Source organism: Dryobates pubescens, chromosome 3 (assembly GCF_014839835.1).
Source record: "Dryobates pubescens isolate bDryPub1 chromosome 3, bDryPub1.pri, whole genome shotgun sequence".
Lineage (NCBI taxonomy): Eukaryota > Metazoa > Chordata > Aves > Piciformes > Picidae > Dryobates > Dryobates pubescens.
The window spans coordinates 32114082-32258260 of record NC_071614.1 but is presented as its reverse complement, the minus strand read 5'-3'; the positions used below and the strand labels follow the sequence as shown (position 1 = coordinate 32258260).

At 40.4% G+C, this 144179-nt stretch overlaps 2 protein-coding genes across 3 annotated transcripts; both read right to left on the bottom strand.

The window, feature by feature from the left end:
- Nucleotides 1-23688: 23688 nt before the first annotated feature.
- Nucleotides 23689-24755, bottom strand: LOC104304577 (taste receptor type 2 member 8). Its single transcript, XM_009905334.2, has one exon. It carries the CDS (start codon nucleotides 24677-24679, stop codon nucleotides 23777-23779), a length of 903 nt encoding a protein of 300 aa, XP_009903636.2. The 5' UTR covers nucleotides 24680-24755; the 3' UTR covers nucleotides 23689-23776.
- Nucleotides 24756-32994: 8239 nt separating this feature from the next.
- Nucleotides 32995-116907, bottom strand: PTCHD4 (patched domain containing 4). Of its 2 annotated transcripts, none has more exons than XM_009905311.2 (3): nucleotides 116164-116907; nucleotides 91414-91894; nucleotides 32995-34855 (listed from the first exon to the last, which is right to left on the bottom strand). In XM_009905311.2, exons 1-3 carry the CDS (start codon nucleotides 116761-116763, stop codon nucleotides 33222-33224), a joined length of 2715 nt encoding a protein of 904 aa, XP_009903613.2. In that variant the 5' UTR covers nucleotides 116764-116907; the 3' UTR covers nucleotides 32995-33221. The 2 variants fall into 2 exon arrangements, with proteins under 2 accessions (XP_009903613.2, XP_054034499.1); XM_054178524.1 differs by having other exon boundaries at nucleotides 116338-116907.
- Nucleotides 116908-144179: the final 27272 nt, after the last annotated feature.

Here is a 144179-nt window from a genome sequence, read left to right as displayed (position 1 = left end):
GTGATTCTGTATACAGGAGGAAAATGAATATCTTGATTAGAAATTCATACTTATATATTATGTATAAAAGGAAAACACAGGTTTTAGGATTGTTTGGAGATCCCAGAGAGTTGAGTCATCACAGAAAAGTTGTGCTGAACAATCTTATTTAGACAGTTTTTAATTTTCAACCCTTATTAATTTAGACCATATGATCTGGTTTACCGAGCCAAAATGCTTTCTATCCATTTTTGTCTGTGTTTACCAAAACAATACTAATAAATGCAGAACACTGTATGAACAGGGTGCCCCATACTTGAAGAACATGCATTTCAATAAATGCAGCAGACAGTGGCTGTGCCTTTCCACTTGGTCCTTTGGCCTATGTTCCTCCCAGATAATTAAGGATGAGGCAGCATTGTAACCACTGCAAAATCCTTCCTCACTTAACATGATGTAAAGTAGCTGACTGAAAAAGAAAAAAGCAAATTATTAAAATCTGACCTTGTTTGCACACTTTTCATAGTATCACTTATGGCTTTTAGTTAACAGAGGCTGAGTTTCTGATGTGGGTGGTTAATGCCAGAGCGTTAGATATGCTTGTAATTGGAGACACGGTAAGAGCATGCATTATGGGTTGGGACGCAATGATCTTGAAGGTCTCTTCCAACCTGGTTTATTCTATGTATTCTATGTATAGCAATGAATGATTTAGAGGCAGCTAAAGAGAAATCTGCAGCACAAAGAGAATGAGATTGTAAATGAAATCAAGGATTATTTGTCAGATGTTGTATGGTTGTTAGAATTGGTTCTCTCAGCAGTAATATGTGGACCATAGTGACCTTCAAAGTGGGACTGAGTACTTGCAAGGATAATAGAAATAGCAAGAGAAATGCTAATAAATAAGAACAAATAAAGCCTTTGTTAGGCGTTTTGCATCTTGTCTTCCAGATATTTAATTTCTTTTTAAATAACAGGAGATCAGAAGATGTTCTAGTGTTGACACAGTTTACTGGTAGTTTTCATTTTTGTTGCTGTGCTGGTTTGGGTTTTTTTTAATGTCCCCTGCTTCTTAGCAGGATGCACTAAGCCAAAGTGAGAAGTTTTTTGGCATGGATGGGCAGCTCTCAAGCCCACCTTAACACATTTAGCCCAAGTCTAGTGCTAAAGTGCTCCAGAGTGATCTTTTGTCTGCAGATGAGTTGCAGAGGGTGTTCAGATCTTCAGTGGGAATCAGATGTATTTTTTTCATCCTTTTTGGCCCCCACATACAGATTTCTAAAATGCTTCCTATTTCTAAAAGAATAATTGCATTTGAGATCTAATCTTAAATTCTGTATTCCAGGGTAACAGTCAGCCTATTGCTCTTGTTAGGACATAACAGCAGATGCTGCAGTATTATGTTGTAGATTATTAGCATCATAAATTGCAATGGTGAATCCAAAGCTATTATTGTCCTTTGCATCAAACATAGCTAGGGCACTTCATATGTTTGTGGTGAGATTTCACATTTTAAATTGGATATAATATTGGGCAAGCATAGCAGCGATGTGATGCTAGTGCAGAAATTGAAGACAATACTTTTGATAAAGAAACTCTGGGGACAGACTTTGGACTTAAAAGATTTCAGATGAATTTACAGTGTTTTATTTTGGCTGTGTAGTCGTAAGGTAAACTTGTGATATGTAGTGCACCATTTATGAAATAGTTAATCCATAAACCTGTTGTGCTAAATACTTATCCAGAACAAAGCCTGGTCAACCTGCTTATGATCTGAACATGGGGACAAGGGGTAAATACAAGGAGGCTGGTAGGAGATGGATGAGGATAAGTAGGCACTAGAAAAGTGGTACACAATCATGCAACATGAGAGGCCTGTGTTTTCACACAGCAGCTCTTCAGCTAATGCAAAATCTTTTTCATGGGCACCATACCAGGAATGGCTTCTAAATTAGAGACAATGTAGTAGCATTTAGATTTCTAGGATGTTCTGCAGAGTCATTTCAAAGGATGTCAAGAGCCCAGAAGAAAACTGCTGATTGATAGCATCAAGTCAAGACTGTCTTTCAAAGCAGAAGTGGAGGATGTTGCAATTTGGAATACTAGGATGGTTTGATTAAAAGTGCAAGTTTGTAACCTGGGCATTGTTTTAGGACTGCATTAAATGATATGATCATGGCTTAACTCAATCAGGCACTGACATACATGGGTATGGTTTTGGTTGAGTGGACAAGGAAATAGTATTGCATCATGGAGATATATGCAAACTGGTCTAGACAAGATGGAGCCTAAAGAAACATCTATCGGATATAATGTAAAAGTGGCATCTGAATTTGTTTTCATGAGTAAGGAGATCAAGAAGGTGGAGACTATTTTCCCTCTAGAAATATTACACTTGTAAAAACTGTGAGTGGATGCACAGGAAAAACTTAACATATGTGGATTCACTTTCTTATATTCTTCCCATACATTTCTGCCCTGGCCACCTTTCTTGAATAAGGTATATTGTTAGATGCAAGTTTGTTGTAGGCCAGTGCTGTGACTTCATGTTCTACTGCTGTTAGCAATAACATACACAAACACAATGAACAAGCTTTTGCCTTAGACAAGATTTGTTTGTATTGTAGGCTGAATTTTTTTGTTTCCATGGCATTTGAGAGAAGAGGATGTGTTGATTTAGGCCTGGCTTGATAGAATTCACATTAAAGAGTCAACTTTACTTAGTACATGGACACACAGCTATTACCTGGTTTATGAGTGAAGAAGAACCTAGAGCAGAGCCAAGAACAGAATTCTTTAGGATTTGTCTGGTTGATCATCCTAGCAAAGTACTGCACAATGAATGACCTTCCTTCTATTCAGAGAATGTGGATAGTATTTTCTTATAGATTTTGATCGGTGTAATGGAAAAAGTTGAATGTTTCTTACCTTACAAATGCAATGTCTTTGAAGAGGAATGACAGAATAGTTAAAAAAGCATTATTCATGTTCAAATGGATGGAAATTTTGAGCCCAGAATTTTTGAGAGTTGGGGGGGAAAAAGAGATCTTGAGAGTTAAAAATATCATTATCCTTCTGTGTATGTTCCTTGTCTCAGCAAGTTCAAACTCTTCTGCTTAACTCCATTTAACTTATCACATGCAGCTAATATTCCTTTCTGTTGTGGCTGAGAAGATGTGGAAAGAAAACCATGGAAGGATAATTCTGTATTTCTAACCAATTATGTTTGCTGAAATCAAAGCCCAGAGAAGCTTCCCTTTGCCTGTTAACAGAACAAAATTAATATTCATATTTCCTTTCCTCGTTTTTGTGGCAATCTACCCTTGCACGGTATCTTTTCCCTTTTCCTGCAGGTCTGACAAAGAATTTCTGCTCATTAGTACTGACAGTCTCAAGACTCCAAAGTCCTAAGGCTACAATTATTCACAAATCCCTTCACTACAACCTCTAATAGGATCTTAGATATTTAAATCAAAGAGGAGCTGATTATACCAGAGACTTTTTTCCCCTCTTGTAACTGGTAGGCATTCACTATCTTGCTGGCATTGTAAAGTCCCTCCCATACGAACTAAGCATATGTGGCATGCTTATGTTTTGTGTAATACTGGAGAATTTCCTCCTCAATCATGGAAATTCAGAGCATGGAGTCATTTCCACTTGTGCAGAGCAAAAACTTAAGAACTTAAATTTGAAATCTTGTTTCTCTGAGTAGTCAGCGGAGAGAAATAAACACACAAAGTGTCCTACATCGATGTGACAAAGACAGAATCTCCCAGCACGACTCTCCTGCTTTCAGAACCTCAGGCATGTGAATCAAAAGATGGGTAAGGTAAACCTGAAATTAATGCAGGGTTAAGCCTTCAGAGAGATGACCCTGCTCTGTGCTTTGCATACATGCATCCACAACTGTGCTGAGACCATGGAAGTTTGAATGAATCTAGGCAAAGCAATGAAATGCATTGACACAGGACTTGGCAAATGCAGCTCAACCATTTTATTTCCCATGACTGTCCCCCAAAGAGAGAAAATACATGCACGCTTACTTTATTTGACAAATCTTTTATTAGAAAATCAGTCTTTATTATAAAATTTCACAGGCTGATAAATCTTGGTAGGTTATAGAGAGAATATTTTTTTCCCATGAGCCTAATATAAAAGTTAAAATAAATAACAGCATTCATCAGATTGTCTTTCTCTCCCCCCCCCCCCATTCCCCCACCCCCTCATATGGTACCTGTTACAAAAAAAGCCTATAGTCATCAATTTTTATTCAAAATTCATAGATGTATATTGCAGCCATTTATGACTTGAAGGGATTATATTAATATTTGATGATTTATTAATCATTTTCTGTGACTAGTTGGCAGGAGTGGAAATGCAGAAGGCTTGGATCTAAACCCATACATGGAATTTTAATGTTCTGAACTCTGCAAAATAAGTATCTGCAGAGGTGCACATCATCAGATTTAATGATTTTTAACACTGTCTTTTCAAACAGAGAAAATCCAAGCATTAATTAGCATTAAAACATTAAAATTGATTACATAATAAAGATTGCAATTTTACATACAGTTCTTGCACCAGGGTGCTGCTAACATTGTGCTGGTGCGTTGTGCTGTTCATGAGGTGTAGGCATGCCTATGGGCCAGGGCTCTCCAGCTGAACACTGTAGGGCTGCCTGCCATTCATAGGAGACTGGCATGAAGAGACTTTGACTAAAGGTGCAAGACTGTAACCTGGACATTGCTATAAAACTGGATTAAGTGACATGATCAATACTCAACTCAACCATGCACTGACATGCGAGGGTACTTGAAAAAAGCCTGAAGGTTTTTTTTACAGTATGTATATGAAGCAGCTGCTTCCCTGGAAAGAACTGTCCATGAAATGAAATGAAATCTCAGATGAAAAATGAATATACAGTATCTACATTAACTTGTGTTCCTCATTAACATGAACAGTTTATCATTCCTATTTACTTAGCAGAAGAGAGTCTAAAGTCTGGGATTTTGTATCTACTTTGCATAGTCCATTTAATACAAGGTATTTTCTTCTTGCATGATTAGAGTCTAAGAGAAACAGTTAAATAAATACACAGTCATTTACATAATGTCACAGTTTATTTAAAGCATTTTGAAGCTGAAATGATGAAAAGAGGACTGGGTAAATTACTTGGCAAACTGCACATAATTTATTACTACACTGAGTTACTATATTGCACTGTCTAAAGTAGTCACTGTTAAATTACCAACTTTTAGATAAAATTACCCACTGTCTAGATAATTTTCTGTGACTTTGCCCTCCCTCTCCCCAAGCTACAAAGAAATGTACAGTTCTAAGTCTCGCTTTTTGCGGAAGCCCTACTGAAAATAATTAATTGTTGTCACCCCAAGGTCAAGATCAGCAATGAATGTGGCAATAATGCAGCTCTTCTTGTCAGACACTTCATTGCTGATTCCTTTGTACATATCAATACCTTTTCTGAGGTGCATTTGTCAACACATTCTCAGATCTGTCTCTCAGCAGGCTTGTTCCAAAGCCCACTAGTGCTCATAAAAATATTTTTCTTGTTGCTAGACTTTAGGCAGATCTCATCTGTGCCTTATCTTGATCTTTGCAGTTTTCCTGCTCCTCCCTGGCAATAAATTTTGCTATGATGTTTGGCTGTACCCCTTGTTCCGTCTGTTGGCTGCCATCCTCAGAAGAGATGTACTTCAAAGAATCATAGAGGACTCATTCACCTCACCTCTTAAACTTTAACACCTATGAGTGAACTAGACCTCTCAATCTTGCATCCTCATCAACACAAAGAAGTAGGTACTTTTAGAAAAGAATTCATTTGTCCTGGTTTATTCCTCCCCCCTTTGTTATGGCACAATATATAACTGTGCCCAGGAAATGGATGCTTCTGTCTCTTGGCCAAATATGGACTCTACAAATATCCTTATTTTTGTCAGATGAATTCCAAGCTTTCATGATGGAGTCTTGGTTCATATTTCTATTCTTGGGTTGGAAATTTTAAAAGCAGTTATTATTTACTTGTCAACTCTGATCAAGGTCAGACAAAGTTCAGCTGCAGAAGCCAGCGAGGTTGTTAAGCTCAAACATACCAAATGCTTTGATTTTTAACACTTTTCAGGAAACTGCCACCTCGAAATTGAGCATAGGTTCCTAACCATGTGATTTGCTGGAGTGTGAATTTTTCTTAGCTACAAAAGTACAGCTGGTTAAGAGATTCTATCAAGCAAATAAAATGAAATTGGGATCTGTTTGCCAACTAATCATCATCAAAAGAATCAACACTGTGATGTGCAGGTGGTTTGGCAAAATATATGGATGCATTTCAAGATCTTCTGCATGTTTCAAAATGCTAAATGTTCCATAACTAGAAGTACTTTATACTTAAAAATATAAGACAAGTCTTACATATTGGAACTTTTGATGTTAATGAGACTGAAGTTTGAGTTTTATTGTGCTGGTGTTCAATTTCAAACATGAAACTGAAGAGTATTGTGTTCAGCATATTACTTTGTGTAATAAATACAACATAGTCCCCCTTCTTAATTTATGTCTTGAAATTCAAGAAGAATAAGGAAAGGTCAAAATAAAATAGATCAGAAAACATGGCATTATCTCCTCTCTGTCCTGAAAATATCGTTAATATCTGAATGGCTATTGGGAAAGATTTGGACTCAAAGTAGAGGGTTGATGGAAGTGATATTAACCTGGGGATTATGCTAGCATTCATTGTCGTATTGCTCTTAAGTCCATCTACCTCTGTACAAAATGCTGTGATCGCTTATAATTCTGTCTGGTAATGCCAACAATTTTGGGAATAGACCACTCTTGCCTCCCCTGTGGATGATGCAAAAATCTCTTTAAGCTTCAAAGAGATTATTTCTGACTGCTTCAGGAGGCTGTGGAGCCATCCTCAGTGCAAACAAGTGAAATGCAAATTGTGGTGGTAGAAGCCTGTCTCCAAAAGGACTCATGCCTTAAAAGCCGTCACATAACTAATCCTCTCATAAGGACTCAAAACTTTTGATGTTCATATACTCTGGTGATGGTCATGGTATGAAAGCATGCCTCACAAACAGCTGTTAAGCAAACATTAGACACACTACCCTTACAAGAGTATAATCTAAATGATTTTACTAAAACACTGAACATTTTAATGCTCAGTGGTAATTAATATCAGGAAATGCTGGAGCATGAGAATGAGGAGTTCCTGCTTTCTGGTGTGCATTCCATTCAGTTTGAATGATGCATGAGACATCACACTCTGCAATGCATATGCTGAAACAGCAGAATCATTTGCTGATTCATGCTGTAAATTTTCATCCTTGTGGAGCATGAGCTAACTGTGGGTCATGAGCTAGTAAAACTTCTCGTTTAATTACAGACAGCTGTTTAAATATATATATGCACATATAAAATAAATGGATCATTTATTTATACTGGGCAATAAAACATGAGGTCGCTCATCCATTATTTATCCCTGCAGTGGAAAATGATAATAGGGAAGGAAAATTTCACTGAAACTTTTCTTGCTTGTGTTGTACAACACTATGTTCTGAAATAAAATCCCTGGTGTCCCTCCTCTCTTAAATTTTGATCCAGAGCAATCAACAAAACTTCTGCACAGATGGGAAAACACATGGCACTCCTTGCCCAGGCTTTCAAGCAGAGAAGAAATGGCATCTTGCTTCTTTATTTTTGCTATATTATTTTTCTTCTCCCCATCCCCCCTTTTTTTTTTTTTTTTTTTTTTTTTACTGGACATAGTCTAATTCTACTTGTCACAAAAGTAAGAGGGAGATGCGAGTGCTGAATCTCAGCTCATTTATATGGCCACAATGCATTCATTGTAGATCTCTTAAATTCTACCAATACTGGCATGATGCTGCATAGGCAATATAGTGTGGGAGATTTCATGGGCACCTGTTATCAGCACTGTCTCCTTATTTCTTCTACCTCATTTTGTGTGTCTTTATCCATCTGCTCTGCCCAGAATTGTAGTTGCCTTGATGCATCCAAGATGCCTTGGTTTTTTGTTTCAAGACAGGTTAGGCAGCAGAGAGGCCTATGAGCCCTGCTGCACAACTAATGGTTCAGCACAAACTAGTTTCTAGTCCTTGGAAAATGCTGCTTTATCACACTTGTTTTTCTTACAAACTGGGATGAAAGGTTGTTTTTTTCATATTACTATTGCTATTTGCTATGTAGTTATTATTATCATTATTGTTAAATACTGAAAGAGGTGGATTTATAAATGTTTCCCTTTTGTGTGTCTGAAATGGGATGGCGCATTTTAAAAATTCTCCCTCGCAACATTTTGTTTCAGTTCACTGAATTCACTCAGATTCTTTCAGTTCTTGTTTTAGGGACATTGAAACAATTTCCTGTCAGGGCACAGCTACCAAAGCAAACCTGTGCTCAGCAAATCCTTGTATCAGAGTTAGGTGGAGTGTTCTTAGAGCCATGCAAAAGAGCTCATGCAAATTAACAACACCATGTGCAAAAGCAGAGAGATATGCATGCTGAGGAGCACAGGAATATTTTTCAGAGGCATAATCCCTCACAGGACAAAATAATTCGTGTACTTATTCAGCACAACTCACAACTCCTTTAAGAAGCTGCTCATGCAGATCAACAGTCTAACAATGTCCTCTTATTCTGTTGCTGTATCTACTCTCCTACTGTGTTGCTATCTACTGTATCTTCCTTCACAGTCTCAGTACACTCTTCACTGCATTATCTGGCATTTCCTGCTTGTCTCTGCTTTGGCTGCATCAGGTTATAATGTCTCTAGGACTGTCAGTCCATCAGTTTTCACAGCTACTTAGATTATATTAAAAGAAAGAGATTTTTGATATGCTCTTATGCAGTCTCAGATTTGTCTCTTCACAAACTCTAGAGATTTTTTTTTTTTTCCCCCCCCCCCCCCCCCCTACCCCTTACTGGTCTTAGTGAAATTAATGCTGTCTGGACATAGTAAACCTAGGGCAATATACCATGTCCTCAGTCTTCTCCCTGCAACCCTGCAGATGTATTTATTGTGTCATCAAGTTTCTCAGATCCCTGTGGTCTGCACAGTCCCCTCATTTTTCAAAAGTTCTTGTGATGGTAATTATGTCAGAGATTTCTGTAAAAATACATTCTTGATAGTGGCTGTTGGTGTAGAGCTAGTTTCTCTCTCCTGTCTGCTTTATCTAATTAAAAAATAAACTCCTATTTTGCTTGCTCTGCTTAAACTTTATTGAGTTTCAGGTCACAGTGAAAAATTTACTCTCTTTCTTGGCTTGCTCAGCTGAAAGGTACTCAGTGACTTGACATTCCTTGTTCTGCTCTTATTTGTGTGGCTTTTATTTGTGCTATCGAGCATTCTGACCTAGTTGCTGCCAAACTTCAAGACAGAAGTCAAAATCACAGATCGTGTGAGGGCACGTTTTTACATGTGGGAAACCAGATTCCCGGGTCCAGATTGACTCTTGGGAATAACCTAAATGGCAATATGGATGCAATTTTTTTTTTTTTTCTCTCAGACAAGCAATTCTGCAATTTTAGGGTGCAATCCAAAGATTATGGAGGCATGCTGAGCACTCTTAAGTCATCGGTGAAATCTCTGAACCAATTTCTGATGACCTGATGTGTCAGGACAGTGCAGGCCACCTGCAGAACAGAAGGAAGGAGGACAACATGTTTCCTGACTAGTAAAAAAACCCTCATTTGTAAAGGAATTTAATTACTTCTCAACCATATATACACCTTGCCTTCACTTACATGCAATTTTCACAGATGCATCCTGTCCGTTTTCCAAAACATTTTCCTTTTGAATACTTAAAATGTGTTGTAATAATAACTACTTTTTTTCCCCTGGATTTATCTTCCAGAGTACAGACTTACTGGTTTTGAGTAGCTGATCATGCAAGTGGGTCAGCTTGGGTAGAGCTCTGTGCAATGTGATTGATCTCAGCGAGTCTATGTCTGGGTGTAGGGAACAGGATTGAGCTTTTCCTGCCCATTAAGTGTAGGTAGAGGGTTGAGACATCAAAGGAGTTGTGGCAAGATTTTATTAAAAAGTTTCTTTAAGCTGACTTTATCTGCATCAGTAGTGGAACCTATGCCTTACATTATTAAAAATGAATTACTTTTTAAAGGATTAATACTTTTTTTTTTTTTTTTTTTTTAACCAGCCTTACTTCTCATTTCCTTCTGCAACACACTCTTCAAAAGCAATGAAACGTATTTGGTCTGCTTCAGTTTTATGACTAGGCGGTTTCACATTTTTTTTGGCTCCTCCATTAACACTAGGATGGCCAGGATCTTTGAGCACATCTAAGGATTTTTTAAGGCCTTGATTAGATATCCCTTACTGTGTACAGAAGTGATGAAAATACGAGCTCTGAGAAATGGGCCTCTTGAAGCCCTCAGTCTAGGCAGCTCCACTAACGAGGTAATCTCAAAGGTGCTGTACAGCTACGCCTTTCAAAGACTTTAGAATGATAAAAGCATATTTCTGATAGCATTTTATAAGCTCCTAAGCAGTGAGCCTCAATGGCACCATCTTTAGATATCTCTTAAAAAAATCCTCATTTCCTGACTTTTGTAGACTTTGGCCACCTTGGGTCATTGTTGCTTATACTTTTGGCAGTGTTTCAAGGGGATTTCTGATATACTAGAAGTTCTGTTTTGGTTCAGCCACATCTAGTTTTAGCAAATGAACACATGAATCACGTTTTCAAGAACCAGCTGTTGAGAGACTGCTTGTTAGACTTCATGAGTAGGAGATCCCTTATACTTCTGCAGTCTTAAGAGAGTTGTTCCTCTGTTAATTCTTCAGAAGTATTAAAAATAGAAACTTGGCTAACTGTGAACATGCATTTAAAATTATGCAAAGGAGATGAGCTATTTATAACAGGATGGCCAAGATGACGTGGAAAAATTGTGCTGTTTAGAGGCCATTGCTGTAAAATGTTCCAATGAAGACTTAATGAAGGTCCACCAATATTTGAATGCCAAGGAGTGAATGGTATGCTTGAAAAATGAGAGAATAATAGCATACAGATGTACACCAAAAAGTCATATGCTACTAAGCTGTCAGTTGTTACCAATTACAATCTCTTTAAAGGGACACATTTCCATTATAAGGATGTCAGAAACAATGATGATGAGGTCACCCTATTTTGTATTCCAACCATGTACAAATTGATTTTGAGAAGCGTTTTAGTGTTACAGTGCATTCTAGATCAAAATGAGTACCTTTTCACATAGAAAGATATCTGCCATCTCTGTGGCTGAATATGGATGGGATATATGTGCCAGTGTAACTGCATTTTTATGATCACAATTATAACTCTAATTTACAGGAATAGCCAAACCATTGCTGATAGCAGGAAAAAGGATTTCAATGAAAGACTAATCATTTTGCCTGCTGCACATAACACACTACCTCCCAGATGCAACTCCGATCTGTAAATATCAAACCTTGAATTTAGCTTTGAGTTCTCAGAGGTCAAGCCCTGCTCTCTGCTGACCTAAAAGCCAAGGACAATGCTGTCAATAAACAGAACCATTACTAATCACATCACGTACTGTAAGAGATGCTGTTGGTACTACTTTTCTTACCCTCATCCATATTTCATAACCAATCACACAGAATATGCCTTGAGGGAAAGGGAAAAAGGAAGCTCAGACAATAAAATGAAGTATGCAGTTCACCTGCTGAGCCAAGGAGTTGTAGCAACCCATACATCTCCATCCATCACAAGCCTGTGACATTACCCAGAGGGCATATGGGACCTATGTGGGAAGGGGTGACCTGACTGGTTGGGGTGTTTGAACCTCTGTGTAGGAAGGAAAGCCAGCTAGGACACCAGGAAAGCAGAGATATAAAAATAACAAAGATTTCAGCCAGACTGGGAGTGTGGCTCTAGAAAATGCTTATGAGAAATTTCATGGTTTGAAACAGGAGAAAAGAGGGAATTCCTGTGAACCTGGGGCTTTATGCACGGCTCAGAGATGAGAGAGGAGGGCACTGAAGAAATAGCTGAATTCTTTATTGATTTTTGCCTGCCAACAGAAATGACTGCAACCTCTAAAACATGGATAATTGCCAGGAAGGGAAAGAAAAAATAAATAATTAAAGCTCTAAAAATAGATCTACTCCTCTCAATTCCTATTAATCTTTTTCTTGGCTGGTGTTAGAAATTAGGAAGGGAGTGAGTTTTCCCTTGCCTTCTGCAGTTGTAGATTGACTAATATGCCAAGGGTTGTGGGCTCCTTTGGAGACACTCTCTTTTGGATATACTCTGAGAAAATGGTTAGGACTGCAAATTTCTATCCTTTTGTTGAGAGGTATTTTCAAGCATCTTTGAAAGAAAATGCAGTATAACTCTGGAACTCTCTCTTCTGATAATGCTTGAGCCTGGAGAGGTGTTCTGGAACAACAGTTCTGTTTTGCCACGGGTGCACATTTTATTGAGTAGTCTTAAGAAAGCAGATGCTTAGCAATTTTTTTAAGGGATTTGTTCAAATCTCTTTCTTCTGACCTCTGCTGACACTGTTTACCTTCAAACATAACTCTTTGCTCCTGAAGTGACTTAAATGACTGTGAGCTGACAGAAGAAAGCATTTTTTTCCCAAAATCTCATGGCCCTTTGGCACAGAAGGAACTAAAACAAGTCAAGTAAAATTTGAGCTGGCCCACACGCACTCAAGGAATTACATTTTGTCAACTTCTTAGAACAGACTGTGATCTGTACAGTACAACAGAACTGAGACAGAGTCATATTTACTTAAAAACTGAAGAAATACAAGCCTTATGCATATAATCAGTCATATGACATTAGTTTCAAAATTAGTCATAGTTACTCAGACCTTATCTTTGACACTATTGCTTCCACGACAAAACAAAACAATACAAATTTTCAAGTCTATCTGAAAATCTAGTAAAACAGGCTCCAGCATCACATAAAATGAAAAGGAGGCACTTCAACAAATTCTGATTTGCTCTGAGTTATTTCCTTAACTTTGTCATCTGCACCCAGAAGCAGTTTGTCTTCTACCAAGAAGTTATGAAGAAACAGTAGCATAGTTATGATATGGCTGTTTCTTTGCATTGCTGAACTTCAATTTTAGCTTTTTTTCTCCTCATCCAAGAACAAAGCAAATCCCCTTTTCAATTGGTCTTTATTGCTGCCTTAGAAGGAATTAAATATCCAGCTGCTTACAGTTCAATAAACTCCTCACATCCCATGTGAGCAAAATGAACAAAGCTCATAAGCAGATTCTTCCCCACAGACACCCGTGAGATGTAATCCTGCGCATGAAAGATATGAGCAAAAGGGAGAAGATTTATGCTTTCAAAGATATGCTGGGTTAGAGATATCAGTGATAGTTACAGAGGACCTATGTAAAGGTACTAGTTTGGATTTGAAAATATCGCGGTGGTGTGATGCTACTCACATGATACCCTTGTTTCTGAGCAGGAGTCTAGTGCAGTGCCATGATGACACAGCTTTGCATCTATGCTTGCAAAGCTGCCTTGCCTTCACATTGCAACAACACTTTGGAAAGACACTCCAAAGCTATCAGTTTGCATAGAATTTGAATTCAGGAAATGTATTACCTTGCATACTGAAGGATGAGTCTAACTAAACAATGCTTCTATTAGTCAGCAATGTTCCTTCTATTTTATGCCCTAAGTTAGTTGTGTCCAGTTTTGTAAATTTGGATCAAAGGCCAAGTTATTGCAGCTAAAGCAGCAAAACTATTGGCCATGAAGGAAATGTGATGTTTTGGCATCCAGTTTTGAGTACTATTAAGAGTTACACCAGGGAAGCAACATTGCTAGAAGGCCTTGAGAGCAGCTGCTATCACAGAGTGCAGGGGAAAACCTACTGTAAACTGTGATACAGCACTGGTTGCAAGAAGCAACAAGTGTGTTGTGAGACTGAGCTCCTCTACTTGCTCTTTCTGCTCAAGGAAACTGAAGAATTCCACACAGTATCACTGACTAAATCCTCAAAATGCCAAGGATTTGGAAATGGAGGAACAATGATGCAAGGAGTATTTTGCCTTGGCTCCTTCCTTTCAGCATCTCAGTACTCTGGTATCCCATTCCCCCACATTACAAAAAGCAAAAGTATCTATAGGTTGAAACTATCTATAGATAGCTTGTGACCTGGATTTGAACTCAATATTTTTGTGTTCCTCTTTCAGGAATCATCTGGGTTTCCAATCTCTTCAACTGAAGAGCAGAAGAGATTGCACTGATTCAGAATGAAGTGTAGTAGATGCCAAATACCAGCACAAACTTACAAAGTGGATGACATCCAGAATAGAAATGACCTCCTTGTCTATCATAGATCAAGAAGCATTATGAGATTCCAATTTAATGTGATAAAATGTCATCACAGACATGAAATTCTAAAGCCATCACTCAGTGATTATAATTAGCCCATGGCAAACTGCTCTGAATACTAAAGCAACTATAAAAGGAGAAACATTCTCTTAATTAGCAAAGATGCAGAAAATGTGTGAGACTGACTCATAGCTGGGAAGGCTCCAATTAACCTGGCCCAGATTGAGCCAATGAGGAGGGCAGGTCCAATTGTGTAAATGCTTTTAAACTGCTGTTGTGGTACTAGGTCTGTATTTTTCCATCCCTGGGTGTGTTTTTTAGTGCTACCTTCAGGCACATCATCTGTTAACATAAAATTGTTTCCTGAACTGGCTGCTGAAAACCAAACCTCAGTTCAGCCTGCTCTGACAATATTCTGTAGCCCTTTTTGGATATTAATTCTGTCAGTGAGTATGATCTGTACAGCAGTTTTTCTGCCCGGATGTTGCACAGTCCTGTTCAAGCTCAGGTTCAATACTATTCTAGGAAAGTCTAGACCAAAAGAATTGGTAAAATTACCAGCTTAATAAAAAAAAAAAGGAAGAAAACATTTCTCTCCATGTACTGACATCTTGTGGACACAGCACCTCACACTGGATCTCTGATCATTGCTTTGTAGTTGAAAAGCTGCTTAGCCTGAACTAACGTTACCCCCCACAGGTCTCTGCTTCTCATTGACTTCAGCATGGGAAGATCATGCCATATCCTTCAGATTCAGACCACAGGAGTACTGACCTGTCCTGCCAATCCCTGTACAAAAACAGAGTGCTGCAGTGTATGTGGGAACCACTATTTAACTTAGTTTTCACAGCAAAAGTGCAGTTGCTACTGAATAATCAAGGGCAACAGGGACTCAGATAGCTACTCATCTTCTCAGAAATGTTCTGTTTGCACCTTATACTCTAAAACTCAGATAAGTTTGTATATGATGCAGTTGTATCTCTGTATCTTAGGGAGGAACGCTACTAATTGTATTCCTTTAGAGGAGAAATGGAGAAGTAGCCATCAGCATGACTGCAGTATTCCCAACCACAAGGTAAATTACAGACAGAAATTCAAAAAGTGATCATGAATGGGATGGGCAGAGTAAAATATGCTAAATTATTCTCCAGTGCCTAATGCTTCTACATGTACCCTCAATCAGCCAGGATGTGGGGCGGTTCATTGCAGGTGATGGGTTCTTATAGCAGCCCCACCAATGATTCTGAAACATTTCATTTGCTGCAAGAAATTATGCCAGACCGGTGAGTTGCATTGCATGTTGCTCAGAGACACTTCAAATGCTAACAACTGCATCATCCCTCTGTATGCTGCCATGAAGACATCACCTGTCTTTCAAACTACACACTGATTTCTGAGGTGCATGGAAGAGAACCAACAACTCCAACAACTCAGAAGAGATATAAGGTCCACCAATCAACGCACCACCAAAATCCATATGGATCCAGTGTTCAGAGTACAAGGGAGTTGTTTTCAGGAATAACAGCAATGAAAATCGACATCTTTTTGGCAGAACTAAAACTAAAAAGTCAATCTGCATTAAAAAAAAAAAGAAGAAATGATTGAAAATGTCATTAATTGTGAACAGTTTAATAGGTTCAAAATTATATATATTCTTTTAATATTCAAATCCATGTTACTTTTTGATTCTCACAATAAATTGATTGACATGTACTTTCAGTTTTTCAGAAATTACAGATAAAAATAACTAGAACTATAGTATCATTTGTAGATAAGAAGTGGCTAAAATTCTGGATTAAGAACTGCAATTTTCAGTACAAATTGAGCAAAGACTAGAAACAAGCTGCTACAGCAGACTAGAATACATATTTGAACAACTTTCTTTATCACTGGAGGGCAGTATAAGTACCAATATAAGTTAAAATAGCAGAAGCCCAGTATCCTCAACTAAGTGACTTTATCCACCAGCACAGTAATTGCTGCTTCTTTATAGTGGCCAGCTGCAAACAAGAGATCCAGCAGACAGCAGGTCAGACCTGCCACTGACAGATAGAAAGACAATTTTCTTGGCATTTATATTTCTTTGTCATTAAAATTTCCCAGGCCACACCAGGGTTAGAAGGGAGAGACACTTTCCACAGCAGATTGCTTCTGGAAGTGAAATTTGTTTGCAAAATTCAAATTGAGCTTCTCCCTAATTTTAGTAGCAAATATAAATACAAAAGCCCTGATGCTATGGCTACTACCAAACTTGAACACAGTCCCAAACCTTTGTGGTAAATCTCTTAACCAGGCACATAGTACCCTTGTTTCTTGGAGCTCAGCAGATTTCTAAGGCTTGCAGGGTGATTAATTATTTTGTTTGCAACATGCACAGAAAACTTTGACAAACTTTTTGATGTCCTTGGCAATGAAGAGGAGAATTCCATGGCACACACAGTCCTGCCTACTTTTTCTTAATTGCATCAACATATTCAATTTCTGGACTAGGTACTCTGAAGAAAACACTGCAAACAGCACTTTAATTTTTGTAGGGTGCTCTGATATATTGGGCCAAATCTGCTTCCACTGCCATGAAAATGAAACTAACACAGACCCAGGACAAGTAGGAAAGGCAGCACATTGTGCAGGTCAGGAGAAGTAGTGCTGAACCCTGGTTTCCTGCACATCCAGAGTCTCTGACATAACAGTAGCTCTAAGCTTCGATTATCCTGGCTGGTGTGAACATCTGGTAATGAGTAAGTAGCTATGATATAATCAATGAAAATTATTTTATGTTTCCCCTTTAAATAAATCTGTCAGAAGAAGGAGAACGCAGAAACTGTGTGCTTTGCATCAAATCAGTTAAGTCAGATAAGAACATAACATGGAAAATTAAAGAAAGAAAGAAACTCATGACAATGTTAGTAAATTGGTTAGCTAATCATTTCTGATGCACCAGCCTTAAGTCAGACACAGAAACTTGACAACAAAGACTTCAAAAGGTAAGGAGGTGTGCTTCTTTTGCAGCCATACAATTCAGGCTGACGTGGTAGCTGAAATTCTTGGCTTTATGTGCAGGAACCTTTCTGATAAACTAACTATCTTGATTTCCAGGAGAGTCTGTGCAAGAAGGCATTTGACATAAGACAAGCTGTGTTGCTACAGCTAAGTGTCTATTGTATAGGTTGCAGTACCTGCTAGTTCTGAAATTTTAGGCAGAAACTTTGTAAATTGTTGTAATATGACTCATGATTTGCCACATGAGCTGTGCAATTTGGATGACAAGTAGTATTTCAACTGAAGCAATTTCATGGCTTCTTGCAGTTCAGCTGAACACCCACAGTACTATTCTGCTGGCATGTGGCTCTTTTGCACTCAATTATTACTCATGTTTGGCAGTGGAGAAGTTTTGCAGCTCAAAGACACAACAGAGTTACCACTTCATATGAGATGACCACTGGCCACTTTCTTCAGCAACAATTAGCAGAGGTAGTTTTCTAGCAGTGTCTTTTTTCTTTCTTTCTTTTTCTTCCTCCCCCTGCCCGCCCAGTGCCTTTTTGGGCTACTACCTGGAAGACTTACTTGGGGAAGTGGTGATTGATATAGAAATGGCAAATAAATTTATTTGTGGAAAATAACCTGACAAAGATGGACAGGATTACATCCTGGATCAGGTGCCCTCTCCAATATGACCAATGAGGTCATGTCCTCTGACCCTGCACTATTCTCCTCCTTTTTGTTTGAAAGGAAACCAGGCTCATGGGTAAAGAAAAAAATCTTAGTCCAGTGTGTTCCCTCCAGACAATGTACAGATCACCAGGGCCTCGGGATACTGCTGGTGTATTCAAGATAAAACCCAAAGGTTGCCATTTGTACTTGATGGGGTATATGTGAGTGACTGAAATGTACAATTTAATATGTTCTTCTAAGCTCAGTGTTTACTCAAGGGCCTGAGAGATGGCCATGCTGGTATGTCCTTTATCAAATGTAAGACAACTGATAGCACAAAGGCAGGGGCAGATGTAGTAGCTATGGGGCAACAGTGAACACAATGTAGGCAGTTTCCTATGGACTTCCCAGAGATGGTAAGAGAAAATCTGAGAAAACTGTGCCCTGTGCATTTGCACTGGAAGAGCTTGAACTTCCAACTCTACTGCCATTGTGGGAAGATGAGCTGAGAGAGCAAGAGAGAACTTGGTGAGGAAGGAGCTGTTGGTTTGAGCAGCTGGTGAAGGAAGGTACTGTATTATGTCCTACAGAGACTACTCTCTAGTCATCTTTGTCTGGGAAATTTAAACATTTGGTTGCACTTAGCATAGCTTCAGGGCAGCTGTAGATTGTCTATCTGGTGATAGCCTGTGAGGGACCATATGCCAGCTCAGAGTTGCCAGATCCCTGACCCTGACCCACTCTTTCCAAGCCCTGAGATGCCCTGCATGTCCTGGTTCTGCCCAATATCTTAGCTCCAAACTTGCTCTTCAAAAAAAAAAACCAACCACCCTTTAATTTCTTCATTTCCTCTAAAACTAAATTCAGGGAACAGACACCTGAACAAATGATCTTGTAATATGCTTGTGGCAGTTTAGGCTGGGTGCCTCCTGTTGCTGCCACACAAGATACACCTCCAGCGTCTAGAGTGCCCAGCCCAGTAGGTGGACACAGGAAATAGTGTATTTCATACCCATAATATCCTGCACCCTATAAATCTATTGGCAAAGTCTTTCTCTTCCTCTTTCTTCCCTCTCTGCTCCCATGGGAGATGCTCCCTATCGGGTAATGGTGGGGGAGTATCTCAATGCCTCTAAGGCCTGGCTATGTCTAATGCCAGGAGGAGAAGGGGGAGGCGCAGTCTCAGACCTGGCCAGCTGAGACCAGCCTAACAGTGGGGGGGGGAAGAAAGAGCCCTGGGTGTCTTGGGTATACCCTCAGGTGAGGAGAAAGGAAGTGTTGGGAGGCTTTTGGGTGTGCTGTAAGGGACTCTGTTTGCTTTGGGTTTCTTTTGTCACTATGCTTGTAGTTTCTGTAAAACACTTACTGCTTTCCATTTAAACTTTCCATCACTTCTGCAATCCATTAGTGAGTGTCATTCTTTTGCCCCCCTCAGGGGCAAGAGAGGATCTGTCTGGCCTGAAACCAGGACATCCTTTATACTGAATGCCTTTCTATTGAAGAAAGGGAAAATTCTAATATCTAAAAGTAATATATTTTATTGTAGATATCAGTCTTTCAAAGACACAAGCATTTGGTAAAGAATTTCAAGCTCAGTAAAAGGCTGCATACAAATATGGTCATGGTATAATCTTGAAAAAATATTAACAGGTGGCCAAGAAGGCCAATGGCATCCTGGCCTGTATCAGGAACAGTATGGCCAGCAGGAGCAAGGAGGTCATTCTGCTCCTGTACTCAGCACTGGTTAGGTCATACCTTGAGTCCTGTGCCCAGTTCTGGGCCCCTCAGTTTAGGAAAGATGTTGACTTGCTGGAACGTGTCCAGAGAAGGGCAACAAAGCTGGTGAGGGGTTGGGTTTGGAGCACAAGTCATATAAGGAGAGGCTGAGGGAGCTGGGGTTGCTTAGCCTGGAGAAGAGGAGGCTCAGAGGGGACCTTATTGCCGTCTACAACTGCCTGAAGGGAGGTTGTAGCCAGGTGGAGGTTGGTCTCTTCTCCCAGGCAACCTGTGACAGAACAAGAGGACACAGCCTCAAGCTGCACCAGGGGAGGTTTAGGGTGGATGTTAAGAAGAAATTCTTCACAGAAAGAGTGATTGGCCATTGGAATGTGCTGCCCAGGGAGGTGGTGGAGTCACCATCACTGGAAGTGTTTGAGACTGGATGAGGCGCTTGGTGCCCTGGTTTAGTTGATTAGATGGTGTTGGATGATAGGTTGGACTCAATGTTCTCGAAGGTCTTTTCCAACCTGGTTAATTCTGTATTCTTGTAAACAGTTTTAAGCAACAAGGGAGCTTTATGAGGGAGTAGGATCAATATTGATTTCTGGTGTTCATAGCATAGTAAAAGTGCCTACACCTGAAAGATTCTAATAATTACACAAATGAAGCAAATTCTGCTACTTGACGGGAGATAGATAAGCTGATCATTGTGGGCTATCAAAAAGAAGAAGCATTACATTGAAATAGGATGCAAAATGGACAGAAATAATAGCTGAGGAGGGTGGAAAGACCTTAATCTTCCCTACAGTAATTGCTTATTTCTACTTCTGTCCTTTATATACAGACTTTTGGCTGCTCACAGCTGCCTTGTTTGCATTGCTCCAGTCACTCAGCTGCTCTCCAAAAACCAAAGTGAAGAGTCAAACTGATTATTGCCCATCACCCAAGAATTATTTATCAACATTTATATTGCAGTTACAATGAACAGAGGTGTCTCAGAGGGATTAATCTGATCTCACTTTAGACAGATGTTTTCAGCATATGTACTAGCTGTCCTAAGCCGTTCACCAGCTCTGGTAGCTGATGTCCTGTGCATGCAAGCACCTTTGTCCTAAAGTAGATATCTGAGCTAGAAGAATTGCAGTACCTGTTTCTCACTTTTGGCTTCACCTAGGAAGGGAGGTTTTTGATATCTGATTTTTACATCTCCTTTTCCACCTGGTCATGTTCTTCCATGAAATATCAGCTAGAGACATCACAGGGGAAGACTTAGTTAATGAAAAGATACTGTTTGCCTCATGGCAATGCTTAGAGTGTCTGTGTTTCTATGGAGCTCATGTTTTACGGCAAAGTTTTTGAAAAAAAACCCACTTTCTTGTAAGAAACAGAGATCTGTTACATGGGAGATTTTCAAGGATGTTGAGGAAATGCCTGATTTAAGACTTTGCCTCATTTTCAGATTAGAATATCTACTTATCCCTGTCCTCAAACTGGCAAAGGCTTAAGGGTGTATCTTTATGCACATCCTGATGCCTCCACTGAAGCCAATGGGATTCTTCACAATGTTTATGACTTGTCAGTTGCATCTGGTTTTGCAGGAGTGGTGACTTAATTCCTTTTCCCAGTATACATATGTGTTCCTCACCAGATGCAGTGCAAGGACATGTGTAGTGTGATTCTCCACTTCTGTCCCATTCATGTTACAATTCACACTTAATGTAATTAAGAAGGAACAGGGAAGAGATGATGCCATGGTGATTTTTACACTAGGCACAATGCCAGCTTTTGATTTTTTTCTTTTTTCTTTTTTTTTTTTTTAATGGGCAAAGCTGAAGTTAGCTTCATGAAGCATAATAGAGGCATATCTAGCACTTCTCCAGTGTATCACTTGAAAGAAATGATGAATTACATTAAATGAAAAGTTTCATTTTTTTTCCTTTAGAAATGAGCTTTAAGATAGTAAAATACTATATGCATTTTTCTGAGTCAAATATCTTGTTATTTTTCCCAGGCTTTGCTCTTGTCTGAGTGTCATATGACTGTAACAAATCACTACAATGTCCCTGAGATGTTGCACATCAGTGAAATTAAAACTCTGAAAAATGTATGTGCTTGGCACAGTCTTTCTGCATATTGTGAAATTGCTGCAATAATTGTAGGGTGTAGTATGTTGTGGGTAAAAGGCCTTTTCTTTTAAGGCCTCTTTTTCTGCAAAGCTCACATTTAACTTGAAACACAGAGATAAGTGCATCCTTATTTAGCTCAGTACTTTAAATACATACTTAAATGTAAAGATGTCCCAAGTCCATGAGAATCTGATTAAACTAAGTCATCTACTTGAGTGCTTTTCTAGATGAAGATCTTCATGCTTTTTGGTCTTTACAGAGGATCTCAGTACAAGACCTAACATACAGCTAGAAAAATGAGAAGCAGCCTTACAGCAGGGGGCTGCCACACTGCCTTGCCTTGGGAAATACCCTTTCTCCAGTAAAAAGAGCACTAATCTGTTCATGATTTTAGTAGATAAAATGAGTAAACTTTGATGTGATATGTGCTCAGGAGAACTATACAGCTGATATTGATGAAATAGTGGTGTTGCAAGTAAAGGGGAGACCATTATGAACCTGTGTTAAAAGTACTGTCCAGAGTATCCACCAGGCTGATGCAACAGGGTTGAAATTAAGTAGGATGTTGTTGAAAATTCAGCATTTTTTCTCTAGGTAAGGCCATATCAGCATTTCCAGTACAATACTTGTTTCCAGAGGTTTGTATAATTCAACCTGGAAAATGTATTCTGAAAGGAAACTTGGCACAAAATTCTCCAAGCAGGAGCAATGTTTTCTTTCTTGAGGGCATGAAGAAATGTCCATTAATTTTTGTTGCTGAGATAGAAAACCAGCAAAACCCTAGGCATTTCTATGATAAAAGTCTGCCAAATGAAAGAAACAGAAAGAGTAGAAGTTTGTGAGATAAAAAGCACAGAAAAAAAAAAAGAAAATTTAGGGTTAATTATTTTCCAAGTTTTCTTACAGACACTATTCTCTCTGAAGAAAGTTTTCAGCTATTTGGGTTCTGTAGCAGAGTCTACACTTTGATGCATCTGAGCATCTTCCATTTATTTCAACATGGCTATGTTCTCAGAGCTCTCTAAAATAAATAGGAAAATTTTGAAGAGGCTGAGAGCACACACAGAAGATTAAAGCACAAAATAAGTTGAGCTGCAAAAGAAAGATAGCCTCAGGGAGCAGGAAAGAGAAACTTAATTTTCTTTAATGAGAAAGCAGGAAGAAAATGAGAATAGTGGTGTGAGCACATTGGTCTGTGAGAAAGAAAACAAAGGAAGCAAGGAAAGATGATGTTCAGAACTGCTCCACATTTTCCAGTCTGGGCAAGAAGGCTGGATCCCTGTGTTTAGCCTGAAAACACACAACTCACTTCAGCCTCTTGGTTAATCAATGATGTTTCACAACGCTATAGATAGGTGGGGGATGTCATGTTTTTGCATGAAGTGGAGAGAATGGGGGCTCATAAAGCTCCTGTGGTATGTGGGCTAACACCACCACCTGTTCTCCTCAAGGTCATTTATCTTTTTGTCCTTCCAAGTCAGTCACCAGCTCTTGTGAATAATAGCAATGTAGACATTGGCACGTGACTTATATAGCTAGGCAAGACAGTGACATAGCTCATAGATTTAGAAAGGACACAGCCAGAACAGAAAACCAGTGGAAATCAGGCAAGATAGGATAACGTTGTACAGTGAAGTAGTTTCAGGTGGCAAACATCTAAGCAGTTCTAGAAGGTTTGCAGTATTGGTATTGCCCTTTTGCAGTCAGCCCATGTACCAGGTCTGAATGACTTTTTTTATTTGCTTTAACTGAACTCCAAGAATGATCTAAATGAAATAATCTCAGCAGAAATGTTTTCATAGTGATTTACTTCAAGAAATTTTAAGGAAGAGTTCCTGAGCTACTGGAAACTCTACAGCTGCATTAGAGGTTAAGCTGATCTTTTTTCTATAAAAATATCATGCATTTTGATGGGTTCCAGCTCTTTGTATAGCTCTTACCCCTTCTGAAACTTCCACTTCACACAGGGCAGAGTCCTTAGAAATGTCTTTTCCAGTTTGGGATTGCTAAAAATCAGGATAAGAGAATGAGTGACTGGAAGAGCATATTGAAATATTAAAATGAAAAACATCAGAAGAGTTTCCATCTTATTGGCATGAATCAGTGACAAGATGGATCCTGTGAAGCTGATGCTGTAAAGAAAGATGAATGACAGGATAGATTTAATGGCTTTGATATGGACATCCATGCTGAGGTTCCTCATTGAGTTTGCCTGCATCCTACATTTGTGTCTCCAGAGAGAAAAGAGGAGGAGGAGGGCAAAACAAATGACCACCGTGAACATGGTGGTTAACGTGAAGCCAATGATTAAAAACATTGTATGGATATGTTCATCTATTTTGACACTTGCTGCCCAGAAATTTTTCAGGGTGGTGGAATTGAGATTTTTAACAATTGCTGTGTAAGTGATGTCATAGTCAAGGATTCCCATGACCAGTGCAAAAAGCACTGAAACCAAGAAAAGCCAAGGTACCATCCTGTCAATTTTTATCTTCAGGTAGATGAAGAAGGTGAGCCTGAAATTAGCAATTTTTATACAATAAAACCCACAACGACAGGCAGAAACCCACAGGTTGCAAAAGTATAGAAAGGTTCTAATACTTGAAAACATTTGGGGCATGGGGTGAACATAAAAGCACTGAGGATATATAATTGAAAGAAATGAAAATACCCATGTGATGCACAAATCCCCAAACCTGCAGCATCCCAGAAAGAGCAAGATCTTATTATTAGAGTTAAAGATTTTCTTTTTCACCCAAGCAACACACAGCACAGAAACAATGAAACCATTTATCCACAAGCCAGCAAATGTCTGAAGTGTGATGATGACAAAAGCCATGGCATTGTATGGAGTGACATTAAAGTTCTCTTGAGAGTAACATGCTGTGGGGTCTGTATGGGGTACAATCCTTCAGGTCCAGTCTAGTTGTTCTCAGGTGATGCTTTCTACAGTCCAACAGTGGTAGAACATCCTGAAACTAGCCATATTATGCACCTAGCAATCACTAAAAGTCAATAATTCATATTTGAGTATTATTTTAATCTCCATTCTTTCTCAAGAACACTGGTTTCACAGTCTGCCCCTATTCCACCCCATTTCCTCCTTTTCCCCCCTCAAATCCCAGAGCACCTGGGCTCTGTTGGAGTCTCCTCCCAGCCCAGGTGTGATCACTTTGTGCTCCCCACCCACTCCTCTTTTTAAGCCCTCCCAGGAAAGGCAGAAGCCCCAAGCTGAGCCCATCTGGGCTGAGGGATCCTCCTCTCATCACTGGTGAGTGCCCATGGTGCACACTGGGTGATGGTGGTGGTGACAACAAAGGCCGGGGGGCCTGGTGGCCCCCCGGTTAGGTAGGAAGAGCATTGATGACCACTCCAATATCATCTATGGGTGCTGGCTGGGTCTCCTCACTGGGGCTGAGCTCCTCTGTGTGGTATCTTGGCTGGTGAGGGTCTTGCCCCCAGCTCTGAGGTGGGTGCAAAAATGGTGGTGGTGGGGCAAGAGCTGTTTAGGCAGGGTGGTGGGTGGTGTAGAGGGAGTGGGAGCTGCTTTGGGAAGATGAAGTGGGGAGAGGGTGGGGGAGGCAGGGGGTGGTTAAACTAGATGATGCTTAAAGGCCACTTCCAACTCTGGTGACTCTATGATTCTATGACTCTATGATCTAGTTCCAACTGCCTTGCCACAGGCAGTTCCCTAGACCAATTCAGCATCTTTAAGGGCATAGTCAGTCTATGACATTTTGTCTATGCCACTGCTTTCTCCATATGTGCTTCTCCTGCTCCAATGTGGTATTGTTCTGATGGGAGACAGTCCTTTCAGGACAGGTCTGATGCAGTGTGGGGTCTGCATGGGATACAGTCCTTCAGGTCTAGTCTAGTTGTTCTGATGTGATGTTTCACAGAGTCTAAGGTGGGTACTTCCTCCACCATTCTCTCTCAATGGGCTGCAGGTGAATTTCTACTCTGGCATCTGAAGCACCACCTCCTCCCTTTCCTTCTATGACACTGTTTGTTGCAGGACTCTTGGTGATTGGTGATTCTGTGATTCTTTCTCACAGTTTTCCTTCCTGCCAGTCAAGGCTTCTTCCTTTCTAAATCACAGTTTTCCTAAGGAGACACCACAAAAAGTGATGGGCTGAGCTGTGTCCTGTGGTGGGTATAATGGTGGCAGTTGGAACTGACTCTTCCTGACTCAGAGCAGCATTGAGTTCGCTCCATAAAGATCCCCCTTGACCTATCAGTATCACTGAAGTTTGCACACACAGCCCATACAGCTGCCCATGGGTCCCTGTGAGGTGAAAGCATGGGATTATTCCACACCACACTTTGCAGAAACACCACCTCCCTGGTGTTTTATGGAGACTAAGTCCACTGGTAAAAGCACTTTTTTTTTTTTTTTTTTAAAAAAAAAAGACACTCCCCCCCCCCCCCCCCCCAAAAAAAAAAAAAAATCAGAGCAGGGGATATCGTGTTTTGTGTGGCGTGGGGAAGAGTGAGGCCTCAAATTTTATGTAGGAGGTTGGATCTCAACACCACCTGTCCATCCAAAGGCCATTTCTCCATTTGTCTTTACAAGTCAGTCACCAGCTCTGGTGAATGATAGCAATCAACACATGGCCACGTGAGTTATAAAGCAAGGCAGTGACAGAACTCCCAACCTTATGAAGGACACAGCCACAGCAGAAAAACAATGGAAACCAGGCCAGTTAAAAACATGTTATTCATGCGAAGTATTTTTGGTTAGCAAATGCCAAAGCATTTCTAGAAGCTCTGCAGTGGTGTTATTGCCCTTTTGCAGCGAACCCATGAAGTGATTAAGTTCAAGGAATTTAAATAAAGATTTCACCCCTGTATCAGCTACACTGGTGACTGGAGTCATGAATTACAAAGCAAATTACTTGCCTTTTTCTTATAATAAATATCAACAGCTTCAGTGGGCTTCAGCTTTTATTATAGCTCCTATCTCTTGTGAAAATCCTGAGAAATGTCTGTTCTAGTTTTGGATTGCTGAAAACCAGAATAAGGGAGTGAACAACTGGAAGAGTGTACTGAAATATTGAAGTGAGAAACGTCGGAAGAATTTCTTTCTTTGCGGCATAAATCATTGTCAAGATGAATCCAGTAACATTAATGCTGTAAATGAAGATGAAAGACAAAAGAAATTGTTATGGCTTTGATGTGGGCATCCATACTGAGGCTTCTCATTGAGTTTGTCTGCATCCTGCATTTTTCTCCAGAGAGGAAAGAGGAGGAGCAGGGTGGAGAAGATGGCCACTGTGAATGCGGTGGTCAATAAGAAGCTAAAAATAATGAACATAGCAACAGAGTGCTCATCAATTATACCATCAGTATTCCACAGTTTTCCTGGGGTGGTATAATTGAGGCCTTTAAAAACTCTGTCAGTCAGGTCATAGTCAAGCATTCCCATGACCAGTGCTAAGAGCACAGCTACACAGAACACTGTACCTTACCATGTCAGTCAGCACCAAATGACCTTCTGAAAGAAGATGGAGTGTTTTTAAAGCATAGAAGATGTGGATCAGCTGCTTAAAACACAGGTGCCTGTGGCCAGTTCAAATCCATTCTCTTCAGCAGAAGGGAGGTAATTTCCCAATCTTTGTATCTACCAGACTCTGTGGGTATTTTGGATATACTTGTGCTCCTCAAATGGCACTAGACACCTGTGTTTAGGTAGCTGGATGGATACAGAACTGTAATGGAGTCTGTGACACATTTAATTGCTTCAATCTGAGCCTTGTCCAGGCTGAATCTGTCCCCTCTCCAGAATCCTTCTCTCTGTCCTCTGATTGCATAGGAATCCCAGGTAAGTAGCCTAAGTTAGTTGGGTAATTAGACTATTAGATGCTTCATTTCTGGAGAAATCCATTCCACCTCTACATCAACTTTAACATTCAGAAGTCCACAGTTATTTCAGGATACATGCCTGGGAAAAATAATAAAATCTACTCTGGGCAGGTGTTATGAATTTGTTATGGAAATCTTAATTCAAACCCAAGTCCTCCTTAGGTGCAGATGGAAGACTAGCATATTATAGTGTGACAGTAGTTATTTGATTTTTTTCTGGGTAGCTGCTATTGAAAGAGAGAGAGGCAGTGTATTTTAAGTGTAAGACATCATGATGGAGAAACAGCTGGGGAAAAGGCCTCCCTGAGGATTAAAAGGAAAAGCTTCCAGAAAACTTTGTTCTGCCTCACTGACATGGCAGAAGAAGCAGTTGCACCTCTCTAGTGTTCAGCAGATGAGGTGGTGTGTGAGACTCTGTGGTAGGAAATGGAGATCTCTCCAGAAAAAAACCCCACAACCCTAAGTCTTCTTGGTCAGAGATGTATGCCTGTGAGCTGCTGCAATCACAAATTCCACATTACTCTTGGGGAAATTATGCATGTTGGCACTCAACAACAGGTAGGCTCCTCTGCATGTTTCCAGGAGACTGTGGTCTTGCTGCTACTAAGAAGGCTGAAAGCAAACAACAGGGTGTGTAACGCCCATGCTTGCAGCCATGATACACACCTTTCCGCTCTCATTCACAACTTCATCACATAAAGAGGCAGCTCTGAATCTCCTCACCAAGGGTGTGTGAAAACCTTGTTGTGCATGAAAACAGCTCCTGGGGAGGCCCATGCTGAGCTGGGAGAATCTGTGCTCACTTGGATGGTGAGATTGATTTATGCAAGACTATAGTGAAAAGGATTTTAGGTGATACATGAGATTCTTTCTGTGTTGTTTCCTTCCCTGCTCAAATGCCTTCTTGCCTGTGTAAGATGATATGGAAGAAGAATCAAAGTTTTGACCACATATAATTTGATCACAATACCCTTCAAACAACATTTCACCTGGTTTCCTCTTCACCTTAATATTTCAAAGTAGTCTTAGCATAATCTCTGGTTTTAATCTTGTTGGAGGATACACTGCCTCTTTGTGAAGTGTTGCTTTCCCCCCCAGTGGTGCACCATGTCTCTTGCTCACTAGCTGCCTAACTGTGTCCTTTTGGTGTTTCCTAGGACATCAAATGAAAGCTTGAGGTACTCAAAAATCTAGTGATGCAATGAAAAAGAACTTATTAAAGTTTGTAATTACAGAAAAATTAATCAAAGAGACTTAGTGTGGTACTTGCATAAAGACAATAAGCCAAAATCTTGTCATAGTGAAATATGGAATAACTCCACTGAAATAAATCTTAATTATGCTAGAGTCACTACTCAGTGTGACTTAATTAAGAGTAGAACAGTGAAATCCTCTGGGGGGAAAAAAAAGCACTGATTACAAAACTACTTCATATTTCCACCTTCTTTTCCTTCCTACTAGGGAAAGTCTCAAAACTGGAGTTGTTCAAGTGAAGTTGAATAGATATTAGCACATGACAGATTACATCTTATATAGGAAGTTTTTTGACCTAAAAAGTTGAGAATGGAACCTCTGACGATAATATCTTAAAATTATACATGCAAGATGCATCCTTACCTATCTTTGCCACAAAAAGCATGCTGACTTGTTAGACTTAACTCTAATCAGAAAGACAGAGGAATAGATTAATTAGGGTGAAAATAGCCTGCATAGGAAAGTGTAAAGAAAAAACTACAGAAAGAAAATATACCTTCATTGCAGCCTCCTGAGCACAGCTTGCAACAATGGCTACACACTACAGACAGATAAACAAGCACATCAACAATGTAAGAGGTCCGCTTGTCATGAATTCACTTCTTACCAGACAGCAAGCATGCAAAGACAGGCATAGCATGGTAATAAATCTGTGGATTTCAACAATTAATCCAAACCTATATACTTTGAGGGAATGAAACTAATCTGAGTAGGAAATGCACACAGGGCTCTTGGTAGCTTGTGTAGACCATATATAAACCCAAATATAAATGAAATAGGAGCACTATCCCAGAGAGCTTATGACAACAAAAAAGGTGTACAATGAAGATCACATATGCAGCATGTGTGGCTGTCAAATTGTTTTGCATGGACTATGTCCTTTCTTCACAAACGCTTATGTAACTCTAGCTGAGCTGAACAGGTGCTACAGAAAAGGGTAGAATATATTGACAATGACTAAAATCAAAGTAAGCAAAAAAACCCCAAACAGGTGAAGGAATTAAAAAATGTGGACTTCCCATATCCCCAGACAATTCCAGTTGTTTGGATTTTTAATTTTTTTTTTTTTTAGGATTGAGATGGAAGCTTTCTTTGCTCTGCAGAGACTGAAATATCTACAGAAGTCACTCTTTTCTTGGTGGATCTGGAAAATTGTTGATGATAAAATAATAAAATGACACCCATACAAGATCTGATTTGTGTTCTGCTTCACTCCTGCACTAATATATAGAAATAAGAAACTTCTAGTCCCAGAGTGTAATCTGTGTATCTTGAGTTTGGTATATACGAGTGCTAATGCAGATGCATAATATTGAGAGAGAAGCTGGTTTGACATCTCATCAAGCTCCAGTCTGTTTGTGCATGCATTGCTTAGGAGGAACACTTCTAAGTTGTTTGCTGGTTTGTTTTCCTTTTGGTGATTTTAAGTGGGCTTATTCTCACCAAATCTGGACAGGACTGCTTTGCTGATGTCTGTGTCTGAAGTAATTGTTGCCGAGTTTCCTTTACCACCAATGGACAGAAATATGATTGTTGGGTTTTTTTTATGATCCCGTTCATTTGCCCCTGATCCGCAACTGTAAAACAGTTCAGAACTGTCCGTCCCTCTCCTGTTGCCATAAAGGAAACTCCTATAAATTTCTACATTGTCAGCATTCAAAGTTAGATGAGATGAATCCTGGTTTTTATAGTTTTGGAAAACTTCACTTCCTTCAACACAATGCACAACAAAGATCCTTGGGATACATCTGAGCAGTACATGAGAAGACAAGCAACTTCACCCATAGCACATCCAAAGGTCACAGTTATGATGCAGCAGTCCAGGTTTTTCATGGGCAGTGGAGGGAATGTAACAGGTATGGAAAGCCTGACATTCATGACTGACTGTTCTAAGAGGGATGGATATTGCACAATGTCTTCAGGATGCAAATCAAGGTAAGTAAATACTTCCCAAGTAGAGATGCATCTGAACCATAACCTAGCATTAAACCATGCCCTGATCCTAGTCTTTACTAAACTGTTAAGGTCTCAGTTTTGCAGCTGGCCCTTGAATATCTTGGGTCAAACCAGTAGCCTTGATCTGGCTACACCTGAAGTTTAGATCTGGATTCAAATTTTGGAAACTTTACTTATGTAGAGAGTTTGTCTTTCTATAAACCCATTGCAGGTGAAAGGTTTCTTTAACAATCAAGAACTTTAACCTAAGCCCACAAAACTCCCAAAACATAGAGGTCATTTTTTTGGCAAATGGTAATTGCAAACTACAGAAAGTATAGAGGAGAAGTGAAGCTGCATTCTTTGGGAGCAGAAGCAGCTAATGAACATTACAACTGGCATTCAAATGCCTTTTTGTGCTGCAAGTGTATTTTCTTTGGCTCACCTTAGCCATGAAGCAGTAGGAAGAGGAGAGAGATGTCACATAACAAAGGATCTATTTCTTGCAGAGAGCTTTTTAGTGAAATATATGTACACACCCTTGTCAGCAGGCTCTGCAGGTTTGAGGCTGAGTTAATCAGCCACAAATAGATATGTATAAACATTTTGGAAGATAAACAGATTCCAGATATCTTTTAAAGATACCCACAAGTACTACAAAGTAGATATAAACAGTCCATATAGTGATAACTTTACATAGCGTCCTCATGGATACTATATATTCAGGAAGACATTACTCATGTAGGTGATACTATGCCATATTCGAGAGAGTAGAAAGCAAGCCCTTTTAAACTACTAAAAGGGGAAATGGACATGGCAAGCTTCAGTGCAGAATTGGACCAAGAGCAAACTGAAATGGCTAGGTCTGCTTTTATCCCTTCTTTTGGGCTACTAAGCTGTATAGTTTGCAAAGCAGAGAAAGTAACTCACAGTTCTTTACAGTACAATTTCTAGTATCACATAGTAACTGCAGATGTAGTGCCCTCCCCTGTAAAATTTCAGCTGCCATAACAAAGCTTTACCTTGCAGATGATCAACACTCAAATATTTCAGAATAAAAATAATAATTATAATGTATTTCACCCTCCCTTCCCACAGGGGACTGGTTTGTCTTTTTACATCTAGCTGTTGATTCAGCCCCATGAAGATGTTAACAATCTTTTGTGTGTGGGGGGGTATTTGGCTGCTGTTTTTCTTAAAGAAGAGGAAAATCCCATCTCCTGCAGCATATATTGCAGGGACCAGGAAACACAACCCTTCATCCATTGGACCAAATGTATAAAGATAATACTGTGCAGGTGCTCCAGAAGTGACTCAGCTGTTACACAATCACCTCATGTCTGTGATATGCGGTCCATCATTACATCTAAAGTGCCTGCTTGACTCAGTACTTCTTGTCAGCACTAAGAAATTATAATTCAGAAGTGTTACACTGCAGGAACTGTAAATACTGCTGCAGTGGTGATGGCCTGGGTTAGTTCCATGCAACTGGTTGGTTTGAAGGGAATGTTAAGATTCTGAAACACCAAAATGTGTACATGCTATTAGCTACCAGCTATGACCTCTTGGGAGAAAGATCATGTGTCACATTGACAGAAACTAAATGTCAAGCTTCCAATTAGGTATGATTATTTCTTCCTCTACACAGACAATACCTTTATCCCTTAGCAGTATAGCTTTGCCATTCACATTCATAATAACACTCTAATTATAGTGTTAAAGTTATACATGATACTAGAATTGGGAAGTGCTTTGTATTAGATGGTTTTAAACATCTACTTCCCAAGTGCATAGGTTGCATCCTAACTAACTTGCTCAAGAAAATAAGACAAAAATACCATGACATTGTTTCATATCTCTTAGTCTTGTTCATTTTTTTTTTCCCCCCTTATTTGAGATGTGGTGGGTTTGGGTTTGTTTTTGTCCCCCCACAACAGTTTTATCAAATAAATCTGCCTTTCCCTCTACCACTTAGTTAATGGTAGCTTTTTTTTTCCACCTTTGCTTCAGTCCTACATATGACAGAACAAGAAATTCCTGTTAGAGCTACAGTTTGAGATTCAGAAACATCTAATGGCCAACAGACTCCTTCCTGGTGGAGAACTGAGGATTCAATAGAAACATCTGAGAATATTTTTACTTTCATAATTTTTGTTTAAAAAAAAAAAGATAAATTGCACCTTGATGTGTCATGAATACCCCTTCTTGATCTTCTTTTGCCTTGTCAGACCTGGCCAGCACAAGCAGCTGAGATCTTTGCTCTATTTTCCCTGCATCTCTGTGCAACGCTTTTTTAAAAAGAGAATATACTACTATTTTTTCTAAGCCTTTCAGACTGCTGTAACATGATCAGGATTCTCCTGTATCTCTATGCATTCAATCTCTTCTCGTTCCTTCCTTTTGGCCCGTTTCTTTTTCTTGTGGTGCTTTTTGGAAGGTGGAAAAAAGGTTAGAAAGACGGGCAAAATAACAAAACAGTGCAGAAGTGTGCAACTGCCGGCAAGCAGCAAGCATTTGAACAGTGTGAAGGTCAAATTTGAAGGCACAAAGAGAAGGGGAACCAACCCAATAAGAAAAGAAGAAACATTCTGCAAAATGGCTGTCCCATGCTCTTGAAGGGAGTTCTTTATACACTGAGTTCGGGTGTGCTCAGTAGCTAGTACAAATGTATAAAGCAGGGGTGCACAGTGATCTATGGCAAAATTCAAAGTGTAGATAAGGCACAGTATAGAAATGCAATCCATGTCTACATTCCATAAGGTCATCAAGCCAAGGACACCCAGCTCTATTGAGGTGACACTGAGTATTAACCAGAAATTTCCCAGAGGATGGATAACCAGGAAAAAGGTCAGTATTAACACCAGCAGGATGCCAAAACCAGAAATCAGGACAGGCATAGTGACTGACAAACCATAGTGGTCCATGAAAACAAAAGTAGGATTGAACACAATGAACTTGATGCTCTGTATAAGAGAGAGTGGTCTCAGCTTCTCCAACAATTCTATTGCCTCCCTCTGTGTGTTTTCACTAGTCCTGGCCACCAGGTACAAACGAGAAGCAATTATATTGTTCTCATCCCCAGCTTTGGAGAAAATTATGTCATTTTTGAAGTGCTGAAATTCTGGCTTTTTTAAAAATGAGCTCTGGAGGATGCTGATAAAGTCACTTTTGTTGGTTGCACTGATGTTGCCCCCTCGAAGGTACTGGTAGTACTGTTCAATCCAGGACACTGTATTGAACCCTTGGCTTAATGTCTTTAGGTCTTCTTGCACAGTGCCATTCCAGTACTCCAGAGGTTCATAAATATAGAAACCTATCACTGGGCTGTAGTTGCTGAAATACTTTTGTTGTATGAGGGCATAGGCAACGCTTGGAGATTCACTGGCAAGAAGGTTGATAATGTTGGCTCCATCATTAATCTGTAAGCACCCCATAAAGGAGAAAGAGGCATAGATGAGATACAGTATCACCACAAATGGCTTAACATAGATGTTGGTAATCCACTCATTGTAATGTTCTCGGAGGAAGTGCTGGATAAAGTGATGCTGGTATGGGTTGGTCTCATGATGGGAAGTGTGTTGATGGCCATCATTCATCATGGTCTGGAACCACACAGGTTTCCGGTCCAGGTATTCTGCTGAAGGGATTTTACAGCAGAAGATGCTGTGATAACGATTCTGCTCCAACTGGCCAGCAAAGACCAGGCAGGAGCCAAAGAATGAGAAGATATAGAAGTAGTTCAACAGGATAGAGACACACATGTTCTGACAAAACACTTTTACAGCTTCAATGTTGGTGAAAGGACTTGCACCCATGCCAAAGGCTATGAAGTACAAAGAGCTTGTCATTGTGTAGGAGACCATGACATCTGAGTAGGCATCGGCTACTCTGTCTTTGAATGGCAGATTCTCTCTGGTTCGACGCCATCCTGAAAGAAGTTCAAACACTCCTTTGGTTCCATGACCTGAAATGAGAAAACAAAGTATATACATGTGCATGTATAAAGGGGGTCATGGCATTCCCCAGATTTTTCTTCCTCCAGCAGTGAAAACATTTTGTCAGAGAAGTTTTGCTACAGTTTTTTTTTACCAGTTAAACAAATAGAAAATACTATCTAAAGCTAGAAACCAGAATTCATATGTAGCTGATAAAATAAACAGCATGACATTCTGTGATTCTCCATGATCAGAAATACTCTTTAGAAGACACACATTGATTTTGGAATCAATTGAGAATGGAGAACTGAGAATTAATGGAATTAATTCTCAAATGGACTGCATATATAGGACAAAGGAGAATGCAAGGTTTAGATCAAGTCTGGGTTTCATCCTGGAAATTCATTGTGGCATCCTGTTACATCTTTCAAGATTTAAAGGATTCAGTTTGAAACACAAATGCAAATAACATTTTCTTCCAGAGAGTGTATATTAGAGTCATTGCTTGAGAAATGACTAGGTGTGATCAAGTGACATCTCGATTCTTCACGCTGGACAAAAGAAAAAATATACTGACATTAGGTACAAATCACCAAAGTAAAATTTGTACAATAGTCTCTACCAGCTAAGTGAAATTGGAACTTCTCAGTGTTATTACACAATTTTCTACACTATAAGAATGTTGCTGGTGGCAATGATGGAGAGGGAGTACAGTATTGACTTAATCAGTGGTCCACGTTAATTGTCCAGAAAATGTATGGTAGGTTTTTTCACTATTATATCTCCCTCTGTGTCTCTCTCTCTTTCTGTCTCAGCTACCCAGGGCTCCTTCTGGTGAAAAAGAATCCCCTTAGCTCATGTGCAAGGATATTCAGGAAAAAGTCAGACATCATCAGTGTTCCATGACAGGTTCTTTCTTTATTCCATTCAGAGAGAGATTTTAGAGGTATTATTTCGCAATAAATTAAAGCTGAATACAGACTTCCATTTCACTCATTACACTCATAGTCCAGGAAGTCTATAGCTATTAAACTTTGGCACAAAATGTTAATGTTGAAGCTATTTCTAGTGGAAAAGTTTTAACTAGCATTATATATAGTTATTAATATAATTTATACTTTATGTGTACATATATACACACACACATTCATGTTTCTTTATTTTCTGTTAGAGAATTGGGGGAAAACATAAAAAAAGTTACATTAAAAAACACAGCCAAAAGAGCCTGTATTTCAATTAAAATTTTGGTCAAAAAATGGGTTTGGATGAAAAAATGGAAAATTCTCTTCATTTTAGATCAGGCCTTAGACATAACTCTGGACAATGCAAGAAAATAGACTGCTGGGCAGAAAAAGAAGTAGAGGCAGATTGCAAATGCTCCTGCCTCAGTTGTGTGCCTTCGCTCTCTGCAGAATAATTAAATGCAGCAAAGGATGTACAAAGATTATTTTCTTGAAACAAAACTAGAAATATGACAACAGATCTGCAAATAATCAGCTGTGCAATGGTGAACAAAAAGTCTGCTGAGTTTGTTGCTGGATTTGTTGCTGGATTTCAATTGTTTGGACTCATACAGATGCTTATATTGCCCAGAGCAGACCCCTGAGAACTGTTCTAAACAGGGGAAATCACAGCATAAATTGTCAAGTTCTGTGTATGTTACCTGTTTTACTGCAAGTCGGTGTCCCTCGTGAAAGATAAACAGAAAGCATTACGGAAGTCTTTCAATTAGCAAAAATCTTGTGTGGAAATGCTGTTATCTTATGAATGAGCATCTTGGCTCAGGAGGATCTTGTAGGTTTAGGGCAATTCTGTTCAAATTCTCAAGACACACTGTCACTTTTGAACCATCAAGCACAAAGAATTGGCTCCTTGGGCTGAGTAAAGCTGCAGAAGTCAGTGCCTTTGATGCAATTTTTTATTATGCTTGAAGTGAGCAAGTACCATGCAGAGCATAGACAGCCTGGCTTGTCAACACTTCCAGTGCCCTTGTCCTAGCTTGGCTTAATTTAATGGTATAGAAACCATTGAATCACTTAGGTTGGAAAGGATCTTTAAGATTGTTGACTCTAACCATTAATCTAGCACTGCCCAGTCCACCACTAAACCATGCCCCTAAGCACCACATCTATGTGTCTTTTAAATACCTCCAGGGATGTTGACTCAACCAGTTCTCTGAGCCGCCAGTTCCAATGCTTTCAGTGAAGACATTGTCCCTAATATCCGATCTAAACCTCCCCTGGTGCTACTTGAGGCCATTTCCTCTTGTCCTATCTCTTGTTTCTTGGGAGAACAGATTGATCACCATCTCACTACAACCTCCTTTCAGGTAGTTGTAGAGAGCTAGAAGGTCTCCCCTCAGCCTCCTTTTCTCCAGACTAAAGCACAATTCCCTCAGCTGCTCCTTAAAAGACTGGTGCTTTGGACCCTTCAACAGCTTATTTACCTTTCTCTGTACATGCTCAGTGATGGTGGTTCATTCTGTTTGGAAAGAGTAGAGCATGGTGATCTCCTCAGATATCTCTGCTCCCTATGTACCAATTGATTTTGGATTATTCTTTTCTGGATATTTCTGAAGAAGGTCTCTTTAATGTATGACTTTACCACTTAAAACTTGTTAATATCCCATATGTCCATCCTTTATGTCCTCTTATTCAGAATCAGCTCCTGACCTTGTTCTTACTGCTTTAGGCATCTCTCTTCTTTAGCTTTTTGCTTTCTTCTCTTATAAGAAGGCTGAAGGGATGAATAAGTAGTACAGGATTTCTGCTCCTATTGCTGGTATCATTCCTTCTATCTCTTTATCCCATCAAGATTCTTCCACTGAGGGCAGAGTGGTCTTACAGAGCTGGAGATGATGTTTTCTACCTCAGTTTCCTCTCTTTACCTCTACTCTCCCAGGTACCTTGCTGTGATTTAAGATAAAGGGAGTCTTTGGTCCACAAAACTCACATTGGGAACGCTCATTTAGGATCTAGCTGGGACTTTGAGACCATCCTTCATCTCTAACTTGTCTCATCTGCCTTTAATATGTGGCATGACAGTTGCCACACTGGGACAAAACTAAGGATTATTCTACAACTACCCCTGAAAAAGCACAGGGACAGAATTTCAAGAAAAGAATGTTGGAAACAAGACACATATAGAGTAATTTTTTTTTTGTTTTAATCTCTGAGATTTCTTGCTTCCACCCAAAAGCCTGCCAAAACCAGAGGCTCTGTTTGGAACTTCGTGTTTGGAGGCTCTGAGGGACCTTTAGTCACCTGTCTAATCCATTTCTAAATGCACTCATACTTTTGGCCACCACAGCCTCCTGTTACCAGGAGCTTTTTAACTTCATTACTTGCTGAATGAAAGAAGGACTTGCTTTTGTTTGTTTCAGATTCTTGCCAATAAAACTTAATGGCTGAAGTAAGCAAAATGTGAAACTGTTTGTCCATGAGTAGCATCTTTAATGAAATTTGTTCTATGCATTTTTCCTTTGCTTCTGGGATCTCCTATGTGAATAGTCCCAGTGTCCCCCATCCTTCTGACACTTCTCCTTGACCCCATGTTCACAGCTAGGTGTGTACTACTGTGCTAGTTGTTCAAGGTGCGTGTGCTAATTTGCCACCCGGATGCTACCAATAACATATAATGTATCTGAGTTTTGCCTCCTGTCTCTTTTAGGAAGTACTAACCCGGATTTTTAATTTTTTTTTTCTTCTCTCTAAACATCAATTTTCACAAAGCATCTAGGATTGCAGTAGTTTCTGAGATCTGTATCTCTCTCCTAGGTATGAATGAATTGGGCCCAGTGTTTGTAGACTGACATTATGCATGCAGATATATGGAGAGAATAACTGTGGGAGCTTCTTGGAATCAGAGCTAAAAGTTCTTGGCAAATTCCCATAAAGATTATGAAACTGTTAAAACAGGTATAGTGGATGATTGAAATGTTTTTAAATTGGAAATTTATCAAAAGAAGTCCTTTTTCAGAAACAGTTTATGATGCATTGTCACTTTCCAAAGGAGCCTTATCCTTCGGAAAGCCTTATCCAAAGCAGCTCTATCAACAATTTACAGTAATACTGACTTTTCTCTGCTCATTCCAAAATCTTACTTACCTACTCACCTGCAAGGTTATGATCACAGCTGCCTCGTTACCATGCTTTTAATTGTTATTAATTCATAAATTTTAGTGCATCACATTCTTAGTGATGAATGTCAGGGTGTGCTTAATCTTAGGGTGTGTATGTAATGACTAATAGAAAAGGGCATTTTTGTGAAACATACAGGTATGCAAACACTACCCAAGAGCATACACTAATCATATGAACACACCTGTGCTAATATGGTAAGTTAAAATACTGTAATTAAACTCTAGACTTCCCCCCCAGTAGAATGGGCAATATATTAGGGAATTAAAGTATCAGTATTTTTAACTTCAAGGATGAAAATTGACACTTGTTTCTGATGGTGATTAGTAGTAGTAGTAGAAAAATGTAAAGTTTTCACTTATACCCTTTTTACAGATAGCTTCAACTCTACCACACAAATACCAAAACTGAGGAACACAGTTCAGCAATTCCCTTGCTGCCACAAGAGAAAAATCATTGCCTGGCTGGTTTTCCCACATCATACCAAGTATTCCAGTCTGCCTCTGTTGCTGTCCCCAGATAAGTAGATCTATTCCCCTTTCCCAGCACAAATACAAATCCATTTTTTGGGGAACATTTTCTGGCATTTCTGAGGATTCAGACACCACAGTCACTCTGTAAAATTCTATTCCCTCAGCTTCATTGCTAATGTCACTGACAGCATTGACTGTGGAGTTAAGTTCACTGAGCAGTTCTAGGAAGATTCATGGGGTCTTTAGCTCTGGGTCAAAACTGCCAAGTTTCCCTGGTACTAACATGACATGAATGAAGTACAACAATTTTTTATTTGACAGACCAGAAATGGCCTATGACTACTTATGAAGAAAGGAGACAACAGGTATTTTTACTCCATTACTTCTGAGGTGAGAAGAGCAAATAACAGAGACTGCAGAGCAGGTAGAAATATAAAATGCCTTTTCAGTCTCAAATTTCAAAACAAAAGGACAATTATCAAGTATCTCTAAAATGAGTTTAAAGAGGATAGGGATAGAAATGAGAAGAATAAATAACAGGTTAAAGACCATTTGATTCAGTTAAATTTATCCAAGATGCAAGAGCCTAGAGAAATGAATCCATTAAAAGCTAAGCCACAGCAATCGCTGAGTTATTAACAATCAGCTTAGAGAATGAATGCAGATAGGATGGACCAAGAAAAATGGAGAGAATAAGCACAGTGTCTATCTTCAAAAAGGGGGAAGAAGATGACCTGCAGAAATTAATGTCCATCAGCTTGGTTCCTATCTCAAAAGACAATAAGATAAGCAGCTGCAAAGCAGTTTACTAACACTGAAAGTAAATCACTGAAAAGGCAAATCATGCAATAATATATACGTGATAGCAAAGTCCCTCTCTTAATTTACCTTCCAAGAGCCCAGGGAACATCAATCTGTAAATTACATTAATGCAAATCCATTGGAAAAGTGACAGTTCTGTCATTCTTTTGGTCTCCTCTCTTTTACATATTCTCTTAATCAATTCCACAGCCTTTGACAATCCCCTCACTCTACCCTTTCCTATCCACCTCAAAATAAAAGTTGTCCCAGACAACATAAAGAGGCCTAGACGTGAGCAAAAAACTACAAGAATTGAGCTAAATCACATGTTGGTCATTTACTTACAAGTCACATCCCTTCAGTACATCTTCAATCTTTCATAACTTTCTGTTTCTCATTTTGCAGGCTCTCCAAGACAAACAGTGTTTGCACAGACACTGTAATGGGGACCTTGATCTTGATTTGAATGAAGAATAATTAATGCTAACATAAATTTGGCATCTCTGATTTTGAATCTTATCCAATTTTTGATCTTTCATACTGACAAGGCTTTTCCAGAGCTTGACCAAAAGCATCCCTGGGTAGAAGCCCAGGGCTGAGCACTGGAGATGAGCCAAAGAACTGCTAGTCCAGACACAAACATGTTTCTAAAGTGAACCATAGTGACAGCACTTTGTATTCAAGGTCTGTTTGTTACAGTTCACTTTAAGTTCAAATTTTACAATTTTTCATGTCATGTCCTCTTCTTGTTAGAAGGAGCTGAAAGTAGCAACCCCTTCCTCCCCCAAGCCCCCATGTACTGAAACAGAGCTAAACATGGAGAACATTTTGATGGCTGTGATTAGTCACCAGGATGCACACCTCATTATGTGAGATTTACGTTTGAGCTCACATATATTGCTTGTAAAGTGTATATAAATTTGGAGTCCTGCTTAGTTTTCTGCTGTTCTTAGCAATGAATTAAAATGCTTTTTGCTGTTTCTCATCTAAGCTGTTTAATGAACATTGTAAATAAAGACTGCATGTATAGAAATTACATAAAATCACAGAATGGAAGGGATCTCCAGAGATAATCTCCTCTGCTAATGCAGGTATGCCCAGATCAGATTGCCCAGGAACACATCCAGGCAGGTTTTGAAAATCTACAGAGAAGGAGACTCCACAATCTTTCTGTGAAGCCTGTTCCAGTGTTCCATAATCCTCAAAGGAAAAAAATTCTTCCTTAGGTATAAGTGAAGCCTCCTGTGTTCTAGTTTGTACCCATTGCCCCTTGTCTTGTCATTGGGCACCACTGAAAAGATCCCAGCCCCATCCTCATGACCTCTATCCTTTAGATATTGATAAACATTGATAAGATCCCTCTCAGTCTTCACTTTTCCAGGCTGAACAGCCCCAGGTCTCTCAGACTTTCTTCATAAAAGAGATGTTCCATTCCCCTCATCATCTTTGTGGCTCTCCTTTGGATTCTTTCCAGTGGTTCCCTGTCTCTCTTGAACTTAGGAGCCCAGAACTGGACACAATACTGCAGGTGTGGCCTCACCAGGGCAGAATAGAGTAGGAGGAGAACCTGCCTTGACCTGCTAGCCTTAATGCACTCTAGGATACCATTGACCTTCTTGGCTACAAGGGCATATTACTGGTTCATGGTGAAATTGCTATTCATTGATTTAAGTGACATATAAAAGACAAGGGAATGGATTTAGATCAAGCTGTTAATGAATTTATGATACATTCATTTATACTAAAAGCATAGGATGGATTTATGATGCTGATCAGAATGTTAGGTTTATCACCTGGATTTGATAATCCAGTATAATATGAAAGAAAATCAGATAAATAAGGTACTATGGAGTCTCAAAAAAGAAAGATGCTTTGACCAAATGCAGATTCTGGCATCCAGACAGAAAAAACTATACTTGAATCATTACAGAAAAAAAAATATTAATTTGGTCTTTTTGGCAAAGAGAGAACAATTGCGAATTCCTTAAACAAAAAGAAAAGAAAGGTTAAATAGTTGGAGAAGTAAATAAAATCTGTGAAAGAATACATGTCCAAAAAATGACCAGTGTATTTGTAGGTTTGAGCAAATTAATAGAGTGCAGCAGTGGTTGAAGAGAATGGGACAAGCTTCTGGAGGGAAGTGTATAACATTTTCACTGGTGGGACCCACTTATGAAAGGTGAAAACTTTGCCTTTCAGTGACAAGACACAATTGTCTGCACAGTCTCAAGTTTGTGAACTTCAGGATGCCAGAATACATCAGGAAATCAGCAGGAAAATGTTCACATTTTACTTTCCCCAGTGAAATCAGTCATCCAACTGGCATCCCCTTGCTTGAACCACTGGAGAGACTTCTGGACAAAGCTTTATGGGGATTTATCTGCCTTTGAAAAGGATATAGTCTCTTTGATCACAGATATTTCTCACACATCCCTAGAAGCCTAACAAGGCACCATCTTTTCACAGTGGCTGAAGGTCTGGTCCTGTGGTTAGCTTGGTTCTCAGGGTTTTTAATATGCTATTGAACAGGAGAACTGCATCTTGGCTGAAGTAGCTCATTTTGAATTGCTACCCCAGGGCCAGGTTCTAACTGAGAAAGGTAGGGCTCACTTCTGTCTTGATAGTTAATGCAGGTAAAATCCATTCCTTCTGCAATAATTTCTGCCTGTAAATTATTCCATCCAGTAACACTGCAGCGCAGAGCACCTGCTCTTCACTCAGCCAGTAAGGTTTGCATCTAAACTACTTATCTTGATGCAAACCCACACCTTTTCTGCAATGAAGAGATTGCTCCAGACCAGAAGAAATAAACCCATCTGCTGACAGGGAGATATTTTTAACACTGCTGGTAGTGCAGGATTTGCTGATGTTTGTTTACTTTGGAAAAAGGCTGGGAAGGCAGAGTGGGAGGAGTTAGCCTTTTGCTTCTGTTTGCTGGGACTGAAGGAACTATGGGGGACTGACTCAGCAATTTGAAAAATACATATTAAATCTCCCTTTTCCTTCCACAAAAGCCCAGGTTGTGCATTGCACAAGAAGGTGGGGGAAGGCCGTTCTGCTGCCCTTGCCAAGCCCCAGATGGAACTCAAGCAGGAGGCACTTGGAGCACTGCAGCACCACAGCTCTGTTTCCAGCTGTCCCACTGGTGGGACTGCTCAGCATCCTCCTGTCCGCCTGAGAGACAGGCAGCTGCCAAATATCTGATGCAGCAATATGGATGCTGCTCTACATTGTGGCACAAAAGTTTTGCTACTCACACAGTACCAGTTTGGGGGAGCAGCAACCCTCTCTCATATTCCCAGTTTATCCCTATAAATTTATCATGGGGGACCACAGGCTGCAGAGCCAGGATGCATAGGTTGCATATGTATAATTCATCAAACAGTAGTGCCATGGAATGTTGCAGATTCAAGAACTGATTCAGCCAAGCTGCCAGATGGTTACAATGGTTCTCAATATGCCTCTGCATGGGCAGAAGCCTATCCTTGCATCTAAGAGTTTAATCTCATTAGATAAAGAGTGAAAACCAAATTTACCAGAAAGAAGAGACGACTGGAATAAACACTGAGTCCCTACATTTCATTATACAACTCTATAGAAAAATTACACCTGCAACATGATGATGCTATGCTGTGATAACAGCAGGCTGAGTGGTGCAGTTGACACTCCCAAGGGATGGGATACCATCCAGAGAGACCTAGGCAAGTTTGCAAAGTGTGGCTGTGTGAAACATATGAGGCTCAACAATGCCAATGGCAAGATCTTGCAGTTGGGTCAGGGCAACCCACTGCATCAGTACAGGCTAGGGTGTGAAGGGATTGAGAACACCCCTGCAGAGAAGAATTTGGGGGCACTGCTAGATGAATACCCCCATTGTGCATTTGCAGCTCAGAAGGCCGCTTGTATCAAAAGAAGTGTGGCCAGGCTGCTCTCCAGCCACTCATCTCCCAGTCTGTAATGCTGCATGGGGTTATTGTGGCCAAAGTGTAGCACCCTTGTTGAATCTCATACCATTGGCCTCAGCACACTGACTCAGCTTGTCCAGGTCCCTCTGCAGCATCCTCTTACTCTCCAGGAGATCCACACTCCCACACTGAGGGGCTGGAGCCTGTCCAGAGAAGGGCAGCGAGGCCCTTTGAACACAGCACTCATTACAGACTGGTTACTTTGCCATGGGTTGACACGGCAGTGCATGCACCAATTCCTACACACGCTACATACTTCAATGAATGTTACGACCTCTGTTGAGATTGCTATGGATATTACACCAATTTTATGGATTGGAAAGTGAGCCAAAAGAAATCTACTTTTAAAATATCTCCACAATCCATTAGTGAGCAATTGGTGTTGACTAGGCCTTGCTGTTCTCACGTAAAACAGGACTTTTATTGCAATTTATATGCTTTAAAGCCTGATGTCATCCAATATATGTATGTGTCATACTTTGAGTGTCAGACCAAAATGCAAAAGAAGTAAACCATACAAACTAACAGACATCTGTTAAAATATGTCGATTTCCCTATTTTCAAGACAGCACTTGATTCCTGCTTATTTCTCCAGCTCTAGACTCCTTTCTGTGTTGCTTTTCAGCCTTTTCAAGAGGCAAGGTTGCCACCAACAAAAGCCTCCTTCCCTGAATAGCTATGATTCACACTGCCCCGCCCTCTGCCCTCCTAAATCAGTGGCCAGAGGACCCTGTGAGGAGCTGGAATTAGATCACCAAGCTCCTCCGCAGTTTCTTAGTGCATGGCTGCATCTGCAAGCTGCTTCTCATAAATCCCAGAGAAATGGTTGTAAATAAAGTAGGAGATGAGCTTCCTTTTCATGGCAAACTCCTACAGACATCTGATATGCCCAGTGTTGGCATTAAAAATACGAGTGGGCTGGCTTGTGCAGGACTTAAAAAAAGCCTTTTCCAGTTAGCATTTAGCAGCTCATTAATGTATCTGAAACCTGACCTTTTGCAGTCTGTCCCAGGGGCGTATAATTAAGCTTTCACTTAATTAATATGCTGACTAAAGTCACTGTAGCCTTAAAAACAATACAAGAGAAACACTTCTGTTTTGCTAAGAATACCGGGAGCACTGAGCCGGCTGACTGCCCACCATTTTACCAGGATTATTTTGAATGTCCTTAATTTCACTTGTGAATAATTTTGAAAATGAAATTAGTTTGAGTATGTACTTTCCTAATACCTCAAGGAGGAAGAGAGTGGGAAGAGGGCTGGAGAGGGAGTGCTTTCTCTGATGAATCTTTTGTTGTACATAGATCATTGGTCATTGGAGATTCGTAATCTACATCCATTCTAATGAACTAAATAGTTTTAGGCTTAATTTTCTGTCATGGAGGCCAATTGGTGCAATCTATGAATTGCTATGTTATTTTATTTCTCTAGCCTCCAAAATAAAATGCCCACATCCAAACCCTAATTTTCATGAGGGAATTATTTGGGAACATGCTGCGGGAAGGGCAATATCCTGCCTGGGAGAGTGCAAACAATTTAATACCATATGGACAGTCAGAGCCCTGTGCTTGTTCTACTTTCTAGAAAGGGCTTTAGCCAAAAGGTCATGCAGTTCTGGCACTATGCATACACAAGAACTACACAGATGCTTAATTTCTTGATTCTAGCAAGGTACCTAACTTTTATGCTTATAGCTATAAACATGACTGGGGAGTCATACCCCCTTTGTGGAAATGACAGGAAACAAAATATGCTAATTCAGTTTATCATTCGTTTATAGAGATGACTACAGTGGTTGAAAGTACTTCTGTGCTGGTGGGAGAGAGAGGGGCTGCCTTACTTCAAACGGTGATAGACTCAATAGTCTCAATAGTGCCAGCTTTAGGACCAAACCTTCAGCTGTTTTAAGCTCATCACTCCCATGTGACTTCACTGTGTCCATTCATTTGTTTCACCAAGTATTAACAAACTGCAGAGTTTTTAATGGTAATAGGAAACTCTGCAGTTTAGGGGACACAGTCTCAAGCTGCGCCAGGGGAGGTTTAGACTCGAAGTGAGGAGAAAGTTCTTCACTGAGCGAGTTGTTCGTCATTGGAATGGGCTGCCCAGGGAGGTGGTGGAGTCACCGTCCCTGGAGGTGTTCAAGAAGAGATTGGACGTGGCACTTGGTGCCATGGTCTAGTCGTGAGGTCTATCGAGACAGGTTGGACTTGATGATCCTTGGGGTCTCTTCCAGCCTTAGTTATAATGTGATACTGTGAAATGGAAAGATGATCTCTGCCTGTCTTTTCATCTGATGCACTGATTTAGCTATCTTTCTTCTCTAAGTCTGATGAATAGGAAATCATTCTTTAGAAGACGCTTGGTGCTCCTTCAAACCCTCTCTTTTTAAGTGCTTTTGATACACTTTAAAATATCAGTCATTGCATAAAACAAAGGTAATCTCAGCCCAGATTCCAGACCACATTTAACTGCTTGGTAGATGTAATTGAGAAACGTGAAAAATCCAGAAAGAAGCATCCTGTTTGTCTGTTACCAAAAGAGGGCTTTTCTTGCTAAACTCAGAGGACAGAAAATTACAATCTATACCAGAAGCAAGGTGCTGGCTGCTCTCAATGAATCACTGATCTCACGGCATGCTTCTTTTTATTACTTTTATGTCAGCAAAGCTTTCTGAGTAACACTTCATAATGTGCTCTCAGTACGTTGAATTTACTCAGAAAGGCAAATAACAATAAATATAAAATGAACAAACTGCATTTATAAATCACTGCAATTTAAATGTGGAACAGAATGCAAAGTTATCTTTTGTTTTAGAAAGAGATTTTAAGATTACCTACCTCCTACAGGAAACTATAAATCACTTTATTTTAGATGATTGCTTCTGAGAATGCTGCCCATTCATCCAAACTATGACATCGCAAATTGCTGTTTCCCTTCAGTTTTAAAGAACTAAAAGTGATTCTAGATATCATCATGACTTTTCATTATAAGACAGCCAGAAATTTGTATGGTTTCAGTCTGTATCCCTCAAGCTGATAAATGACTGTTATACTGGTGCTTTCATTCATAAGGCTCTGACTGCACTGTACGAACCTAAAAGATTGCTAAATACAAACCAAAGCACTAGAGCAGAAGTAAAAAAACCCAACCAACCAACCAACCAACCAAACCCAACCAACCAACCAACAAACAAATGTAACAGCAAGGGGTGTTAAAACTGATTTTCTTCGGACAACATTATCTGGGATCTTTAAGATATACTCTGTATCTTCCAAAGTGGATTTCTCAAGAGAAGCAGTAGGTTACAGACAAAAATGTTCACCCATAAACAAAATTGCTACTTAATTCACATCTTGGAATCTATATTTTTAGGTATAATCCTATTCTCACATATGTAATGCTACTGTTAAACATCTTTTCCTTTTAAATGGGAGCCATGGTCTCCCTGGAGTTGTGCTGCTCCACCACCTGATTACTCCAGCCTCGTGCTGTTTTCCCAGGATTTGTAATGACACATGAGATTCCTCTAACAGGTCCAAATTGTGGTGTTCCAGGACTATGTAAGATTCTTGACCCTTAACTGAGCAAGATTAATTTTTCCATACTGTTTGCAAAGCCCCAAATTTTGACGCCAGAGTACCAAGAGAACACAAAGCAACCATAGATACTTCTTTTTTTTTTTTTTTCCCCCCTCCACTTTGCTACTCTCAGAAATGTAAAACCAATTTAATAGTGACTTCTGCTGCAAAACTTTCACCCTATTAAACTTTTTTTCTGGAGAGTTGAACTGATTTATAAGTGCTTCTCACCTTTCTGCATAAATTCCAGTAAAGCAGAATTATCTTCTTTCTAATTAGCAGCTCTTGACTGTCTTAAAATTTATCTATGGAATGTAAGTGATCTTCTTCTTTTAATGTATCTTTTTTTTCTTCCTTGAATACTGGTTAAGCAGCAAATCACACATCTTCCCCTCAGCTCCTACAATCTCAGCTAGTAATGCTTCACTGAACACATATAAAAAGTTTATTAATTTTATAGGGTACTGTTCTCAGTGATGGGGATTGACCTTACTGAGCAGAGGCTGTAGGTTTCCTCAATGCCTCCTTCCAAAGCAAGGCAGGAACAGAGTTTTTCTCTTATTTTGTCCCATAATGCCTCATGCCTGGCCAGCATGCCCATACCTGCCAGACAGCCACCTTTTAAATTAACCACATCTGCCCCAGGTGACTCCCATATTGCAGGAGGAGAGGGGCAGGCCTATGGAGTAAGGATGGGATTTGGAGCAAGAAGTTTGGGAGATATTCTGTGGATTCAAGGGAGGTGATTCTCCCCTTCTACTCATTCTCATGAGACTCCACTTGGAGTACTGCATTCAGTACTGGAGGCCCCAAATTAAGAAAGACATAAATATGTTTGAGTAGGGCCACAAAAATGGCCAGTGTGCTGGAACACCTCACCTGTGAAGACAGGCTTCAAGTTGGGGTTATTCAGCCTGGAGAAGGCTTCATGGAGACCTGAGCCACTTTCACTAGCTGCAGTGGTGTAGGTCATTCCCCTGACTATGGGGTGTCAGGACTGGCTGCTTTCCCTGGGGTGTTTCCCTGTTGGGTCCTGTTAACTCAGAAGCCCCTGGGTCATCTCTGTAAAGACTTCAAATGTGCTTCAGTGTACCCATCACTTCTCACAGTAATAACCCAAAGACCCTTGCTAGCACCTTATCTCTCTAGCCTGGACATGTCATCCCACGGGCAGTCACAAACAAGCCTGGTATTATTTCCCTTCTCCTTCAAGTCTATGACAACTTAGCTTGCCTGTCTGGAGATCAGAACTATACCTGATGTGATCTATCTGATGATCTACAGATAGGTGTCTTGTCTCCTCCCATTGACCTAGAGGTAGCTTGAGAAGACAAAACCTCAGATATAGTTGACTCAGTTATGTCAGGTGGCCTGAGCCCAGTTCACAAATTAAGACCAAGAGTATGTCTTAGGAACTGGCTTGCTTGGTAAGCATGTGATTTGCACTAATGTCAAGAAGTTGGCTGTCAAACCTGAATTTCCACACCATGAACTGCTCAGTCTGATTGTCATATTTTGGCTGTTAGGTGTTGGTTGTTTTCTGTGGATTATTCTGAGACTTCATAAAAAATTGTGCCAGTGTGAACTGAAAGTTGTTCTGGTTGTGAATTATTACTGTTAGGAGGTCTGCCTTCTCCACACCAACAACAGCTAGAAGAGATGCCCTAGCCTAGCAAAGAGAGCAACCTCTGATTAGCGTGGAACAAAACCATGATGTCAGCACATCATATAAATGTTATGTTGCAAACTGCCAAGAGGCCTGTCATCAATTTATTATAAACCATCCTGCAGAAAACTCTTTGCCTTTGGCACTAGCAGAACGATGACGTCAGATTTTATTACTTCTGGAACAGCAGAATCAGAGGAGGTGTGTCCAAGCAGACTTGACAGCAGTCCAGATGAAGGCAGCTTGTGCTCATGTATCTTCTCTCTGTCTGCCTTCTGGGCTTTCAAATATGAGCTAAGTAGATCAGAAAACAAAATGCTCATTCGCCTATTATTCTTCACAGATTGTTCAGGTAGAAAATCTACTCCAGTGTCTTCTCACTCGTAGAAGGGTGCTTGGTGTGCTGTGGCACTTGATTACTCCCACTGCAGTGATTCTTGCAGCTGTATGGAACCCCAGCCTTGCTGTGAATGATTGCACTTCTGTCAGCTCCTATTTTTGTCTTGAAAATGCAATAAGCTTGATACTGGTCAGTTAATCCTGACAAACTGATGGAATTCACAAGATTTTGTTCAAAGGAAACAACAACTTTAAGTTATTTGGCTACTTTGGTGAAGAATCTAAACTGAAAAATATGGATATAGGAGTTAAGGCAGGGATCCTCTTTCAGCTATTGTTTCAGGTTTGTTACACAGGGAACATGTTCACAAAGTAATTTACTGTACAAACAATCCCTCTTGAAGAAGGATCTTGGAGACATTCTGATTGCACAGGCACAGTTTGACTTGAATATCTACTTGAAGATGCAGCTAATGAGCAAAATCAAAATTGTTGTCGTTATACTTAGTAATTTTTATCACTGCTCTCAATGATCCTTCCTATATGCCTGTTATTTTCTTCTTCTTCAGCACTTCAAGCCTCTTTGGTAAGTATTCAGCAGCCATAGGAGTGTTTCAGGTTTATTTGAAAGTCTATTGGAGCAAGAGGATTTTTTTTTTTTTTTCTGATTCTTACTCTTTCAGAACTGAATTGCTGACATTATATCTCACATTATTTACTGTTTTGCATCATAAATTTTTGGGGTTGACTTACTATACAGTATAAATGTTATCAACTCTTTTTTGTCTTCTGTTAAAAACCCCAGAGTTCTTTCCTACCCTGCTCTTAGGAGTTGGCTTTAAAAGTGCCTTTTAAATACATAAACGAAGTGAGATGAGACAAAGTCAGAGAACAGAGAATGACTGTCTTATTTGAGGATTATGTCACTTATCTGGGACTGAATCCAGGAACATCTTAATTCAATCACTGATTCAACAAATATTGGCCAGGCAGACTAATGGTGCCTAGATAGGCACTGCTACACCCACAGTGCTCCTACTGCATGGTGATGCAGAGACTGTGCTGAACTATTTAACCAAGTGGGCATTCATGCTTTTAGGTAGACCGGAGATTTTAACCCTGGTTCTGTATCTGAGCAAGTGTAAGTCCCTTTTCCACTTGCTCTGCAGACAGGAGGGGGAGTGGGATACTTTTCACCATTTTCCTGGAGGTTTTAAAGGCCAGGCTGGATGTGGCTCTGGGCAACCTGATCTAGTGTGAGGGATCCCTGCCCATGGCAGGGGGGTTGGAACTAGATGATCCTTGAGGTCCCTTCCAACCCTAAAAATTCTATGATTCTATGAATACAGGGGTGGTTTTTACCCTTTGCCTTTTTTTTTTCTTTCCCAATAGGCCTTTAAAAAGTTCTTTGAATCAAGCCAGAGTGAATATTTTATGTCAAAGTAGATTTTTTTCAGCATTTTGGCAAGAAAAGGATAAAGAGTTAGATGCAAGTTTTTTTTCAGACTGAGACTCCCCACCTTGAACCTGCATTGTACAAATCCATCAAGTTATATTACAGAAAATCCTTAGGTGCTTATATATAAGTTAGACTTCAAAGAAACTTTGAAAAGAACTTGAAAAACCATTTAGAGGACTGCAAGGAGAACCTAGATATTTCTGTCAGAGAACAACCCCTGTAATCACTAACTTTCACAAGAATCTTATATGCTTTTAATACATGCAGTCCTACTCTAATGTCTTATACACTTTTTCACTTTCATTTTTCAGTCCAGAATTAACTAAAATAAGAAACCATCAGCCCAATGTTCCCACCCTCATCTGTTTGCTCTGCAAAGTTGTTCATGGTATGCCCAGACACTTCCTGCTTACTCTTCAAAGAGACCAAGCCAAAGACAGGCACCTGACCCTCCTCTTTAGACAAATAAGCTGATTAACTGGTTGGTAAAATAGGTGGGAAGGATTGTCCTTGGGGGATATCTGCCTCATGTCACTGGCAAACAAGGCAAGGAGTCTAGAAATGTAATTTTTAGACTAACTGTGCATGAGAAAAAAGAGAGATTTTAGGCACTCATAACATTAAAAAAAAAGGCAATTAAAAATGTATGCAGACATCTAAACTGGTTGGTAGGCATCTAAGTCATTTCTCCATCTACTTCAAAGGCATTTTTGAAAATCCTGATACGTATATGTGCGTAGACAGACTAACATTTGTCAGTTTCCCCTTAGACACTTTCGAGATTTGATTTGTGCTCAACTTCACAAATGTCACCCTGACAAATTTCCTGAGAACTATTTTAAACTAAAAAAAAAGCCCTGAGAAAGTGCTGTACAAGCTTATTTAGTATTTATATAGCTTTCTACCTGCTCAACTCTTTACTGGAAGCCAACTTATAATTCAGTGCAGGTTTCACATAACAAAATACTATGAACAGGAGCCCATACTGAAAAGTCCACCATGGTAGTACTGGAGAGAATAGAAAGAACGAAAAATGACAATCCTATAGACATTTACTGCATCACACTTTACCAAAAGTCACTAAGAGTGAAGCCTTGGATTTTTAAAAATACTGGTCAACAAAGTTTATCATAAATCCTAAGGACTTTTGATCTTTCTAAGTCACTTTACAGAGAGTTTCTTTTTGCTCCAAAAGGGCTTTTGAACTTAGTGTTGTTTCTGTAAATCAAGAACTTAATCCGTATCTCTTTTACATCAGTGTGGTTTAATGATCATGACATTGTGAGTACCAGTGCAAGAGTTGTGGAAATCAGGCTGATAGCATCAATGAAGAATGTGATTAACTGAGAAATATTGACCATGAAAGACAGAGGTACAGAACTGTGATCAAAGAAAGGGAATCCCTCAAGGACATGAGTAATTTCTCATGGTGGCAATACTTCCATCACAAGTTCTTGTACATATGCCTGATATCATTCTTGCCACGGTATGGCAATTACTGCAGAATGTCAGCTAACAATATGACATTTTCCTAGGAAATGTACCACACATTAAACAGAGGCACTCATCATGTGCAAGACATAAAAAGCACATGGAGAGAGACCGATGATCTGGCATCCATTATGTATGGGAAAATTAAAATAGATACAAGTATCACTGAAATAAATTGCTTTATATGTCTTTACATTAAACTTCATGATTCAACTCCATCAGGGAAGGATATCAGTTTGGTTGGATGTGACCTTTTCCTAACAAATAAGTTAGCTGTTTCTTATCACTTCATTATCCTGCCAGTATTTGTAAAGCCATTGCTCAATAATTTTCTTCTCTATCTTTCTGATTTTCACAGTTAGATTGTCCAGTCTGTAAGTTTCTGGTTTCTTTGTTTTGATTGCTGTTTAAAGATAAGTATTATGCTTCCTCTGGGGCCTGCCCTGGCCTCAACGAGTTCTAAGAAAGTGATTGCTAAAGTTTACAAGATTATTTCAGGCAGCCTCTTGAACCTTTGGGAAAAAATATCCATGAGAGTCTGCTGGCTTGGAGACATCTGTTGTAATTGACAATGTAAGGCTATCTCAAATCAGTAGAGATTACCATTCAAGATATTCAAACATGGCTGAGAGGATTCATACTCTTAGAAAACTGAATGGAGCCCTGAAAGTGGGGTTTACTTGTTGATTAAGATGCCCACAGAAAGAGGAAGATTTCAGATGCGGATTTATGCACATAAATTTCGGTATTTGCAGAGTAGGTATGCATTGTGGATGTTAGTATGAATAATCTCATCATAGTCAGTGGAAGCCCTTTCAATAGTCAGTGAAATCTATGAGAGTATTCAGCACATTCTGATGCACATAAATATATTTGATAACTGAAAATCTCTCTTGACTATGTTTGTTTGCTAGTGATGAAATCCAGTTGTGGAAACACAGGCATTCACTGACATTTCAGATACCTCTGAGCATCTGACACAGACAAATGTAGGGCAGAATGACACAGAGTCTCTTCATGTCCTTTTGATTTGGCAGCTGGAGGCCAGACAAATGTTCTTAAATAGTACAAGATAACTGTGATTAAGAAGCTGAATCTTCTCTTTGATCTCTGTTGATACAGTGAGAACCACGGGAGCCTTATCTTGATTCAAGGGCTCCTGGATAGGCATGTCATGCCTTTAAAGATGTCATAGAGTGGAAAAACCTGATGATTTCTACTTGTGATTCTACAAAAGCATGTGACACCCATAGATATTTAAAGTAATGTTGCTTAGCCTGATTCAAGTAGTTGTAGACCTCATTTGCTTAAGTAACTGAATCATCTTGTGTTACAAAAGATATGCAAACATCTACTATTTCTAGGTAAAATTATTTTCTCCTGTTTTAAATCTTCAAATACCATTTTCACTGTAATACTATTCCTTCCACAGAGAAAGTTTATCTTTTGCAATAATCCTATGGCACCACTTACTTAAAATTACGGTGATGCTAGGTGAAGCCTGGTGGTAACCATACAGATCTTCTCTATTCTTCCCCAAGAGCTGAAGCTGGCACTCTCTTTGAAAGCCTGTATTTTCAGACTGACTTCTATATTTTGTCAGTGTTATGGCTGGTGACATTGTTATTCTACCTGTTTCCACTGAGATCAAGTGTGAGCTGTCAGGATGTGCTCATTGTTAGACTGGACCACTTACTACTCATTTACTGATATGTAATATTGTGGAACTCCAGATTTATCTTTTTCTTGGCTTAAAAGACAAGCTGTAAGTTTAACTCTATGTTGTTGTGATTGTTTCATGTTCCTGTATGAAGTGATCAGAAATAAACCAGGCAGTAATTTTCTGTTCTTTTGATTTGCTTTGACATCTGTTGTTTGCCAGGGATCACTTTAATGCCCATGTCCCATTGACTGTATTTCCTATATCCAGATGTACTTAGGTTACTCAGCAAATATTCCCATTTGTCAGCACCAGCTGTCTTTCATTTTCACTATATTATCACCCTTTTTTATAGCTTTTAAATTTCTTTTTATATTTTATTGAAAATAGATACAAGATAACTTGGAACTGGCTTCAATGTGCACTGAGGTATACTCTCTACTGAAGTGTGCTATAGGCTATCAAAGCTCAAATTCTTAAATCTGTCCGCTAAAGTCATTTTCAGTACATTAAACAACGCCCTGCGCTGTAAATCCATTTGCCATATTTCTGACTGTCAGAATGATCTCTAGCACAGATTTGGTCTAGGTCAGGTAGCTTTCTCAGAAATAGTTCCCAGGCACAGTTTAGGATGTATTATAGGCCAGGAGCCACTCTCTTTTGAAAGTGGGAACTGAAACATATGGTTGTTGTCAGATAATGCCAGTTGGCCTCCAGGATGAAAAATAAACAGTAAACAGTGGCACAGTCTTGGTAACTGATATGGATGCAGTCATTGCTTGCATTGGTTATTAGATGCATAAATATGTAAGAGAATGGGAATCCAAAATACAATTTAAATGCTTTTTTCTTTTTTTCTTCCTTACTATGTATAGATTTACTTAGAATCAAACAGACTCTAGATTCTTCTTTGCTATTTCATGCATTTACAAAACATCTGGAGTGGGGTTTGGCTGAGCATATGTAACTGAGCTAACTGTTTAGACACTCTTATTCCGTGGAAGAAGAGTGTTTTTAGGGGACAATTCATTTCAGTCTAGGTGTGCTTCTAACTACTACTGACCAAACAGTAATGCCATGGATTACAAAGACAACATACGATGACTTACTCAGGGAACCAGCTCAGACAGCCATACTGTGCATAGCTCACTTTGTTTCTCCTGGCTTCTAATTTGGTTTGCTCGGCAGGAGTTAATTTGCATCATAATTCTGAAGCCAAGAGACTTAAACCAGATAAAACAAACTCAAAATCAGTTGATTGTCTTTCTGGCTTTCTGTGATAACAGTTGTTTTATTCTATGTAAAATACTTTCTAGTCTTGATTAAAAAATAAAACAACAAACCCTTTGTCTACTTCCTGTATTTCTTTCCTGTTTGTCATGCTTACACTTTGCATAGGAATAATGATTGATCTACATCTGATCTCTTTTCCTTCAGGATTTTCCCTCTAACTTTTTAATACCTTAATGATTTTTAGTGTTTCAAAGTCTGTGTAACAATTCTAAAACCTTGCAAATTATCCTTTTTTGAAGATGAAGACCCAAGGGCTGTAACATACTAATAAACTTCTCCTTGGAAGAGGAGATTCATTCGTGTATTAATAAACGCACACTCTCAATTTTCTCCTTGTCTTTAAGCTCTTGAATACTTTTCCTCTATTAGCCATCAGAGACTCCTAAACTGTCTCAATTCAATTGCTTGTTCAGACTGTCAGAATAAATACTTAACACAGTTCAGTAGTTCTATGCTTTTTCTTCCCATAACTGATTGGTAGAGGTTTCTAATGAATAAAAAGCCTCCAATCTTTCTTAAATCTTCTAAGGTGTGCAGGAACTTAACCCACACCTTATCAGTGGGATAAGATATCCAAATACTTTTGAGATTCTGAGGCTTTCTCTTATTCAATTATCTTTCCTGGGTTAAGTGACATTTTCTCTCTGGCTTGAAGGCCTACAGCTGTTTCTTTTATTCGTGCTTACATATTGCCAGATGGGCAAACAGTAAACAGCTTTGCAAGCTTAGACAAGGCCTCTTAGCAGAATTTAGACTCTTCTGCAAAGAGGATGCAGTATTCTGCAATGGAAAAAGCTGCCAGTTATTCTTTAAAATAGAGGGGAGACATGCAAATTTCATCCAATATCTATCTTTGCTTCCTCTAGTTCGTTTTCCTCATTTTATCATCTTCTTCTCCTCCCCTGTTGGCCATAATTCTCCTCCAATGTCAGGAAATTCCACGATGGATACCATGATCTGACAATGAAATTCTACATAACTCCTGCACTGGGTGCCAAACAACCTCGCAACCCCTCTCCAGCTCTCCAATATCAGGTACTCCTCTATGGCACAAGCCCTGTATGGAGTTCTTTGCCTGTTGCTTGAAACTTTCCAATTTATACACCATATATTACAACATTTATCAGATTAGAATTAGGAGTCCTGGAATGATTTCAGTCCCAGGCTGGAGAGTTTCAGCAACTGTTGAATTATTTGGATTTTTTGGCCATCAGGAAGAATTCACAGAACTAAAAGCCTTCCTCCCAGCTGGAGTACAAGCTTCCTTATCAGGGCTATCATGACAAACTTGACATTGAGGAGGAATGTATATAATCTCCATGTTTAAATTTAATACTTAGGAACAGGAAAATATGTAAGAGAAAAATGTATGACAATGACTAGATAAAGTGTCAAGAGCAGACGCAGATGTAGATAAAGTAGATAATATCAACAGCATCAGTTCTCAACTAGGAAATACAGGTAAGTGTGGTACTTGCTTTCTGTTTTGCTTTATTTTGTTGCTCTTTTGCTTTTTTCTTTTTTATCTGAACATGTTTGAAAGCCACTCTCAACAGCACTAGCAAGGACTAGATTTCATAAGTGATGTTTCTTTAGCCTCCCCACTCACAGGCAATGTATCCACCACTACTCACTTTTCTTTACCATTGCTGCGCAGGGAAAATCAATCCATTTGGCCCATCGTTTTCCCCAAAAGTTAGGAAAGCATGTCTTCCTCCACTTTCCTCCCCCTGGATTTTGCCCTTCATCTTAAATAATTAATTCTACTTACTGCAGTATGCGCTTAGAAAAAAATGGAATAAGGATAAGCTGCAAGAGTAAGTTCTTGCAGTGTGACAGTCTCCCAAGGTGACTTAAAAACCACCCAAAATCATATAACTTATCATAAAACTATCTTAACTAAGATGTTTGTGAGTCAAGCTTTTCAATCAATGTTCAGTAAACATTTTTTGTGAGGTCAGCAGTGGCAGAGTCTTCCACACATCAGGAGGAATGAAAAATAAAAGTAAATATAAATGGAAAACTTTAGTTCAGGAAACTCAGGTTTTGCATGATTTGTAACTGGAAAACAAGTGATCAAAAAATGGTTTTCTCCTTCCTATCATTCCAAAGATGAGTTGGATATATGAAGGAACATATTTTTTTCACATCTTCTACAAGAATTTATTTTGATCTAAACTTATGTTTCAGGCTGGAGATGAATTTACAGCACATTATACTGGTAGTCTGCTTTAGTGTGATTTCAAATCACAAAAGGTCAAATCACAAACTTAATAGAGAGAGTGCAGTTTGAGAAGAGGAGAGGTGACCAAGGATGTCCTACCACCACCATGGTATAACCTGCTGTACATGCTGTGTTATATGAGGCAGGCAAAGCATTGTAGCTGCTCTTGTGTTTTTCCCTTTTGCCACTCTGTTGGATCAGATTGCCAGTATTTTTTATACCACAGGTGACGAAGAAGCCACAAACCATATCTCTTTCAGATATAATGCCATCAAACATATTGCAAGTTTTAATAAAAATGAGCTTGGAAAACACAGGATTTGGATTTAAACATCTTTTTCTTTCACTGTTCATTTCTTCTGCAAAACAGATCTAGTTGTACCGGATGAGAAGGCATAAATCAGAGATTAAAGCAGGATACCACTCATATAAATGAATTTTCCCTCTTGTTGGGGTTACATTCTTGCACAGTGAAGTGTCTTGAATTCAGAAAGAATTCTCATTACCATGAGATACCATTTTTAACAATGGACCATTAATTTTTAATAGCCACTTGGCATAAATATATGTTACTAAAATATTGTCCAGAGGCATCTGCCAGAATTAGAAATGCATTAGCATAGATTCTTTACAGCTTGGAGACTATAATATGTGTTATTTCAAGAGATGCAAATGCGGGGGAAGGAAGTGTGTTCTATGACATTAATCTAAACAAAAATCTAATTGCAGAAACAGCCAAGAGTATCTAGCTGTAGTGTTGCAGTAGTGTCATCAGTAATGATATCAGTTCAGAAATGTGGAGGTGTAGAGAACACAAAGAGCCTGAAGGGTGAAAAAATACCAGCCCACTTACTTTTCATAGGCAGGATATCTAAACAGATGTAGGTGAACACAGGAGGTATGTTTCCAAAAAAATCATCTGCACACGCACAGAAAATCTCAATCAGAATAAGACTGTACAGTATTTCAAGAAGCTGTGCTTATAAATAACAGTTCAGAATAATAGTGGTTTAAAAAACCAAGTAATTTTCTGTCAGAAAGCTCATATTTTGGTTAAGATTTTAATAGGATGTCTTATTTTTTTTTTCCTGTTTTCAGTTTGAGATAGCTGGAACTTTTAACTAATTTCAGATAACTACAAACCAGCAGATGTCTAATGATCAAACTGTGCTGCATTTTGCCTAAAACCAAGTGTTTGCTGAAAGCAGTCAACGATTTTCTTTTGTTTTTTTGTCAAACAAGCATTATCCCAGGGTGAAAGCATGTGCTTTCACATAGAAATTCTTTGGTTGAAAATGCTTTCAACAAATTATTTTCCGATCAGTTATGCTTGAGACAGAAAAAGTCAGGAAACATAAACGCAAATATCCCAGACTGCTTTGTATAAATGCCATAATGAAGCATGACTTTATAACACTCCTCCTCAGCCAGTGTCTTGTGGCCTCAGAGAATCCAGGAGTATCTGGAAATAGAGATTCCTTTACTGCAGTAATGGATCGGTCCATAAAGAAAATAACATTACGGACAGCAAGGGTGTTTGGGAATAATTTTCCCTATCTTCAGCCAATAGGAAAGAAATCTAGTCTAAAATTATCACTTCTCCCTGTTTGGTCACTGCATGGAGAAAAGAGACCCTCCAGGTCCCTAAAATAGGTACCTCTTTAAACTGAGAAATCATAAGAAGTGATTTGGTGATAGTAATTAATTTATTTAAAAATAATATAGAAAGATTTAATTGTGCTAGATAATACATAGGATATAAAGAGACTTCTAAAGTTCCTCATCCTCTTCCCTGTAATGATTGATCTTAAAGAGATTAAACTCTCAAAGGAGTCTTTATGAAGACTGATGTGTGGGCAAGATCTGAAGTTTCTAAGTATTACAAATCTAGCCATTCAGAGTCTGAGAAAAAATAATTAGGTATAGTGTGTGTTTCAAGAGCTTTGTAACTGCCTGGAAGTGAAACAAATGTAGGTATCTCAATAGTTAACATTTTTTCACTTCTCAAACTACTCCAACGGAGCTTTGAAATTTCACATACATTATTTGCCATATAACATGTGTCGCCTGATTTTCCTCGCCATCTTTTATGGTGCTGTCCAGACCTGCTTCTTAAAGGAAGCAACTGAAGCTCTCTGGAAAGAAAGAAGTCTAAAAGAGGGTCAGTTTAGACTAGGAAGAATTATTTTTTAAATGAGGGTTGAACAGAGAGGTGCTGGAGGTTATGTCCCTGGGAAATGTTCCAGGTCAGGTTGAATGGGTCTCTGAGCAACCTGATTTGGTTGAGGACATCCCTGCTCATTGCAAGGCAGTTGGACTAGGTGATCTTTAAAGGTTCTTTTCAACCCAAATGATTGCATGATTCAAAGGAAACAAAATTATTTGGTTTAGTAGAAAAAGAAGTCAAAATAACCTTAAACACAGAGTCACAAGCCAAGTCTGCATAATAAAGAGTAAGGTTATTTTAAAACATCACTGTCACTTTAGACTTCCCATTCTGAGGCCTGTGAAGTGTGACATTACCTAAATATACTGCACATCATAAAATGTGAACATCACTCTAGAGTCTAGGCTGTGATTCAGGAAAGCATCCCATTCAGGAAAACACTTAAGCATGTACTTAAATGGTTGGATTTAAATGCATGTTGAAATTTGTGCATGAATGGAGATGGAGTTATGTCTGTGCTTAAATACTTGTCTGAATTGCTATCTCCATTATATTGCCTTAAACCTAAATATATCTGCTAAAATTTCTTATATTGCTTTGGATTCACTCCTGTATAAATGAGCTCTGTTGGCTCAGCTTCATTTTATTCACAGTAAATCTCTAATCATCTAAGAATCTGCACCAAGGATGAGGCTATCCTAATGGAAATTAGGGAAGGAGTGGTTTTTTTTTTTCTGTCACAGCCCTTAGGATATAAAAACACACTGTCATTTTTACTAATTCTTTACAGAATTCTTCAGACATGCCTATGGTGGAAACTGGAGGTAAAACACTCATGAGAAACAGCCTAGAGGAGACCAATATTATTCTAGAGCACATTTTAAATGGTTGGAGTTTGTTTTGTTTCAAGTACCTCTGAGAATAAAAATATTCAGCATGTAAGTTGGCTACTGAAAAAAAAAAAAGTCTTCTTTTGTATTTTTAAAACATATTGGATTTAATTTCCTCATGAAATGTTTGTTATGATCCCTGTTCTTCTTTTGAGCCCATAGGGATTTTTCAACCTTGTTAAAATGTGCCATCTGCTAGAGACATCCGTTATAATATTACAACAACCTAAATTTATGTGCCTGCTTTATTCTTAGGAGGCACACCAACACGTTGAAGTTTAAAGAAAGCAGCATGTTTTTGCAGAGGAGCTCTCTTAAATTTTCTTTCCTTAATTAACACAATAAAATAAGAAAAGTTCTCACTAGCACTACATAGAAAATACTTCCTCTTGGGAAGACAACTAAGATTATATGAATACTTCCATCCTATTTCCAGGTCAGAAAGAAATGAAATTTTTACTAGTGTCTAGTCTGGCACAAACAAACAAAGCAATCAGATACATATTTTCTCAACTGCATAACTGATTGCACCTTTAGTAATATTATTATTTGATTACACAGTAGTCAAATCCTTGTGTTATACTGCACTAAGGAAAGCATTTTGTAGAAGCATGGCTCCTGAAGACCACAGATATGTTGAGATGTATTTTATTCCATTGTATTTTTAGATTCTTCCATGAGAGATAAAAGGTACCAGAAGTTGTTAAGAGAACATAAGCCTACAGAGTTAACTGGCAGTACTCCTATCTTGTCAACCAAACAGCTAATCCATAGATCTTTTTTCATTTTGGCAAAAACTAGCAGCAGAGCAATAAATTAAAGTGATAAATGATGGAATATTCCCTAGTGGTGGTGAATGATGTTGGATGCGATTACCACAGAAGTCTTCTGCAAAGCTTAGATGAGATTTTGCTCTCATATTTTAGCCTTCCAGGCTCGAGCTTCATTGCTCACAGTTGTATACATGATTCAGTAATTCAAAAATAGAGGAAATAAATCTTTTGAAAGACTGAAGAATAAGAGATCGCCTTCATCTTACCAGGAGTTGTGGGGGCTCTCTCTCTTTGCAAAGGAAATATTCTCTTTTCAACCTGTTTTCTGTTAGCCTGAGCTGGCTGTCTCTCAAAAATGACATCAGTGAAACTCAGTGGAATTATTTTTATGCACAGAAGAAACCACAATGAAAATTGTGATCACAATAATAATCTAATAATAAAAAGGACTCATGTGAGTAAAGATGAACTAGTGACAGTTAATACTGGAAAAGACAAGATCAAGTAGGTGGCTTTTTTGTATTGTATGGTTTTAATAAAAGAGTCATCCAATTTAGGTCAGCAACAACCTAAGGAATGGGGAAAACATCAGTACAGTTTCTACAAGGAATACTATATTCAGTTTTTGATGCTGCTTCTGAGCTTCATCCCTCCTCATTTCTGGTAATTAAGAGGCACCTACACTGGTAGCTGCACTGCTCTTCCTTATAATCACTGGAAGAGATAGGTTACTGAGATCAGAAATGTCTGCTGGAGAACCCTCTTTCCCTTTGGCTACAGAGTGCCTTGGGCAAGCAGGCATCTCAGATGAGTGAATCAAAAATTGTTTTAGAATTATAGAATCCTAGGATTGTTGGGGTTGGAGGGGACCTCAAGGATCATCTAGTTCCAACCCCCCTGCCATGGGCAGGGACACTTCACACTAGATCAGAGCCACATCCAGCCTGGCCCTAAAAACTCCTACTTTCTTCTACCTCCCTGGGCAAACTGTTCCAGTGTCTCACCACCCTCATGCTGAAGAATTAGTTCCTAACATCCATTCTGAATCTACCCATTTCTATTTTTTTTTCCATTCCCCCTAGTCCTATCATTATCTGACATTCTAAAAGTCCCTCACCTGCCCTATTTTCCCTCTTTTTCCCCTCAAATCCCAGAGCACCTGGGCTCTATTGGAGTCTCCTCCCACCCCAGGTGTGGCCACTTTGCCCTCCCCACCCACTCCCCTTTTTAATCCCCTCCAGGAAGGGCAGAAGCCCTAAGCTGAGCCCTTCTGGGCTGAGGGATCCTCCTCTCATCACTGGTGAGTGCCCAAAGTGCACACCGGGTGATGGTGGTGGTGACAACAAAGGCCGGGGGGCCTGGTGGCCCCCCGGTTAGGTAGGGCAATGATTGATGACTCCTCTGGTATTATCCACGGGTGCTGGCTGGGCTTCCTTACTGGGGCTGAGCTCCTCTCTGTGGTATCTTGGCTGGTGAGGGTCTTGCTCCTGGCTCTGGGATGGGTGCAAAAATGGTGGTGGTGGAGCAGGAGCTGTTTAGTCATAAGGTATTATGCTCATTACACTTTTTTTACCTGGAGGCCCCTTGAGTTTGCTCTCATCATTCAACAAGTCTCTGCTTTTGTGCTTCATTTACAGACCATTTCTTCCCCCTCACTGAAGAATGTGTGCAGCTGTCAATACAGCCTAAAACACACACTTACTGCATGAAAACATCTTACTGTTACCTAAAACTGAAGCCCTTCATCACACTATGTATAGTTGTAAGATTTACATCACATCCATTAAAGTCACTTTTCCAAACTGTAAATGTTTACCTCTAATTGCAGTATCTTCCCCCTCACCTGTGCTTATTTCTGCCCCTCTGATGGAGATTTCCATTAAAAGTGTCCAGCACACAATGTTAAATCAGAGCAACCCACATCGCTGTAACCCATTTGCAAAACAGTAAGAACATGATTTAAGAAGAAATAGAAGGGAAAAAATTAGATAAGGATCCCAATCACTGGCATTTAAAGTTTCTCCAGGCTCAAAACTATCTCTTTTGACTGCAAGCACTTAAGAAGCCTTTCTATTACAAAGGTTAATTTAGCAAACTCACAAAAAAGATTTGACACTGTAGCAGTAGTGTGGAACTGCATTCTTACAGTACAGGGACTGTTTCAGATCCCTCTGCCACATATCAGGAATTTTTGATGACCTTCAACCCTCGTTTACCTGTCTTACCTCGTTTTCCTTAGGCCACTGGCTCACTAGATGCAGCAAGAAGTTTTGGTACCCCAGAGTTTAATGAAAGGGTTCATCTCAGAAGTGAACTGACCCCATGATGCACATTATGGGCCGTTTAGTTTGAGCACCATGTCTGTCACCTTTTGGACTGGACTTACATTGCCCATTGGAATAGGCTGCCTGGGGAGGTGGTGGAGTCACCATCATTGGGGGTGTTTAGGAGGAGACTTCATGGGGTGCTTTGGTGGCCATGGTTTAGTTGATTAGATGGTGTTGGATGCAATGATCTTGAAGGTCTCTTCCAACCTGGTCTGGTCTAGTCTATTCTACATCAAGACCAAGTGTAGCATCGTGACTTTCAGTTATTTGTCTTAAAACTTGATTTTCAATTGAAAACAGCTTGGAGCCTTTCAGTTTTCCATGTGCTCTCCTGGAGTTACTTCAATCTCACCCTTAAAAATATACTCAGGGGCTGATGTCTATGGGAATCCAAATATCAGTTTTCAAGAACTAGTTAAAACAGAGTTGTCAACAGAATATTAATACATCATCACCAACCAGAAAAAGCACTTGGGAAATTTCTCAATCCAACCCACTGAAAAAAATTAATGAAAGAAGTAAGAAAACAAAACTGAAACAGAAAATGTGAGTGACGCAAATTTTGAGGGTCTTAATTTCACCTCACATGACATTCCAGAGTTCAGCTCCTCCTCTGAAGAAGCAAAACATGCTTCATTTTCTCATGTTAGGATTTACCACGGAAAGCAAACTCCAGGCACTGAGTTATTAAACCAGATTCACAGCCAGAAATGCATGACTGGCCTGACCAGACCCCCATTCAAGAGGTGGATTTCCCTCACTGCCTGGCTGCAGCACAAAGACAAAAGCAGTCCCTTGTTTAATGAACTGATAGAGTGACCTCCTGTCTTTGATGAAGACGATAGGGGAGCTCTCATTGCTCAAGCCACCAAAACTTTTACTAAGGGACTCAGCAAGGGAGAAACAGGTTGATGGGTTTATCTGCTTCCTGGTGGATTTTACGTGATTACTGAGGATAGTTGGCTTTACCACTCTAACAAAATGTATGACTAATCTGGAAAGAAGCAACTTAACCTCTCCTCATATGTTGAGTAGGAGCACATGCTTCAAAGCACATGCCTTTAGTGCCTGAATCAGTACCAAAAAAACCCCAAAACCAAACTGCACTCCTACCCTTACAGCAAATTCCCTCAAGTAAATACCATCTCTAAGTTTTGGTCTAAAACGCTTTGTTCATTTGCAGTTCATTGCCAGTAACACATTTCTTTGTTACTCAGAGAAAGGTCTACCACACAAGTTTCTATGTGTTGTAGCCTAATTCTGCATCTACCAGTAGGCATCATGAGCCTGTCTTGGGTTCTGTGTGAACATAGAAGGCTTTCCCTACTCACTGCAGCTAGAACAGGATTTGTTCTTCCCAACATATCCGAACTGTTTCTCTTTCCTTACAGGCTCTTCTGAAGGTAGGAAATAGCTGTTGGTATCCTGCAAGTACCACTGGCCTGAAACTACTCAGTGGTTTCTCAGAAAATTCACTATAGCAAAGAGGTAACAGAGGAAATTTCAACTCAAGCAGCTCAAGTTTGGCAAAACTGTAAATTACTGAAAACCAAGCCACAACATAAGCGGTGTTTGACACTTAAGTGCTAAAACCAAAGACATCATAACCTGCTCTTTCCACACTCCCTATCTGCAACCAGGTATAAGTGTACCATTTCTTTATTAAAAAACCCCACCAAACCCACTAACAAAACAAAACACCTGAAGTGCCTGAAGTTAGGAGAGAGCAGAGGGAGCCTCAAGGTGTGTCAGAAAAAGGTGCCAAACAGATGACATGATTCATTTCCAGAAAACTAACTGTGATCTGAAGAAAGAGAATCTAACTCAGAGGCAGTTCCTGACAACTTTGTCTTCAAAACCCAGTCGAGGAGGATGTTTATATGTCATGCTCTTAGGAAAAACTAAAAAAATGAGGAGGAGGGAATGCAATAGTAAATATCAGAAGGGCATGCACATCAGGAAAGGAATAACATCTGGTCATATCAACTTTGCTCTGGTAAATTAACCTCACAATTATTTTCCCTGTGCTTCAGGGAAGAATTTCTTTGAAGAGGTGCTTTCTGTTTGAGTGAGGACTGTATAATTATTAGAGGAGTGAGGTGTAACTCTGAGCAAGTAGGAATTAATGAGAAATGAAATCACAACAGAAAGAATAATTTCACTTCCCAGCAACTACTAGGATATCATTGACACTCAGCCGTACACTCTACAGCTCAAGGACTGCCAGGGGGATGCTTGTACCAACGGGAAGTGGGAGAATGTGCAAACAGCAATGACAGTGATGGGTTTTTTTCAACATGAGGCTGGTGATTGTCACTCTTTCAGGTGATGCAGTGTTTGAGAAGCCTGGAATGTGTATTCCCATTTTTCATCATCTTCATCTCACTAGAAAAATGTTTTTTGTTTCAGTTTGCATTTTTTTCCCCCTTTGCAAAAGCCAAATTTCCTTGGGGCTGTCATTACTGACAAAGTCATGGAAACTGAACCTACTGCCAAGGGTCTCCTCCTGCTCCTATACATTCCTCACGAGTGCTTTTATTCCCCGTGGTTATATTCCTTCCCGGCTAATCTGTCTAGTGCCTGTTTTTCTTTTGGCTGACCCAATGCAATGGACTTGGGGAAATATAAGATTGTAGCCTAAGTTGTCAGACATTTTCACTAACTTTGTGGTATCATCTTGAAAAAAAAAATCTCCATTTGTGCTTTTCAGAAAGGCTATGAATCTAGACCTCATACCAAAATCAGGGGAGTTAAGGTAAGTAAAAGCACAGAGAGGATGAGAGCCTCTTCTTTTCCTGCTTTATTCTCTTTATTCCAGAAATGCAATAATTTGTCAGTGCTGGAAGGGAGGTTACACCAGAAAATCACAACAGTCTCTGTAGTTATTCTATCCTACAATGAATTTAACTCAAAAACTGCCAGCACTTTTCCTCATGAAGGATCTTTTAGTACAGCCCAATGAAATGTGGCAATAAACCCTTCATAAAAAAACAGCCCTCAGCAAACCTCAAGTAATCCTCTCCCACCTCTTGGGAGTGGAATGTGCACGATTACTGTATCAGGAGACCTTAAACTTTCATCTGCCAGGTCTGTGAAATTCAGTTTCACCAGCCCAGGAATCATGTTCTCAGTGTGATAGACCTCAGATTTATCTGAAAAAAATTTGCAAGATATTTTAATTCTATCCTCAAAAATACAAACATATATTTATATACTTACTTCTATTTCAAGACCATTTTCCCAGCTCATTGGATAGAGTAACTAAACACAGCCTGATTAGGGAATTAAAAATGTTGACATCTAGTGCTCTGTTATGTGCTATGCACTAAGTGCTATGTGTGTGAATACTAAGTGTGCTAAGTTTATGGCAATTAGAGAGGAGTCGCGTTATTTTGCTCTCAAATAGAGCTTATGCTCAGGGGTGCCTTTTGCTGTGATTTTTAAGATGTAAGGAAGAGTTTTGTAAAAAAGGGGAGAGGGAGAAGAGGGGAGACTTAAGTAATGAATTATTCTTTCTTATTCTCATATATCTGTTTTCTGAAAATAAGTTTCTTAAGTCACCAGATGATTTTTTTTATTACGTACTGGAACTGGCAGTTTTTCTACTAACTGTTTTTCCTTTGTAATTTTCCAGCATTGTGGTTAGGAAATGGAGTCCAGCAACACTTGGTAGTGATGGCACCCTGATTCAAACATGGACACAGTGCTGATATATGTGCTTGTATCTGTAAGCCTGTGCTGTCTGAAGCAAAGGGTTCCACTGGTGCATCACCAAGGAATGAAAATAACACTCAGGGAAAAATGCTTGTGTAAAACAGCAGAGCTCAAGTCATTGTAAGCTTCACTGGACCAAGACTGATTTATGTTATCTCTACCATATATCTGAGTGCAATTGGATGTGAAAGTGGAAATTTTAGCCTAATCAAACTGGAATTTTTTATATTGTTCCTCAAGAGCATCAGAATGGGTAGGAGAGTATAGATACAGTTCTGCAGAATATTTTGTCCCAATGTTGTATTATGTTTTCTATATCATGATAATAGTAGTCAGGCTGATACTAAAATCCTCTGGGTTGCATTTTCGTTTTTTGTTGTTATCTGACCTTACTTCATTGACTTTTTGGCAACTAGGAAATTCAAATCAGGATCTCAGGGGTGCCCACAGGCAACTATTGGACTAAGATCAGAGTGGCATTTAGAAAACAGCAAAAATCAGTGATGACTCTCAGAATTGAGTGGACGCTTTTATCATCCTGTTTACTCTTTGTGTTATCAGATGGAATTTGTTCTCTCTTGCACAATTTGAGGGAAACTGAGGCTGCCAGGATATTTTTCAATGAAACCAAGTACTTTTTAAAGCTTGTATTTTGAAGTTTCTTTATCTTTCATGAATTATGTGCCATCAGATTTACATGACATGCCATGAGAGGATTTTCCCACGAGCATGAGAGCTACGCAGATCTCACATTACTCTCAGAGATGCTGCAGATGAACAAAGGCCTGGTACAAACCAGGCTATTTAGCCCACACTCTGTCAGAGTTGAAACTCAGAAAAGACATCCAGGTAAAAATATCGAGGGAGGACATCTTCATCCAAACAGGAAAACATTGTTTGTATGTTTCTGATATGGACATTATCACAAGCACTTAGAGTTGGAGGTGACACTCCTCTGCCCTCACAGACACCCCTGGGTGAGATGTCTAAACTGAGGACAGACTTTAACTTTTCAGCAAAGGAGAAGCAGATGCCCTGTGTCATTTCAAAATCCTATGCAGGATTATTTCCCTTTGTAGCTCCCTGCTTCTTCCTGATGAATGTAAAAGCAAGTCTGGATGAGTAGGAGTTCAGGCACATCCTTGGTACACTGCAACAGCTTTTCATAAGAATGATCATTACACAGATCTCCCATCCTCTGGCATCATCCAGAATGCCTTGATTCATCTCAGTCACTATGTATGTGCTGGACACACTCTTCTTCACTTTTGTCATATTTAACATCAGTATTAAATACTCCCACAAGCAGAGAGGTTACCTTGAATTATGGCTATCTTTACGCAAATTTTAATTGAAGTTAATAGGATTTCTACCAGCTTCCACGGGTATTAAACTGTAATTTTTGTGATTTCTTTCAGGCAGGTATCATTTTTTAATGGCATTTGCATTTAATGCCCAAGGAGCTAGAAATGTCAATATCTCAGCAACTTGTGATTTTGTAACTTCCCTCAACAACAGGCCAAACAAATCACACAAATCTTCCCCTCCCAGCAATAAATGGAGTGCCATAAAATAGTGGGGTAAAAATATATCATTTGCCTACTCCAAAGGCAACGAGTTTTTAAATTTAGGAGCATGTGAAAGATCATCTGCTGCAGAGGTGGGATTTGATCCACTAATTTTAGTCACCTTAAAATTATGCATTTAGTTTAAACTAGCTGTCAGAGTCCATCTACAGTCTGTGGCAGGAGACAGGCACCTTGTCATACCACTAAGTAGGCAAAATATGCAGAATTGGTCACTTCCCAGGCTACTTGCTTGTCACCAGTAATTTTTAAAAAGAGTCTGAAAACATCAATTTTGAATTGCTGATGTACACAAGATGAACCTCTCTCCACTGGATCCAGCTGCAGTCTTTGTGCTCTGGATTATAAAGACCACACATTGCTCTTTGAGCTTGATGTCATGTTAATTGTTAAAGTTAATGTTAGACACAAAGTAAATAATGTGAATAAAGCTCCAAATCTACTAAATAAATGGTGGATTACAATCAAGTACAATTACAAAATCCCATATGGTTTATCTTATTCCTAACAATGGCTTTAAAAACAGAAAACAGACTTCACCAATTTTGTTTCATAGCAGAAACTTTTTCCTCAGCACTCTTGGTGACTCAGCACTCAAATTACCATATAACAATATATGACCCAGGGTAATTAGGATAATAGAATTTTTTTTTACCTGGTTCTCACTTTTATGCTGTAGATTGTTACTTTTATGCTGTCTCCAGATCTAGCAATTAATCTCTGGAGATGAGAATCTGCTCTCTTCTCGGTATTAAATGGCCCATACATTGTAGCTGTTACTTGAAGCATCAGAGATTGGAAGATTATGGACTCTTCTTTGGAAAAATCCTGCCAAATCCCCTAATTTCTGCAATAGCAGATGCTTGCATTTTAAGATCTAGTTTGTTCAATGAGCTTTTGTATTAAATAGCACTTTTTCTGTGCTGGCATAAGGCTTGCAGGAGTTTTTCAGAAGACCCTCAAGATGAAATTAATCTTTCTTAACTTTAACCATGTAGAGTTTTGTGTATCAGCTAAATTTGTTGCCCTTGGCTCCCTCTTCTGTCAACACAAAGAGAGGAGAATATCAACAGGTTTTCAAAACTATTTTCAGCTCACACTTTGAGACAGGAAGAACAACTTCCTGGACAGATAACTGGCTTAGACTGGACACCTTAAATAGTTAATGCAAGGGAAGACTCATTCTTGTACAAATTACCTTAGCACACTGCACAGGGCTTGGGAAGGCCTCAGGGAAAATTGTATAATTATTTTTTTTTCTTGAGGCAACATCTCCTGACAGATACATGTGGTACAGAAACATCAAGCACATACTGACAGGAGGATAGGTAGGTTGAAAGAAGGCATCCCCAGTGCAAGGGAACAAAAGAGTGGCAGACAAAGAGTGGTAGGAAATGCCACGGAGCACAGAAAGAGTGAGGTAAAAAGGAGACAAAAGCAGCAGTAGACCTATCATCTTCTGTCTTAGTATAACTGACCTAGCTCTGGTTTGCAGTTTTCAAGTTTATATCCTGCTTTAGAGCAATGGTGCGGTGGAGTAGGCAAGGAAGAAGGTAAGAGATAGGAAGCTACAAGCTATTTCTCACAGTCTCCACTCAAGACAAATGGAACAATAACTGGGGACCTCAAGCAGATTACCAATTTGCAGCTCCTGTGCAGTAACAACACCTTGGTACTGGAACAGGAGAGGTCTTGCCTTTCCCAGGCCACAAGCTTGTTTGATCTGCACCTTGATTTGCAAATTCTCAGTTCAACAGGAGAAAAACATCTGATAACTTGATCAGCCTGGCCAACTTCATTAACTTATTACAAATGGATTGATGAAAAACCTCTCCCCAGTGCTCATCCTAGCATCTATGTAGATGCAAAATATCATGCAAATTAGGTAATTAACTAGGTTTTGCTTCATTAATAGATAAATCAGAGCAATAAGACTCTTCCTAAATACTAGCTATGCATTTCTCCAAAAATAGGATGTCTAATGCAATTATTTTTATTAGGTGTTTTGTATGTGATCACAGCATAAAAAGGAATTAGATCTCCATGTTTATTGTTATTAAAAAACCCCACCCTAGCATCTTTATTTCCTTTGGCTCAAAGTAGAGAGCAATGCTGATACTGTAATTCATCGATTATCAGACTCAAATTTTAATTTGCAAGTCAAAGATTCCTGCTTTCAGCTTGTTCCTTGCTCAGCTCCTTTAACTGGAGTTAAGGGTGTGTTGGAAGGACAGAAGGCTAAAGTTGAAATTATGTTAAAATACTCAGATGATCTAAGATGCCATATGATGCATAGTGATCTGCATTTTTGAGTATTCTATTTAAAATGAATCAGAATGAATGAACTGCATCTTTTGAGCACAGACTCTTCCATGGAGCTGATATGCCAGCTGAAAGAAGACTCACTAATCTTTTTTAAGCTCTCTGACTTTGGCTCCCTATGACATCTGCCACTGTAGTATCTGATTGCTACGAGACTTACCAGTTAAACATTCATGGTCATACACTTTGCTATGTATAACTGCTTGTAGAGAGTGAAAGCATTTTGTTTATGCTGCAAGTCTGACATTGTTTCTGTATAACTATGTGTAGGCTAAAATGCTTTTGTTACTACTCCTATGCCCAAGCCTGTGCTTATTAAGCAAGAAACAAATAGAGGACAAAAAATATCGATCACTTCATCAGACAGATGAACTGTCAGTTATGTGGAAAATGGGTATGAAAAGTATCTCAATGTTAACTGCAATGCAGCTTATATTGTAGACTCATCATAACTTCAGTGTAATTATAGTAGCTGCTCCATAGAATATACCATTTATGCCTTTTCTCCTGTCAGAGTAGAAATTTATTTTTATGGAAAGATATTAAAACTATCTTAACTAACACAAAGAAAAACTTAAGTCATCAAAACTTCATCAGAATGGATAACAGATTTAGGACCAGTGTTTGGTTGCTATTTTTTTCTGTCCTAAGAAGGAAAAAAAAATCTTGATTCTCTTCACTCATCCAAAGACACATACTCATCTAAATTATTTCTTCCCACACTTCCTCTGTATTAGTTAGATGTTCCATTTTTGTGCAAGATGCTGCTACTGGCAGAATACATAAAGATTGCTTGTTCTGTTCCAGGCTTGGTTCTCAGATCAAAAACCTCATCAGTAGTTTTCCAGGTTTTAACCTTATCTACTCAACAAAACATGTTTAAAGGAGAAAATTTGGCTTCAATCCATGTTTAAGAGGTTACTTTAAAGCTTTTCATCACCTAAATACATTGCAATGCAGAAGGATGAAACTGGATAAAGCCTTATCAACAGTCTGCTGGGACAGGCAGCCACCAAGACAGAAAAAAGAGAGTATCTTCATTAAATAACTATGCAATGCAGGAAAAGCTGTGTAAAACTTCCTGATGGTGTTTTCTGGGAGGGCAATGTCTTCTTTATGTCACAACAACCCCATGCAAAACTACAGGCTTGGGGAAGAGAGGCTGGAAAGCTGCCCAGCAGAAAAACACCTGGGACTGTTGGTTGACAGCTATCTGAACATGAGCCAGCCAAGTGCCCAGGTGGCCAAGAAGGCAAATAGCATTCTGGCTTGTATAAGAATAAATCTTATGAAGAGCAGCTGAGAGAAGTGGACTTGTTTCATCTGGAGAAAATGAGGCTGAGAAGACCTTACGGATCTCTACAAGTCCCTTAAAGGAGGTCATAATGAAGTGGGGGCAGTCTGTTGTCCCAATTAACAAGTAATAGGACAAGAGGAAATGGCCTGAAGCTGCATCAGGGGAGGTTAAGGTTGGACACTGGGTAAAACTTTTTCACCAAAAGGATTGTCAAGCCCTGGAACAGGCTGTCTAGGGAAGTGGTGGGGCCTCCATCCCTGGATGTATTTAAAAGACACATAGATGTGGTGCTTATGGACATGGTTTCTTGGTGATCTAGCAGTATTGGGTTACCAGTAGGATTTGATGAAAGCAAAGATGTGAAAGGATACAATAGCTGAACTGTGCATTAAGGGAGAATGCACCAAATCAACAGTATTTTTATAATAATGATTAATTACATAGTACACCAGCACTTTGTAACCATGAATGTATATGTACCTGAGCCTCATTCTGCTTATGACTCTGGATGTACTTCTGTGACACAAAAGTAAGTTCTCTTACAAAGGCTCAGGTCTTATATCTCACCTTCTGCACTTTTAAAAATTCTTATAAATACTCGTATTTAGCTGTGAAATGCCATATGCAAAATTTCTGGTAAGATTTTCAGATCATTTTCCTACTCACATGTGTCTCTTTAGGACATTGCTGATCTTATAACCCAGCCAAGGTTAATTGTGCTGTGACTTCAGCTAGATACTTGAACAGAAGAATGACAATATCAGTCAGGGATAATTAAAATTATTTGTCATTGCTCATGCTATTTCTCTGGTGAAGGTGGCGCCTGTAGCAATTCTGCTGGCACTGTGTCTGATACACTTGTTCATTTATCTTTTCATTGAGCAAAAGAGTTTTCCTCTTTACTCCTTTATCAGCCAAACATCTAGGATGTTTGAGATATTTTCAGAAAGACTGTGACCTTCTCAATATCATTATGGCTCTCCTAAGAGGATATAGATATTCTTACTTGCTTGTAGCTCTTTGAGTGGTTTGTCTGGTTGCAGACCAGCAGATGAGCAAGCTGCTTCCCTTCTTTATCCTCTTTCACCTTAAATGCTAATCTGCACTTGAAGGGAGGTCCCAGAGTGCATAGCATAGACATATATAGCATTACAGCAGCTGTCTCAGTCCTCTCACAGAGTTTTGTGGTGGCTTATGGCCAAACATAAAGCAAACAGCTATATCCCACTGGCACAATGCACCTCTACCTCTGCAGCAACACCCTCTTTAGTAAAGTAACTTGTGGCTCGATTCCAACAGAGTTCAGTTGCATCTATCAAAAAATAAATGCTTTATAGTGGGATAAAATGTTTCATTCACAAGTATTGAATTAGAAAGTAGTTTGAGTGGCTTATTCTTCTCTCTTCATGTGGTAATGGAAAGTCCTGGATGTCTTCCCAAGCAGACATCTGGTCTCTTCCATGGTTACTCCTACCCATGTTTTATATCTGTTCGGTGGCACGGTGCAAAATCAGACTATGCAAGGAAGACACAAGGGTCACATTAAATTTCTAAAGCTAGATCTTCTCTGTGAATTTGGTCAAATCTTTCTGTTCTACCTTCTCTTAGTCTCCATAGCGAGTTTGTGCTGCAAATTCCTTAGGGCCTAGAATGGATCATACATAACAGGGCCATGCTGTCATAGAATCATAGAATTGTTAGGGTCAGAAGGGACCTCAAGAATCAGCTAGTTCCAACCCCCCCTGCTATGAGCAGAGATATAATAAATGTAGAAGCCAACAGCACATCTGTTGCAAGCTATCCCAGACAAATTAATTTCTGAGGCAATTTTGAGACTTTGATAGACTCATGCTGTGAATTCAGCCATGACAACGAAAAGCCAGGGAGAAAAGCCAACAGTTTCTTCCATATCCACACTGATTTATTGAGAAGAGTTTTGGGAAGAGGGAAGACTGTTAAAGGGTGAACTAGAGAAGCCCCTTCTCTGGCACACTACATACATATTTTGTCTCACTATAAAGCCTATATTTTATTTGTGTGGCTTTCTTTAAACAGAGAGTTACAAACATCTTACTTTGGCAGTATCTGGTACAAGAAGCTCTCCTTTTTCTTGAGTCTCCTGATTTTCTGCTTATACCAGAACCAAAACAACAAGTCCTTCCTGACACAGACATTGTAGGGCTTATCAGAGCTTCCTCTAGTCAATGGAGGTCCTTGCTTGTAGGCACTTGGCTATTTGTGAATGAAAAAGATGAGGATCTGAGAGAGAACTAAAACCTAAGAGCTGAACTCTCCCTGATAAAGCATGAAAAGACCTCACCTAGTCAATTAGCAACACAGCTACTGCAGCCCATGGTGGATTTTAATCCATCAAAATCCAAGAAGTGCAGATGAACAGTGCAGCCTAGGTCATCTTACTAATGTACTTTCTGAAGAGCAATGAGATAATTTCAAAAGATGTGGTAAAAGGTGACAGGAAGCTGAGAGCAAAGTACCACCTAGTCAGGTCCTTGAGTGCTCTTCATCATAGTCCCAATCCCAGCTTCATCCCAACACTCCTGAACTGTGTCAGCCTGATCCAAGTATCTGGTGTGAGCAGACAGTACAAAGCAGTACCTGGGCAAGTAGGTAGCAGACATTGCAGGGTTACTGGGATGAATCTGGAGCAAATTTCCCTTGCAGCCTTACTTGATGCTTGGATCCTCTGCCACTCTCTGCAGATAAACTGAGGCCTTCGTTGTCAGTTGGATGATTATTGTGTTTGACTATCAAAAGAACAGAGTTAGCAAATATGAAAAGGCAACAAGGAGACTATGGATTATGGTTTGACAATGTCACCTCATCTGGGGATTATCAGAGCATGCAGCATGCAGCTAGCACAGAGGGATTTACAGTGATGCTGCCTCTAAGAAGAAAAGGTAGGGGGGGAAATACTGTAATCCTGAATCCTTTAGGAACCAAAGAAGAGATTTGCAATGCAGTTAAAGGAAGTTTGTGGTCATGTGTCATGTTTGATGAAAATAGGAATCAAATACTGTGACTGGAAACAGAGAAACAAGAAAGACCACAGTAAGGTCATATAAGGCTGTGGGGAATCAGGAGAAAGAAAAACGGTTGAACTACACAGGCCACAGAAATCCTGGAGTATATGAGGCAAAAATAGAGTGGAAGAAAAATATATGATTAGATAAATCTGTGGAAGCAAGGAAATAATATGACAATATCTGTAGGAGATGGCCAGCAGCAAGTCAAACTGCTTTAATAGAGGAAGAAAAGACAAAAGCAATATAACTGCTTTATTTCCATTTTCCTTAAAAATTGCTCCCTTCTGCTGGTAATTCTAAACACAGATTGCATGAAGCAGCCTTTCCAATTTCCAGAAAGTGCTAGGTTCCCAAACGGTTTGGATGGTTATACTGGAATGGTTATAAATGACTATACTGGAAATTCAGTATCCAGCAGTGATCTGAGGAATGCAAGCTACAAAAAAGAAAACCATAAAGGGATGGCTGGTGATGACAGAAAACTCTAAGTAGTCCATTTTTGCCTTATTTTACAATGTGAAACACTGCATATGGGCTTTATGCTGTTGTGAAATCCACATTGTGATTATCACAGAACCAGTGGGTGTGCTAAAGAGCAAGGGCTATGACTTGGATAAGAAGAGCTTGAATTGCAACTCTTACTGAGATGTCTTCCTTCAATGCATTTCATAAAGCCAAAATACTCTGCCGCAGTCTCTACCATACCAGTGTAAAGGGAAGGATGGCTGGGACTAGATTCACTTAATTGCTGCCAGTTTGTATTGGAAAGACAAAAAGGGGTGTCAAAGGACTAGAAAAGTGAAAAACTAATCATGATGCTCATCTTAAGAGAGAGAGTATGGCAACTGTTAACCATGGAAACTAGCTTTTGCGTCTAGGCAAAAGGAAAGATAAGTGTTAAAGAGAACTAAGTGAAATTAATCTCTGTGCTGAGAGGCAATGTGCAGTTTAATAGATGAGAGCATTCCAATGGCTTTTTGTTGGGACTCCACAGTAGCCGCAAGGTAGAGACACTGGGTGGGTTTATGGAAGAGTGATGTTGGTAAGACTGATATATAGCTAGAGGTAATATGAAAATGAAACTATCAGAAAAGAAGCAATATGGCTTGGCTAGAGAAAATCCTTGGGGTGCAACATCTCATGCAGTCTTACTGTTATAGGAGTTACTAAAAGCCAGTGAGACATACAAATAATAATAGATTTCCAGTGATTTTACATGCATTGGATTTACATGATTAAAAAGACATACAGGCCTGGAAAGAATTTGCCAGATGAGTAATGGCTGCTCTAGAGAGCCTAAAAGCTAGAAATGTTCTGGAAAAGATGAAGCAAAACAGCAACACCTTTGTATTTATGAAATGGATTGGTGGAGTTCAGGCACCTAATAAAGTGTACTAAGAAGAAAGTTTTTATGTGACTTTGGATTTTTTGATTTATTGGTAGTATTGTGAGAGTCTTACCAAATTACATTAAGTAACAGATTGGTTTTTAATTATCAGTCTTGGAAAAAAAAAGTTACATAACATGGAGCTATGAACATTAAGAATATTTGATTTTTTTGTAAGAATATTTGTACGAGTCTGATGAGTAAAGAAAATTATCTGAAGTTGCCTAAAGATAGACATAAAAAACAAATAGAGGGATAATGTTGAGAAGATGAATATTTAGGGTAATTGAAAGCAAAGCTTATTCCCCCCACAGACAGAAGACAAAGTTTCTGCTCTTCTGTTACAGAAGACTAAGGAACACTACTACGATCGCCTGTCAAAAGGCGATTGCAACCTATCATTTCTGTACCAGACTCCAGTCTGTGAGGTATAGCCTGTACATCACAAAATGCAGTCTTAGCCTGAGAGTTTCTAGTCATGCAGATTCCATCAAACCCAGAAAAATTATCATAGTGGTTAATTGCTTTTGGCGTAAAAGAATTGCACCATTATTCTGGTGTGAAGTAGTTTAACTGCAGCTTCCAGACAATGGATCTTTTATGTCATCTCCATGTGCCCTATAAAACTGCCTGCTGTTGAAAACAACATGAATGTTGTGCTCCTTCCAGTGAAAGACTCCGGTTTTGCAGTCCATTTTGAAGCATAATCCAGAAAGGGCTCAGCAGTGCCATGGTGTGACTGTTTGAGGCTGTGCCTTTAAGAAAGGGACAGTGCTGGGACACTCTGGCTGAATATTTTGTAAACGTGGTACTCTAAACGAATTTCATTGGTAGATTGGTAGAATGCTGCTTTAAGTTGTAGTGAGGTTGGAATCTTGTTCAGTTCCTCTTTGCTCACCCCTTCCAGCCTGTCTGTTTCTGGGCACCCAGCCAGAACGACCTTGGATAAGATAAGCGCTAATCCTGCATGTGCTTGAAGGCCTACTAAGACTTTTTCTTCCTTAATTACTGCCCTTTTCTCTCTCTAACCCTCTTTGGGAAAAAAGGGAGGTAGGGGGGAGAAGGGGGTACAGGGGGGAACCCCCCTCTGTCCGAAGGAGGGGGTCTTGTTCCTGTATCTTTCTTTGCTGTATATTTCTGTATATATATTGCACATATATATATCCTGCATTTTCCCATTGCTTGTAAAATACAACATTCCTTTGCTTTTCCGACTGGGTTAGCCGTGGTTTTTTAATTCCTTTTTTTATTCCTTCTTCATGGGGGAGGGCCTTTCCCTCAACCCACTACACATGGATATACTGCATGTGTGACAGATATCTATATTTTACCAGGTGAATCCAAATCAAAATACCAATTAGTGTTTTCCTAAAGTGATTTACCTAATTGACGTCACCTTCCTGTTCTTTCTCTAGCACACATTTGCAATTTCATCCTGCCATGTTAACAAGAGCAGCACACTAGGGAGTCATATTCACTGCATTATCCACCCCGATCTCATTGTTTTGCTTTCCGGGAACACAATTGCTCGTCTTGCAAATGTGAACACATTCTTTGTTTCTCAGTGCATAATCTAGCACTTAGCTGTGATGAAGCACATGTTGACAAAACGAATGCCTGCCTGATGATCTGCTTGCCCTGCATTTTCCTTATTTTTATCTGCCAAACCTTGCCTTATCTGAGAATTTTACTACTATTGATTCCTTTCCACTCCAGAATGTGGGAAGAGGTGCTGAACAGTGCAGGGAAAAAAAAATTTGGGGCCTGATTATTCATATCATCCTGAAAGGAAAAAAAAGGTGTTTTTAAATTAATATTTCATTAGTACAGTTAATATAAACTACAATGATCTCACTTAGTACAAATAAATGCACTTATCAAAATGCTGTGCAGGAGTAAATAAAGCTACCATTATCTGAATATACCACACCAGCATGGTTTCTTGGTTTCTCTACTCTGGAAAACTGTGAGAAAAAATTTAAAACTAGTTTTATTTAATAAGACCTATTTTCTATGACATAATGGAAGTAATAATGGCACCACTTAAAGAGCAATCTATAGGAAAATATTTGCTGTTTATTTAGAATCATTGAATTTTTAGAGCGGGAAGGGACCTCAAGGATCATCTAGTTCCAACCCCCCTGCCATGGGCAGGGACCCCTCACACTAGATCAGGTTGCCCTGAGCTACATCCAGCTTGGGTCATTTCCAGGTAAATATTTGATTTAGGATGTTAAAATATTTGTTGATATCATTTTTAACATGAAGATTTTAGAATATAAAGTTGTTTGGTTTTTTATTCATTAATATATTTTAAGTACTAAAGTGTGTTGAGTTCTTCACTGAAAGAATAATTGGCCAGTGAATGGGCTGCCCAGGGAGGTGGTGGAGTTACCATCCCTGAAGGTGTTCAAAAAAAGATTGGATGTGGCACTTGTAGCCATGGTTTAGTTGTCATGAGGTGTTAGGTATTAGGTAATAGGTTGGACTTGCTGATCTCTGGGGTCTTTTCCAACCTGGTTGATTCTATGATTCTATATTAATTCCTGCATGTTTAGAATTTAAAAAGCAAAAAGAACTCCTGGATATTTTACTTTCTTTATTTTATCATATCCCATTTTTTTTCTTCTGCTTTTCTCTATTTCCCTTTTTCTGAGAGGAAAAATAAAATAAAGATTTAGAGTGATAAGTAAAGAACTTGAAAATTTTAAAAAGTAGAAATATTTATCCCTTCTTTTCCTTAGGAAATGAAATTTCCCTACATTAGGATCAATGGCATAATTTTTGACAATTTGTTTTCCAATGAATTTATGAGAAAGAAGTCTTTAACTTCTCTGACTTTTGGTGAAACTAGAATTGAAACTTGAAGACACTTGGCTGCATTCAGAGGAGGGCAACAAAGCTGGTGATGAGCCTGGAAAGTGTGTCTTGTGAGGAGCAGCTGAGAATACAGTGATTGTGTAGTTTGGTGAAAAAAGAGGCTGAGTGTGACCTCATTGCTCTCTCAAGATTCCTTACAAAGGGATGTGGAGAGAGAGCTGCTGATCCCTTTTACCTGGGACCCACTTACTCATGGGAAAAGCTTTCTTTTTAAGGAACTCTGAGAGAGAAATGAGTATTTCTCTGTACATTGCTGGATACCAAAAACTTGCACATGAGCTGGATGATATGGCTTTGAGCAGATTTACACTTCCTAGCAGCACAACCTTTTCTTATTTTTTTCTTTTAATGATCTGTATATCTCAAAATGTATTTGGGGTTGTCTCTTCAAAATGTTATAGAGAATTTGGGTTCCATGTGTTATCCAAACATAATCTAACATGGCCAGAGCCATATAAAGTGGCTTCATATGACTGATACTTAAACAGATAGGACCTCATCAGCCTAATGGAGGAGGCAATTACAAAACTATGAATAACATGAGGAAAATCTTTAGGGAAGATACATTCACTTTTCTCTCTTCCTACACAAAAACTAAAGCAATCAGTGAAACTAACTGGTGATATAGTTATGACTGTTTCAGAGAGGTAACTCACTTTACAACATGGAGTTAAGATGAATTTGTGGATACTAGCAGGTCACATGGCAAAAAAGCAAGCACCAAAATCCTAGAAGAGCTGCTAAGTGCAGAGACATTATCCACGCCTCTCTGAACCAGATGGATAGTCTAGGAACTGTGCTCTTGCCCTGTCCTGCTGTTCTTGCCAGCAGGACAAAACACTGCCAGAGATAGGGTACTTTGTTACATAAAGCCTTGGCTTGATCTGGCAGTCATTCTTAGATTCCTTGTTGTAATGATACGAGAAATCACACTAAAGACTAGAAAAAGTGCCCAAATTTTGGAATTTGAATGTTAGCAGAAATGAAACTCATCCTCTATGCTTCAGATTAAAGACATCCTGGCATGAAGACTTTGCAGTCATAAGAAGGTGGATTTGATGACCTAAAGCTTCCTTTTAATTTCACCTATTACTTAATACACCAAACTCAGTAGAGAACTGTTAGGCTAAAATTTTTCATCCTGAAACATCATCTTTGTTTTGTTGTGTAAAGTTAATCCAATCCTCTCCACCAGAAAATAAAAATAATTACTAACAATTTAGTCTTATATCTGTGCAAAAGGGACCTGTGCACTTGATTTTCCTATTGAAGATATCAGAGGGTCAGTGACACAGTTACATACACTGTTAAGGGAAGAAGAGATTCTGTTACTTTACCCTCAGGGAAGATATATTAGAGGTCAAAATCCACGTAAAAAGAGGTCTTTCGAGACTTGCTTCATTAGCTGTGTTGTTGAGCCTGACTTCAAATAACATAAGAAAAAGGTAGGACATCTGTATCTATGATTAGTAAGGCCTCCTTTCCTTCAATATACTGCCACTGTTATTCATTTAAAAGAAGGCTAACTGCATGTTAAAGATATTACTGTTTCTTAGCTCTGATGGGAGAGACATTGAAAGCCCTCATAAGGGATTACAAAATGCCCTGAGCTGCAATTCTGCAGATCACCAAGGACTAGATTAGTCCAGCAGCTTCTACTCCTAAATGTAGTGTCTTTAAGTTGACTGGAAGTGTAATAGGATGGATATTTGAACTTTTTTTTGCCTAACATATTCAGTTCTTGTACAACCCGAACACTGTGCTTTCTGACAGTGTTTTCAGTAGTGTAGTTTGCATATCTCCTGTGGGGTCCTTTTCTCTTTCAACTGCTCCCATGAGAAGATTATACATTAGAAGAGTTTGGTTTTGGTCTTTACAGTTTCTTTTTGCTTTGGTATCTGTTCTAAACACAAACAGACTTTCTGTTCCCAGGGTTCTCAGTCTACTTTCAGAAAGTTTAAATTGCCTTAACTGAAAACTTTGTGTTACATTGTTTTAAGTTACCATAGGACAAAAGGTTTCATTACCCTGTGCTTGGTATGCAGAATACCTCTTTGCCTTCAGCTTTGGCAACCCTCTGTGCTCTCTGGAGGGTATTAATTTCTCAGTAAAAGTGAAAATATTAACTAGAAACTTAAAGAAACACAGAAAATTTCACCTGGTAGGATCTCACCAGGTGTAAGGCAATCTGCCATTTGGTCCTCTTTATAAAGCAATGCAAGTGCTCCTTGTAGTAGACTACATCCTGACTAGTCTAAAATTTGCAAAATGGCATCACACTAATTGTTTTAATGGATGTGCTAGTAAAACAGTTTTCTTTACATGCAAGATATCAACAGCAATGGAGTTCTTGAAAACAGGGAAAGCTACAGAACTTAAAATGCCTGTGGCAAATTTGCAATTGTATGAGCTGGGAGGTATGGATTAGACAAGTCTAAGTGTCATATTAGACTTTAGAGAAATGCTTTTCTTCCTTAGACTTCAAGAGTATAGAGTATGGGCAATAAAAGTCCCTAGTGCTGAAGTACCACAGATTGCTGCTGGGAAATGCAATGACAACATGCCAAGACAGAGCTATTTTCAGGGAATGCAATATGATTTTAGGGGGTGCTGAGCCACACAATGTGTTATTGCATTCATCAGTGAAGCACAGCCACGTCTGGGTGAAAACCAGCATCTGCTCAATAGAGCACCAGATGCACAGTACTTCGAGACAGGCAGTGCTCACCAGCACTGCATCTAACCTGCAAGCAGGAACAATTTGAAGAAGATAGAAATGCAATTATCCACACTGAAATTTAGCCAAGACAATGAAGACAGCATGCCCACTCTTGCAGAACAAAAAGAGTGCCTTTAGTGATCCAATGCTGCAAAGGCCTGAGGTTTTCATCCCACTTGCAGCCCTGTGCCTTCACCTTATCTGGCTGCATCTCTCAATACCACTTTGTGCATCCAAAATAACATTTCTTTCTTCTTCTCTCAGTTAGGCAAGCATGGATGAGACAGAACCTGCTTCAGCTGGAAAGTCACAGCTATAATACCTCAGTATACCTTTGCCTGAAGGCCAGTAACACAGGCATATGCCAGTGACATGGAAGACATGGAAGACATAGAAGTTTGCTGCTATCATTTTTTGCCACTCATGGAGTAATGAGCCCTGAGCCAGAGTGGCTTCATCATGCTGTATATTACTGCAGGCAGTTATCCCACCAGAGAGAAGAAGTCACTTCATGGGAAAGAAATGGAGTGAAAAAAAAGAACCAGAAATGGAAGGATAAAACTGAATTATTAAAGCCTCAGTTGGTTAGTGGTTTCACAGAGGAAGACATATAAATGATACAATATTGAGTTAGGTCTTTTTAGTTGGTTTTGTATTTGCAATAGACTCTTTAAGCCTTTAATTCTATGCAAAGTTTTTGACATTGTAGATTAATATAGCAGATAAATATTGATTTAGATCGTTTGACAAATGTTCTGTATCCTTTTCCTACCTCTTCTGGGGAAAATTATCAGACTGAAAGAGGGCAGCTATGGGAAAATTTCTTCACCAGCAAAATCTCTCTGTATCCATTTTTTAACTGGGCTTTTGACCATGGTTATTAATTTTTGTACTCTTTCCTTACTATTATGTTTTAGTGTTGCAGTGTTATGCAAAATAAGAAAGTTGTTCTAGCTAGCAGTGTAAAGTCCAGCCCTGTCTGAATCAAGTTGAATTCTGAGGCACAACCCATATCTTGCAATTGTGTTCCAGGGGCTGTTTGCACACAAAATCTATTCCAGAAGAAAGTAAATGCATTTACTGCCTTTCATTTTTGCTTTAAAAACACAGGCATATTTTTTATTTTTTCTGCAATACCTAAGGTGTGTCAACAATGTGCTTAATAGAGCACAGGATCATTAACTCTATGCTTCCTCCGATAGTCGAGCCTACCTTTGCTTCCAAGCGGTAAAGAAAGGACAATGTAAGACTGCATTTTCCCACCACACCAAAGACCACAGGACATATTCTCAACCTACCCCCATATCTGTTCCTTCCTGCAGATAGTTCCATAGTGTTCCAGAAGAGACCAGAAGCTGCCCTCAATTTCCCCCTATGGATGGAGCTCACAGGAAAGAGAAATAGTAACAGCAAAACAACTGGGAAAAACAACTGGTAGGAAATTATATCCAGCTGAAAGTATCCTAAAAGTATTTGCAAATACATAGATACTGTGAAAAATTAAACTCCACAGTCAGGCCAGACAGACTGAAGTTATAGACATAAGCTGCAGCAGTGAAAATATGAAGAAATACCTTTATAAATGTATGGCTGTTTAAGCACCGGAACAAGCTGTCGAGACAGGTTATGGAATTGCTAGCGACGGTGCTATTCAGGCTGGATTTGGCATTGCCCTATTAGGGATGATACACGTGGAGCTAAATCATTTCTGCCATGATGTAGCTCCTTTCCAGCCCAAATGAGCCAGATGTAAATGTGATGTGCATTGATACATACTAAGTGCAGGGAACAGAACTCCTGCTGAATTTGATCAACACGCAAAAAAAAAAAGTTGAATCCCATAAAGAACCTTAAACAACCCAGTCACAGGAATGAGCACTGCCATGAAAGGGTAGAAAAAGGAAAGCACAAGACATTCAGACAAATGCGTGAGGCACTTGAAAAGGAAACATCCTTTACTATCTGAATATAATTTGTGTATTGATTAAAAGTACTAAACACAAATTAAGTGCAAAAGAAAACCATTCCTTTTAGCCTTTGACATTTTTTGCTCAAAACATGCTCTTTTTCTCTATCATTTTTCCAAAGGATTGTAGCAATGCTTGCAGCAAATAAGCATCTCAAATGACAGCCACCAGTTTGTTAGCTGCAGATGAAGAGCTGAGGAAGACGTTTAAATAACAATAACAATTAAAGACAACTATATTTGGAGACTCCACTTTGGACAATTGGGTTGAGTTCCCACTGGAAGGAAGAGTTTAGCTGACTGTTCTCAAACCCTTCCAATGTCTGTTGTATTTGGTCTGTTGTGGAGAACCTGATACTGAGAGTCAGTGTTTGGGCAATGATTCTAGGATGAATGCTTCAGCCTGAGCTGAGCCTCATAATCACTGGCCTGCAGAGCTGCAGATTTACTGCCTGAATTGGAGAAATTGCCTTAAGGGATGAGGACACTTGAGTTGATAAAAGACCTTCTGCAAGTCTCTACCTGAAAAGAGGAGTTAGAAGTCAATCTGTAAGAGATTCAAGTCCAGTTTATGCATATGTGCTGTTATACATATATGCATATAAAACTTAGGGCTTATGTTTATAACCTTATGTGTTAAAGTCTAAGCAGTCACCCTTGTGTTTTCAGAGATGGGTAGGACCTTACAGAGATTAACATGACAAATATGTACTAAGTGTTGGTCCAAATTACTTTGGAGTTGCCTATTTCTTTCTACAGCTTGCAAATAAAATTGATACGGTGCCACCTCAGTTCAGAGAGGGGAATTTGGACACCAGAAGTTAGGTACTACAAACATTGTTGTTAGGACTGAGGCCGGCTGTGCTTCTTGCACCTCTTTCTGACAGGCATGAGAAGGCCCAAGGGACCCAAGAAGAAATATCTTCATTTCACCTATGTTTGAAGACAACCTCAGCCCTGTTGCCTCTTCTTAAACATGGCAGCTCGAGGACACGGCTGCAGGGCCAGGTCTGAGTGTAACAGACTATTCCAGACATGCTTTTGTCTTCTCCTCAAAATACAGTAAAGACTATACTGGGGATGTTATCCTTTCATACAGAAATAAAAACACCCAGCCCTCTGCAACTAGGAATAGACTTACTAGGGACTATACCAGGTCATTGGGAAATCAACTATGGAGAATGTTTAAAACCATGCATATGATTATCCATGTTATCTGTCCATCCAATTTTTTAGAACATTTTTACACCTCCATTTTTCTCTCCTTCTGTTCCATAGGTGTTTGGTGTTTTGGGGTTTTGTTTTGTTTGGGTTTTTTTTGGTTGGTTTTTGATTGGTTTTGTTTTGGGTTTTTTTGTTTGGGATTTGTTGTTGTTGTTTGTGTTTTGGAGTTTTTTTAATGTTCGCTTCTCACGATAAAAGTAAAAAATGGACATTTTCTCAGTAAGGTCAAGGTATTTTCAAGTCTTTAATGATCTATTGAGTCGCTGGGGAATGTGAACTGCCATAATATCTAAAATGACTGATTCACTTTATTTCTATGGCATGGAGTGGTGGCAGTTTATAGCAGTAGTTCTCTTTGCTCTAAAGAGTCATTGTCTTGCTCTTCATACAGGTAGGTGATGATCATATAATATGAGATTCATATGGGATTTCCTTTACTGCTGCATCAAAAGGACAAAACCAAAGTCACAGTCAATTCTGAAATATTTTTAAGTTGCAGTTGTAATCAGAAAGTCCACTGCTTGAAGCAAACATTGGAACTACTGTGATACTTCATGTGCAGGTAAACTAGCAATAGCATGCACTTTAGCACTCACATTTGTCTTCCAAGATTAAAAAAAAGAATAATTATAATTTCCTCATCTGCAGTAGGACTTTTTTTTCTGTAGTTTTCCACAGCTCTACCACTAATGGCAATACTGTGACATCTCAAATTTACTTAAAGGAGATTACTAGCCATTGTTTTAACAACTGCCATTTGAAAGAGGTCAGATTCCTTCTGTCTGAAATACTAATAGCTTCCTGGAGTCCTGTCTGCATTTTGCCTTGCTTCCTTCTTCTATTTAAATAATTCAAGGCAAAAAGTAACTGGGAGCTTTAACAGAAAAGTCTGCACTGTCACCCATCTTGCACTCTTACATCAGGTATGGAGTTGGTGCTGGAAAGAAGTAGCCTATTGCTTCCTAAAGCTTTTGTATCTCTTATTACACTAATGCTAACAGTGTTGTTATTGGTAACATTAGTAATAATATGCAATGTGTTGTAGGGCTTTGAGCTTAGTCTTCTCTGTAGACTCAATGGAAAAAAAAAACCTTCTCATGAAGATCTTAAGGCCTTCATGGTTTGGACTTACAAAAGTCAGAAAATATTCCTCATGTCTACTGTGAATTCATCCTGCTAAGAAATATTTATACTGTATAATGCAAAAAGCATAATTCCACTCTAATGACACTGTAGTTACATGTTTAACATAAGATTTCCACTAAACCATACAATGAGGTACTTCATGGGCTGGTCAAAAATAATTATAATGTGAAATAGAATGAATAGACCTGAATTTAAAGACATACAGTCAGAGCCTCAGCTGAGTTAAATCGTTATCTCTCTGGTGATATCAGACTGGTTCCTGTGCATTAAAAAGCAAATCATGGGAGCAATAATATCTCAATTATGCAGTTAACCTTCTGGTTACATTAATTAGTGGTGATTAGGCATGGGAAACCATAATTATGTCACGTACATAACATTCCTTTGAAATGTGTTGTGAATCCAAACACGAAAGGCAGATGTGAACATCTAACTTCGTCCATTTCTGACATCTAGAACAAGCCTGAAATTCAACAATTTGACCCTCTGTGTCCTCCCTGAATCACATCCAGTGGTGATAGCTCTTCTAGTGTCAAACTTGTAGAAGAAACTGCAGTTTGTAATTGCCCCAGAACAGAAATGCAAGGTATTCTGATTCGACATGGTGGTTACTAAAACTTAACTTAAAACAAACAAACAAACAAAATGCCCAAAACAAACAAACAAAACCCCAAAAAACCCAGAAACACAAAACATCTAGGTCCAGTTAATTTCCTAAAGGAGGAAGCACTGAGACTAAAGAAGACCATGTTCTCTAACTCACTGTATTTAGCCATCTGTCTGGTTTATGCACAGCTAAAAATCAGCATCTCTTGAGTCTCTTTGCGGGAGATCCTGGCAGCCAGAGCATTATTTTGCAAAGGACCTTTCTGAAGAGTTGCTCCTCACTAACTCAAAAAATGCAGTGGTAAACGCTGTACTGGTGAAACTGGTTTACCTGAGACAGCTGTGAGATGACCGTGGCATCAGAAAGAGGGCAGTCAGAGCAAGTAGGATTTCCCACCACTTTCCTCATACCTAACTTTACAGTGAAGTTTTCCACCTTCAAGGATAAAGAAGAGAAAAGCCAGCCTGAGCTAATACTTTTCCCCCAGTACATTAGAGGGATGCTTTATCCCAGCAGACCATTTCCCTCACAGCAGGACTACAGTAAATAATTAATGTGTTGGTCACTCAGACCAAATTTATCAAAATATTAAACATTTTGCTTTTTTATAGGCTTCTCTGACCTGAAACCCACAGAAGCTCTGCACTGCAAGAGCAGTTATGAACCTAAACCTTTGTACAAGTCCAGGGTTACTCTTGCCATTCAGATGCCAGCATCCCGCCATCTCCGCAGGAGAAGAACAAGGGCAGAAGAACATCACAGAATTTTCATTGAAATTAATAATTTGAAACATTACTGTTGGAAGAAACTGTCTATTTTTTGACTAGGCAAATGTACTTTAAATGGGCATTTTGCAAAAACGTCAGGCTGAAGTGTTATAAAATTAGTAGCTTCCAGAATTAACGTTGCCTGTGTGCTCTGTGTAGCATTGCACTTGCAGGCACTTTGTGACTGTTACTGCTTGTTTTTCCTTTTTTTGTTTCTAAGCATATGTAACTTGACTTCGAAAGGCTGCCTTTCAAATCTGCCATTTGTTAATTCTGGGAAACCCAAATTTGCATACTTTCTCATCTATATTTACTCAGTTTTCATTTGATATATTGTTTGCTTTGTACTGTGCCAGCAGCAAGGGGCACTGGTACAACATGGGCCAGAATTTTGTGTTGATCTACAGAATTAACTGTCTTGGGATCTTCAAAGGATCTCCTCTAAGGTGTCACACCAGTTCTTGGTAAGTGCAGGTACGGTAGAAAACCCTGCCCTCTGCAGAAGACGGGTCTTTAAGGCTCTGGGTATATCACAGCAAACGAAGGTCTCATTAGCTGGCGCTTTTCTGGGACTGAAGGTACAGGGCACTTTGCAAGATATAACCCAGAACTAATTTGGTAATTCAGACTTCCCGATCAACAAACTCTACAGCTATTGTTTAATGTTTACCAGCAGCTGTTCCCAGGCATTGCAAGCTGTTCTCTAATGATATTTGTGATTCAGTCTGAGATTTCTGAACTAAATTTCTGTAGAAGGTTACTTGTATGTTTTCTTTTTTAACCTGAAGATCACTCAAAATTATATAAAGATGTTGTTCAAGTATCTCAGTTCAAGACAGGTTTGGGGTTGTGTTTGCCTTTTTTGTTTGTTTTTTCTTTTGCTCTTGGCAGTGGCTGGGACAAGAATGACAGCACAAAACACAGCAGAAAGTTACAAACATGACTTTTCTGCAGACAGCAAACAAACTCCTCGATTACCACCATCCTAGATGGGAAAGTGAACCACTCTACTTTCAGAAGCTCCCATTCTTGTCTCTGCATGCTGGGGCTCCTGAGTATGTTACCATAATTTACTAACCGGCACCAGCCTCTCCTTCCTCACTGTCATCCTTTTATCAATCCTACCCTTGCTCAGGTCAGAGTCCATCCCTGTCACAATCTCCTACTGCTGTTGTTCCCCCTCTCAGCACTTCCTTTCCATCAAGTCCTCTTAAACTACAGAGCTGTGCATAACATTGACAGGGTTGGCACAGGGAAGACCATGCCAGGGGCCATTGTCACAATTAAGCAGTGCAGATTAAATTAGAGACGTTGATGAGGCTGAACCCACCATGAACCCATCTTTTCCTTCATGCCTCCCTTTTCCTTCTGGAATCTTGACCAACCACCTCCCCCGACTCCTTCCCACATCATCCAAAGATGCTGGGTGCAGGACTGAAGAAACCATGGCTTGGCCTCCTTCATTAGTGACATGGATGCATTATCAGAGAACAGACAAAATAGAAGGCAGGGGAATGGGGGATATATATAACTAAAGGTCTTTCCCTGAGGGAAAGTGCAAGAAAATGTGGGGCATTTTTTAAAGGTTAAGGCTTTTAAGAAAAATGTAAGATCCTTCTCCAAACCTTGACTTTATCTTGCGGCTTTGCATATTTAGTTATCTCTCACTGCAGCACAGGATTTGAGTTTGAGTACTAGAAATTTGAATGGAATTAGAAAATTAACTGTTGAAGATTAAGACCTCTGTTCACAGGTCAAAAAAAAACAGAGTGAAGGTTTTTGGGTCTGGGCTACCACTGCTGGGGGTCATTTCTGGGGTTCAGTCTCATGATACAGAGAAACTCTGACAACTGATATGTGAATGTACCAAGAGTGCTGCCTCAGCAAGTTATTTTGGGCATGCTTCCCTCTTCCTTTCCAATATACCTTCCCATCAAAGTCATTAACCACATAGATGCACTAGAAGCACTTGGAACAGAAATGGGAACAGAAAGAATGAAAACAATTCTTCTGCTAAAAGTGCTGGTGTTCATGCCTGTTCTTCATCTGCACCTTCCCCTGCCTGGCTGTGACACAAAAGAAATCTCTGCAGCTGATCTGGGACTTCACAAAATGAGGGATTATGCACTACAGATAGTGACAGGCCCCCTTGCTTACAGCCTGGCAAACACCACAACAGTAATCTCCTTTCAGAGATAAAGTCCATCAATCTTATTCTTACACCAACCCATTCCCCTCTGCCCCTTAGAGCTGGAAGAGAAGCCCTCCTTGAGAAGAATGCTAAAATCTTTCCTTCCTCGGCACCCTCCTCTTTTAACTTACTCTTTCGGCTGGCCTCCCATCAAAGTCAGGTCAACACATATCCATTTTCTGTGCTGAACTGACTGGTTTTCAATAACAATTACTCCTTCGTTCTGTAACAGAGATCAATAAAACTGCCCCTCTTTCATATTGGATGAGATTCCAGCAACTTTATTGCTGGAGCTTTATTGTTGCTACTGCTTTGGTTTGTTTCCTTTTTTTTTTTCCCCCCCTTTTGGCAAGGCACGGATCAATTTAACAAGATGAAAATGACTTAGACTTTCACTCAAGGTAAAATCTGCACTTTATAACCCAGGATGTAATTTACAATCCTGTCATTAAGCTCCGTTAATCCTATTATTATGAAGATAAATAATTACCCATAGCGAAGAAAGGGATTCCCAACAGAGTAGAATTATATTTTCCATCAGTAATGAAAAATATCCCTGCCGCAGTGACACTGGAAATACAGATAGTGAGTACTCCCAAGAGTCCCAGGAAAGGTTTGCTGCGCAGGCAGTCCTTCATGGAGCTCGAGAGGGTAGCAGTCAGGAGAATCAACATCAGGCTCACCAAAATCTTGCCCCTGGCCAAGAGACTTGTCTGGTGAAAGTCCTTCCAGAGACTAAAGGATGCTAGTGAGTAGAGCTGCAGATCTTGGTGATCCAGCTGCATCTTGTGCATCAGTTTACAGAACTCACTCTCCCATTTCTCCCCAATGAGGTCCTGGGTGACAGAGCCATACGTTTGGAGGTAGTAAGTGATTTGGATGGCTCGGGCTGATTTGACTCTCTGGTCCTTGCTGTTTGGTACTTCCATGACCCCTCCAAGCTGGTGGCCAATAAAACTGCTTCTTCCATCCTGGGAGAGAAAGTAAAAAAGATGACCATTTGGTTATCCTGCATAAGATGTGATACTACCTTCCTTTCACAGACAAGCCACGAGCTCCCCTCAAAGGCCACTGCAGTCAATAAGACTCACAATATTTACTTCAGTGGGCTTTGAGATGTGTCCCTATTCCCTGCCACAACTGTTTCTTACTCATTATAGACTCATTTGCAATTCCATGCTGCAGTTCAGGGCCTGCTCAGGTATTCATTTCAGTCCCAGATGTTCAGGGACTGAAATGTGCATGCAAGCTCCTTGTCCTGAAGAAGACAATCACTTTCTCACATTTTAACTCTGATAGACAACAACAAAGCTCCAATTACTGGCATATGAAATGTTTGAGATGCAGATCAATTTCTGGGAGATTTATGATCTCCTGACACTTTGGAAAGGCTTTTAGAAGGTTGGAAATGTATAGAAAATGAGATCTGATTCCTCAGTATATAGATATAAATGTAGACAGATTCACAAAGTTTATTAGCTACTGTGACTCTAGTAAAACATAATTAAAATCAGACTTCTTTTAATTGCTTAAGATTTCATGGGTTTGTATCAGGATTTAATTTTTTTTACTTCAAGAATATAAACCTTACTCTGGTCTCACTTATTTCGGTGTATGCTAGGATGTAAAAAACGGAAGATCCTTCCTTTTAAGACTCTGGCTATTCTAATGTGGATTGAGAAGACCAAACCCAGCTGCAAACTGAGGAAGAAGAGTCAGTCAATTGGATAAAGCTGTCCTAGGAGAAGTAATCTTTCAATAAAAAAACAAACAAAAAAACACCAAAAAAACATCAGCCCAGGCATTAAATGTCTGTTGCACACCAAATAACATTTTGCTTATTTCTGCCTGCAAATTGAAGCACAACATTTAGATTTCTTTCCTCTTGTATTTAGTAAACTGTAAAATTCTCAAGCCAGGTAATGTATAAAACATCTTGCAGTAGCATGTTCACATGAGATAATGTTCTTTGCCTAGATGTGCTATGGGAACGAACTGTCTGACAGCTTGAATTTGGGAGATGCTCTGACCTACACGCACACATGGAAGCAGTCATCTGCAAAAGGCCAGAGGTACTTGAAGGAAACACTTTTAACATCTATTACATCCAACATTAGCCATTTTTAGAAACACCTCTGCTACATGCAGGTCATCATCTGGAATTGCCAGACCTGCTCCTTGTAATGATTCCCATCCCAAGGAAAAATCAAGGAAACAAGGTACCAGGCTTTATGAAATATAGATGGCTTCCAGCATGTCTGCTCAGAGAGAAAATAAATATCAAAAATTAAGAGACAGCACTGAAAATGTTTTGTATACTCACCCTGCCTTGTCTCTTGTATGTAAAGGAGGTAATCCTCCCACCGAGAATATTCTACCTATGCCTGTGCTCATGCAGGACTTCACACAGTTTTCAGCATTTGCCTGCCACAGCCCAAGGAACATGACAAAGTGCTTTTCTGAAGTTCATTTTTTCCCTATTCCCAGTTGTTATTTCCCGTTGAAATAATGGTTTCTGGCGAGGCATCCTGGCACAAACTGACGTGAAAGGTGATTTGCAGCCTAATGCCAGCTCACCTGAAGCCTCATTGCAGATGTCATATAAGCAGAGACAGCTAGCACAGAGGGGCAGCAGCTGCTGTTTGGACTTCAAAAAGTCCTAGTCTGGCATTTCTTCTTAGAATCTTTATTAGATTCAGGGTTGCTTGCTTTGTTTGTTGTTTGTTTGTTTTGAAGGAGAGGTCACACATTAACATTCACATACTCAAAAAAAGGTACCTTTTGAGGCTGGTAGTTAAGGTTTGAGCAATGCAAACCCTGCTCACATCAGATGCAACTTCGCAGTTTAAAATCCCCTTTGGCACTGCTTTGAAATTTTAGGGAAAAATGTCATATTTCCTCAATATATATGCAGTGTTGACATTCAGACACTTCCAGACACTGCAAGATACTTTAGCAGCACAGCTCCAAACTCAGACAATAGACTGTAACTCAGGTTTCATTGATTCACTATGCGGCACACACTGCGAGGTTATGGGAAACTTTGCGATGACCATCTGCCTTCCCCTGCAAAAGGTGCACTGTACAAGGGCCACATTTCAAGAGAGGCAACAGAGCAGGCACAAATAAATCATGTCCTGCCGTATCTCCCATGAAACAGAAGATAACAGCTATTTGTTACACTGATGTGCAAGAGGGCACCCAGCTCATATGTCAGCAAAATGGAGAGCAAGCTTTCAGATGGAATCAAGGAAATCACAGATGCTGAATTGCTTTGAGGTCATTTTGCCTGTCCCTTTCCTTCCAAAGGCAGATTGCTTCCTATCTGTGCTAGGGCTTTGCCTTTGCTCCATTTATAGTGTGTGGACACGAAGCTGCCACCACAGCATTTGGGAGAATGGGGGTCTCTTTCTAATACAGCTTGTATGTTGTCTTTGCCAAATGCTCTAGAATAAATAAAGGTCCTGTTGTGCTATGCACTCACAGCAGTGGTTACAACCTCAGCAAGGAAGACAGAAGAAAGATGGGGGAAAATATTGCATTTCATCCCATTTTACAGATGGGGATTGAAGTGTGGAAAAATGAAGACCCCATGCTACCAAGATGACTTTCAATATCTCCCAGAGGCCTCTGGGCCAAAAAACTATGTCTTGCTGTCTCATGGACACTTCAGGGACATTATTTATCACCTCAAGTAGTCTGTTGACCTCCAGGACCACCTTGACGAAAGAAGGCAATGTTAAACTTCTGGTCTGAGCCTAAGGCTTGGGAAAGGAAAAGAGGCTACAATGACTTGTATGAGTCCTGAAGACCAGGCAGGTTTTGAACAAGATCCCTCATTCTGCCTAGTTCCTCAATGGAAAAGAAAAAAAAAAACAACAACACTTTCTGCTGTTAATTAGCACATCCTTCCTGACATATGCCTGCATGATTCTGTTTTTAATTTTGTAACAGTAGTTTCTTGTTTCAGACAACACATCCCTTACACATTTTGCATACATATGTTGCTACTCTCTGATATTCTACATAGAAGAGTGTAGCAAACTCAGAGAATTGATTAGTAATAATACGTCTTGGTTGTATACCATTTGACATCCACACCATGTATCTCCAGAGGATCTATGACTACAGGATGATAATTGTCTTTATCAAGATCACTAGTATGGTTGGACCCTGAATTTCAGATTCCCAGGCATCTTTTTTTTTCCCCTTTTTTTTCTTTTCCTCCTCTAATGAAAACTTCAAAGTGTCTTCTTTCCAAGATGACAAAAAGAGCCATTGTCCATTCTGATGGCAGCCAATTCTCTCCAGATCTGAGCATCTTTTAAAATGGCATGAAATACAGATCACTCGCCAGGGCATGTGCTATTTGATATTAAACGGGAGACAAGCAAGAGTCTTTATTTTGATGGACACAATGACATTGTTGGGGTTTTTCTGTGTACTCTGTTCTGTTTTTCTAGATGTCCCAAAGCCTTTTGGTAGATTTAGATTCTGAAAGGGATGAGGACAAAAGGTAAGGACTCTCAGAGGCATGAGAGGTGACAGATGTAGGCAGCATCATCCTTCATTCTCCCCAGCATGATGGACTTTGCCACCTGCATTTGTGTAGACCTGGTCCTGCATGTGGTTAAAAATCCAAACTCACTGTCCATTTCTCAGTAAAAATCTTTAATGGTGGATGGATGAAGAATAAATGCCTGCCTTACTTTAGGCTACAAGTACCCTAATATCATAAAAAATATCTTAAATTGTTTTGTAAATGGCATGTGGATGCTCCAGATGCAAGTGCAGGACCACTTATTTAAACAAAACCATATGCTTCTACTGAGCTAAACACCTTTTGCTGGTGTTAGCACAGGCATAGATCCTCTTTGCATAGAGTCCAGAGGGATACTAACAATACTCCCTATTGCTATTAAATCATCTGGGATCATTTTTGCTTCCTCAATAACTTCAGTGCAGTTGCTGCAGTCCCAATTCCCATCCCGAGTTTTCAACCCACCACAATGTGGTCACTGCCCACTGTCACACCAGCCCTGGCCAGGTTGTCTTCTCCTCTCTGTTTTGGATGGATTCAACTTCCACTGACTTCTCTCTCACAGAAAAAATGGATGGTTTAGGGTATTTTTGAGATAGCATGGCTTCCCTGTGCCGTGCTCAGTGGAGGTTAGGGCTGGCAAGTGATTTAAAAGCAATTTTAGATCTCTTGCAAGGAGAGAGGAGACCTTGCACCCTAGTGCCAGATCGCTCTCATTCAAGTACACTCACAGGATCTTTGCCAGAAATTTTATCTCTGTTTTTATTTTTCTTTACTGCTATTTCTTATCAGCTGAAGTGATGGATAAGTTAGGATGAAGCATGCAATACTGATTAAACTCTTAAGAGCTTAAAAATACTCAGCAGAAGGTGACCAGGGATGTTCATTGAAATATGTTGTGTGATAAATATCCTAATGAAATCAATGCAATTGTTCCTGCCTGTGATAAAGACATTCCTACTCTACCAAATGTGGGTCACAGAAAGCGTTGCATTTAAAGTCATAGATGTTAGGACACAGTCATTTCCTTAGGTCACACAAAGTTTTTAAAGTACATTCATTTAAGGTTTAACATTTTGGGTAGTTCCCATCGCCAGTTACCCTTACTGTAAAATTTTGGAGGAAGTTTTTTCTCCCTGAACAAACTAATATCTCTGTGCCTATTCCTAGTGTAGTTTTTCCTTCACCTTATACCAGTCAATCCCTGTTAGACAGCCACCAATTATCAACAGTTCCTGAAGCATCCCTTTCAAACTGTCACACATAATGCCAATTTATGTCAGTGTAGCAGTTCTATTGCCCTCAGAGCTGTGTAGATGCTCCTGCACACCCATCAGACTGCTTGCTGTACTTGTCCCTCTGAAGCTATTTTGTACGGCTCAGCAATGGAGAGTGAGAGAGAGTCCAAGCCAAATGAGCCCTGAGGGCAACACATTCAAGGTAAAACTGCACCTTGGCTGCTGGGGACAGGGACAAATACTGGCCATGTGGTCTGTTCACTCAGCAAAAATTAAATGTATGAAACTATCCAGAAGAAGCTATCCAGGAAATAATCCTCTAGGTCTCTGCTGCAATAAAGAGCAATTTTCAGCTATCTGACAATGATGAGGTTCAGTTCACCAGCTAGTCAAATTTGTTTTGTAGTAAGAGGCAAGAGCCAGACACACCAAGAGGATGACCTGCCCTATCCTAAGGTACAGTTCAAAATCACGCTTGTCCTTTGCAGTTGCCTGTCTCTCAGCATGCAGTAAAGGTGCAAAACTACTGAAAACTTGATCCTAGTTTTTATCAGGCTAAAAATATAGGAGACAGTAACCCACTTTCAGTGATAGATGCAAACACAAAACTAACTGACCAGTCTTGTCATTACTGGCCACTTCCCAGGCATGCAGGTTAGCAAACACACACACCTTGAGTCCCCTTTCAGGGGGTTCTGGATTGCCAGTATAATTTTTAAGTGCAGGACATGTGCACCCAGAACATTCAAATGTAACTAAAACCATCTGGCACCCTTCCCTGGTGAGTCTGAACTTGTGCTAGAGCCTAGACTGTTTTGAGTTTCTAGTTTTTGATCAGTTAATTTGAGAAAAGACAAGAACAGGAGAAACTTATTTCAAGGCACTCCAGGATTAATAATGGAGAATAATAGAGGTCCCTCTAACACAGATTAATTATTTCCAAGTAAATCAAATTATGGAGGAATTCATAAGGGTGCAATAGAAAAGTGTAATTGCTGTTAGAGAGCTCTTCTCTGTAGAGCAACTTCTGGTGCTGGAGGTGCTGTATTTAGAAGTGATTCTCCCCACTTTGTTCCTTTAGTATCACCCTGTGAGGTTTTCAGCTGTCAAGAGAGGTAAAGGCCAGAGGGAAAGCAGAAAAGGCTGTCCCTCCACCTACTGCTTCTCCTACATATTTCTCAGAAATGAAAACACAAGACAAGCCCCGCTTCCTTCCAGACCAGTTTCATTCCACACCAAACCTTTACTGATAGAATGTATTTCACTTTTACACTCTTATCAAACCTCCTGTATTCTTTGTCCTATCATTAAACTGAATCCTTCACTCTCAAGGTCAGACTCCTGTTCAGGCCATCTCAGATTCCATTCCCATTCTTCTGGGAAAAGAATGAATGTACTTCATAGTTCACTGCCACCCAAGTTTTGGCCCTGATTCTCCTGAACTGCATTCATGCACCCAAGGGCACAGTGGTGACCTTGAAGCTGCTAAGTAATGCCCATGTTGGCTGTGATTACAGAAGTACTCTACATGAGGAAGGGTACTTCCAGAAGATAGAGATTTACAAACAGCACAAAAGACTGCAAGAAGTAATTCTGGGGCACAGATGGTCTATCTATTTTTTTCTCCTCTCTGCTCAACCAGGAGCTGGATCACAGGCACAGCAGTGAAATAGTTTTGCCATTTACAGTTCAGGCATCAGCAGGTGAATTTGTGTATGCACCCCAGTCCTGTGACATGGATCCAAGGATGAAGGGTGAAGATGGCATTTGGTGCTCAGTGGCCTTGGGACTGGTGAGATGACAGAAGAATCTCTGCAGTGTGTGGCTCAGCAAAATTTGCTGATGGTGACAGTTCATTTTCCACAGGAGATTCATGTCAGCAGTACCTCTCAAGTCATAGGTAAGCCTGGGTGTGTAAATCTACCAGGTCAGATCTTAAAATGCTGCTGCCCTCTTGTTTCCAGCAGGCCCAGAACCACAGCTACCTCCCCACCATATATTGTCCTTTGAGCTTGTGCTCTGTTCTATCCAGGATCAAAAGCCCTAAAGGCAGTAAGAATGGGCTTAGCACTCTGCTTTTCACACCGTGGCTCTGACAATGGAATTTCCTTGGTATCACAGAGCAAAATGTCAGGATGTGTCTTGGCACCATGGCTCCTAAATCCCCCAAGATGAAGGATGATGTTAAAATGAATCACCAGAAGTTTCCCCTGCCTATCCATGAAAGGATTCTTGTCCAGTGCATGCTTGTGGACAGACTAATCAAGTGGGAAGTGTGCTTTGAGTGTTGATTTGTGTAGCAAGAAAGTCGCAACAGTGCAAAAGAAGTGGAGTTTGTTGTGATTGTAAAATAAAAGTGGGGCTATAGAGTGAGGTTCCCCTAAAGTATCTCAAAGTATGAAAAAAAGGGAGCCAGCAGAGGAAAAATACATGGGGTGAGCAGCAATAAAAGCGGCAGTTCTCACTGCGCATTGATCATCCAGAAAGAGAGCAGGAGAAAGCAGGTGGATCAGAGTTACTTTGAATCCTGCTTCAAACAGCAGAGTTGTGTCTCCTGTGCCTTGTGCCACTGTGTCAGAGACAGCAGACAAGTACGCCTGGCACTGCTTCATTGCTCACAGCCTTCCCATCCCTCTTCAGCACCCTACCTTCCTCCCCACAGGACCCTGGCCATGTGGCAGCATGGAGCAGAGCAGCAACACAGGGCTGGGCTTAGCCACCCTAAACAGACCTTCTCACAACACTCTAAGACAACAGGAAATGTCAAGCATTTCCACCCCAAAAGTCGCACTTCAGGCTGGCATTATTTCTTCCTGTTGGCATCTGTTTAGTCCTGGGCAACTGTACTCTGCTGCCCTAGACCTGTGTGTAGGAACTTGTACAGAGCAGGAGGCTTTACATCCTATCCCCAGCTAAGGATGCTTCCCAGTGGCCTCTAACAAGTTGACATGTAAAGGGTGAGCAGCAGAGGAAGAGGGAGAAGGCAGGGACTTGGTCTACAGGCCACTGGCTTACTCTGTTTATAGGAAATGCCATATTACTGGAGTTTTCTGAACAAGGCCATATTCCCCCTGCACTGTTTGCAGGCCAGCTCCAGATCATAGTGGATTGCTTCAGCTAACCAGGAACTCTGCACTGAGGTGTGGGAATGTCCTCAAAAAATGTTTTTCTTTCCCATCACCAAGCAGGAGAGCACCCTTTTTTCATATAGTCAATTCATGCTTCATGATAGACTTTCACAAGGAGGTGCCACATAGCTTTAGAAGGGGAAATCCAAGCTCCTACACTTCATGCTGCAGCTGTGGTCCTCCACCTATGGAAACAGAGAAAACATCGAGGCCTCTGCCAGGTGCTAAGCCATGAAGAATACCCAGATGTGGTTTAGAAAACCTGTGTTTGTCTCTGTGGTCTTATGCACAGCCACTGTTCAACCATTGAACATTGGCATTTTGTGCCAAGTAGAAATGTAGGGATGAATCACTGAGGAGACAGACATATCTCAAGACAGATGCACAAAACACCAATATTTGGATCTATACAGTTAAACACTCATGCTCACATAAGCAGGCATGTGTATGAAGAACACATTTACCATTTCTCATATCTGCCACACTCTGGGAATCTATAGCATCAAGACTTTATATTAATCAATACTCCATATTAATTCTGATTTCATCCACAGCTCAAACTCAGTGTGAAAAGGAAGAAAGTTACAGAGCATGAAAAGACAAAAAATACTTTTCAGTGGATGTCAGTGGTCCATCTAGCCCAATTTTCAGTCTCTGTGCATTTCTAAATCATGACAGACCAAGACAGTGTCTTTCATAACAAGGTTGGAAGATAGTTTTGGGAGTCTCATACTTATTATGATTTTTCATCTCTTCAACAAATAAGAAAGTGAAATGAGCTGCTGGGAAAGGAGAGAAAGAATTCAACTTTTCATTTTTTGAACAAAAAAATCCTTCTCCCAAATGCAGGGATTTTAATGAAATTTGCAACAAAAAGTAACATTAATGAATTAAAGCTATCTTGTGCCCCAGTGAAATCCAAGAGACTTTTGTCAGTTCAAGAAGGTCTTGGCTTTCTCCAAATGGGAGTAAACAGGACAATATTTCACCAGTATGCTTTCTGCCTCTTGAGAATATCTGCTCTTAAAGCTTTCGTGAAGTCCATGGAGTTAAAGACCAAAGAACCTGATTCATGAAGTAAAATAAAAAAGACATCAGAAAACACTAAAAATCAAGAAAAGCTCCTTTCTTGTCTTCCTTCCATAGCCACAAAAGTATTTGCCAAACTTCACCACACACTTCATATACCCAAGTTTGGGAGGACAAGTATGAGATCACAAGTTCTCAATGATGTATTTATATATATCTGAATGGGTAGATTCAGATTGGATATTAGGAAGAAGTTCTTCACCATGTGACACACTGGAACAAGTTGCCCAGGGAGGATGGTTGAAGTCCCATCCCTGGAGGATTTTAAGGCCAGGCTGGACATGGCTCTGGGCAATGTCATCTAATGTGAGGGGTCCTTGCCCATGGCAGGGGGTTTGGAACTAGATGATCCTTGAGGTCCCTTCCAACCCTAACAAATCTATGATTCTATTTGTAGGCCCTCTTCTTTTCTGTGTATTCCACTGTGTACCTTTTCTAATCGTTTTCCTTACACTGCTTTAAGTCCAATACACACAGACATGAGGAAGGAAACCTACCAGGAAGCAAAAGGAAGTGGATTTGCCGGATTTTATAAACAGTAGAGAATAAAAAGTGAGGAGTAGAACAGATCCACAGGAATCATTTAAGCTCTTACAATCTGAAGTTTCAGTAATGACATAGGAAAGGGTGCTTTTTTCTTTTTTAATTATGTTTTATGTTGGCAAACATCTCCTTAATTTTCAATCGTCTCTGCTCTTCCGGGTTTCTCTGGGGACCAGCAGCCAAAGTACTGAAATGCTGTGATAATGTTTTATCAAAGGCAAGAAAAGAAACAACTGAGAATCAGACAGTGCTAAGAGTGATGTTGCAAGATTTTTGGGTTAGCATGGTTTTGAGGTTAACTTTCAGCTAAGCAGTTTGGAGGCTTAACTAAGGCCAGCATTTGAATGCAAGGTGCTGCTGTGTTCTTACCTGTCAGAACCTTCCACTCTCATGGTGCTCAATAATGACAAGGCACTGCACACAGCAGACACATTTAACTTAACACTTAACACTTCCAACTGAAAATTCCTCCTTTTAAAGAGGTGATTAATCAGTTTTCCCTCTTTTAATCTCAAATTTGGCATTTTGAAGCAATTTCTCTACCCTGAAGCATCCCTCACTTCCCTCCAGCACACACTGTTTTTTAATGAGCTTGGCCATTTGTTAGCTGGAGAGAGCCAAAAAAATGTCTAGTTTAAGATGTTTTTCCTTTATTTTTTTCTGTAACATTGGACCAGGATCTGGAAAGGGGGAGTGAGAATGAGGCATTTAAGTAGGCTTGTATTTGTGCTTTAGAATATAACTGAAGCAGGGTTTCCAGATCTGAATATCAGATATCTGATTCTCACTCAAAGTACTTTTGAATTCAGCATATTCAAAGAGATTTTCCACCCCTGCACATCAGCAGGTAGGGTTTATATTTGTAAACTCTGTCTCAAGATCACCTTGTAACACATACCCTTCATGGTAAAATCTCATGTTTTTAGTAGCCCACAGAGATCAAGGTGCTGTCATGGGAGATTCTCTAAAAAGTTTTCTTTAGTTCTTTTTCCAGTAAAGAAAGTAAAGTTCATGGTATGATCTCAACTCTGGGCTTCTTGTTGCCCCCCATCACTAGAAAGCTCTCCCACTGGAAGTTTGGACATAAGAGCCAGTTACCTTTTTAGACATACTTTGTGGGAGAGGGTGTCTCATGCAGTCTCAGCACAAAGCATTTTTTTTTTGCCCTGGTGGGAGGCAAGGGATGATCTGCCTCAAACCACCACAGCAGTGATAAAAAAAAGTGTTAAACACCAACATGACACAACCTGAAGATTTTGCACTGGCCTGAAATTCTCAACTAGAGATTGCAGTAGTTGCCACTGATCAAGCTCCACATGATGGGAGCAATTCATCTTGGTTAAGCCTTTGTGCTGTGGAAGCCCAGGAGGACCAACACAAGGTACAGCAGATGCTGGAGTCTTGGTTCAGACCATAATCACAAGTCATCAGCGAGGTTCTGGCATGGTCCAAGTTTCTGCTGTGCAAGGTGCTGTGCAAATACAGAGCAGCAGGAGGTGCCCATGCTCCAAAGATCTTCCCATCTGATGCTGCAGTTTCTTTATTTGCCCTATTTCACAATATGAACTGTGAGGCTGCCAAAGAAGTCCCTTTTTTCTCCTTCCTGAGCCTACATTGTCTTACTGCCAAGCTTGGGAGCAGCAGTTCATGTGGAATGTGATGAAATGGATTGGAGAAATGAACCAGGTTTACACAAACTCAATGGGAAAGAGAAAAAAAAAAAAAAAAAGGAAAGAAACCCCCCCAAAATTTAATCCTCTCCTTGCTGCCAGCTGGCAGAAGGTTTCTTTAATTCCTGTGCTCACACCCCATAGTATGGTGGTGGTGTCAAGTATGCAACACCTGAATAGCTTCATCCTCAAGGTGGCTGTATTTCACGGATGAGTATTTGTCCTTTCGGGCGAATACACAGTAGCTATTAACTTCAAGCAGGGTTTTTGATTTGGATGTGCTTCTTCAGCCAGAACAAGACTCAAAACACAAAAAGGCAGACTTTAGGTGATGAGGTGCCCAACCAAACCTGCCAGGTTAGAAATGCCAGCCCACTCAAGGACAAGAGAAAAATGGGGCAGCTCCAGACTGCAATTTTTACTGTAAATAGACTGAATCTCATTCTTTGGGCTTTTAGTCCTCCTAAAGGCTACAACATCCTAAACTCTAATTGAAATATTTTCATTAAACACTCAAAGCTAGGTTATATGTGTTCTTAAATTTATATGTTAAATGTAGCGCTATTGTTAAGAATGAGTTCAAGACAAGACGAATAGTTACCTACTATGTACAAGCATTTCTTACAACATGTAGCATAACCATTGTAAATAATAACAGCAACAAACCCCACATTTTCAGCTTAGCTGAGACATTTCCCTGTAAGACATTGAAAGTTTTTTTTCCCCAAATAGACATTTCACAGTTACTTGAATGTAATACAAGTTGGGTGTTTTTTCGGTTGGTTGGTTGGTTGGTTGGTTGGTTGGTTGGTTGGTTGGTTTTTAAGGCTTTTCAAAGTCCCGTGGAGTCTAAATTTTAAAGGAAAGGCACTGGTCTGGATTTCAAACAAATAAATATTTAGGGAAAACTTTTGATAAATTAAGCCAAAGAGCGATCAGATGGTAAAGCACTTCCAGATGATAGAATCTCAGCATTTGTCTTCTGAGTACTCTGCAAAATCTCAGTCTCTCTGCCGCAATAAACTGCCAATATCTGGCAATCTATTTTGCAGGAGGATGGCATTTAATTCTGGTTCCTTCAGTGGAAGTTAATTCCTTATTCAGATGAATGTATTTTAGTTCTTTTGCAACTGTCTAATAATAAATTCCAAACAGAATCTTTCAAAACCATGTCAGAGATGTAATGCGAGACAAAGCTGCAATAGACTTGAGAAGAAGCCTTGCCTTTACCTATGAAATCCTGGGAAGCTCTTTCTTATGTTAGTGCAAATGTAGATTATTCCTAGGGTAACTGGGAAATACTTCACCTGACACAGATCTCTTCTATACAGATCTCCAGATTTAGCATATTCCCATGCTTATCAAAAAGTTGAGGCCTTTTGTTTTTGTTTTTGTGTATGTGTGTGATTTGAAATAAATGTATGATGTGGTTCAGTTCATCTTGATTTTAACCATCTGAAAGGGAAACGCATAATATGACCATTGTTTCCCTGGTATGTGATGTCTCTGAAAGGTGAGTTTGTCCCCTCCTAATGTAGTTGATCAGAAGCAAAATGCATTCCTTTAGGAGGCTGCCCTTTCTCTCCTCTGATTGTGCATTGGACCCACTTTAGATGCTGAACACAAAAGGGCTCAAATGGAAAGAAACATGTCCCATCTTTTGGATGAGTATTCCCTTTGTGCTTCTCTTTATAAACATCCACAAACAGATACATAGTGGACCCTCAGTGGCAGGGCAGAGTCATGTCCTGACTCTGCAGACCAGACCAGGTTTACTACCAGGTCATCTGCTGCTATAGCAAATGCTCCAACATTATGGATGTTTGTCAAGAAAAGAAGGAAAAATAACCTGACTCCATAACCTGTTTCACAAACATCACCAGTCCCTACCTAGAGACTTGGTCTGCAATAATGCTCAAGTTGGACAAAAAAATAGTAGAAATGATCCAGCTGAATATTTTGTAAGTATTCTGCTCAGCTGAGTTTTAAGAATGTCTGCTATGAAAATTTTTCCCTAGCACAACCAGAATGTAATTAATGAATGACAAAATTCAACCCAATGGAGCAAATTTGTGGCATTAGGGTGTGAGGACATTCAAATGTGAAGTTCTGGTAAACAATAAGGTGATGCAAAATACAGCAAACCAACTTAAGCTTTGTCCCATCCAAAACCCATAACACAAAACTCCAGAAGACCAGTTTTACTCTAGAAATACCTAAAGGACCAAGGCAAAGCAACATTTTATCAGAGTTTCTCTGATTATTTAACACATCATCTATGAGCTCCAAAGTAACACTCAAACTCAACACATGGGGCTGTATTTGTCCTGCCTAACTTGACCTGCAAGAAGGCAAAGGATGAAGGACAACATTGATTAGTGCTATGACCATACTCACAAAGGAGTCTCAGAATCAGAAGTAAAACTAAGTGCCCTTTCTGTGGGGGTTGCAAAATCCCAACTTTAACACACACACTTTATCTTTGACCTTGGTCATATCATTGAAGCACTGCAACTTCAAGCTGACCTTTGCAAAACTCAGCTGGCAGGAGTGTGTTCCAATGGAGGACCCTAGATTGCTCTTTGGGGACCATAATGCAATCAGAACTCTTCAGAAAATAGTTTCATTTTCTCTTCAGGTTTCTAACTGCTCTGGTTCTGTCTGTGTAAATCCTCTGACTCAGCTACTGCTGACATTTCCTCCTTGTTTAATATTATTTGTGAATTTCATTCCTGTGCAATGCAATTACACTTCCCGATAATTAATAGAGATGTTAGATGAGACCAGGCCTAACACAAATTCTCCAGATACCCTGCAAGATACTTCCCATACACTTGCTACATTATCATTTATCATGATACTTCGTTTACAATCCTTCAACCAGTTTCCAACCCACATGACTGATTTCTCATCCAAGTCAATCTGAAATATTTTTCTATTAGGATTTCCTCATAATCCTGCACAGGCCAGGGAATGGGGTACACTGACTTGATAAGCCTTTTATGTCTTTGATCACTTGATGCTACATGGAAGCAGCATGAGATTGCTCATAAAACTCCAACAGCTCTCTGAATTTCTTTAGCAGTACCACAGCACTTTATGATGTGAAGATCAATGAAAGGTAGAGAGGCAGCAGAATGAATTCTTGAATATATGGTCCTGCACCAAAATCACCACCCCATGCCCCAAAATACTCTTTCATAAAACGGCACCAGAAATGTCCTTTCTGTCCATTGTATCCTCAGTGAAGAGGCTATAGGAAAGATCCAGTTCAAATGGTTTAAGGGTGCATTTCCTTTTCCTTGAGTTTCATTCTGGGCTACTCTCTATTCCAGTTACCTTTTATTTAGCTGTTGTAAAGGAAGCGAGTGTGAGTGGACAGTCTTACTTTAACTATTTTTTTTCATGTCATTTTTGCTACTTCAAAGAGTAATTGTGTTTTCCACAAGAAAAGTATCAGAATTATACTTAAAGGAACTTGGCTCATATCTGTTAAGTAGTGACAAATAACCCATTCTAATTTTCCTTTGGAGATTAATATTCTGTTGACAAGACCACTGAACTTACGCAATTACTTTATTTGGCATTTCTATAACACAAATTTCTCTTCAGTGATGTTCTCCTCTTTCTCCCATCTCCAAAATCTTATAGTAGAGGCAAGAAGATAGTAAAAGTTTTAAGCTTTATTCTCTTAGGAGAAAAAAAAACCAAAACAAAACAACAAAAAACACTCCCTCTTCTTTAAAATTATTTTTTTTTCCAAAACCAAAGCATCAAATACTTTACAATAGCAGGGAAGCTCTTAAGATTGTCAAGATTGTGAAAATTATCTTGGTGTATACACCTAAAGCCTAATATTTGTGTTCATCTTGAAGTCTGGGGAAAGAAAAGGTTGGAGAGACCTTTGTAAATATTACAAAATACACATGTTTCTTTCCTGGTATTCCAACTTTCTATGCATTTTACACTGACAGCTGAAATTGTTGTTGCCTACATGCAACACAGGTAATGTGCGATTTAGCACAGGTAATGCATGATTTAGTACAAGCAATGTGCGATTTAGCACAGAAGAGGCAAAACACTCCATGGCCACTTCCGAATCATAGCACCCTTTGCAAAGTCACTGATGTGTGAAAATACATCATGTATGTGGCAAGAATAACACCTCCCCATAAGAATGGCAACACTTGGGTAACACTGGTGGAAACATTTATGAAAGGTGTGGAAAAAAGCAAGACCTTGCCTTATACAAGTGCAGCTTTTCTGTCTTACTTAGGTACCTAGCAGGCACAAGTTTAAGATGCCCCTGAACTGGTCCTATAGGTGATGATTATATTCCCTGTTGTTGTGAGAGGATACATGCTAGATGTTTGGGCTTCCCTGTGGAGGTCTCCAGTGGTACCTCCCAGGTCTCCCACCAGCTGCACAAGGAAATTAATTGTGGCAGACTGGCCCATTAAGAGCTTGTTCTTTAATCTCAGTTTATGCACCCTCGCTAGATGGGCTGCATTACACTTAAAAGTCTCTGCAATGTGTGTTGCTTTCAAAAGCATGGGACAGGTATGCAGGACTGCCCTTTGTCTTCTCAGATACTCTCAGAGCAGCCAAGCAGGTTTTGGGTCTTATGCAATTGGTATTTTTAAAGATTAAGTATTCTGGAAAGTGCTGAAACATTTGCCAGCCTATCTGCTCAGGAAACATTATACACCTGCGGTGCCAACTGATTTTTTCCATTGTAGTTATAGCTCATTATCAGACCAAAACCTTTCTGAAATATTAGCCAGGTGACATGCTGGTCTTAAAACCCATGATCCCCCCAGGAGCTCCTTCAATGTGGTACCGGTATACTAACAAAAGTAGACCGGAGGACAGCACGTTCAGTGCCAGCCCACAAAACCGGTAAGGAAAGCTAATCTGGTAGACTCAGGGCTGTGGGAGGGCTGTCCGATGTCTGTCAGAGCTGCTGCAGGGCATGCACTGTGCAGGAGTTACCCACTAACATATGAGCAGGGTTACAAGAACAAAAAGCTTAAGCAGAATTTCTGTACCATACCAGAGCTGCCAACTGAAAAATTATTCCGTTTGCCCTTCTAGTTGGTTCCACAGTAATTCTCTCTAACTAGAAATCCTCCCACTGCCAGCAAATCACGCTTTCTAGTGATCTCCAAACATTTCACCCAAAGCTCCTGCACCCAAATGGCCTAACCGGTGTCAAAGTGAGGCTAATTCACATCCAGTGAATCCAGGGCAATGACACGTGCCATGGCATGTGATCATCTCTGCAACACTCAGGAGCTCAGTCACTGCTCTCTGCCTTCGTAGGATGCTCCACAGTCCTGCTGTCAAGATCTTCCTTTACTATCTGTTCCCCTCATGACCATCTTGCACCTTGGTAGGTGGGAAACAGAGAACAGCACTAATATAGTGATCAACAGAGGTATAAAAGATTTTGTAGCTTGCCCTTTCTGCCTCCTGATGTTTCCCCCTCTCCTTTCTAGCACACACAGCACCTGCTTTTCTACATTGTTGAGGACTTTGATTCATCTGTATTTAAAGCTGCTTTTCATCTCAAGTACCAGCAATGCACAGCATGTCTCACTGTTTGCACTAGGAGTGTGCAATGGATGTGGGACCTGCTTAAATTAAAAGCATCCTGTAGAAATGTGAAATCATGATTTAAACAACCTAATTCACTTCAACTGGAAAACCAGCCAGCAGGTTTCTTCAACAAGATTTCTGTAATAACAACTGTGCAGCACTCTTGATAATGGTCTTTTACATCTTAATGAGTTAAACACTTTAATACAGATTTTGTTCTTAAATTATGGTTTTCAGAATTGTTATTTTTCTAACACAACCTTACCAACAGCATTGTTTATCACTGAAGGAAGATGTGCATTCAATATGTTTACCCACATATACATAAGGAAAAGGATTTGGGGGTGATGATGGATGGAAAGCTGGACATGAGCAGGCAGTGTACACCTCCTGGGCTGCATCCAAAGATGCATTGCCAGCAGATCCAGAGAAGTGATTCTACTACTTTACTCTGCTCTGGTGAGACCTCACCTGGAGTACTGTGTAGAGGTCTGGAGTCCTCAATATAGGAAGGATCTGATGGAGAGGGTCCAAAGGAGAGCCATGAAAATGATCAGGGAGTTGGAGCACCTCTGCTACAAGGACAGGCTGAGGGAGCTGGGGTTGTTCAGCCTGGAGAAGAGGATCTGGGGAGATCTAATAGCAGCCTTCCAGTACCTGAAGGGATCCTATGGGAAGGTTGGAGAGCAGCTGTATGCAAAGGCCTGCAGTGACAGGATGAAGGGCAATGGCTTCAAACTGGAGGAGGGTAGATTTAGATTGGATATTAGGAAGAAGTTCTTTACTATGAGGGTGGTGGAACACTGGAACAGGTTGCCCAGAGAGGTGGGTGAGCCCCCTTCCCTGGAGATATTCAAGGTGAGGCTCGATATGGCCCTGGGCAACCTGGTCTAGTTGAGGATGTCCCTGCTGACTGCAGGAAGATTGGACTAGATGACCTTTGGAGATTGCTTCCGGCCTGGACCATTCTATGATTAAATAATTAAAGAACTTCTTAAAATATATTTTTTAATCTAATTTTCTTACAAATTGCCTCCCACTTCTACCACAGCACATATATTTCATCAGTTAATGTTGGTTTCAGGACCTCATCCTCTCCCTTTTCCTTTCCCTCTCCCTCTCCTCTTCCTCTCCTCTATAAAAGCATCTTTCTCTGATCAGAACATGACACATCATCTTTATTAAGACTCACCAACTGTATTCTCTCACCTTGCTAGCATGGTGCTATCTGAATTTAACTCTTGTTTCAGATAGTAATACCCATCTGTTGTAAATTCGGAGGGAGCAGTTCAGAGTACTCCAACAGTTCACACAGCCAGTACAGTAAGGAGCTCCAAAGATGTTTTGGAAAGGCACAGGGGTGGATGACATTAGAAGATGTTATGTCAGCATAGAAACACTATCAAGCATCAACTATAAATATTTAGTAACTGAAGTGATTATTTTTGTCTATCCACAAAATAGTTATTGTGGGACAATGGAAAGTGCTACCAGACTTTCTGCCTTTGACAAGTGGTTGACATCCATCCCAGATCCACAACGAGTAGTCATTACTAACCAAAAGAGGCTTGCAATTGCATCTTCTTTTTCTCTCTACCCAAACAACCTTCAAATTGTTTATTATTATTCACATCATGGCAAGGTCTCCAGAAGGCCTGGCACTGCATAAAAGGCCATGTCCCCCAGCAAGTGCTGACAAAACTAAAAAGTGGAATAGCTGAGAGGGAAAGGCACAAAACAGCTGACCAAGGTTAATGGAGAATATTTTCTTTGCAGTCTTCTGCATGGCCACTGTTCATTCAGGAGGGAGTGAGAACCACACTCAAGGAACATCTGGGCTACAGCCCTAGCGGAGTGAAACAATTTACCCCAGAGACTCATAAGGAAAGTTAAGTTTATAACTGAAGAATGGCAATGCAAAAAGAGCATCCTAAACTCTATCCTTGTTTTGATAGGTTTCTGCTATCTTTGTACTGTTTATGTTGGGATAGGTTGTTTGTTCTTGTACAGGTTAACCTCATTCTGTGTCCCTGATGCCTTCAGGATTCATAGTCTGAGCTTCCTTTTAAGCAAGAGGGTTGCCTTAACACTTGGTCCATCAGAGATAAGAGAGACCTTTCCTAATGTACTAAGCAAAGGAAGGAGTGGACATTTTTCCTAAAAATGCAAGGAAACACTTCTTTTCTTACTCAGGAAGAGCAGGTGGACTGTCTCATCGTGTCCTCTAGAGCTGATAGCTACAGGAACATCTCCCAGCAAGGACACAGCTAACCTGCTGCAGAATCCAGCTCTGTCAGCCTGTATAGGCAAGGAGGCTGAGGAGCCCTTCCTATTCCCACTGAACAGTACAGAAACAAAAGGGTTGTTCTGTTTGGTTTTTTTTTTAACTCCAAACAAGTTTCCTAACCTGTGAGCCACTACATGCCTTCAAAATATTTCCACTTGCTTTCAAGCTACTTAGCAGCCATCCAGAACTCAGTCTGTCCAGTCCTGTCTTGATTTTGCTGTGACTTAGCAGCTTTTGCTAGCCACAGAGCATTTCACATGATCCTGAGCTACAAGTTTGGATTGGGATGGGCGAAATCAAATGGGTGCAGAGCCACATTGCTTCTAAGGAAGTATCTTTTCCATGGAGTCAGCATAATCTTGTTTGAACCAACTTTACTGAAGGAATCAGTTTGTGAGTATTATTGACATGTAAATACCTACTTTGATGTAGGTGGGCTGTTCCACCCCTCTGTCCCGTGGACGTAGCCTTTGCCTCAGGATTATCTAACTAGAGATTCATCTTAGTGCAGGGGGAAAGACTATACAAATGAAAATGGAGCAAAATTCAATTACATTTACAAGCTGTTCATGTGCAAAAAAATGAGAATCTGGACAGCGGCAAATCTGCAATTGCAGGTTTCAGGATGCTAAATGAATGCCAGTAACTTTTCTACTTAAGCAATAAAGGATTCAATATCCAGCTGACGTGTTTATCACAAGTGTGGTAATAGAGATGTCTGGTTTATTGGCTGCTGTTTAGCCTAGTGTTCATAAATGGTTGATAATTAATTGAAGGCAGTATTACAAAAACCAATCTGCTTATGGAAAGCCATTTCAACCAGAAGTTGTCATATTTGTTCTGGTATCAGTGAGACAAGTTCAAAGTTGTTTTCTTTTCTCACATAAGCTAGCAAATGAACATGAAAAGAAAGAGTAAAGGTGAAATATCTGAAAAAAAAATGCTTTCATTATTTTCATTGTTATTTTTTCCTCCAAATAAAGGACTGTGTCAGAAATAATTTTCATTCTTTGTAATGATTTTTCTTTTTTCTTTCTTTCTTTTTTTTTTTTTTCCTGATAAGGACAGCAAATTTCAAATTTGATGGGGTCATTGGCAAATCACAGTCAAAACCCACTCTACTTCTCATATCCCATAGCACATTAGAAGTAATCCTCATGTATACCAATGAATCAGATGCACCTCAGACCATACTCTGGCCCTGGGGGCAGGGGTACAACATATCTAAGGCACACGTTGTTATCCCCCCTGAACACAGTAGATATAGCGACCAGGAAGGAACCCTTTTCCATGCTATCCCCCAACTCATGCTCAGGCACTGTTCTGAAAATATTAGTTGACAGAAATGATGCTGGGATTTGTCGAAACTTTTGATTTAACAGTTTGATGACTGAAGGTCAGTGCTCAGTGTAGAGACCTGCAGAGTTTGCATGGTTAGGGCAGAATCTCAAGCATGGGAACAGTTGGTGGCTTTTTCAGTTGGTTGGTTTTGGTGTTTTGGTTTGGGTTTTTTGGTGGGGTTGGTTTTTTGTTTATTTGTTGCCCCCTCCCCTTTTTTTTTTTTTTTTTTTTTTTTTTACTGGGCTGCATAAAGTGCAAGCTAGCTTGCTCCAGACTGTATCTCAAAAGTCTTCATCAAGACTTCAGACTTCACACATCCAGCTTTGTTTTTCTGCTCTGCCACGGTCTGTGTGCATGACCTTGGGCAAGTCACTTCCTGGCTGGGCTGCAGACTGCAGTGTAGCATCACAATAACCATGAACAGGCTAGACAGAGCAATGGGGGCAGGCATTTTCCTACAGCCTAGTTCACTTGGGCTAAAGTAGCCTACAATGTCCCCTGTGTTGACAGACTAGATTTAAATCCCATCCCAGGCATTTGAAACCCCACTTCAGGCTGCATCGTGGATGTAAGTGCCATCTCTCTCCTCCTCTGGTGAGTGGAGAGACCAAGACTTCCCAGCTTACAGAAGGGCAGTGAAGATGGACTTATTAGAGGCTATAAGCTCTTCCACATCACAGCAAGTAATGATTAAATTATTATTACCCTTCAAAGACAGATCTTAGGAAAAGCCAAGCAGTTTCACTAGATTTTGCAGCTCAGTAACAGCTGCCTCGAAACTAGAGCAGTTTACTGAAACCTGTTCGTATAGCTCCCACAAAGCTCCTGTGAAAGATGTGGGAAGAGCTCACCCACAGCCAGTCTTCAGCCAGTCTCACCTGAAAGAATCAAACCAATTTGTCCACCAGCAGGAGATGAGAAGAGGGATGAAGTGAGAGCTTCTCACAAGGCTTGAGGGAAAGAAAAAACAGCAAGATTTTTTTATAACTCCCAGATGGAGGAGGAGAAGAACTGGAACAGCTCAGCACTGTCAACATTGTAGTTCCCGAAAGCAGTACAGATTGACATTTGACTCCTGTTACCTGCAGATTAAACATATCTGGGACACCTTCATGGTTTGTAAACCCACTGTATTGTTCTTAGAAGAATTTTATTCAACCTAATGCCATTATTAAAAGAATAAGACAGAGCAAAATCTACCCCTATTAGTGAAGCAATGTGGTTTTGAGAAAGTGAGGCAAGTTGGGTCCTTATGGCGCAGGAAAGTTTAGCTGAGAAAGCTCCCAAGGACATGGACTAGTGTGATGAACACTGGTCTATACTGAATAAGGCAGGCAGATTTGGTCCTCTTGTTTGCATTCCCATGAGGTCTAGCCACAACCACTACTTCACATCATAGCTCAAGTAAAACAAACAAGCAAACAAAATACCCTCATAGCTGCAGCCACAGGGGTTGCTTTGCTTTGCTGAACATCCAGAGGCTGACCTAGCCCAGTTGTTGCAGCATCTAAGATATTTCCAGTTAAACATATCTATACAAAGCAAGGAACACAGGCCTTGGTTTCTACAGCCTTTCCTCACAGTGCAGAGAGAAGGAGGTTACTAAGTAGCCTTGGAGTCTAGATTAAACCAAGATGGCATGATGGAGAGCAAGAGCCACGAATTCCTAACCCTTCATACATGTGACGGAGACTATAGAGATAGCCTAGGGAATTAATCTGTCCAAAGCGGTAATTTATTCCCAGCAGCTGGAGCCAAAGAGAATAGAGGAGATGTCTCCAGGAACACACAACAGCTGAAGGCCAGATGAGGTTCAGATCACACCACAGTCCCACAACAGAATCCTTACCATACCAGCACAAGAAAAACTGTGGCAAAGTGTGTTTCTCTTTCTCACTAATGCCAGGGACACCCTCTAGCCACAGAAATGGGTTGCAGTTTTCAGCTTTTCTCTAAAGTGCAGTCACAGATTTTGGTGGCTTTACCTCCTCTCTTTGAGAAGTGGGTAGAGAACTGCCTGCTTTGTCCATCTTTAAACCTAGGTAGCTAAGGACCTTATTCTTTTAACCTTGATGGTACACAGCAACTACTTGGGAGATTGGAGGTGGTGGGCAGTATTTGGTGTTGCTCATAGTAAAACTTTAGGAAAACCTTTCTCTGTATGAATTATCTAGCAATCACCCATTCTGTTAAATTTCTAATCCAGACCAAGTTATTTTTTCTTTTACCTTTAAAAAAGAAGGAGGTATAGGTGGAGAGAGTAGAATGACTATGTCTGTATAATGCTGATTTATAATGAGATTATCACAGATTATCAGTGTTCTCCACTGAACGATATTAATCTTCACTTAAAAACAAGCGAAATAGAAAGGACGGACCTTAATTCCACAATAGTAGGATTGTCTACACAGCAAATGAAAAGGTAAAATTTGTTCCAGGATATGTAATCCAGAATAACTCATTTTCTGAGCACTCCTTAGACTAGGGACATTCCAGCAGCAGCAAGGACAATTTTTTACATCCACACACTCCACTCTGCCTCAACTCTGCACAAAGCAAGCACTTAACATTTAGAGCAATGGGACCAAATCTTGACTGTCCTACCTGGCCCTTTTTCTGAAGCTAAATGACCAATAAAGTCAATCTTCATCTCTGCTTCAGTTTTTGGAGCTGAGACAGGCTTTACTTTTTTCCTGGCAAATGAACAGTAGGAAACAAATGATAACTTCAAGACCTCACTGGTACTTTCAAGGGAACTACAATCCTCATCTTTCAGGAGCTCTTTGAAAAAAAGGGAGGCCAGATAAGGCAAAAAAGCCTCTCTGTCTTACAAGAAGAATTATTTCTTCTCTATGACCTGAGCTACAAGTAACTAGTGTGCTAGGAATTTTGTTACACTTTGTTAAATAAATCCTGCATCTGGTGCAATGCCTGGGGGAGCATGCAGGTATACTGTAATTCACAGAAACTTTCTTTCAGTAGCCACCTGCAAACTTTGCACGTTATTTGTTTATAGCAGGTTAGTCCTGGTGGACTGGACTGCTCCAGATGAGAAGGAAAGCAGATGGGTGCTTGTGTGCCAGGGAAGTATGCCTGAGACAAGTTGTGCTGAATTGTTTATTCTTTTAATTGGAAAGACTGACACTTTTTTTCACCTTTTACCTTGTTTTGCTTTTGCTGGAAGCCTCTGGCTGATGGAATCCATCCCAAAAACTCCAACTCATTCATCAAAGGCAAAGTTAATTATTTTCACACCAAAAGCAAAAATTCCACCCCCCTTCCCCTGCTTTGCATGCAGTTTAAAACAAAAAAAAAAAAAAAAAAAAAGGCAGGACACCTGAAGTCGCTCCTGGCTCAAGCCTCCTGCTGCTCCTAGGGCACTCGCAAAGCAAGGTGATACAGGAGCTCACTGGGCATTTGAGTAAAGCCTTTACTGGCTATATTAAATTATCACATCACAGCAGTGAAGGTGAAAAAGGTGATAGTGGCATCCCAGCTCTCAACTGCCCATCGACCTCCTGCCCCTTTTTCCCCAAGGTATTAACCCTTCAAGGCATTGCAAGGTCTCCGGGTCCCAAAGCTGACCTCTACTCTCTGTTTCTGGTTTGTTAGCGTACGGTCCCCCCACCCGTCCTCCTCATACAGAACAATAGCAAGGCATGGCTTTCAGCTGCTTCCCGAGGAAAGCCCAGATCACACACATTTAAACAGAGAGAGATAGATATGATTATATTTCTCTTTGCTGTTTAGGACAAGAAATGAAGTGCTGCCTCTTTAATTGGCAAAAGCATGCAGTAAGAGCATACCTTTAATTTAGTGTTGGGATAGCTCACTTGCACCCTGGCTGTTGTCTTATTGGAGAGGGCAGCCTGCCTCAGATCCTCTAGAACTGAAATAATATCATCCAGCACGCATTTCTTATCCTGATTTCTCAACACACACAGATGGGAAAAAGTATAATTATAGCCTTTGTAGTTCACCTTCATTTCCAGCACGGCTCGGTGGATCTGCAGGATCACATCAGCCTGATGCAAAATATTGCCTCCAGGTTTGGAGAGGAGAATCACCCTGCCATACCTTCCCGGGGTGTGCAAGTCCGAATACAGCTGGCTTTTGGATTGATCGAGGGAGAAAAGGCTGCTGGCTAAGCTCCTCTCGATCTTGGCCAGGCTGTGGCTGGGGGCTACCAGGCTCTCCAGGTCAGTGTCAGGCTGGAAGCGGTTGAGCAGGCTGAAGCCGAAGATGATGGTCAGGACTGCGGGCACAGTAAGGAAAAACACCGGATGCCTGCTCACGAATAAGCCCAGCTTGTAGAAAAACGACTGGAGCCCTCTGTGTATCACCTGCCGCAGCATCCTCCACCAGATCCAGCCTGCAGATGCTCCTGGCCGTCTTAGAAAGCACATGTGACATGTGTAGCTCCTTACCCCTTCCTGTCAGTTTCCCTTTCTCTCTCCCTCGCTCTCTACTACTCCTTTAAAAGACTGCAGCAAGTTGCAGCAAGACGGCCAAATATTGATCAATGGGGTGTGTGTGCGCGCGTGTGTGTGTGTCGGGGGTGGAAGGGACCGGGCAGAGGAGGGGGGGGGTCATTTGCCTTTTTTTTTTTTTTTTTCCTCTTTCTCTCCTTTTTTTTTTTTTTTTTTCCCTTCCTTCCCCTCTCTCCTCCTCCCCACCCCTCCACCCCCCCCCAGCCAACTAGCATCGCCTCCCCCCCGCCCGGGTCCCCCCCTTTCGCCGGCGAGGCTCAGGCGTTGCACCGAGAGCGTTGCCTGCTCTGCAGTGCCCGCTCCGCGCCCGCCGCCGCTCCGCGCAGCTCCGCGGCCGGCACCGCTTCTCCGGGGCGGTGCAGGCAGCGCCGGCAGTACTCCCCACACACACCCCCCGCTGCAAAGCACCGCTGCTCGCTTTTCTCCCTCCACCCCTGCCACGCACAGGCACACACGCGCGGGGAATTTGCCGGGGCGGGAGGATGATGCTGCATTTTAACGGCCCCCGACCCCGCTGCGCCCCTCCGTCGCTCGGCCGCAGCCACGGGGCCGCCCCGGGTGCCCCTGGTCCCCACCGGCTGACGGAGGAGGGAGGGCTTTGCTCGGGAAATTTTCGAAGAGCTTCCCCACAGCAGTAGCTCTGCCCTCCGCTCTCCGTGCCCCCGTCCCACGCCTGCTTCATGTCCCCCGGTCCCGCGCCTGCTGCATCCCCCAGCTCCGCACCCCGCCCTGCCCTAGTCACGCTGTGGCTCTTGGCGGGAACACACACGCACCACTCCAGGCAAAGCTCCCAACACAAACTGCCACTTCTCCCCCGCATTTGCAACCCGAGATCACCCAGGCAGAGCTGCCCCGCGATTTTGTGTGGGGGAGACTGACTCCGGGAAGGGCTTGGGGCAAGGGGAGAATGGGGGAGTGAGCTGCTCCCTTCTGCTGCTCTACAGCGTGCCACCTCTGCTCCCCACCCTGGCCACTCTGTAAGTAGTGACCCTAGAGAGGTAGGATGGAGCTCCTGACACTTTCCATCTGAAAAGAGGATTTCCAAGCAAAAGATACCAGCAGACCATTACATAAGAGGAGAAAAATTCTGCAGCTCCCCCGCCCAAAGGAGAGCAGTAGAGAAATGGATGCACTTGCAGCTTCTGATGCCCACCAACTCCCCAGGCAGCATGCTCTGCTCCTCCAGAAGCTTCAGCCAGCACTGCTTGGGACAACAGATCCAACCCTAGCAGACCTGACAGCACCTTGCAGGTTGAGACAGGAGGAAAAGCAGGTTTGCTTTGCAGGACCTTTATACTTAACTAAGTCCAAATCACAGAAATGCAATTAAAAAACACCCTACCCCCATTCCACCCTCTTCCCATCCCCACCAAATGCATATTTCTGCTTGGTGTCTGCCTGTCCACCAAATTCCTGCGTTATTTTAACTAGTTTTAGCTAGTCAAGCAGAAATTCTTTCATTTTGGGACAGGTCCAAGGGCATTGTGCAAACCTGAAAAAGCAAGATTCTTCCGTTTATAAACCCTTGCTGAACCAGGAGGAGGAAGAGTGGAAACTGGGGATCTCAAGGCTATCAGGTAGCAGACTGCCCAATCCAGGATCGAATGAACAGCCAGATATGCTCAGCTTCAAGTAATTATCGGTGTTTTGGAGAAAAACACAATATGCAGCAATCCTTTTCATGCTGACAACCCCACTTGCACAGTGTGTATGGGTGAACAGGACAAACAAAGAAGGAGCCCAACTTTGAGGACTTGTGTTAGGTCGCTGAGACAGTGATTCAGATTGGGAGCCTGAGGTCCTGAAGGAGTTCAGAGACGTGAACAAACTGGGGATGGGACCATTGGATTAGAAACTTAGCTGACTAAAATCAGTGGCTGTTTCTCAGCTGTCTTGGTAAAACCGGCTTATTTTTAAGATATATGAATAGTGCTGCAAGCACACGCCTTTCAAGTTCAGTCTGTTTTTGTTTAGTGGCCTAGATACTGCTGATCTGGAGGTGCTTGCACATGTGAGCTAGAGTTCTTATAGACAACAAAAGAAAGAGTTTGAAGGTGGGAAATTCTGTAGAGAAGACCCTATCAGGCTTCTATTTGCTCATCTTAAAGCATTGTCTGTGATGAAAATCTGCCTCAACACCACCAGGAAATGCTAAGCTCCATTGGTACAAATTACAGCTCTTTGTCTATTTTATGGCACACTTACACTGATGGTTGAGTGCTTTCAGTGAATAAAGTCTAAATACAAAGGCTTTATTGAGCCTTTGTACTTACACACATAGGCGAGACCTTGAGTGAGAAGTCAGAACTTGGTTCCTCATTTCTATACGCACAGGCTTATAATAGCCTTTGACAGAGTATGTCACTGTATCTAACTTATGAGTGCTGATGACAGATACCTTGGCACTGTGGGCTTCAGCACAGGCTGCAGCAGTTCTGGCTCTAGCCTTGAAATCCTCGGTAATCTGTTTCTGTTGCTTGTACGTTGTTGCTACCCAGTCTGGCAGGGAGAAGGCTGCAGTCGCCTCGGTTGGTTACTGTGACCTTTTTGCAGTAAGCCCTCCACAGAGCAGATCATTGCTCAGGAGGTTGGCCAGGTATTTTTGTTGATCAGGAAAAGCTCAAAACATAGTACGATCAGTTTGGACCACCCTAGGAGGAGCAGGTCCCTCTAGTGTCTAAATAAGGTAAAGGATATTTGAAGTCTGCAGCTTCCCTGGGTCTTGGACAACTTCTGTCTGCCAGAATGCTGCAGTGGAGCATTCAGACACAGCACTGCTGAAGCACAGACCTTGCAAAGAGAGGGCAAAGAAATACGTGCAATAAAAACTATAACTAAGTACACACTGCTTCCTTCTTGAGCAGTATAATAAAGCACTATTGCCAATGGGCACTGGCAGTTGGTCTTGCCTGTCCCTTGGAGTACACAATAGCAGTGTGACCTGGCATTAATGCCCCAGCAGGTAATGTGGATGACAAAGTGACCAGTGCATTAGGTTGGTAATCTCAAATGGCAAAATCCATGAAGGATCTCAAAAACCAGTTTGAATTAAGTCTCAGAAACAAGCAGGGCATCAGCATCTTTTCTGAGAACAGTGTTGGGATATGCTGATATTTATATCCTCCCTGGTGTCATCCAATGAATCCTCTTTAAAGGGGAATAACCGACACATCAGGAACATTAGCTGGGGAAGCTGAATGATGGTTCACAGAGTCTGAAGCTCAGAGAAATAGCGAACAACCGAGAGATTTGAAACACTCAGAAATTTTTGAAATAAGATTTAGCATGGAAAAGATGCAACTCTATCTGGGGAAAATAATTGAAGCAGCCTACTCCCAGAAAGGAAACAACTTTGGGGAAAAATGATTTGACTCGCTGAGACACGGCGAACTCATCGGTAATTTAAATAAGAATTATTAATGGGCTCAAGGGGTTGGCATGGGTACATTGATTAGGTATTTGAGACGGTAGAGTGGGATACCCTAGAGCCAGATTGCCATATGTTGGTTAACAAGCAAGTAAAGCTACATACAGTTGTATTGACATAGTGGTTTTACGTTCTTATGGTTTAATAGCTGGGTGGGTATAATAAAAATTAGTGGTACAAGAAGACATTAAATAGTGGCAAAACAAGGAAAAATTGAGAATAGTCACAGAGGATGTGTATATAAAAGTAAATGTAATGGACTTCAGACAGACTAGAAGTTCACATTCATACATTTAGATGATTTTCTGTCTCAAATTGTAAAAAAAATCCTCCAGTGTGATAATGAATTTCATTTTAGAAATGTAGATTTTAGGAAAAAAATCTCTTCTCTTATTGCTTCACATTTAAGTTCTAAATGTCCCTGAACTTCAGGGCCAGGAATGTACAGGAGCCAGGCAGGAAAGGCAGAGGTAGAAAGGTGTGATGTAGGCTCTCTGTGCATAGTACTGAGCGATGAAGGCACTTGAGAAAGGATGTAAGAGCTGGGGTGGGATTTCAGTGGAAAACACCCAACCTGTGGTTACTGTGATTGAATTTGATTTTTTGGTTTTGTGCTCTGTGGTGGTTTTGAAAATAGTTGAGAAAACCCTGACAGCTTCAGAAATGGAGGGTATGAAACACCAAGGTGCCTGTGCCTTTTAGGGGGAATGTCTGACCCCGTATGACCAGAAACCTGCACCTATTGGGTGTGGAGATTTTAAACACAGAAATATCTGAGACTGATGAAAAGTATGAACAGTCAAGCTGTTAGCAAAGACACAGAAGGCTGTAACAAAACAAACAGAGGCTGAAGAACCTTTTAAAATCTTGTAAAGGAGGAAGAAAATATCACATCCTTTGTGTACTATTTTCTTATCACAAAATCACAGGACCTTCAGGTTGGAAAACACCCTTGGGATTACCAAATCCCACCCATAGCCCTACTCTACAAGGTTTACCCCTAAACCATATCTCCAAGCACCACATCCAAATGACCTTTAAACACATCCAGGGTTGGTGACTCAACCACCTCCCTGGGCAGCACATTCCAATGTCTGACCACGCTTTTTGTGAAAACATTTTTCCTATGTTCAGCTTTATTATTGTCCTAGTTTTGAATGAGATGGAGTTAGCTTTCTTCCTAGTAGAGTGCTGTGTCTTGGATTTAGGAGGAGAATAATGCTGATGTTTTATTTGTTCTAAATAGTGTTTGTACTGAGTCAAGAACTACTCAGCTTCTCATGATTTGCCAGCAAGGGGGAGGCTGGAGGGGTACAAGAAGTTGGGAGGGGACACAGCCAGGACAGATAACCCAGTGTGTCCAAAGGGATATTCCATGCCATGTGATGTGCTTAGCATGTAAAATAGGAGCCAGGGGACACTGTCTGGGAACTGACGTGGCATTGGTCAGTTGGTGATGAGTAATTGCATTGTGCATCTCTTGTTTTGTATATTCTAATTCTATTATTATTATCATCATCATCATCACCATCATTATTATTGTTATCATTATTGTTATAATTGTTGTTGTTGTTGTATTAAGCTGTCTTTATCTCAACCCACAAGTTTTACTTTTATTCCCAATCCTGCTGGGTGTGGGAAGGACTGAGTGCCTGTGCAATGCTTAGTTGCCATCTGGGTTTAAACCACGACAATTCAAAAAAGCTTTATTCCCCCAATTAGGTGTTATTTAAGTATCTGCAGGGCAGTTGTTGAAGTTGCTAAAATACTACTCACGTAAGTGAAGGTTGCCAAGCCAGCGTTTTTAAAGGGTTGATACATGTTGAATAAAATTGGTCAATATTTTCACTTTTGAAAAACAGATTTTGAAAAATATTGGACACAAATCCACTGTTTTATTCTACACTTAGTGGATTATTTTGTTTTTAGAATAGAATAGAATAGAATAGAATAGAATAGAATAGAATAGAATAGAATAGAATAGAATAGAATAGACCAGGTTGGAAGAGACCTTCAAGATCATCACGTCCAACCCATCAACCAATCCAACACCACCTAAACAACTAACCAAGCACCCCATCAAGTCTCCTCCTGAACACCTTCAATGACAGCGACTCTACCACCTCCCCAGGCAGCCCATTCCAATGGGCAATTACTCTCTCTGTATAGAACTTCTTCCTAACATCCAACCTAAACCTTCCCTGGTGCAGCCTGAGACTGTGTCCTCTTGTTCTGGTACTGGCTGCCTGGGAGAAGAGACCAACATCCGCCTGTCTACAACCTCCCTTCAGGTAGTTGTAGACAGTGATAAGTGATAAGGTCACCCCTGAGTCTCCTCTTCTCCAGGCTAAGCAATCCCAGCTCCCTCAGTCTTTCCTCATAGGGCTTGTGTTCCAAACCCCTCACCAACTTTGTTGCCCTTCTCCTACAGCAAAGAAGTTATATGAGTTTTGAAAAGAGAAAACTGTCAATTTAAAAAAAAACAAGCTTCTGGGGGCAGATTTAAAATACATTTTTATTTCCCAGTTAATTCTTCATACCTTTTTCAATTTCAGATTTTCATCAATATTTGAAGCTTTCTTGGAAATTTATTAGAAAGTAACAAACAGACTTTGCTCCTGTTTAGGGTTGGGGTTTTTTTGCTTGCAAAAATTTACTTGCCGTTTTCTAAGCAACTATAGCTAATTCACACTGTTACTTAATAAAAGCTTCTGATGTCAGCAAGGAGCTGTGAGATCCGTGACAACTAAGAGCATCATCAAATGCATAATGCTAATGTATTATGCTTCTTGAGAAGACTGAAAAATTAAAATGTTGAAAGAAGACAGCTTGCTAAGATAGCTGGGAGCAGCAGGCAGTTAAGAAATATGTTTTGCGTGGGTGGGGAGGTTAAGTTGTGGTTTTGTTTTCTTTTGTAAGAGAGAAAATATTGATTGAGCTGGAGCAAATGGAAACGTCTGAGGAAGCTACTTCAGATGAGTGAAGAAAAATTACACAAATATGCTCCCACATGTATTTCTCCTTATCTCTTCAGCAAAAAATTAAAAGCTACCTTTTCAACTACTGTTATTGTGCTTCCTACTATCATACAGGAATAACAATGAATATTCATTTCTTCCATCAGCATATGTCTTTATTTTCATGTTCCTGCCTATTTGGAAAAGTATTTTGAAAACAAAGGTGTCTTCTGTGACACATTTCTAGATGCAGACCTGTGGAAGTGTAAAGTATACCTACTACCCATGCCCTCCTTAAGGCCTTTATGGAGGGACCATGCAAGTCCTGTGGGTTTTCAAGCTGACTGAGGAAGCTATTGCAATGCATTTTTGTTGCTACAGATCCAAAGGAAGCTGGAAAAGACACCCATAAGCATAGGAATCCCAGTAAGAAAATAGATGGTATTAATCCTTGGTCTGACAACATTTTGGATATTTGCCTTGCATTATTTCACCTCCTTATGGAGATGGAGGGCAGTCTTGTTGTTTAGCCTAAATGAGAGGATGATGTCACATGGCAGTGGAGATGGCTTGAGATGGCCTTTGCTGTGAGTCCTGTTAGGACAGGGCTGAATGCATTAAGAGAAGCTTCTACAGAAACTGATGAGAAGGATCAAAGTGCAATCAGCTTCAAGACTTTATTTCTTTAAACTGACATGAAGTCAAGAGACATGCAAAAAGTCTCACCTGGCAGTGTTGAGGACTGTTCAATGACATGAAAGCCATGGTGATTTCAACATGAGGTAAAAGGTGCATGAAAAATAATAAATTGATTCCCTAGGAAGAGCATTTCAAGATGAAGTACTTTATTATTATTCAAAGCTGCATCACCACAAGATGTTTGTGATAAGGAACCAAAGAGCACGTTTTGTGAAGAGTAAAGCTGCATGGTCATGAGCCCATGCAGACTGACAGTGCAGCTGAGACTACACCCATGGGAGAGTGGCAGCAGGAGTGTGAAGCATTTGAATGCTGTCTGGAAGGGATCTGGCCCTGTTCTGACTCTGTTACTTTGTTTCTATGGATTGCCACTTACAGCAGGGTTGTAAGTCTCCAGACAACTTGAGATCACCAGGACTATTTTGGAGCACCACTGAACGTTCCCAGCCACAGTTGTGACTGGTGTTGAGCTGTGGATATGACTATAATAGTAAACTAAGCAGTGCCAGGGCCCATTTTCAAGTGCTGGGGCCAGCTGGCACATTCTGACTGTGTCTATAGCATTAAAGTATCTCACTCTCTGGAATAAGGTAGCTGCATCCAAAATGACAGCTCAGAATGGCCCTTGGCTGGTGCTAGATCCTGACCCACACTCAGGAATCCGCCGGGAAAGTGCTGGTTGTTTTGGGCCAAAATCATTCCAGGCACCATTCTAAAAACTGAAGAACATAGATGAGTGCATTCCAGTGCTTAGGAATGTTCCCTGGCACCATTCAGTCTACTGACAGAGGCGATTATAGGATGGGATTTGCTTAATCAAATGTAGATGCTTAGATCTGATACAGTTGTCTGGGCCTACTCCAGCCACTTTAAAGTCAATGGAGAGAAACACTTGGGCATAATTTCTCACACGATATGACATCTATTTATCATTAAGTGGTTGTCTAATAATGGTCACATGGATTGCACCATAAAAGCTGTGTTAGATAATGCTGACTGAATGAGGAGCCCAGAAACACTAGGTCATTACATTATGAACAATGCAGATCAATATAGACAACACACAGTAATTATGCTCCAAATGTAGGTATTGTAGACAGTGCTAGATGCAAAACTGAACAAAAATCTGTCTTAACAAAGATTCAGTCTTAAACTTCTAACAATCCCTGAACCATCTTTTCCTATATGTTGCTGAAATTCTGTCATCCTGTGCTTCCTCAGGTTTTATGAGGAAGCTTCTTTCACAAGATGTGACTAAGTTACATATATCTGAATAGATGGGGACCTTATTCTGTCTGCAGGTCCCTTGGCAGCAGTGTAAGAGCAATCATAACAATTTGCATTTATACACTTCCTTCCACCTGATAGTTTCAGAATGCTTTACAAATAATGATTGATTGTGTTTCACATTACTCCTGTGGGATGACTATAAAATAGAAAAATAGAAGAGTGGATTATGAATGACTGGAATGGAAAGATAGGCAAAGAGAAAAGAAAAGCATACTGTTAGATAAAGGAAGGACCGCTATTCCTTCATAAGACCAGGAACTCAGTGATTTTGTCCCCATTTACACCAGCTAGAAATTCAGTTTTCATGCCCTAAATCGCTGGTAAAGCATAAATTTAACTCAGGATGTATGTGCCTTAATGAAAACTCTGGATGCTCCTAGGTCTTGACACAGTAAATGCACTGCATACAGCAAAGGTGATGCTTGTGTGTGATATCAGGGTTTTGTTGCACTGTACTAATTTAATGAACTTAATAGCAAGAAGCTCTGCTTAGCCAATATCTGTGAGTGAATGATATAGATTCCCCCATCAGTAGAGACTATAGATTTATACAGTGGCTTCACTGGGAATGTGATCCAGTTTATCTGACTCAGTGCCAAGCTCCTCCCTAAAGAGCTGAAATTACCGATGCGGTCAGGAGAGAGAGGCAGGGTGCTCTGGAGGCCTCCAAGGAGAGATCTTACCTACCTAAATTTATTCACCTATATTAGGTAAAAATAGATCCTCCTTTCAAGGCCTTCAGGGCATCTGTCATCACTACTTGCCTGGGAACTTAAGTCCTTTCTGTAGGACTGCTCTGATAGGAGCAAAAAATACAGGTGGTGTTTAGAGTCAACCCAGGCAAAATGGATTCCTCCCAAGGAAAAGATACATGAGAAGAATCATGTGCAAGTGTTAAGGTAGCAGTGAAAAGAAAAATGCATGTCCTTCAACAAAGTCTTACTTCCTTGCCCTATTTGCAAGTTCACAGTCCTCTCCCTGACACACGACTGCAATTACTATGTTAAGCCCTGAAAATCCTTCTCCACATCATGGGCTGTATAACCTTGCCTGGGATCAAATCACTGAGTGATGTATTTTGCTGTGCACTGTTCCTTCATTCTCTGAGTTATTTAGCATGCTGACAGTCTTCATGACATCTGCAAATACTACCAACAATGATTGCAAACTGCCTTCCAGAAATATGGGGTAGTAACAGACCTAGCAATAGTCTATGCTGAACCCTACTAAGAGCATATTCTCTCCATCAAGGTTTCCCATTGACAAATCCTTTTTCAGGTTTGAGAATTACCCTGTTCTTAGCTTCCTTAACATGTGCCTTATTGGTATTACATGGAGCTAATACTTTAATCAAAATGTTATGCATCAAAAAAACAAACACCATACAGAAGTCTAAACAGTTGATATCTTTGTTACCTTAATTAGCCAGACTTGGAAAATCTTCACATATTTAAATTGCATCTGTTTTATGAGACATGGTTTTTGTAAAAGTTCAGTGACTCATATTGTTAATTATATTCTCTGTTATTGATTTTTTTTTCTTTTTAAAGTGCTGTATTAATTTTACTTCCCCCCTCCCCCCCCCCCCCCTTTTTTTTTTTTCTTCCTCTTCTTTTCTTTCTGTATCAGTTGTCATTGATGCTACACTGGCTTTCCTAGGTCATTCATCGTTTGTATCATTTGTTTCTATTGAGGCACATCAGCAGGCTTCTTACCCTTTGGAGCACCCCTCTGATTCCATTCTTTTGGGAAACATTTTTCTAGAAACTCTTGGGCATGAAAGTTGCCTCAGCCTGTACATTTTCCTATGTTTTGACACATAGGCTCTCTAGGTTTCTGTGACTGTTGAGTAGCTATGTCAAAACAAGGGGTGCCATTTCAGACAACTATGGGAGATGAGGAATGCAGAGGAAATGAAAGAAGTAGCAACAGCCATAAAAAATGCTCCAGTTCCAAATGAGCCTGCTGGTTTTGAAATGTGAGAATTAGTGCAGAGAGCCAGAATAGTGAGAAGATCGATAGGCAGTTGTGACCTGACATGAACTGCACCTATCCACAGGAAATTTAACACTTTCACTTTAGTCTCAGACCACTCCACCACACAAATGTTTTCCCATTTCCTTCTTCCCCTTCTTTCTGCATGTGCATTTAGTGGCTCTTTAAAACTGTCTACCTTAACCAGCTGCTTCTGCTTTTGATGGATCCTAGATCTTGACAAAGATCTCAAGTTTCCAAAAGCTGTGGTACATGAGAACAGAGTCTGTCCTTCCAGCCCATATCCTCTGTTGCAAGAATCTGGTACTATTCCTGGACAGGAGAAAGGAAACCTCTGATAGCTTAGATCATTTTATGAGGGAATGGATGCAGTCCAGTCTTGAAGTTTAAATCTGAGCTTAAATTCTGACACAGCTCAAGGACCTGACACTGTTCAAAATATTCTCTCTCTGTGCTGTTTCACGATAGCCAGTCTGCTCTGAACTTCAATTTTTACCTGTTGATCATATAAAAAGGTCACCTCATGTTTTGAAGGATAATTTCTATTGCTTATACATTAGAAACCATAAAGAGACAAATAAGTCAAGTGTTTATGTAATGTGACTGTCATTATTCTCTTACCCCAAAGGGGACATAAATCATCACTGCCTCTGGACTTTCCTCAAGTTGTAGAAATCTTTGTCATTGCAGTAGTGCCCTCTTCTTTTCTCCCTTGATAATTCATATCTGTATGATAGTGAGTTTCAGCAATCAGTGCCCACTTCTGCCATAGCATTTAGCCAAGAAACAGCCACAAAATTGATCAGGCTAACTTCACTGCAAGCAGGTTCCACTTCAAGGCATGAGATATCATACCTCAACAAACTATGAACTGATGCTTCAGTCAGTATTTTTCCCCTGATATTCTTTGCTGAATTTAATTATTGGCTTTGACTTCAAAACTGTGTCATCATCAGCATGAAAATGATTGCCTGAATAGCTTTCTACAACAGAAACCTCATCATTTGATATCAGTGGCTTGAAATTTAATTGCAATTGAAGATAAACTGAAGTTTTCTAAAGGAAATCTATCTCTTAAGTATTTCTAGTTCTGTTTCTGATGAAGTCAAGTTGCCCATGTGAAATGCCAGTGTCCATGAAACCCATCTGGTGCCTTTTTCACTTCTTCTTCTTTCTGAGCTGATTCCAGTTCCATATTGTCCTATGGTAAGGAAATATGAAGTAGAATTTCAGCAAACTTAGTTGCACAGGGCTCTGTTATAAACTGACCCAACTGGACTCTTGTTGCTATGAATAGCTCCATCCTGGCAAAAGGAGAAAATTAGTTTATCTTTTAAAATGTCATGCCAAGATCATGAAGTACTTTACATATTAGGACCACTCTATCTCATTCCTTCTCAAGTATTTATGAAATTTCTCCCTGATCCTAAACCTTTCTCCCTTTGAAAACCTCTCAGTTCTTCATACTTCACCTTTTTACTTTTCTCTTGATAAATGATTCTTCCCTTTAAGAAAAATATTCCTTACAGTATGCATATGCAAAGGCAAAAAGCAAAGGAGACAGGATGGTCTTTTACAACTATATGGAAAACAGATGTAAAACATGGAAGAATTAACTGTGTTTTGCACATCATTGACAACTAGCATAACATGTAATAAGCTTCAGCAAACAGGTTGTTGGATATTGCACCACAACTTTCTAACACAGAAAGCAGGTAAGAACCAGCACTGACTGCCAATTTCTTCTTGGTTGGACTACCACTGGTCCAATTTCAAACACCAGAAGGCTTTATGAGTCTTCTGTGAGTTTCTTACTAGTCCCTGTCTTAAGTTCCTGCTAATGGAGGAGTGTGGGTGCAAAATTAATCAGCTGTGGAGAAGATCATATTTCTCCTACCTCACCCTCCTCAGAGATTAAAAAAAAAAAAAAAAAAAGAAAAGGAGAAAAAAACCTGGCTGATTCCACCCACCCCACCCACCCCCCCTTAAAACAAAAAAGGGAAAGGAAAATACAGGCGGCCGTCCAGGGAATATGTTCCTATGATCATCTTCAGTGATCGGCAGAATCTGGGACACACTTTACAAATATTGGATATTCTCTATCTATGTGCATTCACCTAAGAAAATACACAGAATAACCCATTTGTGTTCTTCACTTTTGCTTTTCTGTTTTGCTGAAAGGTGTGAATGACAAATCTTTTATTTCCTAAAGATGTAATTAACTTCCCCTCCCGCAACATAGTAAGTGCCAAATAGCTTTCACGTAGATCCAGGAATTTAAATAAAATACAAAACCCAAGGTTTATTTAAAATCTTTTTTATTAGTTAAAGAAAATTTTCTTAAAGGTCCTAGATGCATAAGCAGAATTGGAAAGCTTTTCCCAAGACATTTTTAATCTAGGATGAAGCAAAACTATAATCTGTACCAATAAATGGAACTGGTTGCTTCAGACCTCCACAAGATTTCACCATAGCTTTAAAGTAGCAGATCTCATATTTCCAGATGGGAACAAAGAATTTTTCTTTTATTTCCTTACTTTGAATACGTTAGCATCTAAACACATTGACTGTCAGTGTAACTAGAAAATACTCTGCACTGAGGCTCGAGGTGAGGAGAAAGTTCTTTACTGAGAGAGTCGTTTGCCATTGGAATGGGCTGCCCAGGGAGGTGGTGGAGTCACCGTCCCTGGCGGCGTTCAAGAGGGGATTGGACGTGGCACTTGGTGAGTCATAAGGTCTGTGGTGACAGGTTGGACTTGATGATCTTTGAGGTCTCTTGCAACCTTGGTGATTCTGTGATTCTGTGACATCTCTTTAACAAATTCTGCTTCCTGCTACTTGCTCAGTGCTTTTCACAGGTTAAATGGTTTCACATTTTTATAACTTTGGTAAGAGCCTTAAACTGCTTGCATTAAAGACAAAGGACTGCATATATGTACCATGAGATAATCCCAAAAGAGCTTCGTCACAGCAGGCTGGCACTTTCCCTTGTGTCCAGATCAATCTTCCCCTTGGAAGTACACTTTTTACTTGCTAACCTTCGGATGTTCAGGCATTCCTAGGCAGCACATGAGTTGTACTCCTGTACCTGTTGTAGGTTGAGAGAGGGCTTAGCTCTCCCTCCTCCACAGAGTAAGAAACCACAGCTAACTCAGTCGAAGAGCAAAAGCTATATATTTACAAGCATATATGGAAAGCAGGTTATATATAACACAATATATACAGGTATTTACAATATATACACAGAAATACACAGCAAAGACAAATAACACAACAAAAATCCCTCCCTGAGGGAGGGATCCCCTCTTTGGAACCCCCTCTCTCCCCCCCTTACCTCCCTTTTTCCCCAAAAAGGGGTTAGAGAGAGAGAAAGGCAAGTTACTAAGGAAAAGAGTTGTTAGCAAGCTTCAAAAGCCCATGCAGGATTAGTGTTTGCTTATCTGAAGGCCAAGTCCAGCAGTTCGCAGAAGAAGCAGGCAGGGAGAACAGGCTGAAACACCCAACTCCCCCAACTCCCAAACCGAACTGAACTGAGGAAAAAATTTTCCAACCGCTTCACAATCTAAAGCTGAATTTTTGTTTATCAACCAATGAAATTCGTTTAGAATATCAGAATGTTTTGGTTCTAGTACCAAAAACATTAGCCAGTGTGTTCCAGCAGTGTTTGTTCTTAAAGGCACAGCCTCAAACGACCACAGTCCACCCCTTTCTAAACAATTTCATTGGCTGTTCGTACTGTCCATCCAATCCAGAACAATATTTACAGTTTGTAAGTTAAGTTCATCGTCCATTCCGGCTATACTCAGATGTAGATGATTCAGAAGTCCAAGAAAATCCAAAATCAAGAAAATGGAAAACAGTTTGTCTCTCCGCAGACGAAGCGAAGAAAAAGGGAAACAGGGACTCAGGGACTCTCAGTTGACTCAGGGCTCTCAGGGTTCTCAGGGTTCGTGCACCGTAGATTCCTCAGGGACTCTTTCCTTTGGACGCGCTGTAGCTGTACAACATTCTGAAATTAAACTCTCTCAGCTAAAGTTAAATCTCTTTGTGGAATACACTGAATTTCACCATTCTCTTGCATTACCCAATAAGTGTGACCCGGACCTTCTGCTGAAACCACCCCTCGGACAGGTTTAGCCTCTCCTGAGGGCGAAAATACCCAAACAGTTTTACCTAACAGATTCTTTTCCCTAACAACAGGAACTCTATCACCTTCTACTTTCTGTAGCAGATCAGAATGTGCAGGTCCAGCTCGGTTCACTGAACCTCTACTGTTCACCAGCCAGGTTGCTTGTGCTAAATGTTTCTCCCAGTTTTTCAAAGATCCACCTCCCATGGCTTTGAGAGTGGTCTTCAACAAACCGTTGTAGCGTTCAATCTTCCCTGCAGCTGGTGCATAGTAAGGAATATGGAAAATCCACTCAATACTGTGCTCTTTTGCCCAGCTCTTTACAAGGTTGTTCTTGAAGTGAGTTCCGTTGTCTGACTCAATCCTCTCTGGAGTTCCGTGTCTCCACAGGATCTGTCTCTCCAGACCGAGAATGGTGTTGCGTGCAGTTGTATGTGGGACTGCGTAAGTTTCCAGCCATCCAGTGTTTGCCTCTACCATAGTAAGCACGTACTGCTTACCAGAACGAGAACGTGGTAGAGTGATGTAGTCAATCTGCCAGGCTTCACCATACCTGTATTTGGACCATCTGTCACCATACCACAAGGGCTTAATTCTCTTTGCCTGCTTAATAGCAGCACAAATGTCACAGTCATGGATGACTTGTGTGATGGCATCCATGGAAATGTCTATGGATCTGTCACGAGCCCATTGGTATGTTGCATCTCTGCCTTGATGTCCTGACGAATCGTGAGCCCACCGAGCTAAGAATATCTCACCTCGGTGTTTCCAGTCGAGATCAAGTTCAGAGTCCTTGTCTACTTGAGAAACTCTTGCAGCTAGATCTGCCTGATGGTTGTGCTGCTGTTCCTCAGTAGCTTTGCTCTTGGGAATGTGAGCATCAATGTGTCTCACTTTCACTGGAATTCTCTCGATTCGATCAGCAATGTCTTGCCACAGTTCAGCTGCCCAGATGGGTTTTCCTTTCCTCTGCCAGCCATTCTTTTTCCAGTTCTTTAGCCAACCCCATAGAGCATTGGCTACCATCCATGAGTCGGTGTAGAGATAAAGCTTTGGCCATCTCTCACGTTCAGCCACATCGAGAGCTAGCTGGACAGCTTTTACCGCTGCAAACTGACTGGATTCTCCTTCTCCATCCTTCGCCTCTGCAACTCGGCGTGTTGGACTCCACACTGCAGACTTCCACCTTCGCTTGTTCCCGACGAGACAACAGGAACCGTCTGTGAACAAAGCATATTTCTTTTCATCATCAGAAAGGTCATTGTAAGGAGGAGCCTCCTCAGCACGAGTTACTCTCTCCTCTGGAGGTTTAGCACAGTTGGTATCTTCAGGCCAACTTGAGATCACCTCCACCAGACCAGGTCTTTCAAGATTTCCCATTCGAGCTCTCTGTGTTATCAGGGCCATCCACTTAGACCAGGTGGAATCTGTGGCATGATGTGGTGTGGAACCTTTGCCTTTGAACATCCAATTCAAAACTGGCAATCTGGGAGCTAAGAGAAGTTGTGACTCAGTTCCAATTACTTCAGAAGCTGCTTTCACTCCTTCATAGGCAGCTAGAATCTCTTTCTCTGTTGGAGTGTAATTAGCCTCTGAACCTCTGTAACCTCGACTCCAGAAACCAAGAGGTCGTCCACGTGTCTCATCTGGAGCTTTTTGCCACAAGCACCAGGTTGGACCATTGTCACCTGCAGCCGTGTACAAAATGTTCTTAATGTCTGGACCATCTCGCACAGGTCCCAGACCCACTGCTTGGACTACTTCTTGCTTTATCTGGTCAAAGGCTGCTTGTTGTTCAGGTCCCCAGTGGAAACTGTTCCTCTTTCGAGTCACATCATACAGAGGTTTCACAATCTGACTGTATCCAGGAATGTGTAGTCTCCAAAATCCCACTATCCCCAAGAAACGTAGAGTTTCTTGCTTGTTCGTGGGATTTGCCATGGTAGAGACTCTATTTACCACATCCACTGGAATGTGTCGGCGTCCATCCTGCCACTGCACTCCCAGAAACTGGATCTCTGTGGTAGGACCTTTCACTTTGTCTCTCTTGATGGCAAAACCTGCATTCAGGAGAATGTCCATGATTTTGTTACCTTTCTCGAAGACTTCCTCAGCAGTTTTACCCCAGACGATGATATCATCGATGAACTGGATGTGTTCTGGAGCACCACCTTCCTCCAGAGCATCATGGATTACTGCATGACAGATGCTGGAGCTGTGGATCCAGCCCATTGGCAGTCTGTTGAAAGTGTACTGGATTCCTCTCCAGGTGAAAGCAAACTGAGGCCTGCATTCCTCTGCTATGGGAATAGAGAAGAAGGCATTAGCAATGTCTATGGTAGCATACCATTTGGCCTCTTTGGATTCCAGCTCATACTGGAGTTCCATCATGTCTGGTACTGCTGCACTCATAGGCGGAGTTACTTCATTCAGGGCTCGGTAGTCCACTGTCAGACGCCAGTCTCCATTCGGCTTTCGCACAGGCCACACTGGACTGTTGAAAGGTGAATGAGTTTTGCTGATGACTTTCTGACTCTCCAACTGACGAATCAGATTCTGAATGGGCAACAAAGAGTCACGGTTGGTTCTGTATTGTCTGTGATGCACAGTCCGAGAAGCAACCGGCAACTTAATGTCCTGAATCTTGTGTTGTCCCACAACTGCAGATTCATCAGAAAGCTCAGGTCTAGCAGACAGCTTCAGTTTTTGCCCATCAATTTCTACAGAAGCTACTCCAAAAGCCCATTTGTAACCTTTAGGGTCTTTGAAACGCCCTTCTCTCAGAAAATCAATTCCCAAAATACAAGGTGCATCAGGTCCGGTCACAACTGTATGCTTTTTCCATTGTTTACCAGTTAAGCTTATATTAACCTCCACTTTACTTAACTCTTGAGATCCACCAGTGACTCCCAGAATAGTTATGGACTCTGATCCCTGATAATTTGATGGCAATATGGTGCACTGAGCTCCTGTGTCAACCAAGGCCCTGTACTTCTGAAAGTGTGAAGTGCCAGGCCACTGGATGTACACATCCCAATAGATTCTGTTATCTGTATTACCCCTCTCCTCCCCCTGGCGGGAGGCAGGGCACCCCTAGTTATGGGGAACATGTCCACAGGTGCAACGAGCACACTGTGCAGTGTTAGAACTGGAGCCACTGTTGGAGCTACTAGAGTTGTCCTGGGGAACTGTAGAAGTAACAGCTACCCTTCTGGTATTGCTACCTCGGGTTCTGCCACTTTGCAGTTCTCTCAGTCTCCTGAAAAGATTAGAAGTTGGTTGACCATCCCACCTGTTCATGTTCTCACCAAACTGATCACGCAGGGTAATCCAAATAGTCCTACGTGACTGCCTTGGTGGTCTGTTTTGGTTTGATCTGTTTTGGAATGACCTCCTTGGAGGATGTCTATTCCTCACAGATGAAACCTGTACCCACCTGGAGGAAGAATTGGAATCATCTCTTTGTGCCAATTGGGAGATGGTGTTTTTAAATTCATCCTTCAGCTCTTTCATGCAATTCTCCAGTTTTCCAGACAGAGTTTCAATGGCTGAAACCAAAGAAACACGTGTCATGCTATCATCCAATTGTCTCAATTGATCAGTGAATTGGCCAACCGTAAGAGGAGCTCCACCATAATTTCTTGCTACAATTCTGCTTGCCAGAATGTTTGCATAATTGGAAGGAGCAAGCTTGATGAGCTTTTTAGTAAGACCATTTCCTACAGGAACATCATCAGGATTCAGAGATTCATGTTCACCATAGAGTACCTCTCTAACAGCAAATTCTCTCAGACGCTTAATTCCCTCATCTATGGTAGTCCAGGGCTTAGGATTCCATGGAAGATCATCTCGGGAAGGGTATCTCATGAGAACCGCCATTAGAAGGCGTATCCACAGATTAACCTTACCGAGAGCCTTGCCTAGATGTCTATCTATTCCATTATCCTTTGAGAGAGTTCCTAGCTGGGCTGCTGACTTGTCTCCAACCATTAGAGCTGGAGCACCTGTATCATAACATCTACCAAGCCAAGCGAGAACTGGCTCCTTATCTGCTCTGAGATAGTCTTTTCTTACATTTCTAAGCTCCTCCCGGGGTGAAGAGCAGTCGGTTATGTCATCTTGTTCTTGCTCCTCTGCCTCCTGTTCCTCAACTTGTGGTCCCAACAACCTCTCAAAGATCCCTTTAAGCTGAGAAGCACCACCACTAGCTGCTGTCCTACCAAGAGATGCATCTCGATCCTCTGATGATCTCAATAACTCAGCTATATTTTTAAGACAGATTTTCTCTTCCTCCCCAGCAGAAGAACCTTGCTGTGCATCCCCGTCAGCTCCTGAATCAGCTTTAGTCTTACCCTTCCTTGTTGTTAAAACTGCTACTTGCTTTACTGGAGCTGTGTTTGGGTTTCCAGCTGCCTTATTATCAGAAGCTGATAAGCTTTGAGACAGATTAGTTGCTTTGGAGGACGCTTCCGCTCCTGCCATGGAAGAAGGAGGAAATGACTTTGCCTCGTTAATGGTGGCTGCCTGGGACACAGGAGCCGCCATGTTTGGGGCTACTGTAGCCCCTGGCTGCTTGCCAGAATCATCACCATTGCTATTCAGAGCTGCCTTGCCGATTGACTTTTTAGCTTTATCTTTAACTGACACAGATTCTCCATTATCATCCTCACTGGATGTTCCTGAAACAGAGCCAGGGTGGCGTTTTCGTCTCTTAACCCTCCGTTTTATAACAAAACATGCCTTGGACACTTTTTTCTCCCGGTACAGTGCTACCAACAAATACACATTAATTATCATCATCAGCAGGACTACACACATCAAGAAAATCAGCTTTGGATCCCAGCCATCACTTAAAATTACCCTTTCACCGAGCGGAATCTTAAACTCTTTTATCTCAATAGGGAGTGTGCTAGATGTAACATTCCTGTACTTTTTAACATAAAAGAATTCCAGGTACTGATCATACAGAAGCCGAATCTTGTACTTAAACCACAAATATAATTTTTGCATTATATATTTACCTATCTTATCGATAATCATACCCAGGCAATACTTGTAGATCAATACACCAAAGACCGAGAAGAACAGACGCTCAAAAAGCCAAAACACCTTCATGTTTGCTCGTTCGACTTAAGCAAGCAATAAATCAAACTAATTTGTCAACAAGCCCCGAGTTGGGCAGCCAATAAATGTTGTAGGTTGAGAGAGGGCTTAGCTCTCCCTCCTCCACAGAGTAAGAAACCACAGCTAACTCAGTCGAAGAGCAAAAGCTATATATTTACAAGCATATATGGAAAGCAGGTTATATATAACACAATATATACAGGTATTTACAATATATACACAGAAATACACAGCAAAGACAAATAACACAACAAAAATCCCTCCCTGAGGGAGGGATCCCCTCTTTGGAACCCCCTCTCTCCCCCCCTTACCTCCCTTTTTCCCCAAAAAGGGGTTAGAGAGAGAGAAAGGCAAGTTACTAAGGAAAAGAGTTGTTAGCAAGCTTCAAAAGCCCATGCAGGATTAGTGTTTGCTTATCTGAAGGCCAAGTCCAGCAGTTCGCAGAAGAAGCAGGCAGGGAGAACAGGCTGAAACACCCAACTCCCCCAACTCCCAAACCGAACTGAACTGAGGAAAAAATTTTCCAACCGCTTCACAATCTAAAGCTGAATTTTTGTTTATCAACCAATGAAATTCGTTTAGAATATCAGAATGTTTTGGTTCTAGTACCAAAAACATTAGCCAGTGTGTTCCAGCAGTGTTTGTTCTTAAAGGCACAGCCTCAAACGACCACAGTACCCTAGGCTGCCACCTGGGGAATATTAAGGTTCATCTCCAGAGGAGCACTCCTCTGTGGAGGGTTTTATCTGGGGCATTTTTTTTCCAATCACAAAGAAAGAAGAAGGGTGAAAAATGTTAATGCAATGGCATTCCCCTAAGAGAAGGTGAGGCAGCCTCAGGGAAACCAGTGAAGGAGAAAGGGACCAGACAGAAGTCTGGAGGTTAACACTGTGCCCTTGGCATTCTCTGCGTAGGAAAGCTGCCAACAGTTTCCCTTGTCACACTGCTTTCTCTGGAGGCCTTTTGACTTCACTTGGTGAATGGAAAGCTGCACACAAAATAAATGATGTTTGTGAGACCAAATGTCACCACAGCATTCTTCTTGCAAGATGGTCTTTACTTCTCAGTGTATTTTCCTTTCCTATTTCAGATAATCCTACTTGCTTCCCTTTAGATCCATTCTCCAGACCTAGGCCAGCATAGCCTGTTCAAGATATCTTACCCACTACAGCGGCTCTGAAGTTTATTTTTTATATGCAGCAGCAAATAAAAGCACAACTAGATCCTTTTCTACTTCTCTTTTTTTGTTAAGCAACATACAAGATATTTTTTTTTCCCACTTCCAAGAGGTACCATCTTTTAGGGCAGAGATTATTTCTGCCAGTCCATTCCATAAAACACATACCTATTGTTAAATAATAATTTAATTACAAATGACAGTAACAACAAAAGATGAGTGAAAGTTGTCAAAATAAGAGATGACATTGTGTTTACTCAACCCTCAGCTATTAGCAAGGTGCACATAAATGACAATACCTTCTGAAAACTCATGAACATTGTGCCTACACAGACATATACCTGTTAGACTCTGCCCATGACCTTCATCAAACCCCTCTGAAGACCCAGAAGCCAGTAGTGTAATGTAGGGACAAATATTTTCTACTTGTTTCCTCCACATGTGCCCCGCTTCATTGCTGTGAAGGTGGTTTAACAGCAACTAGAACTTTATGCTTGGCAAGTCGACACCTCCTGGAAGAGGTGGAGGGATTACTGTGTGCCTGAAGCTCATGTGTCAGTGACCCAGAGCAGTGCAACTCCTCAATAAAGACATACATTGATGTGAGCAAGTGCCTTGCTGGAGCCATCAGGCTGAACAGGGATGTGATTGGCCTCTGGGTTATCTCACTCCTTGCTGTTCTTTATTCATTTAGTATAATGGAAATAAAAAAATCGAAACAGAAGGGTCTGACAGGATAATAGGCTTGTGATGCTCTGAAAATAAACATCTACCTCCATCTTGACATTTATTACCTATAAACTGCTTGGCTTATTTTTGGCAGTTTTATTGTGTCAGGAGACCATTATCCTGTCACAGCACTGTATTGCACTGACATTATCTCTTAAGCAAATTTTGGTATTGAATTTACAGTTCTGTGGATATTTCCAGCCCTACACTGCTGAAGGCTCAAAGCAGCTTAGGGCAGGTCTTAAAACAGACAGGTGATGTGCACACAGGCCCACCAAGGTCCATGGAATGGACCAAATCAGGTCCCTGGTATAGAAGAATTGGTACTGGTGGGAAAAGTCCTGACAACTGCATAGAGAGGAAGCCAATTCCCCTCCTTGCAGTGGAAGAGAGCTTGCTACATGCACAAAGAACATGGAGCGAGATATCATCATAGAATCAAAGTTTCTTTTACTGTGGAAAAGAAGCCTGGTAATGCTGTGCATCTTATGAGGCATTATTACCCTAAACATGTGCCCAGTAATGAAATTTTAAAATAGAATTTAAACACAACCCACTGTTAATTTGCCACAATTTACTTATGCATGAAGATAAAAGATTACAGGACTGGCCAGATGTGGTTACAGACAAAACCAACCCAATGCAACATGAAAATGATGTTCATTCTGCCATTCTGTGTTTTGTAGCTTCTCCAGTGTCAAACAAAACAGAAATATATTTTGAATAGACATTAAATTGTGTATCAAGTGAAAAGCCACTGTTTATAATCTACTAACACCTCAAGAAATATGTTCTTCCCAGAAGAAACTACAGAGGACAGTGTCTCAATGTCTTGAAGATGTATTGTTTTAGAGACCCATAAGAACCATCCCTCTTGTTAGCCTAACTAATGTTTTCACACATTGTAATAAAAAGAAATCCATGGAAAGTAGCAGCCATAGCCTTTTGCAGCCTGTTAAACTTCACAGACTTAGTCCCCAGGATGGACAGCTGATGAAATCTTCCAGTGCTGAGAGTCTGTAGCAGCATTTTTGACCATTCCGGGGTGCAAATGCCATTCTGGGGTGCAGTATGGTTAGTAGGTCAAGAGAGGTTCTGTTCCCCCTCTACTCTGCCCTGGTTAGGCCACATCTGGAGTATTGTGTCCAGTTCTAGGCCCCTCAGTTCAAGAAGGACAGGGAACTGCTTGAAAAAGTCCAGTGCAGAGCCATGAAAATGATGAAGGGAGTGGAACATCTTCCTTACGAGGAGAGACTGAGTTTGCTGGGGCTCTTTAGCTTGGAGGAGAGGAGACTAAGGGGTAACCTCATTAATGTTTATAAATATGTAAAGGGTGAGTGCCCAGAGGATGGAGTCAGACTCTTCTCGGTATTGCCCAATGACAGGACAAGGGACAATGGGTGGAAGTTGAGGCATAGGAAGTTCCATGTAAACATGAGGAAATTTTTTTCACTGTGAGGGTAATGGAACACTGGAACAGGCTTCCCAGTGCGGGTGTGGAGTCTACTTCTCTGGAGATATTTAAAAGCCACCTGGATGCATTCCTGTGTGATCTACTCTAGCTGATACTGCTCTGGTAGGGGGGTTGGACTAGATGATCTTTCAAGGTTCCTTCCAACCCCTAACACTCTGTGATTCTGTGATTCTGTGAAGTTTCTCATGCCTCAGCTTTTGTTCAATCACCTCCAAATTGTTCATTTATATCTCCAGGAGCGTAAAGCTCAGCACTAAGAGTGTTGTGGTACTGCCTAGCTCTGAAAAATACACACAGTTCTTGATGGATATCAGATAACACATAGGCATTGTCAACATATAAAAACCTGTCCTGTTTTGCCATTTTTACCTTATTTGCAATAGTAAGTGGATGAACTTTCTATGCTACATCCCTGTCATTTTGTAAATTTTGGGTTGGAAGACCTGGTGAATATTAGACTCATGGAACTGCTTTTTTGAAAAGTCATCACTTATAAAACTATTCCTTTTTTTTTTTTTTTTCCTTCCCCAAGCTGCAATGTCCTATTTTTAATACACTATTCCTTATATTTTCAGCCATTTTCCTTTCAAAAGTCATTCTTAGGTAAGAGTGAGTCAAAAATACAACAAAACACAAAACAGAAAAAGTCCCATGCCAAAGGACAAAAATGCTCCAAAACATATTTCCCTGGAGAAGGTATAATGATACATGACAATGATGCTCAGGACAGGCATAAGCACTCACATATATTTATGCACAGAAATCTCAAGCATCTTATTGATCTTAAAGCTTCAATGCCAATGGTTTTCTGCCTTTACTCTTTTTCCAGCCAGAAATTTTAACCTGGGCCATCCTCTCTCTGCCAAGAACCTACCGGAGTCAAGTAATCTGTAGTGATTAGGAATCAATTTGATTGACATGTTAGCCTACCACAAACATTTGCAAAAGCCCTCCTGTTACAAGGTACTTTTATTATGTGCAGCAGTTCAGAGGTTTAATCTCAACTGTTTTTTCCAGGCTCCCTCTGTGGTCATTGGAGAGGCAAATGGCCCATGGGAGTCCACCTTTTTTCAAAATCAGTGGGATAAATTTCCCTCCAGAGGTGAAATTTTCCTCCCTGTAACTGGAAACAACATCATAACATTGAGTATAGTGTAAATCAGGTTGCTTTGCAGGTTACAAGACAGTATTGGCTAGGTTCCCACTGAGCATAATGGCAATTTATAAACTTTCATGAATCCACCTAGATGTGGATGCCAACATGTAGATGTCTGAGTCTGGACCTGAATCCCAGCTTCTACAACAAGCTCTGAGGAGAGACCTACTTTTTAAAGAGTAAAGGTTGGGTGGGGCTAAACCTGCTCTGTACCACAGGCCAAGATATTTTTCTTCCATGGTCTGCTGAAAATTATCCCTCATCTCTTAACTGAGTGCTCTTTGCCCAAATTAACAGATCAACTGCAACTGCTTGCACCAGCCCAAACTGTCCAAAATCAGAGAGTTTGCAACAGATATCTTTGCCTCATTGAAACAAGTTAGAGTTTTGCTAGGGATTTCAGTGGAGTCAGGATTCTACTTCTAAAATGTTTGGTGTCTTTGAGTATGCTGAGGCAATCTGATTTTTTTTTTTTTTCTTGGTAAACATCTCTCTTCAAAAGTGGATTCTGAAAACTTCACTCTTGTTTTCTTAATTCAAGCCTGCCAAAAATTTTTGGCTGCCACCCAACACTGAAACATATTCCCATCTCTTCCTCCTTAACTTTCCAGTGACATTAAAGATTATGTGCATTAAAAAAAAAAGTCCAACACATAATGTAAAACCCAGCTAGCCCAGCTTGGAGAGGAGAGTGTCAAAGAAAGCAGTTTAGCTTTAGGCCACCAGTCTCTGCTTTCCTCTGATATTTTTTTTTTGTCATGACAGTCACATTAACACCACGTCTCACAGATCAGTACATGTCAACAAATATCAGGTGCAATATTATGTCAGTATTTTAACCAAAAATGTAGACCATTATATGTTTTCATACCTTAGTGGTGATCATACATGCAGCAAATCGCATGAGTTTGTCTTCTAATGGCAAGTGAAAAACAGGAACATGGAAGATAGAAAGAAAACTGAGGGAAGAGAACATGAGTACTTGCTCTAAGTATTGGAGAAGGCAGAAAGAGTGTGCAATGTAGTTTTCCATTACATCTTCTAAAAAAAATAATTAGCCTAATAACCTACTATTAAAATGAAAGGGAGAGGTAAATAGGTGTGGGGTTTGTTTCAACTGACAATCAACTGTATGTTTTGATATTCTTGGAGACCATAGGTACTCTTCCTAGGTTTGGTGTAGATTTGTACAGCTAATACCAAAGCTGGTCAACTTTTTTTTGACTGGGAACAATTTTTCCTTTGGAATATGTGACTTTGTTAAAATTAACATGAAATCAAATTAAATCAGTCTTAGCATAGACTGTGATAGGAATCTATTTCAAGGAAGAAACTAGTCTTTTATTGAAAATTGCATTCTCTTGAGGAGATTACATGTCTCCAAAATCTTGAGGAAAAGGGTAGTTTCCTCTCCATATCCAAAGATATTCGCCTCTGTAGAGATGACTTCCTAAGAAGGAACTGGTAGAAACTGTAGACTCTACGGCAGCAACTGCAGAAGCTAATAGCTGATTGCAAAGATGGCTGAACATGTGAACTCTGCACACACCTCTCAGATTAAATAGATATGAATTTCTCAAACGCGGTAGTTTACAGTTTCAATCTCACTGAAAGGCTTCTCTGAAACATCAAGGAAAGCATGGTTTGCATGTATTTAATCTTTGTGATTAGGATGCTACTTGAAAACTGCATGCCAAGATTTGATATTAATGATCAGAATCAATACCAGAATAAAGTAGACTCATGGGAGATAACTTTGTAAAGGATGTAGGATGACACCATGGACCATGGTCATGCAGGAGCAAGAAGAAAGAAATGCTGGGGAACTAGAGATGTAGTGCAGGTATTCTCTGAGCTTGGAGCAAGATTCTTAGCCAAGTGAGAACATTTTCCATTTTCTCTGATGGAGGACATAGTCTCTGCAAGTACATAACATTTGTATAACGAATAACAACTACATAACAACTACGTAACACTCGTGGAGTCTGCAACCACATGGCAAATGTGAGGTTCCATCCGGAGGGAAATACTGAGGCTTATGCTTTTGGAAACTGTTTTCTGAAATATTTTCCTCCTAAATCAGAACAAAAATTTTAAACCAATTATTATGTAACTCATAACTGTTTTAATTTGGGATTGTCACTTCATTGAGAAATGTTAAAACTAAATTGCCTTCTCCTTTTTGCTTTTCTAATTAGGCTTTCCCAAACTGTAAATTTAGTTTATTCCCATGGCTAGGAACCCTGTGTCACCCTACTTCTGTCTTCACTCAGGTTTTTTAATTGTTATTTTAATGTTATTAAAAACCTTGTAAAGGTAGGAGTAAGAGGAAGTTTGAATCCTGTGTGTACATTATACAGGTATATTTCATCCAGCAGAAACTCAGTCCCCAGATATAGCCATCTTAATGTGTTCTCATGATAAAATATTAAGGAATGATGGTAATATATTTATGCTAATGCATTCAAATAAAGTTCATATTAAATCTTGTTTTAATGAGAGGATAAGCAAGGGCACACTTTCTGAGCATTTGAATCCATCTGCTGATCTTGATGTGCTGTGCCTGCTTAAGGAACTCCAACAGCAAAGGTTTTGTGCCTCCAACAGGGCCAAGTATCAGGTGTGTTGTTGCATTCTGTGAATGGCATAAGATTGTCCTTCCAGAGTCTTTCAAAGGATGAGACTTGAATGATTGAGGTATAAATGTTTGCTCTTCTCTGTTGCTAGGGTTCACTACTGATGGAGCAAAATGTGCCGCACCACCTTCTGCAGGCAGACCTGAGCTCATTCATCCACAGCTGACAAGAAGTTGCATAGTCATGATCAGTGTGAAACCAGCTCTGATGCTATACAGGGCAGGTGTCAGGGGGAGATCATATTTCAAAGCTTCTAGCCTTTGCAGGTTGTGGGTTGGATGAACCCATACCAGCCTGCAAAAGACCATGAAATCAGCTACAAAACAAGCAGGTTAAAAGCTGCTTAATCAGGTATATCTCCATTCCAACATGTTTAAAGTAAATCTAGCAACTCCAATGATATTTGGGTTAATCCCTAAAGAGTGCATTACTTTTGTAATGACAGTTGATGAGAATATTTCAGATGAGCAACTTAGAACCTAATATTTGGAATATCATGGACTATTTAAGGTAGATGAGCCTTGACATTATTAAGATGT

Coding starts and splice junctions, on each gene's coding strand:
- LOC104304577 (XM_009905334.2), bottom strand. CDS start 24,679: ATGGCTTTTGTCATCATCACACTTCAGACATTTGCTGGCTTGTGGATA.
- PTCHD4 (XM_009905311.2), bottom strand. CDS start 116,763: ATGTGCTTTCTAAGACGGCCAGGAGCATCTGCAGGCTGGATCTGGTGG. Junction 91,895..116,163: donor ATCCCAACACTAAATTAAAG/GTATGCTCTTAC, acceptor TTTCTCTCCCAG/GATGGAAGAAGCAGTTTTAT. Junction 34,856..91,413: donor AATCCCTTTCTTCGCTATGG/GTAATTATTTAT, acceptor TTCTCATTTCAG/GTCATGGAACCAAAGGAGTG.